The 144179-nt window shown below is 34.9% G+C and overlaps 2 protein-coding genes across 14 annotated transcripts in view; both read right to left on the reverse strand.

The window, feature by feature from the left end:
• Positions 1 to 805: 805 nt before the first annotated feature.
• On the reverse strand, positions 806 to 85427 carry hfp (Poly(U)-binding-splicing factor hfp). Of its 7 annotated transcripts, none has more exons than XM_069821677.1 (15): positions 85262 to 85427; positions 72715 to 72799; positions 53066 to 53176; positions 52117 to 52277; positions 42028 to 42086; positions 34046 to 34259; positions 31021 to 31148; positions 28587 to 28800; positions 24653 to 24764; positions 24133 to 24411; positions 22537 to 22658; positions 6187 to 6324; positions 3959 to 4044; positions 1454 to 1560; positions 806 to 1343 (listed from the first exon to the last, which is right to left on the reverse strand). In XM_069821677.1, the coding sequence occupies exons 1-15, from the start codon at positions 85307 to 85309 to the stop codon at positions 1234 to 1236; spliced, it is 1974 nt and encodes a 657-aa protein (XP_069677778.1). In that variant the 5' UTR covers positions 85310 to 85427; the 3' UTR covers positions 806 to 1233. The 7 variants fall into 7 exon arrangements, with proteins under 7 accessions (XP_069677778.1, XP_069677782.1, XP_069677779.1 ...); XM_069821681.1 differs by lacking the exon at positions 42028 to 42086 and adding an exon at positions 42264 to 42310 and having other exon boundaries at positions 28602 to 28800; XM_069821678.1 differs by lacking the exon at positions 42028 to 42086 and adding an exon at positions 42264 to 42310 and having other exon boundaries at positions 31021 to 31147; positions 34042 to 34259.
• Positions 85428 to 100168: 14741 nt separating this feature from the next.
• LOC138696564 (A-type potassium channel modulatory protein KCNIP1-like) overlaps positions 100169 to 144179 on the reverse strand; it is a 728319-nt gene continuing 684308 nt past the window's right edge. For all 7 annotated transcript variants that reach the window (XM_069821688.1, XM_069821685.1, XM_069821687.1 and 4 more), the window contains 3 exons: positions 128196 to 128269; positions 108958 to 109170; positions 100169 to 101223 (listed from right to left, as the gene is read on the reverse strand). In XM_069821688.1, the coding sequence (XP_069677789.1) occupies positions 101113 to 101223; positions 108958 to 109170; positions 128196 to 128269 (398 nt within the window). In that variant the 3' untranslated portion in view covers positions 100169 to 101112. The remainder of the gene's footprint in view (positions 101224 to 108957; positions 109171 to 128195; positions 128270 to 144179) is intronic.

Genomic DNA, 144179 nt, shown 5'->3' on the forward strand with positions numbered 1-144179 from the left:
CTAGCACTCGAAGTTGGTCTTATGTTCGGCACTTAAAGAACTTTTAACAGAAACTTTATACGCATAACTTCATTTGGTGGCAACCAGTTCACAACACCGTTACAACAGTACAACATAACTGTCAGCGGCCAGCCAGACAACAGCTACGCACATACATGGAAGGATGATGAAAAAGGGGATTCACTGCATGACATCACATCAGTATTATACTCCTCACCACATGAGTTGCCTCATCACGTGCAACGTTACTGCCAATATGATCCAGATGAAAATAAATAAATAAAAACCATAAAACTGATTAAAATATGCCATATAGACACTAAACTATTGAAATATGATGCATTTATCAAAATCACGAAAATGTGCAGTTATATGCATTATAAAATCATGTTCAAATAACTGAAAATTCCATTAATACGTGCACATAATGCAAAAGCATACATTTTTAACCCCTAAGAAAAAACCTGCAAATGCATGAACTTCCGGGCCCTAATTATAACCAATGATAGGATGACAAAGATGATGGCTAGTAGAATTTTGCTTATTTTTAATTTTAGACACCAGGGAGCACCAACAGAGATTACCTAAGAACCACCTTAATCTGAAAGTAGTAAGTGTTGTACAATGTAAAGTTACAGTGAAGTTTTATTATATGTTACAAAATTAATACCACAGGACGCAAGGTTTACTTTGTACTCCATTTATCTGACGAATCTATATTATCTTTTTTGGACAGACCTGAACTCATGATACCCTGGTTCAGATATAAGTATACAGTAGTAGCCGTTACATCATCAAAAATGAATTTATCAAGAAAGGAAAACATTTCTTTATTGGAGAAACTTTAATTAATTTCATTAAAACCATCCAAATACTTCTGGATGTTGTTTAACATTGTACTTTTATCATGTTTAGCAGAATTATGTATAAATCAACAAATACAGAACTCTTTTTCTCTCCTCAGAAATCGCATTTCATTTGCATCCCATGTGTCAGTCGCTCCTCAGAATTAACCGGAATGCTTTTCTCTTTCAAAGGTCTTTGAAGGGAACGTCACATGACACTGTCAGCAACACTCGGATTTATGCCACTTTAATCCAGGAAGAACTCCTGCACTGATCACAAGTGTAACACTTGTCCCACTTCACCCTGAAGTCTCAACATATCATATGTCAAGTCTCATAGATTAGTTACTATCTTTCTCCATAGGAGAAATAAACTGCATTTACATTTTCAACCAGAGAAATCACTATGGTCAAACAGAGCTTGATCATATAGTTCACCTTTCACTAAACGTCCTCCAAAGTACCTTCCATTTAAAGCATCCCGCGCACTTTCTGCCTCTGAAATAAAAATGCAAGAGGTAAGTATTCAGAAATGAAATTTGAAAGGTGCTATGCAAATTAATGAAATATAAACTCTGTTTTCGAAAAAATTTACATACTGAACTTACCACTCATTTGTGAGAATTCAACAAAAATTTTTACGATGACTTCGGCATCATCATCATCTTCAGACTGCTTTTCGTTATAAATTATTACCCTCTCTACTATACCATACCTGAAAGAAGAAGAGAATTTACTGTCGTCATTTATACACAAGAAAACGGCAAGATAATCAAATATTCATCATTTAGAACAGTGGTCGTCAGCATTCCCTGAAATGGGTAGAGAGTAAACTGTGCAAAGAAATATGCTCCGTCATGCAGAAGGGAGATGTAGAAAGCGTACCTATCAGCAGCCACAGGTGCACGCTGATGCTGTAAGAGACCTGCGAGTAAGAGATGCTAGCCAGAGGGTGCACTGTGCTGACGACCACTGATTTAGAAGATGGAAAGTTTTCAGAAGAAAATATCATAATGTAAAGGGGAGTTTAAAACATATGTTAATAAGACCTATTTCGCAACATTTATATCATCGTCCTAACAAGTATTAGGCCTAATGGCCTGTTACGGTCTCAAGCCATCTTTTTAAAGGTCTTCCTAGTGTTCTCTTCCCTCTTGGACAGTATGTAGAAATGTGACGAGGTAATGGGAGTTCTTTCAATGCGGTGAACACGTTGCTGCAGTTAGTTCTGTAACTATAGATGTAATCCAAAACAGAAGATATTTTAAGGCAACATTTATACATACAAGAAAAAACATGCGTCCTAGGATTGTCATTTAATTTTTTTAAATGTGAGACTAGTATTCTCCCTTCATAGAAATCGGTATCCAAGTTCAGACACTTTTGACACTGTCTTTCAGTCATTATCACTTTCTAATCTGTGATCACCTGTGATCCTTGATAGGAAGAAACAGATGAAAGTCATTTGATAGTAGATTAGGGTTATCCCAATATAACTACTGCAAGAGCTCTCAAGTTGCAGCTAGGCAATGTGTGACCAACAGTTACCACAAAGAAGCAAAATAGCTTTTGTCAGCAGCATAGGACGTTAACAATTCCTTTCTTGTAGCTTTTAAAACGTTCAAATGTTGCACCATAAAACAACTGTACTATGAGTGAAATAACATGCACTTCATGGTTGCAAGAGTTTCTTCCTTTGGGGTGTGACTGTAAACCCATATCTTCTTGCCAATGACAATGTGTTCCAGCAAAGACAAATTACAGTGGAATCTTGATGCACTGTTCCCGTTATAGTCGTTTTCCCACCTTTTTTTGGTCCCAGAAATAGTCCCATATAAATAACATTATTTTTTCCCGGTTCCATAGTTCTCGAACTATCCTTTTATAGCATCGATTGTTGAGAACTCACAGTCCAGACACCATATTTTCCTGCATGGACAGTTTTCCTTTACTTTGAAAGGACGAATGTTTTGCTCTCCATTATTATCTTTGAAGCAAGAGGATGCAGAAGATTGTGATCCGGAGACTGTGTCAAACTTTGCGGAGAAACGTAAAATGTATTACACCACCACGATATGTGACATGATTCATCATCTTAGTGCAGCATGCAAACTTTCTGTTAATGTGGAAATTAGTTACTATGTGTGTGATCTGTGCTTTGAAGACAGGGCTGTGCTACAACACAGACACTGATCTCCACAGTGGCAAGTGTTTCTGTACATTATGTTCAGTACATGTTCCACCTTTCTGTTTACTTCACTATCGTTCTTATCAGAAATTCACTACAGAATTCGGGCGTAAAATGTGCACGAAACAAAAGCTAATTGCAGATTTTTTCTGCAAGAAATAGTGTACATAATGTTCTAATAAAGGTGCATTCAGTGTAATCACTAACCATTCAGTTGTTCATTTCATACCCTATTTAAGCAAACAATAGATTTTTATCGCAAAATAAAATATTACAAGACACCTCCATTATGATTTTACATTATTATGATTATTGTTAAAATTTAAATGCATCGATTATGTGGATATTTCCCCCTTAAATCATCTAGGGAACAGTGGGATACGTTTGTAACTCTGTTGTGTCTATTATACGCCTAAATACGGTAATTTTTATGGTTTCCTGGTATTATCGTTTTTATTCCCCGTTCCCCCAAAAAATGATGGATCGAGGTTTCACTGTTTTACATGAATGACAGAATACAACAATTCTTGGTGCCTCCTCACATTTGGACCCAATTTGCACACTCCTTGTGAAACTCCAACTCCTGAATAATCTCGGCATTTTTCTACATGACAGACTCAAAAAGTTATGTGGCAAAATTTATTCTCCACACTTTTTTTTTCATCTGATGGACCTGAATGTCATGGCAGATGCTAATCTTGTATAAACTGAATTCTTGAATCACTAATTCTAATCGAGTTAGTACCTTAACTGGCAGCTATCACCAGATTTGTAGTACTAAGTGCTGCTAACTGGCACGAAGTTGCCAACTGAGAAGAGGAACTACTGCAACAAAGTTTATGAGTGCAGACTCAATTTTAGTGATGCTGTATGTCTTATAAACTTATTTTGGTATGCCCCTCATAACACATAACAGAAAACTCACTTGCTACACTCATCTTGGATCTCTTCCTGGAGTGTCTCGTCCACATCTTTGGGTTCAACCATATTTCGAAGAATTACAACTCGACTCTGAAACAAAATCACAAATTCTTTAATTCCTGTTTATAATTGGCAAGAACACTAGAATAATCATATTTAAAAGCAAGCAAAATAGTCAAAATGAAGTTATGAAATTTGTAACATTTATTTTCATACACATGCCGTGAAGAAGAAGAGATAAATTCATACTACATTTACATGAAAGCAGAAAAAAAGGTAACTTTTTACTATTAATAATGATAAAAATGGGATGTACTATGGAAAGGTTTTGTGTATATCTATACTAAGGCTGACCTGCAAAGTATACATTTTTGTATATTTGATAAGCAATATGGACATTAATTTACAAACTTCAAAATTATTTTTCATGAGAATTATGCGCTAATAAATTTTGAAATTACGGATTTCCTCCAACACTGAATCTTAAAGCATGACGAGATAAGTGAAACTGTCAGTTCAATTGAATACTGTCAAGTATAGGTCGAGATACTATTAGTAAACTAGTGTTGTAGTTGTAGTAGTGAATCTAATGCCCAGGCACCTAAATGTTCTCAATTCGCCTTCTATTAATAAACTTGATACTTACAACATTTTTTTTCCCCTTGAAAGCATAAGTTTGTTGTATGTTCCAATGGAAATTAGGGCAGTAAATGTCAATGAATTTTATGGATATGTATTTAATAACTTTTAAAATAAAAGTTTACTGGAGGATGCGTTCAAATGGATAAGGGGTTTAAATGACAACTAAATTTATAGCTCTGTATTTAACCTCAAGATCAAATCACTTATATGATAATTTATACCGTGTGTACACATACATTCTGTGTTTCATATTAAAAACCCGTATCTTTTATTCTCTAATATTAATTTACTGTAATTTACAAATCAGGTTGTCATTCTAACAAGAGTTGACAGGAATATATGTAGCCTATAGTGCTACTTCAACCGTCACTAAGATATTAGGTACACATGCTACTAATTTCGAAACCAGCATAAAAAATAATTTAACATTATTTCCATATTTATTACCATGCAGACCTTCTAGCTTGGAAATGGGTGACAGCAAAACAAATGAATTACAACCATTAACAAACCCATCTAAATCCAGAAATAAATTATGGTTAATTCTCTCTCATGATAAGTAAGATTTCAAATTTTAGCTCACTGCCAGAGTGGTGAAGAAACAAAAAAATTCAGTGCTTACCTTCATTATTCAAAATAAATATAAATTCACTGCACAAGAACAATGAAAATCTCATAAAAAAAAAAGAGGAACGAATGTTATGTATTTACAGATTCAACACCAGTGAAGAATAAAATCTAGCTTTTGTGGTATTTACTGAAAATAATGTGTAGACATTTTCACTTTATTTTTCTTATGCACATAAAAGAAATAGCATTCTCAAGTGACCAAAGTATTAGGTAATTGAACAACGGGAGCTTAAATTTTCAAGTAACAGTTAACAGCATTTTTTATTCAATACAAAGATGATGATTGTCATTGGCTGATACTCTACTTTGAACTACCTATGCTTTCGTGTGTATTTTAAGCAAAACAGACTTCCTATCAAGTACTGATTCTGCTCATCCTCTTTAGAATAGGATAAAAGTAATGAACATTATATATATAATGCATTACGTCTTAAAAGCTGCCAGTAAATGAAGATCTTGCTGGTTGATTTGCTTGAACCAATGCACTGTTCAAGTCCGCAATCGAAGTTACCTTTCAGATTTTTCCAATAAATGAGCAGATGTGGCATACACAATAATTAATGTAAACTGTTTGTTATTATTCTTGCGCAGTGATTTTACAATAATGTGGGGAGCTCATGATTAAGTTAAACCCAGGATGATTTATTTTTGTTGAAATAATATTAGCTTTATGAAATATGCGACCTATATTAAACACAAACAAAACTACGACAAATAAAAATAATAAAGAAAATCAAAGAAGCTAAAAAAAAAAAAAAAAAGAGGAGGAATTATAATAAGAGGAGAAAAGCTGTTTACTTATCACATAAAAATAGTGAGAAGTCCCAGAATGGGCATTCACAACATGGCATTCAAAAGAACCGCAGAACACCTCTGAACTTGAAAAGTTGGTTATAATTTGCTTTTTTTTTTTTCTTTTTTGTATAGCAATTGTTAGTTTTTTTTTCTCTACTCTCTCACCTCGACTTTGCGCATTAGTTTCTGCATAACAAGATGGCGTGCACTCTGACCCTTGATGGACATATTCTCCTGCTGCTGCAATGTCTGGGGCTCCGTTTCCTCCAGCAGTTTCTTCTGAAGTTCCTCCTGCTGCTTTTGCTGCATAACATACCAAGCAAGTTCCAGCTTCAAGTTCAGAACTGCGAAATCTTCTGAATGCCACTTACACAGCAAAATACGAAGCAACTCAAAAAAAAAAAAAGCAAAGCTGTCTTTAGAAATTTTAAATAATCAATAATATGGAAACTGTTGAAAGAGAGATAGAGTTTGTTATTTAATATTAAAGGTCTTAGGAATTGAACCTAAATCCTGAAGATATGTAAGTACCCATTCCATAAATCCTAGTCGTTAATTTAAGTAAGAATTTAACTGTAGGATACTCGATGTATTCAAATTATTACAATTTAACTGTCGATGTTGCAAGCGGTCTGATCTTAAGGTCTTGTGTAAGGATCGTCATTTTTTCAGGTCATTGCCATAATTAAGGCATATACGTTTCTCATTTGAACAGCTCTGTGACAATACATTAAACACATAATAAGAAAACATTTTACTCATTTGTAATATCAAGTTTATAATTAAAGGCCTGTAAATTAAATTGCCTTCCGAACTTGTATTCTTTAGCAGCTTTGTAATGATAAGGAACAATTTCTAAGCGCTACAGTGATTTATCTTGCATTCTATTTGTTTACCGTAATCATGATCTACAAGTTCTTTTGAGGAAGTTTACAGGTCAGCCTATAACTACCAATTATAGTTGTATGACAAAATTTTTACAAAGATGTTAGAGAGTAGCTACCCAGAATAACTACAGTTTTAATTCAAATTAACCTTTTACGACTAAACATGTAACCATGAGCTTAAAGCTTTGCTATTTTACACATATGCTATAAGGCATATTAAAAAACTATGGTTCATCTGTTGTGAATTACATCAAATTCATTAATGCCATTTAGAAATATTTGCATGTTCTCGATTTAATCTGTAAATAGGTATCTTCAAAATTATTTTTCCTATGATGACACATAGTTTAGTATGTACAGCAACTCATGAGACATGGAAGTTGATAACCAAAATATAAACATTTGAACAAGGTAGAGAAATTAACAGTCAATGATTTTTGGATCTGAAGTTTTAAAAAACAGCAAATATTAGGTTTTAATGCAGTCGGTTTCAGTTTGAGCTGAGCTGTTTTATGCGAGCATGCAAACAAATCTCAGCACATACAATTTGCAAGTATGCAAACAACTAAAGGAAACATTCTGCAACTTCCGCATTGTAAAATATATATATTTTTTTCAGGTAATCTCAGATTACACTCTTTCGTTGCCAGGGCTTGAAATGGATATTTCCACAGACTAGAACACACTGTTGTTTTCGTGGATATGGTGGTGCTGATGACAGAATTAATGAGCAGTGAAATGATACAAAGTATTACCATGCTATGTATGTATCCTACTTAACATTTAAATATTTATACACAGTGGGCAAAAAAAGAGGCACAAAATTTAAATGGTTATATTCCAGTAGCTAATGATTTTACTTGAAAGTTTATTTCACAGGCAAATTTCACAGTCTTTGTAGACCGGGAAAGTACTGTAATATTTAATTTTTTACATTTATGCCGAACTAAGCATTATGGTTTTATGAGTTCAGCAGGCCAAACTGTTTGTTGTGCTATCATCATTTGTTTTCTTCCATTTTGAGTTCTCATTTTGTGAATAATGGGTCGTTTAACGAATGAAGACAAGATTTTCATTAAACATTTGCACCAGTATGATAATTTATCTGCCTGTCAAATTTTAAGGCACTATGCTCAGCGAGAATGGTCTGTTTCAAGTGTACAACAAGTGATTAGTAAGATATGGACATGATATCCCTCCTGAGAGATTATTCCGTGAAAGATCGCATTTATCAGATTCTCTGATGGTTTCCGCTGGAGTTTGAAATGAGATCTTAATCCTATGGACTATTTTGTATGGAGTCAACTACAAAAAGAAGTTTTCTACAAAACAAGAATTCGTAATATTGAACATTTAAGACAACACCTTCTTGAATGTTGGGACCGAGTTGATCAAAGACAGATAACCAGTGCTATTGGACAATGGAGAAAATGCCTACAAATGGTTGTGTGGGCAAATGGCGGTCATATAGAGCATTATTTTAAATTTTGATTATGTGAAAGATTATTAATTATTATTAATTTTACCAACATTTAGTTTCTGCATTTTGAAGTAATAAATTGTCTTCAAAAACATTTTTTTGCATAATTGTGTATTGACCTCCATAAGATTTTAATTGAGCCTAAAAAAAACACAATACGACGTCCTGCTCATCTTTAAAGTCTACTCTTTTCAATAGTGTATTCATTATAAATTAATGTTACGTGTTTCCGAAAATAGAGTATTTCTAATTTTGTGCCTTTTTTTGGCCCACTGTGTATATACATCAATTAACATAATTTCGAACATTTCGAACACGTCTTTGAAAATTTTAATCCCTTGTATCATATTTATACAGATAGAAACCACGAATGATAGTCACTTCATTCAGCCGAAAAATACACCTATACTAAATCACACATCCTTAATATGAGTAATTTACTTCGACACGTATATTATTATTAGCAAAAGAGAATTTATGATTGGAACCTTTGCTTTGCAAGTCTTTGAAATGGATGCTCAGTCCGCAGTTTAAATAATAAAAATTCAACTCACTGCCTAACAGTGGGCGAAGACATCTGATTATTAGCTCGATGTGGAGTGATAAAATGTTACTGAATCCTGGTCTTTTTAATTTCATGCTATTATTTACAACCTCAACAACACTAAATGCTGAATCAAACATATCAAAGGCATGCCATAAGTGTATTATAAATTACCGACAGCACATGAATGCTCTTATAATACAATAAAGCAGTACCAACAGTGCTTAACTGAAACGAACTGGAATCTCCGGTCTGTTCCAGTCCATTTCAAGCTCTATCTTTTGCATAAATTAAGGTACAAATCTGAATAAACAATTATGCAAAAATATACATATTAAATATTCCTGACGTGCAAAAAAACACACACTACATACATTGGTTTCCATACATTAAGAAAATGAGATATTAAAAATGTCTATGAACATAGTTTATTAGTAAACATAATAAGGTGTGCTTAATAGAAGGAATATAAGGCGAAACTAAGCCAATCTAAGCTGCTCTTGCTGAATTCTCAGTTTGATTTTTCATTGCACATATAAAAAAACCACTATACACGAGACTGAGGTACAATGCTGACTATCCAACCACCTCAGACATAATGCTAAAGGTTCGTGAGTAATTTTTAATAAACTGAACAAAGATGTCTGACTACTGTAAACAGATAACAATTGTATTCCTTAACAGCAATCTGAAGTCCCTCTTTCTTTTATACAGTGCATTTGTGACTTCTCTGTAGGTTCTTTGGATAAGTATGAGAATACTTTATTAAACATAAGAGATATAATGCGCATAATTTTAATACCGTTTCATTTCTGTCCTTAAATAAATCAGGTGCCACATAAGAGACTATTCATACACTAACAAGAAAGAGATCTTATTTAAAAACATGCATAATTCAGAGACGAAATGTCATATCAAGAAGTGTGTTCAGAAACGGAAATGTTCACATAGCTTAGTATTAAAAAAAAAACTTTTGGTGGAAGTATGCATGTGGCATCTCTAAGTTTTAGAAATAAAGAAATCTGTTCCAGCTGGTGAAATAATTTTATTGCAATCTCCCGGAAAAGTGTTACTACAAACCAGAAAAATACTGTTTAAATAATATTCGAAATATACGATAATGGAAATGTTTTGTGTATGTACTATGAAAGTGAAGATAAACCACAGAATTCGGCTTCATTTAAGAGAATTATTTTGAGAAAATTAGGTTTCTAATACAAATTATGGAACATTTCTTAAACAAAGGGTGATTTCTTTATCACATCAGAACTGTTGGGGGCGTTGTGAAAAAAGTGTTTTTTTTTTTTTTTCTTCTTTCAAAATTATAGTATAAATGTCAGCTGCTACTGTTTCGTAGGATTAAGGATTTTCAGAAATGAATTTGATTCCTGAAAGTAAGAAACATCTTCCCTTAACTCTGCAGAACAAATTCTGTTTTCTCACCATGCAATGAAACCAGCTACTTTCGGAACTGGTTTGCAGAGAACTTCTTGAACTTACTCTAGGAACAGGATAGTATATATTATCTGTTTACTGATACATCATTGTACGAATAAAGAAATACTAGCAGAGAAGAGAAAGAAGTTTTGACAACTGCACTGGACATTTTTTTTACATCATCTCAGTGATGGTTTCAGGGGGAACATTTCTTTTCCATCTCTTCGTAACAGTTTCCACTGGCAGTTTTAATATGCAGAGTCTACCTTAGTGTAAGGGTGGGGTGTGACAGCATTGAAAAATCGCTGTGATAGATAATAATTTTATCACAGTGTGATTTTTGGGATCGGATGATTCATGGCGATTGCAAATGTTGTAATGTCCTGGCATTCACAGAGTCATTCATTAAAGATGACGGCAGGCAATACATGCCACATTCCAAGGGTAATGTCATCATTAGTTGTAATGTAGAAGTTTCTTGTTGCCTCAAGTCCCAGCTTGCCTGGGTTCTTCAAATCTTTAATTCGTGGTCATTGTACAAAATTAAGGAATGTAACTTACTGTTCTTTGCAAGGAGTATGTGTATCGGAACAACACCGGAATGAATCCAAACATTACAATCTAAAGGCATGTATTGAACACAAATTATTTTAAGACCCAAACCATAACTTCTAACTGGTGACCTGAGGTGTATTTAGTGTTCTCTTTCACATATTCCATAACATTCGATTATTGAGATTTTATATAAATCAGTAATGAGGGTTAAATGGTTAAATTCATCTACATGAATCGCCTTTAGCAAAATGGACTATAAATTAGCACTGCATTTAATCAAAACATTTCAATGTTTCCCATCACTAGCAGACAAATGTTTATCACTCTTCTGGAGATTGAATTGATATATTGGTGCAATGCCTATCAACAAAAGTTATTAGCATGGCGAGTATACTAAAAACAAAATACACTCTGACCTCTGTTATCACGATATGTGGGTGAAGGCATATTATCTTCTGATTTGCAGTCTGAACATTGGAGCTGTCATACATACGCACAACAGTTGCCACTGCTATAAACAATGTATGTCAGAAATGGCATTTCTCGGAGCTGTGATTCTGGAACTATATTCACAGTCAGAACTAGTGACAAAATCACACGTCACCGTACTTCTACGAATTCCATAGATATCATATTATAAATTATAGACACTTGGAATATCTCGTGACATTCAGCACAGTATGGCAACAATAAGAACAAAATAAATGGTTGGTAGCAGTGACCAGTGAGATCAACATTGTGCTAATAATATATCGTGACGAATTTTTCAGTTGTGCGGGATTAGATTTAAGTGATTGTAAAATAGCAGATACAAGTAGTTTTTCGATCGTTGTTTAGTCAACTAAGCCAGGATATAACGGAATAGGATGGCCAGTTCCTTTTCTCCTCCATTGCATACACAGCCGACTAGTAACATATTACACTAATCAGAATCCAAATGTATACAAACAAATCAAGTGAGATGTACTGCTTGATAATAATAGATGTACATATCAGCCAGATCCTCAATCAGAGGTATTTTTCGATAGAATAGCACTTATTTGTGCCGGGATCCATGGAAGACCACACAGTAGGCACACTTAACTCCTAGGTGCTACAGCCCATGGAGGGCCTTGGCCTGTCTCACAATATGTCAGACTGTTCTGTCCATCGCCTTGACTTCTAACCTCTCACTTCCAGCTTGGTCAAATCTTCCTCCACTCCCTCTAACCATCTTTACAGTAGGCACACAGTGTAACAAATTATGATGCATTTTCCAACTGAGATTTCGGAAGTGGCAGGGTTTCCAAACTAACAACGTATGTTATCTTCAAAGTAGAACGTGGCTATGATGATAGCAAGAAATGTGACACCATATGCAGCATTGAGATGCACATTTACTTCTGGTATAGCAAATGCTATCTAGCATCTTCTGCCAGCCATTTTATTTACTTTCTTTCTTCATATAAGCACTTTCGGATCAAGGATCCACTTATATATTCTAGCTTAGAACTGACATTTCATGTTGAAATATATACAGAACAATAATTTCTATACTAAAAACATAACTTGCATACTTGCAACCCCTAATTTTGCTCGAGTTGAGTACGTTCATTTCATTCAGTGTAACTCAGCGTTATCATAAATTGCTATTATAATTTCTCCTTGGAACTGTTGTTTGAAACTTAACAGTTCACTGAAATAGTTCCATAAAAAGAAACTAGAACACAGAATAAATATTACTTAAACAGAAAATATACAGAGTGATTCACTTGCTCCTTACTTTTAAGTTTTATGTAACCTTGTATTTTATAGCATGCCCACAAAATTGTGGTACACATTTCTATATTTCAACGGAAGGTTAGATGTGAAATGTCTGTATCTTTAGGATAGACAATTCCTTGATTGAAAATAGGTAACTCTACATTTTATTTGGTTACCAAGAAATGTTATCACCAACTGAAAGCAGGACCATTTTATACTGAATACATGTTAGAACTGATCTCATTTTGCAGCACGTTTACACCACTGCTGATGTAGAATCGATGAGAAAATATTTGGAATATTATGGGGTTCCACATTAAATCAAGAGTAACATTCTTAGTGTTAAGATCTGGACTCGAAAACCATTATTACTCAGTTACATGCCATTATCACCTGATCTAGTATGACAGGTACACTACTCCATTTTGCATTTAAGACATGATTGCAAGTATTGTGTTTGCGGAATTGACAGTGAATGTACAAGATTGCATTAACTTCGTATAAATAAAGTGCAGATGACTCACCTGATATACAGTAAATAATATAGATTCAAATGAAGTAAGAAAAATAGGTGACTTTTAGAAACACAACACATTCAAATACTACTTATAACAGTATCCAGTAATTCCCGCAAAACACTTCAGAGGTCTTCATGGGTTGTAGATGATCAAGTCTGCGACATACTTGTGCCACTATTTTTTTCTTTGTTGTATAGTGTACCTTTACATCTTTTTTTTCTATACTAGTAGACTTATCAACAAATCACGTATGTTCATAGATATTGTTCAGTTCTCATTTGTTCTCAATTAATGGAAATAAGTGTACTGTAGACATAATACTTTAACACAGATGTCTCCTTTTGACTTTCGACATTTTATTAAATATATCACAATACAACAAGTGCAGATATGTGAGGAATTTATACACAAATGAAACACAGATTTCTAGCATGACAGCATACAGGAAATTGGAGAGCTTAGCACAGTGACAGCTAAATCAGTTACAGTGACTAATTTAAAAAAAAAAAAAAAAAAAAAAAAACTCTTTCATAAGGTTAACATTTACTAACTCGATTTTGAACACTTATGTTAAGTCATCTTTCGTCTGTCAGCACTCTCTTGTTTGCTAAATAAAACAATTTGCTTTTCCATTACATATTTTTATCTTGATTATCATTTCTTTCTTTGTACAGACCAAGAAACAAGATTCGGGCCACCTGAATTTTCCAAGTTGCAGTTGTAATGCTGACTAAGGACTGAAGTGCAGAGTATGTTATAACTGGAACTTGGAAAATTCAGGTGGCCCAAATTTTGTTCCTGGGTCTTTACACTGCACAAAAATGAGGACGGACTTCATGAAGCACATAAATACATGGTTCTGGAAGAATAAAATATGAGCAGGAAATGAAACTCTGCCTAATGCTAGCTATACCCTCCAATTTCTGGGTTAAGTTCAGGAATGGTCTCCCATTTTAGGAGACATAACAGCAAATGAGATGCTCAGTGCAAAACTTGTATCTGAGTGCTTACTAGGGGAACGAGGGGAGGGAAGACTAGTTTATGTAACATTAAGATTCCAAAAAGAAATGTGTTAATTACACAAATACGAACATCACAGCATGTATACATACACTAAAATAATGTCTTACGAATACAAGTAGAATTTGTAATAAAAACATACAAGATATATACAAAGAGAAGAAGAATTATTAATTATGAAAAGGAACTGAATTACATAGGACGAGGCTAATTTACAAAGGTAGTGATTAATCTTCGGTTTCATATTATCCGCAATTTTGAAGATTTACGGTCTTACTAATAAAAACTCTATATACAGACGTTTAACTGTCTTATACTTATACAATGAGAGCTCGTTTATAAGTCGTGTATAAATTCCTTACTAATAATCACTACATACGTCGCGTATAACAATACAACTGTTACACAGCTAAGTCCTAGTTTCGTCATTACTTCGTTACGAAAGATAACAGAATATCTGAGGTTCTCTATTGCATCCGGTAGAGCGCTCTAGTGTGGCATGTTAAGTATCGATAGTACAACTGGCTCTAATCGATTACCATACTATATTTTGGTCAAAGAGTACAAGCTACAGTAATATTATTCTAATTATTCTGTGCTCTTTGGTTTGTTCTTCTTTGGTTACTAGGCAACCATCATCATGAAATGACAGTCGATACGAATAGCTGTTAGAGGGGCGGCCATTTTTTCTCTATATACAACGCTTAAACAAGGGGTTTCGTGTATATAACTACTGCAAAGCAATTCCTATTGTATAGTTACAGGCTGTTTATACGTCCATCGCTTATGCATGATTTATTAGTAAAGTTTTCTGTCTCAACTCTGCATAAGTCTAGTATAAAAACTATACACGGTTTATTAGTAAGACTGTTATAATATTAATGCATAAAAAGATTCAACTGTGATATAGGCTCTATCAATGACCAGACTAATCTTGGAATGTAGGCTTTCACGGCCAGCGTTATTAGGATTGATGTTGTCCGGACTAAAGGGCCGTGGAGCTGTTGCTACCATACGCTTTGTATGCTACTCCGACAGACATCATCAGTGGTGTGGCACACAGGAATGCAAAGATCTCCTTAATGTGCTGGATGGATCGTGGCTCACCATTGTCGCCGTGGTTCATCCAGACCTTAAATACCGTAATGCGACCACTTACAGTCCCAGTTGTTCCCGACACGCTAAGGAGATCTTTACACTCCAATGTGTCACACCACTGATGATGTCTGCAGGAGTAGCAGACAAAACATATGGTAGCAACAGCTCCAACAGACCATAACCCTTTAGCCCAAACAACATCGATCCTAATGATCAGTCTCTTTATGTTAGTTCATGCACAGTGAATTTTCAAAATATTTTCATTCAAACAATCTGCTGAAGAAATGATATTGACTTTTTTTTTCTCAGTATGGTCTATCAGAAATATGACAAACTTAAAACAAAACCTGCCACTGACTTGCACTCCTGAGTTTATTGCTATGTTACAAAATCAAAATGACGTACAGAGCTAATATAAAATTTTGCATAAAAATCAGTAAGGCACAAATATTGATGCAACAACCTTAGGACAAATATTTATCCCATGCTGGTTTGCTTATTTCAAGACTACTAACAAAATGCGAAAGATAATTCAAGACTTAAAATCGGGACAACAAACGAAGATTTAATCAGAACAGTGAGTGAATGGGCGCAAACTGAATGTTATGTAAGTCTGAAAATATGAAAGATGATTTCAGTATGAATAAGAAATCATATGCAATATTTTACACCAAGATTTAGATAAAAGGAAGATTTGTGCACAGTTTGTTCTTCAGTTTCACAAATTAAATGACTTGATCATAATGAATACACCGATATCACTAAAATGGTTCAATCTGAAATGAAGTGCCAAAGAGCATAGAATTAAAGCTCAAAAACTCACCAAAGTGAAGAAACTGTGTTTACATAGAGAAAAAAAAAAAAGGAAGGAAAGTGCTCATTTGCTTGTACAATAGTAAAGGTCTCGTCCATCAAAACTTTATTCTACCTAGAATGACTGTCACTGGGAAGTATTATTTTAAGAGTTTTAGAATGATTTCAGGAGCAAATTGTTCATGTAAGGCCCAAGTATTGCAAACCAGGCACCCTGTTTTTGCTCCATAACAATGTGTCAGCTCACAGGGCAGCAACCGTACAAGAGTTTCTAACATGAGAACAAATGTCTGCATTTGGCGTCCAGCAACTATTTTTACTCGTGAGTTTAAAGTTGCCGCAGGAAGGAAAATGATGTTTCAATTATGAAATTATGTAACTGTACACAAACCTGAGTCACTAATATATAACATACAGAACCTGAAAATGATATGAAGACTGCTGTTCCAGTATTTACTATTGTCAAGCAAGCATGCTTACAATCTCAAAGAGACTGAAAATTTTATCAGACTAATAACTATAGTAAATTCAACAACATGCATTATTTACATTCTACTTGTATGACCTTGACATATCCTGTGATCAATTCTAGGAATAGTTTTCTTGGGTGCCACATTATTTAATGGTGTTACAGCCCAAAAAGTGAAGCCCATTTCTGTCTGGCACAATTCTCTAGTACAATTTTCCCTTAATCATCTTAAAATGTAAATTGAGACACAGTGAACTCATTTAAATCAGGGCATTGAAAAAATTCGAAATATCGATAATTGGAATTAACAAGTTTTTTCATAGAAAATTCATATAAAAAAAGGCAATTATACACTTGCATACAGTAATGGCATAATGAATGTGCAGTGTACTGTAACAACTGCTGATATGTCTTATCCATATGCACACAAAACTTAGGCTACCAACAGAAGAAGACACTTTTCTTTGCTAAACTTGTGTATGCTCCACACTTCGACATCATTATTTTAGAAATTACGCTCACACCTCGATTGTCAACCTTAAACTGTTTTTGACTAATAGTTAATTTTATATGCTATGTTTGCGCTACTAGCCAGTGTTGAGAGTAACTGTTGGTTGCAAGACAGCAACAAAATAGCTTCTCTGTAATATGGAACAGTTACAGAATGATGCAATATTATGTTGGCATAGAGCAATATACATACATAACCTCTGCGTGGCTTTTACCAATTGTTAAAAATAAAATAATATCTAGAGAAATCAAAATCAAGATTTACAAAACCCTCATAAGACCCATTATAACATATGGTACAGAAACATGGGTTCTGAATAAAAATACATGCAAACAACTAGCAGTATTTGAGAGGAAAATCTTAAGAAGGATATTCGGAGCAATTGAAACAGTGGATGGATGGAGAGCCAGATATAATAATGAGATATACGAACTGTACAAGGAATCGGATTTGGAGGCGCACATAAGATGTCAAAGACTGAGATGGTTGGGACACGTCACAAGGATGGAAACAACAAGGAAAGTGAAGATTGTCTTCAATAACAACCCAGATGGAACCAGATTAAGAGGAAGACCGAGAACAAGATGGTGGAACTGTGTACGAGTGGATGTGAATAGATTAAGAATAAGGAATTGGAGGGAGTTGGCGATGGATAGAGAAGGATGGAAGAGAGCCATAGAGGAGGTTAAGGCCCACCTGGGCTATAATACCAAATAAGAAGAAGAAGAAGAAGAACCTCTGCGTGGCTGAATGGTCAGACCTTCAGACTGTCACACAGGCGGCCCGGGTTCGATTCCCGGTCAGGTCTGGGATTTTTTCATTGAAAAATTCCATAGTGACACTTGGGGCGGACAAGGTCGCAGTTGGAGTTTTTCCTGGGGTTCTCCTGTTTTTCCCCAAATTAGCCATTTACATAATTTTGCCACCATTTCTCATTTCATTATCATTCCGTAGCATTCCCGAATGCTGGCCGGTGATGCATGGAAGGAGTTGGCCTAGGGATGAGTGAGGTTGCCTGCTTGAAACCTGGACCAGAGAACCTTAGTGTGGTTGGCAAGTGTGGATTTGGGAAAACAGAGGGCTAGCGCAATAGATTTGAACAAGGTCACAGTGCTGGGCCATAGTGCCCCCCCCCCCTCCGTTAAATTCAATTCAACATACGTACATAAGGACACTTCATTTAATGATGAATGCAGAAATTTTATTACATGGTAACATTATATTTTTAAGTTTAATTATATTTTTCCTACTTCTAAAAGTAAACACCACTTAAAGTCAAGCAACAGTGTAACTTGCAACTCCACTACTATCATACTGTGTGACTCAGAAGTCAGTTGACGAAATGGGAAACATTACTAATTGTAAAACTGAAATAATTATTGTACAAAGTAACAATGACGTGTTCCCTCCAAGCTGTCCATAATCTGAGTGACCTTTTTCATTTGTACTGTTAGGTTGGCAGTACATATTCCCCCTTTGTACTGCTAAAATTCTCCTGAATTAGTTTCGTGGAATATGTAAAATGAATGCAGTACATAAACTGAAGTAGACCATGGTACAGTAAACAGCACTGCTACAGTTAGTGTTTTGTTTAGTTTATTGTTTGAAGCTATTCAGTTATAATTTTGAGTTGAGTACGAGTTGAAGAAAACATTGTTTTCAGTTGCGATATTAATATTCATTCAAAGTTGAAGAGATCATATTGATTCCTGAACAGCAAGTGAGGCTAGTACTACTGCTCTTTGTGGGGACAAATCACAAGACAACAAGAGAAGTTGCAGGCGAGTTTCATCGTCATCATCCTGACATTCCAAAACCATCATACCAAAATGTAGCCAAATTATTACAAAAACTTAAAAAAACTTTCAGTGTACTCGACAAGAAACGAATTGGTCGTCCCAAATCTGCTACTGATGGACAGCACTCAATAGACGTGATTGCAAAGATGACGGCCAACCCTAAAAGGTCAGTGCACTATGTGGCTTGAGAAAGTGGTATCAGTAGAGAATTTGCTCACAGAATATTGAAATCTACAAGTTTTCACCCCTACAAATTCCAGCATTTACACACAATGCAAGAAGAGGATCCACTCAAGAGGCGAACATACTGCAACTGGATCACACAGCATTTGTGTACTGATAGATCCTTCCTTCAGCATGTTCTATTCAGTGACGAATGCTTATTCTTTCTGGATGGGCATGCTCATACACAAAATTCACGATACTGGTCCAAAGAAAACCCAAGATGGATGCATGACGCTAACAAACCTGGTGCTCAAAAGTTATGGTGTGGTGTGGATACTAGGTGATATGGTTGTGGTACCATATTTCTTTGATGGAAATGTAAACCAACATACACAAATGGAGAATTGCTGGACAGCTGTAATGGAGTTCCTATATGATTTGCCACTGAACAAACGTATAAGAATGAGGTTTCAACAAGATGGGGCCACAGCATATTATGGTCCAACAGTTCGCCAAAAACTAAACAGATGTTCCATGTGCACTGGGTTGGACAAGGTGGACCTCAGTCATGGTCTCCACAGTCACCAGATCTCATACCCTTTGATTTCTTTCTATGGGGATTTGTGAAACAGTACATTTTTCAGACAGAGTCTACATCTATAGATAACTTGAAACAAAGGATCACCCATGTTATCCAGCACATCCCACCTGCAACACTTAAGTGTGACAGAAGAGTAACAGGATCAAGTGAGGCACTGTCTTGAAGTTAATGGAGTACATTTCGAACATTTGCAGTAGTAATCGTATACTGTATACAATTGTATTTTCAATTAGAGTAATGTTTCCCATTTGTCAACTGACTTCTGTGTCACATGCAGGGTTGCTAGGTTCTCTCGTAAGGAATCCAGGACAGGTGATGATACTGCATACCTTAGCGTGACTACAAATTTTAATTAATGAAATTTGTAATACAACTGATTTTATTCATTTCAAAAATATTTAAGCTAATTATTATATAGGGCCTAAACTTTTAATTTTGTTACATTTTTGCTAGATTACGGAATTTGCTTTGAATTGGAAAAATAATGTCACATTACAGCCTGATATATATAGCAAAAATGCAATAATAAATCAATTTCCAAGAGAACAAAGAATAGAAATACTGCATAATAGATACTATAGTATTGTTTTTATTTAAATACAACCCGCAAGGAGGTGCTAAACGGCACTGACGACAACACTGAACATAGGTTGGATAGGGTCTTGAAAAAATGAATAAGGAATTTTAAAAGCAATTTTATATAAATGAGCAAAAAATTACATTTTTACAATATTTTTGAAATTTCAGAACAAATACAACTCAATCCAGGACACGCCATTAAAATCCAGGGGCATCTGGCAACCCTGGCCACATGCTATAAGCTAAATAATATTTTCTGAGATGCTAACCACAGTTCATTTTCATAGACATGCTAAGATAAAGTGGAATTGAAGCATATATGCGTAAACATTGTAATATGCATAAGATACGTTATAGGGAAATCATGCAGTTAATAAAAAACATCTTAAAATAAAGATGTTTTAGAAAATAATAAAAGTGAATCAGTCTGAGGGATTGTAATGTGAAAGAAAGAGTTGTTCAGTATGATGTTTGAAACCAAAACCTAACTGCATGAGTAACATGACTACCCAAACACAGCACCGAATGATGCCACACAAAGATAAATGAACTATTATGCAACCAAATTAAGCTTCACAAACATACGTAATGGAAAAACAAAGAAATCCGATTGTTATTTCATGTAAATTTGAATATTCATTTTTCATTTCTATCCACAATTTTTATAATGGAAGGATAATATTAAAATGGATTTGAGGGAGGTGGGATATGATGACAGAGACTGGATTAATCTTGTACAGGATTGGGACCGATAGCGGCTTATGTGAGAGCGGCAATGAACCTGCGGATAATGATATGTAAGGGGAATGCACTGATAATGTAGTTCACATTCCTTCTGGTCACAGAGTAAACTCATTACAGTACTTTCAATTTTCCCCTATCTCACACATAAGAGGGAATCGTTGATCAGGTTGCACTCTGAATCAGCTCTTTTGAAACCCCTGTTTAATGCTTTCTAAACTGGTGACAAAATAAATAAAGTTATCATCTCCGCCACTGTCATAATAGATATTGCACACCTTAGTTCTGGTTTCGCGAAAATTGAAAGCCATTTGTAATTAATTAAGCATCCAGAATTTTGAATTACTCTTTAAAAGTATTTTCCAGTCCTTTGTATGATAATTCAAGAAGTTGAATGGCTTATTTGAGGCAATTTTTATGGCCAATCATGAACAGTGATATATTCCCTTTCCCAAATGTTGAAACATTTTTAAGTCTGAAGAATTCCCGATCATTCAAAAATAAGTGACTTGGTCACTAACATTTGCTACACAGATGTAATTTATTTAGATTTTAGAATTTAGGTTTCGAGATGATCTGAAGCTGCGCTTTTCTACACAATAACCAAAATTATTCTCCTAAGATTATATTCCACTATAAAAATATTTAATCTCGAAAAATGCTTAGAAAAATAAAATGACAAATTCCAGGAGAATATCTCGCGGCCCAGTACAATTATTGATGCCAGGGCCCAGTACCGGACTGCAGCCCAGCGGTTGAGAAACAATGCCATATACGACTACTCTGATGCTGTTCTGAAATTCTTTATGTCCAAATGCAGAACCTAATCCTTGCACTTAAATCTGTGGGCAATAATTTGTGAACCACTCAAATGTAGTATATGGCTCGAAATGTGAAAGTTTCGTTGCTCCCTGTACTGAAGTGCATGAGATGCTAACTACCTGAGGTAATGTCCTAAATTATTTTTTAGGGCTTATTTGCTATCTTGCCTGAATATCAGCTAAATTTTTTTCTGTCAATGCACTTCTTACTTTTTTTTCGTCTAACACGGAACTGTTATTATATCACTTTCAAATTAGTGCAAGAACATATGACATGGTTAGTACAGGAGATTCTGGATGTATGCAACAGAACTTACGAATGTTCTTCTTAACACTATTTACAATTTTTATTCTCTAAAAAAGTTTTCACCAAAAAAATTCTCTACTCAATACTGCACTGGACCATTGTGTTAGAATGACTGGACTGTCATACACTGCTTCCTCGAAAGGCTGACTCAGCTGATAGAGGAGATGATGCAAGTGCTAAAAGCTTATTTCATCAATGTTTGCTATAACCATTCTCAAATTATGAATGGATCTATTTGTACAATACATACACATTAAAAAAAAAAAAGTAAGCCAAACAATCACAATAAAAAACAAAGCCGGGCAAACATCTATACATATATATATAGATAATATGCTTCAGACCTCAACTATTTAAACAAAACTTATGAATGATCTCAAGCAATAGTCATGACAGCACAAATAAAAGGTCCCAAACCTTAACTTACCTGAGCCTGTTCTTGCGCTCTTCTAAGTGCATCCTGAGGATTGTTCACCTGTGTGGCCATTGACTGACCTACCACAGTAGGAGTTAGAACAACAGGGGGAGGAATTACAGTAACTGGTTGACCTGAAATATGGAAGAGTATTTGTTCATATATTTAGCATCAAATAATTACCACAGGTTGAGAGGAACGATACTGAAATCATAATGAACAGAAGTATACAGTGTGACTATCTATTTTACTGAATGGGAAGACATTTGACAACGTAATTTTCAAGGGCATTCCATTTTGTGTTCAATTCGATATACAAGTTTTTGTGGTGCAAAGTTTATATAATGTTTTCAGCATAATAAAATATTATAGGTATTTCTCCTCTACTACTGCCATCCATAAGTAGTAGTATTTTTTATTTTCTTCATTCAAGATATCTTCACTAGTTTTTGAAAACCACGGATTCGTAAAATATGGGTTTCCAACTGATAAAAACAAAAAAATTTAGACTTGCAAAAATTTCTCTACATAACAGTTAAGTGCTGATAGAAAACTGTTAAGTATCGTTAAAATATACAAAGATCCTTAAGATTCCCTTGATGAATGATACATGAAAATCGTGTGATGATTCTAGAAGTTGAGCAACATTGTTTTCTTAATTTCAAATAAAGACTCATAAATTTCTTACATTATTCAAGGATAATTGTACGCAGAGAAATTAAATACAAACAAAACCTAACCAACAGATTAGGAGAAATCAGTGTACACACATGGCATTACTAATTTTTTTTTTATTCTGACGTCAGAGATGCTGAACACACATATTTTCATGAAAACCTCAAAATCAATTTTTTGCAACATTATAACTCCTCCTCTAATGAGAAAGTAAAAGGGAGGACGATGATGATAAAGACATCAGAAATAGCACTTTTGAAGAATTACATTAGTTTCTGAACTTACTCATACACTAAGTCTAGCAACTTTATCTTACTACTACTAAATTTAAGAGACATGATGAGGACCGATAAGCTAATACATTGAATTAGGGATGAGCAGGGTCCGTCTATGCTTATCTACTTAACAAATATTAAATATTAAAATACTTGTCACATTTTATTAGCTTGAATGTTTTCGGCTTGAATAAGCCACCTTTTGAACATTTTCGACTTGAATAAGCCATCTTCAGAAGATGGCCTATTCAAGCTGAAAACGTTCAAGCTAATAAAATGTGACAAGTATTTTAATATTTAATATTTGTTAAGTAGATAAGCATAGACGGACCCTGCTCATCCCTAATTTAACTACTACTATTAAGCAAAATAAAATTACAGTTAAAGACTTTTCAAAAACTACGCATAAGTACAGTGGTATTCCAAGTATGATGTGGCTTGTTATTAAGGTAGCCTATTGTATTCTTCTTCTTCTCGAGGTAAGGACAATTTAAGTTCTTGTGTGGAATAATTTAACATTCGAAGTGAAATTGCGGGTATTTATTAAAATTGAATTATTTTTACAAATGAAGGAAAAAGCTGTTAGAATGATTCATGACTAATTAAGATAATAAATTATTATATTTGGAATTATCTGAAGATGACACGTAATATTTACCTCCTATTGTTGTGGTAACTGGAGAACTCATGGCTGGTGCACGGAATTGTGGAATTGCCAGACCAGGAGGAGGAATGATAGCAGTGCCTGGCATCGAAGATGGCAGAAGACCAGAATGTCCATGTGTTGTTGACATTCCCATGGGAGCTACTGTTTGCAAGCCAGGCATAGCCTGCATCGATTGCAAAGGCATTGTAGGCATCACTGTCGGAAGTGCTGGGATGCTGGGAAGTAGTGGAACTGACGGTGATGCAACAGCAGTTCCTAATTTTGATAAACCTAGAGAACAGAACAATAAGGAATACGCCATTAATTACAAAAAGTATATATTTTTCATGATTTTGTAGCAGTATTAAATTATTAATAACAAACACAGAACAATATCCATCCAAGATGAAATACATTTAGTTACTTTGGAAAATTTGTAAATAAAAATATCAGAGCAACTGAGATACATGAAATTTTATTTTCAGTACACACATCTGACAAACCTTTAGATAACTTATTTTATAAAATTTACCTAGAGCAACAGCATTGCTTGCTACTGCATCCATTGCCTGAATTTTTGCAGTAGCAGCAGCAGCTGCTACAGCTGCAGCAGTAGGCATCATGCTGGACGCACTTGCTGGCCCCTGTAAGAATAATTCACTTTTCAATAAAAAACCAAAATAGGTTTTTTAGTTCTCCAGTTAATGGGATTCACGGTTAAAACGAATTTACAATTGCAAGTGGTTGTAATACTGACATTACCAATGACGCCTATATTCATCTAACTGGTGGTATAGTTTAGGTTACATAAAGTATTTTACATAGGTAGCATACTGTAGCTCGAATAATTTCGAAGGAAAAATTGTTCTGGGGCCGGGTATCGAACCCGGGACCTTTGGTTAAACGGACAAATGCTCTACCAACTGAGCTACCCAGGAACTGTACCAGACACCGATCCAATTTTTCCCTCTATATCCACGGACCTCAAAGTGGGCTGACAACCATCGAGCAACGAACAAAGAGTGCACACAAACTCTGTGTGACTTAAATTGTGGTTTTCTGTTAACGAACAGCGACGTGTATTATGCAAATCGAGCTTTCAGGTATAACTCCCTGTAAATCTGATTTGAATGATTTCGAAGGAAAAATTGTTCCAGGGCCGGGTATCGAACCCGGGACCTTTGGTTAAACGTACCAATGCTCTACCAACTGAGCTACCCAGGAACTCTACCAGATACCAATCCAATTTTTTCCTCTATATCCACGGACTTCAAAGTGGGCTGACAACCGTTGAGCAACCAACATACTTTAGCTTACTTAGATATGATTACATTTTGTTTTCATATGTCAGCAATACTGGGAAATATAACATTAATTATCACTAATCATGGCTCAATGCAATACATGAAATAGAGTGGGATTACTGGTTCTGTCCAGCGAACATCACTTCACTCATACATTTATACACTGCTATATTGCAAGTCTCATTAACTGGAGTTTTACAAGTAATGAAACGAATAAAATACCTTAAAAACTGCATAATGCTATGAATCAACAGAATGAAACAAAAAGATCGGCATTGTTTTTGTGTTAGAGAGTAAAGTGACACAACACCATCTTAAGACAATTATATGCACATTCCTGAAGCAACAAAAGAACAGAACAGTATGCGAGAACACAAACATGAAATGAAGCTCACACTTGCAACTGCAGAAAGTATGATGTTTAAGCCTCGAACATACAGTGACTATAGTGTCCATGCTTCAAAATAACAATACAGGAACTAACCACAATACAATTATGATTCAGTGTGAGAAAGAGCTAATCTAAGGCGTAAGGAGAAATGTCAACTTTCGTTAAAATACTTCACTCATTTTCAAATATAGGAATATTCAAGTGACGAACAATTAAAAAAAAAGTTTTTTCTTTTTTCTTTTTTTACTGTCCTACATACAAAATTTTCTTGCAGAAGTATTAAATAGACTAGCTCAATCTCTCACTGATTCATTTAGAGAAATTAATAATGTGTACTACTGAGCAGATAGAAAAACACATCTTCAATTTCTTGTATCTGCTACTGGAGCAAACAAATTTTAAGAATTAATGTAACAACTTAATTGTATTCACTTTATTGAGGATGTGAAATATTAATGAAATCCATACCAAGATATAAGATTTGAAAAGTAGATTTCCATTTGGGTTGATTACCTAGTTGGGTTTTTTCCGAGGTACAGTCAACTCTGGATATAGTGAACATTCGGCTATAGTGAACCTAAATCATTGGTCCCAGCCCGCAAACATTATAAAGTACATTAATATTTCCATTTATAGTGAACCCTCACTTCGGTTATAGTGAACCTAAAACTAGAACTTCTCCAAGAAAATGTAATTTTAAAATGACCAAAATGGTAATTTAGGAAATCCTTCCTACTATAAACTTCCAAGAATATGTTCAGAACAAAATCTCAAATCATCTACTCATTATGTGCATTGAGAGACAAAGAATTTGTTCAGTTTCCTGGACAGCTTGAGACATGTTAAAGAGAATAGTGTACGCAGTGAGGGAGAAAGGAAGGATTAGTTCTGACTTCTTTAAAAGAGGTTATTTGAAGAATATGAAGAGAAAGTGTTTTCTTTTGTAAAAGGGAGTAGAGTGATGACCAAAGGGTAAATACAAGAAGGATTATAGTATAATGGTCCTCAACCCTCTCTCCCGCATCTTTGTAAAAGTGAACCTGGGGAAATTCCGGGGCTGAGTGCACAGTAGGCATACTTCTAGTGGGAAGAGATGCGAAATCGGTCAGTGCCTACTACCTACAAGGTCAGATTAGATTAAAGTTTCGAACTGTGAACATCTGAATGTCGAAGCATAAAGTGTTTAAGTTGGAAGATAAAGTGAACATTATTACTGATATTGAATGTGGTCTGTCCCAAGTGGACATTAATATTGTATGTACAGCAACGTCAATAGTATAAAAACACTCGCATCGATTTTAGTGAACCTCGGATATAGTGAACGAAATATGCTAATCTGCAAAGGTTCACTATAACCGAAGTTGACTGTATTCCCCAACCCTAAGGCGAATAGTCGGCCTCATCTCATTAAATATCAACTCACTATCACCAATTCCATCGTCATTAAATAACCAAGTTCGACGCTAAATAACCTCGTAGTTGATGCAGCATAGTTAAATAACCAAGTAAAAAAAGGTAGATTTCAAAATAACTGAAGATCATTCATTGCAGATTACTATGTATGTACCAAAGTTCAAGTTTTGTCTTCGTAATAGAGTTTCGAAAGTTAAAAATGTTCAAGTCAACAAATCACATTTTTAGACCTGATACTGGTTCAGCACAAGTGAGGAAAAAGTAGGTCAGCAGAGGCAAGAGCATGTTGATTGTACCCTTTTTAGACAAAGGGTACAATCAACATAACTTATTGTGCAGCTGGCCATCCACGCCATACAGAGATCTGACTGCATGAGTACTGTTCCACAACTGACCCAATATACCTTGAAGTGAACATATTCTGACAATGGACACATTGAAACCACTGATGTCAAGGTGAGCCTAAATATAAGCTCTGTACTGTATACTATTCTATATTAGAGTATTTCTGCCCACCTTGCTAGCATTTATGGTAAACGCTAATATCAGCTGATGTTCTATGCATTTGTCATTTTCCCATAATGGTATCTAATAAGGTGACATGTTAATCCAATTGATTTAAGGTGAAGCTTTAGGGTAGACGAAATGACACTATAGGTAGTGTTGCTAACTGAAGTGTACAGCAAATGTCAAAAACTGTAGTTCAAAATTAGCTAGATTCCTTATTATCAATGGAGAAAGTATTATTTTTGTTGCTAGAGGATGCTGAAAGTCACTAAATTGCCAACCTCAAATACTATTTGTCGACATTCTTCATTATTTAATTGACTTAAATCAAATATAGAATTCGCTACATCTTGTTTCTAAATGTTCCTTCTGTCAACATTATAATCATATCCTCCAATAAATCATCTTCAATGCCTAAAATGCTGCGATCTGAAGCAATTCTTCCATTTTTTGTTGTTGTCTTTACCATATTCAATCACTCATAACTGGGCAAAAACTCTCTCATACTTAAGACTGTTATTGTAGTTGCTGTATTCTGTCACATGGCATTAGAGTATACTGTATCAAAACACAATGTTACAAAAAACTCTCTATTCTTCAGCATAACTTTCGCTAAAAGTGTCTCCGAATTAATAATTCGTGCAGTGCTTCCAATTAAACATGTTATAAACAGCACAAAAGAATGAATATTCCCAGAAAAGGCAGCAGTGTAAGATAATGCAAGCAATATGAGTAACAAGCACACAACACACATTTAAAATTAAACTGGAACTAACCTTTCTTCACCTCAATGATATTCCAATGACTGATCTACATAAATGTTCACATAAAGTAAAAAAAAATATAAGTACCTTGGGTTGCCTCACCTGCAGTGCATTGGGAGGGGTGATTGCCCTCCCCACTCTCAGGTATTGGCCTCCAAGATCAAATAGATTCATAGAGGCAATGGCTTCTAATGCAGCCTGCTGTGTTTCATATTCTATGAAGCCATAGCCTTTGTGTCTGCTTGGAGTGCTACCAGGTGCCAGTTTGCAGTATTTGATGGGGCCAAATGCTTCAAATACGCTATGTAAGAAAATAATGTAATATTAACAACAGTCCTGATCATAAGATAAATCATTTAGTTACAATAAGCAGTGCGATATTGTTGGGTGTTTGCACTATCACATATGTAGAGGTATCCAATGTTTTGGATCCAAATATCAGCTACATCATCAAGAATGGTTGGTAAAGGGGTAACCTATCTGTTTGATCCACTACCATGAGCAATTCTTCAGGACTGCATCGACTTTGGAGAAATGTAGATAATTGACCCAACAGACAGGTTACCTTTCACTGCATTCACCGACGATGGAACCAATACACATCTTTGTCTACAGTAATACAATTATGACTTGGTACAAGCATTCTGATATCGCACATCAAGTACAACACTGTGAAAGTCTCAAACATACTTAACAAGATTGAATTATTAGTAAAAGGTGTATTTATAGTGTCTAAATCTTTGGCTCCAATGATTTCTGACTTTAACGTAATTTTCCTCCTACTTCCCATTACAAACTTCAGTAAAACTGTTCACCATATTGTTTTACTGTATGTATAACAATAGTTTACAATAAATTGCAATTACAACCACGACAATTTAAAACCTAGAAATGAAAGTAAATACGAGAGTTGTACTGAAAGTCAAGTTCACCTTTTGAATTTGCAGAAATAGTGAAGCTGAATAGGACATTGACGACATTTGTTAATGTACCACTGATAATTATGTTGAAGACTCATGCCCGTGTGCACCATTCTCGATTAAAATTTGACCATGGTTAAGTCGGCACTTGACCATCTTCAACGCCAGTTTGCGCAGTATCAATCTCGATCGAAGTTAAACAAGCGAGTTGATGATCAAATTTGATCACGGGTGTGGGACCGATTATCTTGAATTGAACATGGTCAAGTCGAGAAAACCAACATGGCGGCAAGATCTGATGTACTTGATGGAATTGAAGATGAAATGATGTTTCTTGAACATGCAAATCACTGCGGAAATAACAGAATTGGTGTTATTGTAGAAAGAGTAAGTTTGTAGAAGAATAATAAAAATGTTTTTTTTTCTTAAAATAGACTAATGTTTTATATATGTTTCTGCTTTGGAAGATCGGGACTTTACTTAAGGACAAAATATTATTTAGGCCTAAATGTCCAATTTTGTTAACATAATAATAAGGTAGTTATTCTATGCTGGTAATAATATAGTAAAACTAAATGACCATTTTGTAGAAAGTGAGATTATCACTTATTAGCTATAAATTTGCCGTTTGAAACTATTAGGATCTATATGACGTTTTGGACAATTAGGCTATTTACACTTGAATTAAGAGAAATTACACGGATACCTTCCTTTTCCTCTTACTACAAAATTCCAACCTTGTGAACACAAAATAAATGGATACATTTCAGAACAAGGATACTTTCCTTTCCCTCTTACTCCATAATTCCAACCTTGTACACACAAAATAAATTGGCACTAAAAACTTCCTTTTCGTATGCATGATGATGCATATTCGACATACACAGACTAATTGCTTTTTTTTATTATTTTAAAATAATTGTTAGCGAGGTATCCGTATACTGAAATTTTCTCAATTATTATCAATAATATGAAATAACCACTGTATAAATTACGTTACAAATTATGTGGAATTATGTAAACACGTATAACTCATGTTGAATTGTGAGGTTAAATCCAACCAGGTAGCCTGCTTTTCGCTTAGAGAACTTCCGTCAGTACTTTTATTCTCTAATATGGATGCAGAATTGCTGACGAATTCTAAAAGAATTCCCACTTCGAACTGTGAGAAGTTCGGTGCTCTTTTCTTTTTTTCTTCCACAATTATTGAAACTTGTTATTTGAAACAGTCCGACAAACAAAAACAAAGCGATAATTGTCAGAGTGCATTCATTCGCTGTTTTATATGCGGTGACCTAGCGCTCAGATGATTCTTCTCAAGCGAGCGTGCACCGCATCTGTAACTTGATCATTGTCAAGAATTGATCATGTTTACGTGAATGCTGATAAACGGGCTAGATGATCGAGAATGGTGCACATGGCCATCAGTGTTCAAAGATTGGTGTGGCAGTTTAAGCTGCTTTGGCCAGTGTCAAAAGCTTCAATGTAAGACAATGAAAAGTGACTTGATAACCTTGACCATGGAGAATCTCAATGGGAAAAAAAAAAAAAAAAAAAAAAAAAAAAAAAAAAAAAAAGCTATTACATTATATCGAAAATACCTTTTGATGTCTTCTTCGGTAAGGTCTGGATGTATTGATGCCACATATATCCGATTGTAATGCTTCGCTTCTTCAGTAATCTCATCAATTACAGATTGCGCCTGGGGCATGTTGCTGGGTCGTCCCACCTGCAGTAGGACACCGACAATTAAACTGTTAAGACAGGGGTCGGTTTGCCTCCGAGATCTCATCACGGAGACTACCGATTTTAAATAGCAAGACACTTAAATTTATACAGTATGGGCTGAGTTAACTCAAATGGTACATCATTCATTGCCACAGGCACCGCACTTCCACAGCGAAAGCAGACACTCCTCGTAAAGACCCCGACACAATCGCAGCGAAACCTGTGAGTAGAAAAAGCTGAAAAGAAATGTTTTACTAAGGCAGTAAACAATTCAACAAATGAACGTAAGACAATTAAAAATGATAAGACAATTCCACCATATATAATTTATAGAGAGAAAATGACTCCTATACAGCCAAATCACTAACCGCAAAAATGAACTCCAAGATTCATTTCATTATTGAATTAAACCTTGTGAAGGGGATTATTTATGTGCACTTTGCTTGGCTTATTAATATACTTGAGCGATCATTAAATTTTACCCCAAAACATGTCTATAATTGGATTAAATGAACATTACAAAATTTCAGTGTAATTTTTCAATTTTAGACTCACAAGTGTGAATATATATTTTTGACGAAAACTCTGCAAGGATATGCGTCAAACTGTATCAAGTTTTCCACATACAAAATTACAACATTTGGAATATGATACCAATCTGTATCAAAAATAAAACCGTATTCTCACGAATTTTGCAAACATCACATGAAGAGGAGGGAAAAAATACTAATCATATTTAGAATTAATTTTCAAACCAATGATTGCTATTTCGCAATGAATATGAGTAAGTTTTCTAGCATTCATCTGAATGTACAAAGAACAAATGAAAAATAAAACTTATACACAACAAATAAATTTGTAAAGTATAATTCCAGAGAATAAGCTGTATTGCAGTGATTTCAATAAAGTAATGTGACTTGTTTTGGGGTAACACTACAACATGATATTGTCCATATTGACAGTGTATATGCTCTTCTGTGCACACACAATCATGAATGCAGTGACAACTTCTATTGTCTGGCCAAATATTTTGCTCCTGAAGTTAACAAGACTTGGATATCTGTAGCTATGAGTGGTGGAAATTACCGTGTGGGTGCTCTTCTCTCATACTCACGGCTATCCCTCGCAGTTGGTGCTTGTCAGCCCCATGTGCCCCGGCTTCCCCAACGAATATCATCACGAGTCTCACAGCCCCTGCTTCTTTCTGCTCACGGCACGATATTCTAAGGTACGAGACTTTGCGAAAGAAGGAATGTATTTGGGGCCAACTTAATCATGTTGAACGATACAAAATCAACAGTGATGCACTAAATTAAAAGTGTTTTAGTTTCAAGTAGAGAAACTATAGTGATACAATTGCATTTCCTGTTTGCAAAATGCAACAAACTGTTGCAGAGAATATGAAAAATTCATATTTTTTATTTTTACAAATAGATTACGAGAGTAATTTGTATTTAAAACATACACATGTAAAAATAAGAGGAATAGCCAAAACTATTTTCCATGTGAAAATTCAAAATGCAAAATCTGAAAAAATGCCATAAAATTGTTTTTTTTTAAACAGTAATCAGAAAATAAAATTGTCGTGACAGTAGCATTTTTGAATTTGATACAACGAAAAATTAAGATTTAGGTGCAATAATATACAATGCAACTGAGTTCCACTATATAGTTTACTCTCAAACAGGAGGCAACATGGAATTACACAAGTCATACAAGGAATCTACAACAACAACCATTTCAAATAATTTAAAATTCACACAAAAAATTACATTGTCCTCTCCCTCCCCAAAATTTATTTTTCACAAAGAGAAAAGATAAGAGATTTTAAGAGTTGCAAGGTAAGTCTCATTATACCAACACCCACAAACAAGAATGATTTTTTTTGGGAGCAGGGAAAACAAAAGACGTTACAAAAATATGTCAAATATAAAGTAAAAAAACTTTGTTTCCAAAGTAATGTAGTCCTAGAAAAGTTACAGATACGTGAAACATGAAAAATTTATCAGTTACTAGATGGCTTAAGAAAATAACATAAAACAGATTCTGCTATAGTAATTCAGTAAAATCCCTGCCAAATGTTTCAATGTTTCATTTCAGCTGAAACAGTGAAACGTGAAAATGTCAAACTTCCAGCCATAATAAATTATCTCCATAAGTGAGACACCTTTCTAAAGTTACGGTAACATCAAATTGCATTATAATATTAATGCTCATAACATGAACGAAAAAATAAAACAGGTTTGAAAATTGAAATTAAACATCTGTATACAACAATTTTAACAGAGAACAAAAATTACTTTTTGAACACAAGTACTAAAATAAAATAACTTTTGCAATTTCATAAGCAAATAAAATGACAAAGCAAGCAATTTCTTGTCTGTGGGGTAGTTTTACCGATTTAAACAGTTAACTTGATATAAAATATTCCATGTTGTATCCCCTACTGTGAATTGTGTTGTGTGTATTGTTACAGAATGCAGCAGATCCTCCATTCTCCATTGCAGCACCATGGATATAACATGTTTACATTATAGCACTAAAAATTCTGGTCAAGCTGTTATGTTATATATGCTCAACACAGAATTAAGATCAGTTTCCTTTCTAACATTTTGTGGAATATGTGATTTACTTATATTAATTCGTCTATGTAAAGCACAATATTTCACGTATCATGTATAGTGCATCGTATACAACTACAGCATACATGTGTCTTTTTTTTTTTTAAATCTCAAATGTCTTTTCTTTAAATAAACAATATTAAAAGAAATCTGCAGTATTTTGAACACAGAAAACTTCTGTGTAAGATTAATCATACGTGTTCACATACATCCAATGGCAGAAACCTGGAGAACCGAAGTTCAGCTGTTAACAACAGCGCGAATAAGGAACTTCTACCTTGATGTTTCTTCCCCCGATCATCACTCCATTCATCTGCTCTAGTGAGAGCTGGGCTGCCTCTGGGATCTCATACTCTACGAAGGCAAATCCTTTATGTTTCTGCATTACTGGGTCCCAAGACATGTTGATGGACTTAATGGGCCCAAATGGCAGAAATGCTTGTCTTATTGTATCTTCCTTCAGCTCGAAACTTATACTCCCAACATAAACCCTGTCAAAGAGATCCACATGGAAAATGGAAAACCAATTCTTCACAATTTCAGTCTTAAAATTACATTGTTAGTACAGTATTACAGCAATAGCATGTAACCTCCCAAAATCCCAACTTTTCCATTAATCCCTCCTTCCATTTCAACGTTCATTTCAGATTAACAGGGACTGAAGTCATTATAACAACTGCTTTATACACTCCTAAAACTCTTTCCTCACTTTCTCCCGCAGAAAATTTCCTAAATGTTATGTACTGGAGATCACATCTTAATTACGTACATTTTTAAATTCATGTCCATTGACAATTATTGTCATGAAGATTTGATTCCCTCCTTCAAAATTATATTTATTTACAGGTTTATTACAGTAATAACAGTACAAAAGGGATTATTTTAGAACAGGCAATTTACGATATTTATTATGTAAGAACTTAAAAGTGTTTTGCTCATCTTCCACTAACAAATTAAAGAAGATGAGGACAAAATATTCTGAGTGACCCTTGTTAATTCTCTGTATTTGCAGTCAGATCTTATCAGCAAATAATCATAATGAATGGGAGTCAAAACCAGGTTCAACTTGGCGCTCAACCATCCAAATTCAACTCTGGTTGATCATCATCCTGCGAGGATGTATTGTATATTGCACGATTTCATCTAATCTTTATTTATTCAGCATCAACAACACTGCCTTACAATTACAAGACTGGCTTGCATTTTATGCTTCTCTTCCAGAAATCAGACTACTTCAGCCATTCAGGTCACTTCAACATTTTATTTTTCTTGGATTTTGAAGGTAATTCATTGGCATTATCAATCACACGTAAAGTTACAGAAACAAATACTGCTAAGCGTTAGGCAATATTAAGAAGCAGGATTAATTTGGCTGTTACAAAAGTTGACAACTAAATCAAAAAACTTCAGTACAAAATTTACAATCAGCAATGAATCTTGAAATTACCAAAGCAGCATAAATATTTGTATCAGTCCCCTGTACATATAATTTTGTCGATATAGTAACATTTAACATGATCTGCCAGGTAAATATTTATTTGATGGTATTAACACTTTAATTTTGACGTTAACATTGTAACAAAACCAAGTAACACATTACCTCACAACTAGTTAATGAAGTATGTGGTCACATGTATACTCTTAGTCCAATGCCACACTAAAAATTTTATTACTGTCTTAAGATTAAGCTTCTAAAGCAAAAACTAAATACGAAGAATGTACGACTCTTTATCAGAATAAATAAAATCATTGTAAGGGCAACTGCTGTTCATTACAAAAAGTTTAAACACATAAATATTCATATTTAACTTTGTAAAGTTCACAGATACACACAAATCTATCTCTGAAAGTATCCCTGCTAAGATTGTTAAGAAGTTGCTACCACTTATGAGACATTTTTGCACGAATATTAAAGATAACGAGGAGAAATACACTACCAGTACATGCAAATAAAATAAACAAGACAAAAGAAGGATTTTGTATTTCCTTTAAATTGAGTAATCTAAATTTTATATACGCCATTATACATTTTATACAGACTACGGAACAGTTTAATGAAAATATGTTCCAAATAAATTGTAATACAGATATCTGAACTCCACAAATACGGTATTCAATTTTCTGCTTCTTTCAAATTTACATACACCTAATGAAATAACACAATTTTTAATGGTTTACTTCAATTAGTTCCTAAAAAGTTTCAAAGATATGTAATACATTTTTGTCTGAAAAACACTGATCTAGGAAAAAAAATTGGGGCCAGGATATACTGTCTATGCATCTTATTCACTACTATTTCTTAATGTAGGAAGAATATAGAATTTCAAGAATATATTTAAATAGGCAATTTTACGCACTTAATTCATGTCATCCGAATATTTTATAACAAGAAAAAGTACTACATGGTTAAAATTTCTTAAATTTAACCAGGAAACAAAATTCATTCAATTATTCACGGACATGAGTGGAGATAATTAACAAGATCAGTAGCAGATGAAACATTTTATACCTATAAAAACTGTATTACTCATATGGAGGATATGTCATAAGTATGATTTTAAAACATTTTACTCAATGGAAATATTAACACGAGAATATGTAATCTTCAAAATACAGGCCATTAGAGTCTATGGTAGCGATGTCAAGCACAGGCATATTTGCCCTCTGACAAGGAGTCTTAGAGACCTTCTGATTACAGAATTGCATGCAGGCATACACTTAAAACAGAGTCTATGTCACTATTACACCTTGTTTGAAGGCTAGAAATGCCCGCACTTGACATGCCTGGCTTGGGGTTTTGAATTATCTCTTAGCAGTCCCTGCTCTTCCATGCAAAGGCTTTCACACATCCCGTTCCTGTATCAAGTTACCCAATATTTCGAAAATTTCACACGGAAGAAAATAGGCTACAGAGTGAAACATATGATTTGAGGTCAAGATCAAAACAGTAAGTCAGATATAGTAATAAACCTATTTAATGGATACTGCCTATGGTATTGGATTGTGTTTAACCTGTTGCAGTTGTACTCTAAATTAACTAAAGGCTAGCTGGACAGATATGGTGTCTGGCAGTTTTATTACACTTGCAAACATGTTTTGTGAACTCTTCCGCAACTTATCTGAGCAAATGGCAGAGAAATGACTGTGACTTAGGGCCAGTTCCATCAATCAGGATTAATTATTCTATTGTCGCAATTAACTTAATCTCAGTTCCTTGAAATGTATTGATTTAGGTTGCTACAGCAACTTACTATGTTGCCAAATTTACATAACACTAGATCAATTTGCATTATATATACTTGCTGGGTACTTTTGGACAGATCTGCATGAACTCACTTAAACTATCTGGAAAAAGACCGAGCATTATCAAAGCCAAGATTTGGAAAAAGCTCGTTGTTGCATCATAAAATCCAAAGCATTACTTCATCTTGAACTAGTTTCTTAGCAATGGTTCTAGTAATCTGGTCAGGATCGAACAATTCTGTGCGTCACAATGATGAAAACAGACCAATTTTTCATATAATAATTATTTCATAAATCTATTTTCCATAGCAATTAGCAATCTCAAGCGTCAATTCAAGGAGTATAGATCAACAATTTTATTTTATTACAGTATTTTTTTTTTTTTTGCAAAGGACCTTTATGAGCAAGAGTAATGCAAGAGTCCTTTATGAGAATTTTCCTATAGAAAACCCAGTGCATATTTCCCATATAAAACATCATCTAAGTATGATAGATTTACAATGCTAGTACGACCATTGTTTAAACACTTATATTACACTTCATTCGATCACATCTTTGCCCAAATCCTGTTTCCAAAAATACCGAAATAGGCGCACCGAAAGCCAAATGGCTAGAGCATTGGCTTTCTATGTTGGTAACCTGGATTCGAGACCTGGCAAGTTCAACTTGAAATTTGTGGTGGATAAAGACGGTGGTGCTTGGTGGTAGATTTTCGCGAGGTACTTCCATTTCCCCTACCAGCATTTCACAAAGATTAATATCAAGGCATCAGAATAACGAAGGTGTGAATAGTAGGAATTATTGATGGTGCACATAAGTTATTATAACGAACAGTGAACTGAATAACGAATTGGTTGTAGAAGTGAACTGGTATTAACAGTAAGGTATATGTGAACTAATGAATAAATAATGATTAGCAAAGACAAGACCAGAGAAGTATTAAACAGACGATGCACTGAGCAGCAAGATGGAGGTAGCTACTGGGATTAGGGTTGTTTTGTTAAAGTATACTGCAAAGAAGTGTTATTTGTAATGATTGTTAATGGTGGCACCGTACATCTGAAAATGTGAGGTCCACCATTACATGTAAGAAATGCTGTGACAATATATATATATATATATATATATATATATATATTGATAATAACGATAACAAAAAAAAAAACCGAAGTACACGTATTTCGAATTTTGTTACACCCATTTGCTCATTGAAACATTGCCAAGGTACCAATTATTAACCTATCACCATTAGACATGGTAATAATTACTTTCTTCGATCTACAAGTACAAAAAATATTACTTATGACACAAACTAATATGAGAATCAATAGAATGCAGAACTATTTCCATAAGATGAACACCCTTTCAATCAGTCTACATGTAGAAAATAAATCTAATTTCTAGATTATAATATTGTAGTAACAAAGTTATTGATGGATGACTGTCACAAGCAACTATTAAATGGACAATCACAATGACGAATTAGTTTAAACAATGAATCCATGCATGTGTGATTTCGTAAAAATCCTGCTTTAAGACAAATATGTGCGTGCATTATTGGAGGACTACATATACATGTTTTTATCACTAAGTTTTAGAAATCTGTAACAGAAATATTGAATTTACAGACAAAACTAGAATATAATTCACAGTGCACCAAAATCCTTTCAAAAATACACGAAAGTGACAGAAAATACTGGAAAGTAAAACTTATTTTCATGGAAGAAAATTTTCACTACTTATTTTCCAACTCAGATTACAAAGAGATTTCGAAACATATCTAAACAAATCTAATTAATGAAAAGTGAAATGCAAATTTTATAAATCTACTACAAAGTGTTGACATATAAAACAATACATTTGAAATATTTTCACAGAAACCTCTTATAAGTGCATGCACTAAGTTGTAAACTACTGGGAATGACGCAAATAAAAATCAAAACGAAGTAAACTTAAGAATTTATGCACTGCAATTACAGTAGAATTCCTAATATCGTCATTAATGTGTTCCACAAAACTGCAGCAGTTATCAAAATGATGGTAATTACCATATTATAGCAAAAATTCGTTAAAAATATGTATGAAACGCTAATGTCGTCAACTTTAGTCTATTGTTTGATCACTTATTCACATCAGAAGCATTTAATTTAAACTGTTTTATCTACAACAAAACCACCACTCTAGCTGTAAAAAGTTAACAAACTTAGCAAAGAATGATTAAACTCTTCAATAATCAATTGTGAAGATTTATTCCCATAGCCCAGGCCTGGCTGTGTGATTCACATTACGAAACTCTCAGCTGAGACTGTATGAATGTTAACCATCCAGGAGAAATGACGTTCAGCAGAGAAAAAAAAAAGTTATTTAAGACGAAAATTGAAGCTTCTCTATACTTCGAAATACGAAGTTCAACGAATCTTCGAGTTTCCACAAATTTTTAAAGATAAAAATTATTAACTATCTTCATGTTCAAGGATATGTGCAAATGCAGCATTAAATAAATTTCTTTCAGAAATGAAAGATAATCGTAGTAAGTACAAAAATACATTGTACCTACCTTGTGAAACTGCCAAGTTTCATATATAAGCTTTGTGATTTAAATCGCATACAGTATTGTGGCAATTAAACCTTTTAGTGCCTTGAGTATAACACCTATTCAGAATAGGAAATGTCACTTTCTAGAATTTATGGTAAGCATGAAAATAAATTATTATTATAGAAGATTAACTTTATGCATTACCCTACAATAATACATTTAACTTCTAATCTCACAAAAAGTTAAATTATAAAATTCTAATGTAAATGACCTTCACATTTAAAGCCTGAAGCTCAATGTACTATAATGCAATTAGTTGTGACTCTGAACATATTCTTAAAAAGTACTTGCCATTCCTCCAAACATCAAGACAAACAGGCCACAACGTAGAGCAAAGAAGTAAAGGTGTGATATGCAATTCGAGGATTTGTATTTTCATACATCTTTTAGAACAATATCACTATTAACAATCACTGAACTGAATGACAATGTATAATGGAACTAAAAAAAAAAATATTGGCAATTATAAAAAATACCATTCTATTGGAAAAGGGACTACAGAACTGTATTTTATACCTATTTTATACAAATCCTCTAGGCTATGTTCATAATGCAGTTCCAACTCGTTTGTAATGTGAATAAATTGGACTAATGCTTCAACAACATTTATGCAAAGCTATGTTGCCACATTTATGATCTATATTATTTATTTATAATTACCAGTTAGTGAAGTGTTTGCTTTAACGTAATATTTCCATGCATTCTAAATGAAACTATATTAGACGCAAGAATAAAACTGTGCATTTCAGAACTCCATTTACGATGCCAGATTCCAAATGGGCTAGAGGACTCCAAGTAGAAGATCACTATTAGAAACTTAGTTAAGTAAAAGAAAAAAAAGAAGAAGAAGGATGAGGATGAGAAACAACTCAATTTACTAATTCATGCATGTTTCTGCCCCTCTCACAAGAACAAATATGAAATAATGCTACGAAAATTAATTTGAAAATAGAACGTTGAATGCTAATTCAGAAACAGACTGATATTAAAAGAAAAACATATGAAACAAAATATTACGAAAAAACTAATACAATTTAAATTAAATCCCAGTTAAATTTACATTAAGAATATTTACGTGAATATACAAGGCGTTTCAACAACCTTGTTACAAACTTTTAGGGATGACAGAGGCGGTCAATTGCAATAATTTTCATAAGAAACCAAAGTCCAGAAACTTTGCTTTCATATGTGCAGTCACTGTAAGCAGCTAACATCAAACTTAAGGCCATCCTTCTGAAGTCCAGTTGCAGACTTTCAGTTTCTGAAAATGTAGGTGAATCTTCAAACATTATGAGCTAGTTGGCATCATAAATTATATTTTGACTGATAAAAGCCTTGCAGCTTTTCTTCAATGGCCATTTGCTCTTTTCATAAATGAAATGCGTATCAGCAAGTTCCCTTAATGTGACTCTTCCCGCAATGACAAGAAACTAATGAAACCAAAATTATGATCTGTAACATAACGTCATACAAGGACAACTCAACATACATTTTTAAACTGAGGTGAGATTTAAAGTGCACTGGCCATGAGTTTGATGCCAGATGGCTATTTTAATGTATGCTGTAAACCTGTACCTCTTTGCATGAACTCTGTAATGTTTATATTAGGCAAACATTAAAGAAAACAAAATAATTTATTTTACTATGGTCCTCTAATGTTACTAACATTCGTTAGACATACATCAAGGCTTGTTAACTCCTAAACAGAACATTTTCGGACATGGCACCCATATGAAAATTGTTCATATTGATCACTTTTACCATCCCTAAAAGTTTGTAAAGTAATAAAGTTACTGAAACACCCTGTATAATTTGTTTATATAATCATTAATATATATATATATATATATATACACACACACACACAGAGAAGTATGATCCCATTATATTTAATTATAGGCCTCAAAATATGTAATACACGTGTTTTCTGTTCCATAAACTCTGTATGGATAACTTGGTTCTAAATTTTGAAATTATAAGAGAGAGGGAAGAATATTTTTTACTAGGCCTTTTCAGATAGCATCTGGAATCGAAACCAAAGATAATGTTAAAGTCAAATAATTGCATTAATTTTATTACAGTGTGTTTGAACTTTCTAACTTCTGTACAGACTTGACCTCACTTTACTAAAGAAATAAAGTAAGTAATATGTATCACTATCTACACCAATTCATTTACATAACAAATAATAAACGTAGTCGCATTCAATATAAACAAAAAGGGGGGGGGGGTTCCATTGTAAAATAAATCACATTTACCTATCTTTTAAAGTAGTTTGTTAAGAGATCAGGCTTTAATGAAGTATGTAAACAAAGTTGGAGACAGCATTTATGGACATAAACCACACACAATCACACACACATGCTGAAGCTGTGACATGTGAGGAACTGTTAAGATGGAAGTTTTGTGAGTCTGCTAACCTGCACATGAGGGCGAGGGCCTGTTGTCTTTGAACCTGACTCCTTTGACTAGCCATTTGCTGCAACAAGAGACAAGTGTCACCCCTTTTGGTTTTGCTCCTCAATGTGGGAAACAGACAGACACAACAATACTTCACCTTGAGGCCCCATCTGGCCCGTCAGCTACCAGCATCCCACCTGGGAACAGGACATACAACAACATCTCCACCCCTAACCATACAAATATGAGCACTAACCTGCACATCAATGCTATGGCTTGATGGCGCTGGAACGACTTAGCTTGCTGAGGAACAACACGACAATGAAAAGAAAAACAAATATTTATTATCAACATTTTTAAAAATATTAAATGCACACTTTCATCCTGGAAGTGAACATATATTCAAAATAGGCTTGAACATCTTTAATCTGTAATGTGTCTATGGCATATTGTGATATTTAGCAAAACCTATGTATCAATATAAACTTTATAATGTCTTCTCTTCAGCATCATTTCTTACAAAAAAATATACGGATTTTCAAAAGATCACATTAATTCCAAATAATTACTGATAACTTAAAAATTGATTTCACAGCAATCAGAAATACAATTTTCTGTTAATATCGAGTTAGAAAGGAAGGGTCTTTATCTTTGAACTGCTTATGGATTCTAATTTAAGGAAGGGAGGTTATACATAATCCAACTATCATTCTGTGACTAAAAATAATTTAACATTTTGTATCCCATACTGAAGTAGTTGCAAAATGAACTAATGTTTTCCGCAAGATGACCAGTGTTTATTGTGAAATATACTGTATATACGCGAATACTCAGAGCCATGGACTAATCCGCGCACTCTAATTGAGAGAGGGAGAGGGTGGGAAAGGGAGGAAGTGAGAGAGAGGAAGGGAGGGAGGGAGAGAGAGAGATTGAGACAGTTGCTTCATAGTACAGTGAAACCCCAATAATACACGCCTGTTTGTTATGCTATTCTGCATTATACGCTTTTTCCGTCCAGTCCCTTGACATCCCTATATAAAACCATGTAAAATCCGCCACTTAATACCCTATCATTCCATCTATTACACTCTTTCACATGCTGAAAATTCTAAAATATCGTACTTTAAAGAATACTAAGCAAATTTCCCTGGACTTTTACATTTACCACTAGAGCCCACCCGCATATTCAAGGATTTGTAGGAGTCTTTGTTTGGGGAATACAATAGAATGAAATGCGACCCTTGAGGACCTGCAAGACTACTGTATTCAGAGCCTGTCCTTGCTGGCAGTTTTAAATCGCATTGTCAGTGAAGACTTGACGAAGAGAAAGCGGAAGCAGTAGACATTCCAAATACTTCTCACAACGAAGCCCTTGCAGCGGTGTCTGTGATTCTAGTAATCAGATTACTGATGTCACTTCCGATTTAAATCATGTGGAAAACGCAATTATTCATAGTATTGGATCAAGTGCAAGACGGAAAACAATTTTTTACTTTCTTAACAAAGGGGCACTTTAACTGATAAGATAGTATATTTGTTCTGACATTTTCTGAAAGGCAAGAAAATAAAATAACCTTTTATCCTGCACAATTACAGTATTTAATCCTTAAATTTCTTCAACAAATGTTTATGCTGATTCATATCTTTGTGTTAAAAATTAAAAAAAAAAAATCCACTCTTTCACTCTCGCTAATATGCAGTCCCGTTTAATACACTATTTCTATGTAGTCTTTGAAGAGGTCTTACCGAGGTTTCACTGTAGTTTAAGTTTTTTTTTAATGAAATAGGCAACTGTAAGATGAATTCCAGGATTTGCCAAGGGATTATCTGAAATTCGTCTTACAGCTGAGAAAAAAATAAGGAAAAAAACACAACCTAGTAATCAGTCCAAGCTTAATTCAAACACACACCTGAGTACAAACTTGCTAACACCTATACTGCCCTGGTGGCCATTTGCTGTAAAGTGATGGATGTAGCATACTCTGTAATTAAATTACATAGGAGTTTATTCTAATTTTATTAGGCTACAGCTTTGATCTTTCACAGAAATTCCCTCCCACCTCCTTTGATCAAGAAACTTAAATTAACATTCATTACGGTGTAAATTTTCTTATCTTTTAGCTGACGCAATTTATGTTAAATCAAACAACATCATAGGTGTAATTTCAGTATTAAAACTTCATACAATATGCGGTTACAATATTATCACATGTACCTCACTTATAATGACAACCATTATGCCCTAGTCACATTTCTAGATTAGAGAGATTCAAGAATTACTTTTATTGATTTTCTTGTACTCAACTCTTTCCTTGGGGAGTTATTTTGGGGTCATAGGTCATCAATGGTGATTTACACAGGTGAGACTGGAATGCACGAAATTACTTTGCAGCATCTAATTTAAAATTATTTTCTTTTTCAACATGTAAGGAAGTAAATGAATGTAACATAACCCCACAAAACACCAAACAAAGAGTTAGAGCACATTACAGCTATTGGTTTTATGTTGTTCAGCTGAAGATCAACAACATAAAGCAATAAACATGCGACAATTTAGGTGCATTAATAATGATTTATCAGGTATTTCAATTGAAATCTCTGAACTCGTATCATTTAAACTGGTCCTAATTTTGTTAGTTTATACATAGAAGTTAAGATTGCTATATTTCTAGAAATCTAAAAATGCCACAACCAACATTTTCATGTTTAAATTTCATACAAAATTCCGTAAAGTTTTCAATGCCTGGTATGACATTTACATAGACGTAATAAATTTAAAAATAACTGAAATGGCAGACAAAATAAATATACTTTATTTAAAGTAAGTCTTTTTTTTTAACTATCTATTTATAATATCTATGAATATATAGCAATTAATGTATTTAATGAAATGGCAAAATGTGGAAATATATTATATATGGTTATGAGCACATGAGCATGATGTCATCCTTATCTATGCCATTCCAGAATCAATAAAAAATAACTGACTGAATTTAATCTCTATATAATGAATCTATGTTAATTGACTTGGTATCAAATTTTGTCAACATTAATTCAGCTGAGACAACAACCCAACTCTAAAATAATGCACCTACAAAGTCTGGTCACATATCGTATTGGCCCAAATCTAGTATTTTTTTTTTGCATAAAAAGAGCATGGAAAACCATACTCTTATTATAATTGCAGCCTAAACTCACTTACGGCTTTTAGAGAACCCGGAGGTTCATTGCTGCCCTCTCATAAGCCAGACATCGGTCCGTATCCTGAGCAAGATTAATCTGCTATCATATCCCACCTCCTTCAAATATATTTTAATATTATCCTCCCAGCTACGTCTCCTCAAAGATCTTTTTCCCTCCGGCCTCCCAACTAACACACTATATGTATTTCTGGATTCGCTCATACATGCTACATGCCCTGTCATCTCAAATGTCTGGATTTAATGTTTCTAATTATGTCAGGTGAAGAATACAATGCGTGCAGTTCTGCATTGTGTAACTTTCTCCATTCTCCTATAACTTCATTCCCCATAACCCCCAAATATTTTCCTACGCACCTCATTCTCAAACACCCTTGACCTTTGTTTCTCAAAGTGAGAGTCCAAGTTTCACAACAATACAGAACAATCGGTAATATAACTACTGTTTTATAAATTCTAACTTCCAGTTTTTTTGGGAGCAGACTGAATGACAAAAGCTTCTCAACCGAATAATAACAGGATTTCCCATATTTATTCTGTGTTTAATTTCTTCCCAAGTATAATTTGCATTTCTTACTGCTGCTCCAAGATATTTGAATTTTTCCACGTCTTCAAAGGATAAATTGCCAATTTTAATATTTCCATTTCGTACTATGTTCTGGTCACGAGACATAATCATATACTTTGTTTTTTCGGGATTTACTTCCAAACATCCCTTGCTGTGGTCATGCCAAAGAATCAGTTCCATTCCAAAGCTTACTTTGGGGTTTCATAACAAGCTGTTTTTTTTATGGTGATGGGTTGTTAGCCCTTCACCCAATCCCCAAGCTGGAGGACCTCCTCTTATCTGCTGTCTGCGACTGCTTGTTCAATACAATTGCAGCTACCTTTCAAGTCTGAAGGCCGTTTCCACTATCCACAACCTGAGGACGCACCATGCTGTGGTGATAGGGACTCACAATACATGGCCTAAACTCTCTACAGTCATAAAAGAAGTCTCTCGCTCACTTTTTTTTTATAAATGTGTGTACTTAAAAGCATGCTGTGTTTCTAACAGTACTGAATACAACATTTTGTGGAAGGATTATCAGTCTGAAGATGAAGTGAGAGGAAGACGAGGATGAGGAGGGAGAGAAGAAACACAACGAAGAAGAAGACAGTTATGTCAAGAACAGGATGATGCTAAACAATGGAACTGAAAAGTAGAAAAAAAGCTTCAAATTGTTAAGTAAGTGGTATTATATTGAGATATTTTATTTTTGCATATATAACTTTTGAAAACTTGGGATTATATTAAATTCCAAGCTGTACTAGATTTGGGCCAGTATGGTAAATTACAAAATTTCAGTCATATACTAAAACATACATATGTGTGTAGATTAACCCAAGAATAACATGCTAATATACATAAATACACTACAGAGAGTTAAGTAATTCCCATTTATTAAATTCTTTTACTTTAACTGCTATGAATGTAATGAATTGTCGTGAGTGGCTGGTGCAGAAGAAGAATGCAAACATGGGTGGCTGATACAAGTTTATCTCGAAGCACCAGTTATAGAAAATCTTGAGAGACAAAATCTTGTAAAAATATTGGCATTCACTGCAATTGTTTACCAACAGTATTTAGTTCTGTGCATGTATGGAGATGACTTCGAGAAAGCACATGATGTCCAGGAAACTTGCAACTAATGTCACTGCATCAGACAGAGCATATGCAATATGCATGGACTCAGAATCTCGTACCTTCCCTTGCAAGTTGGCATATGGGAGGGGTTTGGTAATAATGTGGAGCAGCATTGTTTCTGAGATCCATACAGAACTCATTTCCATCGATGGAGAGGCCCTTAATGCCCATGATAGATTGGAAGTACTGTCGGGCAGTGAGGTGTCATTTGCTTCATTCATAAGCGAGAACTTCATCCTCATGCATGACTACGTCCACCTACATAATGGAGTACCTTGCAAAGGTCAGGATACAAACATTGGAATGAAGTTTACACTTTACTCTCCTGAAGGAAGTTTAGCTTCTGCTTGGAAAGAGTTTGTCGATACAATTTTGCCACCTTTGAGAATTTAAAAACCATATTGAATCTGATAAGCAGTTATATTAAATTGGGTTAAACAGGGTCCGTCTATGCTTATCTTTGAAACAAAATAACTAGAAGTTATTTGTACATATTATTTACTAAGTTTAAACGTTTTTGACTCTACAGATTCATCATCAGAAAGTTATGCCGTAGAAACGTTTAAACTTATTAAATAACATGTACAAATAACTTTTAGTTTTGTTTCAAAGATAAGCATAGACGGACCTTGTTTAACCCAATTTAATACCTTTGAGGAGGCTCAGACAGCCTTGCTCCAAGAACAGTCTCATTCCCCAGGACCTCCATGACCTGGTAGGCAGCATGCCTCAACAGATTTATGTTATTAGTGTTCAAGGTGGCAATAACATTAATGACCGTTATTTAGTGTCATGAGTTCCCTTACAACTTTACTGGCAAAACTTTGTGTGAAGGGATATCCATAGAACATTTTACTACCAAAGATGCAAAATGGATCAAAGTGGTCACATTTGACAGCTTAAAAAAAAGTTCTACCAAACTATTGTTATATGATAAGTTAAGATCTCCTTGAAATTTTAAAGCAATCCACTTTTATTGCCAGCAAGTGTATAAAGAGCTATAACTACTCAAAACCAATGCATATTTTGATAATATGTAATTTTTGACAGATTTTTGTAAGTTACGTAGTTTTGTACAGTAATATATATTTATGACATGAGTCAATTATAGCAAACAAGCTACTTTTCTGGAAGTACAAAAGTAATTAATCAATCAATCTTCTTAATGTATCCAGCTGTTTGCTGACAATATAAAGTCCACTATAGTCCACTGTAGTCTATTCAGTTGTTTTTTACGAGAAATGAGGGGTATTTTGATCGGTGTTCATTATAGATGCCTGTTGCTAGTAGCCAGAGGTGGGGTGTAGTCAATATATACTGCAGGGCTGTGTCTTCTGCAACTGGTACTAATGATTTTAATTTACTTCTTTTGTGGTTTATGGATGGACAGTATAGAAGAACGTGTTCCAGATCTTCATCATGATTATTGCACCACAGACAAGTAGGATTATCAGTAATGTGTTAAAAATGTTTGAACATGTCTGGGCAAGTTTTTGTACATTTCCAGGTCATTTGGTTTCTTTTATACAGACTGTAAAATTTTTCCTTTGTCAGAAGAGAGCCAATTGTTGATCCATACGTTTGTAAAATGAGACTTTACTGAAGCAAAAGCATTGGATAGAGATATCACTTGAAGAGGTCTTGGTTGCAAATATGTTGCTTGTTTTGCAATATTATCGACTTTCTCGTTTCCAGGTATACCACAATGACTAGGTATCCATTGAAATGTTATTTTCTTTTGGAGTTCTTTTAGTTTACTTAGTTGTTTCTGAATTGGAATAATTCTATGTGCATATAGGTTTGGTACATATTTAATTATATTAAATATAGCCCCCTTGGAGTCGGTAAGTATGCAAATAGATTTTTCAGAAATTTGAGTAACATACTGAAGAGCAGCATCAATAGCTAGCAATTCAGTGTCAAGACTGGAGGAGGATGAACATGGTATGAAATAACTTTCTTGATATTTTGGAATATAATACCCTGCTCCTGATGTCCCATTATTAGGATTTAGAGATCCATCTGTATAAATCTGAAGGTGATCCTTATATGTACTGCAGAATAGTTCCATGGAATCTAATTTAAGAATGTATGGAGGATCATTTTTGGAATGATTTCCTGGAATTTGTATGCTATGCTATACCTCAAGGCCTAAACCTAGTAATGGATGATATAGAACAATTCATCCCATCTGATCGCAAGTTTATCATAGTTGGTGACTTTAACAGTAAACATCATATATGGAATAATGGACCTTCAAATCAATATGGAAAAGTAATTAATGAAGGTCAACAATTTAAACCAAATATGGGGTTTCCCTAATTTCTGTTTAGCTATAGCTGACGATAAAGCATACAGATGTCTTCTACAAGCTATAAAATACAGGTAATCATTCAATAATTTATTGATAGCAAAATTTTAACATTTCAATATTTTACATATGAAGATGTATGATTTAATGTTGAACATTACCTACAAACAGAAAGCAAGAAAAAAATACATATCAAGGTATTTTAAATACTCTCAAATTCATATTGAGCATAATTCTCTCAAATACTTCTTATATTATAGGCAACTACTTTAAATTGTATACCATAAGAGAGCCAAATATTATACAAGCAAATTAATCATTTACATAAACTGCTCTTTTTAGAAATATGTGAAATGCTTTACATAACATTCTTACAAGTTATAAATGTCAAGATTACACTATATGCGAGTACGACATTTTACACAGTTTTAAAGAAATTAGTAAAAACAGTTTCAATATTAAAGTACAAATCTACAAATCCATACCTCTTAAATTTTCTTGGATCATAATACAATTTTAAATCAAAGTCAATGGACTTCTAAAAGATGTACAAGGTTCAAGTGAAAAGTACTGTAATCTGTCCATCTGCACCTAGATATCTAGTGACAAAGTGATTTCGTCTACAACAGTACTAAAACATATATCGTCGGTTTACAAGCAAAACACATTAAGTAAAAAATATTATTCTTAGTTGTTTTCTTTATGTGTATTTAATTTTCCAATTCTAAGTTTAGATAGATACATTATGTGCATTATAAATGCCTTTTTCTCACAAGTAATATTTTTGACTTAATGTGTTTTGCTTATAAACCAACGATATTACAGGGTATTCAGAAAGCCATTGTGCACATCCACTGTGAACTTTTAGATGTATGCAGTTCAAGCATGCAAACAGAGCTCTGGTAAGCACCAATGAGTTAAGGAAAGGAAATGGAAGAAAAAGGAATGGAAGGAAAGGGAAAATAAAAAGGAGAGAAACATTGTTACTAAAATCCAGTGAGGAGCAGAACTTATGATAGACGAACCTGTATAACAATTTGTGAAGAAAGTTTATGCACTAATAAGACAAATGTTATTGAGTTCATCTCATAGCCTTCTATCAAACTGCACATACAAATCTTCACAGCAAATAAATATAGCTACCCATAGGGGTGTGAAAGGCAGCCGGGTAGCTCAGTGGGTAGAGTAACTGACTATGGTCTGGTTGGTTCTGGGTTCAATCCAGGGTGATGATGGAATTTTTCACATTGCCAAAAACTTCCAGATTGACCCTAAGGTTTACAAGCCTCCTATGAAATTGATAACAGGTCTTTCCTGGGTATGAAAGGCAGCTAGAGCATGGTGTCAATCATACTACTTCATTCTAGTACCTAGATCAAGAAAGCCTGTACTTTACATCCATGCCTCCAAGCACCTTCGTAGTATTTAAAGGGGATTGTTCACCATTGTGGACTGTTAGCATGTTTGACTGTGAAAAAAGGAGGCCTGGGTTCAAATCTTGGTTGGGATTTTTTCAGAGATTATCCCCTCAACCAATTGGAGCAGAATTGATGGGTAACTTTCGGCTCACACTTCAACTTAATTAATTTCAACTCCATCTAGACTAGACAGCATTTCGGAAGGTGGTCAGCTGCTACATGCGCTGTAGCATTATAACAAGTACTTCCAGAGTTCGTTTGTTCACGTGTGAGTGTTTCAATACATTGAATAAGTAAAATTAACATTTACTGTGTATGTGTAAGAAAATAAATGGAAGAAGAGACTGTAAAAAGACAAGTATTGCACAGGCAGGCGCGGAAAATAGTGTATAATTATTTTAAAAACGTTGACGAGCAGGACACTGCCAGCCATCTTGATGCTGACTGCAACATTGCCAACGCGCAAGAAACGACTGTAGAAGCATGTGGTGTGGGATTGAGAAACGTGCAAAGAATATTGTTAGTGAAGGACAGAGGATTTGTTTGGTATCATGCTTACAGTAATCAACGGCTAAGGTCATTATTGTCTTTTGATAATTTAAATTCTCTCCTGCACTATTTGTATTGCACGTGCTTGTGAAGTACGATCTGGCAATGATGAATGCTGCCTTGCCCTCTCTATCTCTCTCTCGATGCAAACGCTAGCAGACTACTGCCTTCCGAATTGGCATTGACTCTAACAATTTACAATAGTTTCAAGTCGAAATAGGAAGCAGCAGGACGTAATACCATGACTTACAGATGGAATCGATCTGAGGATGCTGCAGAACTCTCAAGGGAGACAAAGGGACATTCACGGGCTTTGTTGCGAACTCCATTGGAACTAAGTGTTGTGCAGAGGAATTGATAGATGGCACCAAACAATAAATCACTATACTTACAGTAATGCAGTACTACGGACTTAAAACAATCATTCTTATCAAAAGATCTAAGCACAATAAACCTCAGGTTACGGCTCTCCTCAGGGAGGTGGGGAGAATTATCTTTACCTTTTGTAAGTGTGTGTAAATCTTATTTGAATGTTGCATTAAACAACAGCGTACACTTGGAGAGAGAATAGTTAAGTTTCGATCACATGGGAATGTCTATGTTGTTACGTGATATGAGATGACCTTGAGTAAATCCATGTGCTTTCGTCAACTGAGTAGTATTTACTCATAGCCAGGTATTATTCAATTTTTAAGACCCATATTCAAGTTTTAATTTTGTATTCGTTTATTTGCAGCGAGATCTAACAATGTATGCAATTTGAGGGGAGGTTTTGACATGAACATGTTAACGGTTCCCTTAAGAATATAGAAATCACTTCAAGACATTATAAATTCCAATAAGCTGCAAATATTAAAAAATATGAGCTCAGAAAAAGAAAACATATCGAAAGACTGTGTGCAGGCCTAATAATCTTCCATTTTATTTAAGAATTCAAGACTCACCAATTGTTGATGTGCCAGTGTTTGTTTCATGAGCACCATTTTGATGCTCTGTTCCATGGCATACTTCTTGGCACGGGTCACTGCCTCTTGTTGCTCTGGATTGAGCTTTGGAAGTCCAGCACCTAGCAAGCCAGGGATTGTTGTATTCCGGGCCCCAGGACCTATATTCACAACAAAATGGCAAAACTCTTACATAAACTTGTATCAAAATACATTTTATGAGTTTATGCAGAAAATATACTGGACCAAAATGAGTAAGAACATATTTAATAGCTCTGCAGTCTAAGGAATATAATAATAAATTATGGTTTATTTAACGACGCACGCAACTGCAGAGGTTATATCAGCATCATTGGTGTGCCGGATATATTCTTGCAATGATGAATCCAAAGAAATACATTGTGAAGGGATGTATAAATAGCTTCAAATTCTCCATCAAAATTTATGGTATTTTCCCCCATATTCTAATAGGAGGAAAAGAGTTCTGAAGATGGCCAATAACAGGCTGAAACATGTTAATGACGTAATGTAAAATTTAACACGAGAAAGACAGATAATATTTTTCCGAAGTGATATAGGGTTAAAAGTTGTGTAATCAAGATTTATAAAAAGAATTGCATTCACTTCAGAAAAAAAAAGTAAATATACTTTTCAAGAACACTGACTTACTTCTCTATGTAACTACAGTAATTGTTCTTTTGATTCACAGAATTCTTCATACAATTCATCAGAGTTAACAAAATTCTGCAAATAAAAGAGATTACAGCAATTTCAAATGTAGAAAATCCTCAAATTATAGAAGGTGTATTTTAAGGGGGTGGGGGAAATATGCAATCTGGCAACTCCACTTGTAACTGCAGTAGTTCTTATGAATAATCCACAGAAACAACTGCAATTATTTGATGTTTATGATATATTTTACCTTTTATCATATAAACTTAAAACATACCTGCTACAAGAGGTCCTGACTGAGCTAAATTGTAAATTGGGCCCGGTAAGAACTCTGCCGAGGATGGATGAGGTGTTTGTTGAGCCGGGGATGTTGGTTGTTGGGCTTCCCCTACAACAAAGGTAGAAACCAGAATCAAGAAAATGTTACCTAGCACGAGGCAAACACGAACTAACTAGCCATCAAGCAATCTCATTTCAAGATATCTTAAAACTTTCTTAGATTTAAACAAATCTGGAAATTACACGTACTTTGTTAAAGTGAGAAAAATCATGGAGATTAGTCACAACTCCAGAGATTTACGGCTACCTGTTGAAATAATCTTTTAAATTGGTACATTATTAGTGTGGGTTATAGCAAAGGAACTTTGAAGACCAACATGCAGAACCATAATAAAAAAATTCCAATAAACTTTTAACATGAAAACTAATCCATATATGTAAAATACACTGCATAAATTTGAAGTTAAAAAATTCGTATTCGAATTACGATGTGCGTGAGGAGTGTTTAATATTTTAAATAAATAAAATGTTTCTGCACTTAGTATTTCTAACACTGCAACTTCAATTTCGTCTTTTAGTACATAAATCAGTATTTTGTCAGTCTTTATGACTGTTGTACGACCTTCGCACTATTATTCCCTTTATTCTCACTTTCTTAATATATTAAAACTTACGTGATAAAGGGAAGATTTTAATGAACTTCACAGAATATAAACAAGTGACGGCAACAAGGAAAGAAATTTACCATTTTTCCCTTGCACTTGTAAATAAGAGCCAGTGCTGGTGTATGTGACGTAACATGGCTAGTGTCCAATGGGGACAGGCAGTCCTGTTGATATGTAACAAATAACCAATATTTGGGAATGTGTGAAAAATGGTATTTCAAGTTTACAAGTATCTGTTTGCAAGAAAAGAAATATATTTATACACTGTGATTATTTTTCTGCAAAATATATATCCCCGAAGCACAAGCTGCAAAGTATCATGAACACAGTGTATAAAGGTATACATAACTACATTATTTTTCTTGCATACCAGAATAAAAATGACTCAACGAACAGCAATGCAATGAGTAAATAATCCATTAGTTTATACATAACTTTTGAGACTTACAACACAATATATTTATAATGTGGTGAATAATTTTCAGTAAAGGACTTCAACACATGTCCTAAATTGATATCTAAAACGAGAATAGTGGTGACTTTTATATCCATAATGAAACTTTTTCTCACTGCACTGATAAATGTAATTTTCAAAGACCGAAATTTCTGTTAAGTATGCTGCTACCAAGTTCATCAACCTTAAACATTTATAGTCAAAAAGAATCAAAAATAAAATTAACAAAACAAAAGGAGTACACTAATCTCCAATCCGAGGCATGCAATAGTAAGATTGCTAACCTCTACAATAAAAAAAATCCCTATTGTAAACTTATACCATATATAAGAATTGCTTGCTGGTTAATAATAAAAATAAAGAGCATTTGCTAGCCTATGTACTCTCTGAATAATCAGAGTTGGCCTCAAGTTATAATCTCAGTTTTGCTTAAAGAGTGGCAATGGATCAAGCAAGATACAACAAAATGATTGTAGTACATCTGTGAACAATTATTAAAGATGCAATAATAGTATGTTATTAATTAATATAAAATGCAATTAAATTTAAGTGAAATATTTACAGCTAGAAGTAACAGGACACAATATTAAGGCGAACTCTGGAGGCATACAATCCTACTGAGAGTACACAAGCCAAATAAACAACTATAACACTGACAAATATAAGGAAGGGATGGAATGTAGGAAAGGTAGTAAGTTCAAATATTTGCACCAAACTAATTTTGATTTGGACTCAATTTCTTACCTTTTATATATTTCTACACAATAAAAGTTGCATTCCACAATTAATACTTCATGAAGACATTCTTTTTTTAAGTAATTCTGAAATCGTATATGCAGACATCTGTAAAATTATCTGCTAATGCAACAAGTTTTTACCAACAGAAAATTGAGAATCGAAAATCTAATAAACCAAGACAAAAGTAATTTGGTGCTCCACGCATTTTGTGTATGGTGACACGAGGCTAAAGTTGACCTTTACCGCAAGGGGTAGCAGGCGGTCAGGGTCATGTTGGCCCCTGATTGGTTCGCCCGCTTCGCTGAAAACACCAGGGCTAGGCTAGGCGCAACGCTACCCATGGAACAACACAGAAAAAAGAGGAAAAAAATGAAGAAAACCAAATGGATATTTTGGCAAATCACGGGATGTTAAAAAACACCATATGCTGAAAATAATTTCTTCTAACCATGAACAGCATGTTGCTACTGTTGCTATTCCAATCTGTTTCCATAGACTTGAAAAACAAAACAAACACAAGCAGAAACAATGTCACGAATATGCTGCATGCTGTCCAGTTTCTGAAAATTATTGAAAATCGACAACTGTCAAATATCCCTTTGGCATACCTTAAGAAATTTTCCTTCAATCAATCAAGATGATGTTTCTTTACAGCCAGAAAAGTTCAATCGGAGAAACTATTGTTCTCTTAAGGCATACCCTACTAAATATATCACACTCAAGTAATACCATATTTACTCTTACATTGCAACGAAGTTCAACTCTGACATAACTCCCTGCAAATTCTCTTTTGGATATATGGATAAAAACAACATGATGAGTTCCATATATTTATCTATTACGATGAAAATAAAAACTAAAATTACCTAATAAAACAATATTGTGATGTACTTACAAAGACTATATTATATGAATAACCTTTTATTCATGTGATTAACACAAACTTCATAATGATCTTATCAAAATTTTCCAATGGAACAATGCAATATTAGATTTTTTTCTTTCGAATGGAAATAGAATGAAACATTTTATACTCATGGTCGACATGCTTATAGTGAAACATGAAGAGTTAGGTTGACTGAAATATTTTCCAGCAAAATTTACGTTATCTCTATTAACGGATTTGTTTTAAAACATCACAAATCAAAAAGGTATATTAAAAAAAAAAGTCTATATATAGAAAAACAGATTTCGTGAGAAATATTAAATAATGCATTGGTTTGCAGTTTTGGCTTGATAAACATATGGAATTGCTATATCCATATTTTAAATCAGATGATTTGCTGGGAGTTACTTGGATAGTGTAACGATATAAAACAGGAGTGTATTTTTAACAGCATGATTAATCTCTCTTGTTGAGATATTATAAAATTTTGCAATATGGTAAGAAAATTATCTTTAATCAATAAAAGAGAGGACATTTATATTTTTATACATGCCACATGCAACAACGTAATTTATCTAATGATAGTAGCTGATATTTGTCATGTCTGCAAGTGATTTAGCAGAAGTTGTTGGCTATATTAACATCAAGGACACGAAGGTACAGTCCAACTATCTCTAATTTTCCTTTGTGTTGTGTTACTACGTGATCACAGAGGATAAAATGGATCGAAGTATTCCATCCCACAAAGTATTCTTATATGCTAATACAGTTGGTATATTGAAATTCAACTATCAGGTGATAAACATTACAACTATAATTCATATTGGAAGAGTTAGGTAAGTTTGGTTTGCCCAATGAAATGAATACAAAAATTTAGTCACAGAAGCCTTGAAAATATTAATCCCTTTTGTCACGTCTTACATATGTGAAAAGGACTTTTCGTCTGTGGTTAGGGTTGTCAACTTTTTTGAAGAAGATACGGGACACTAATGAATCCATAAAAATTTACATAGAAAATAGGCAAATTATTATGTTCAGTTACTAAAAAACAACTTTATTCTACACTTTGATAACTAGGCATAAATTAAGAGTCGTTTGAGACAGATTTTGTCTCGCATAATAGATGAAGTCTACTGCTGTTTGCAGCTCTGATTTGATTAAATGTGTCGTGCTCATCTCATGTTTCGAACATCTGTCCAATTATTGTTCATAAGATGAAACCTTCTTTGTATGAGCGTTACTACTTAGTATGCTTAGAACAAGACTAGCAAGTTTTTCCAAATTTATAATATCGATACTGTTTGATTTTAAATAGGTGAACACTAAAACCCATTTCTGACAAGAATTACCTTCTAAAAAGACCGTACATTTTAAAGTATCTCTTTAACAACAAAATTCATCATATAAATCATAATTCACGGCAAACTCAAATGTTTAGAATAAAGACTTTTACATTATGCAAAAATTATGGAGAAAAATTCTCGAAGAGAAGAAAAATATGGAGCCGGACAGCATAAAAATTAGGAACAAATAAGGGAGATCCCAGGAAATACAGGAGGGTTGGCAACCCTATCTGTGGTAGAATTGAAAATTAAATACAGGAATCATCTGTTATCGTTTTGAAACAATTTGTCTTTGTGCAATTCCAATACTTTAATAATAATAATAATAATAATAATAATAATAATAATAATAATAATAATACCCATCCATCACATTAAAAGAAGAAAGAGGACTTAAAACCACTCAGTTTTTAATAAAAGTGTTTTAGCAACTGCGCGCTTTATTTCTTTTCTACATGTTACTGTTTTTTTTATTTCGTGACCCTCAGTTTGAGAATATTTTGGCGTAGAGAACCATACTAATCAGCACTATTGTAGCAAATAATGAGAGTATATGGTTCTGTACAGTTACAAAATCATTAAAGATAATAAAATCATACAAGATCCTGGTGATCCTGTATGGAGGTATTGTTTTTGTGATTGAGTTTTAGAATGCACGACAGAGAAATTATAACTGTGTCACCTGTAACTCTCACTTCGAACTTTGCACAGACTGATTGTGTTAGTACATATGAACACACTTTGTGAAATAAAATACTTAAACTAATTCATTTTATCTTTCATGATTACACATTAACACAATGCACAAGAAAAAATATACAAGGAACCTCTATAAATCTGATAGCCATTGCACTAACATGTCTGTGTGGCTCAAGCACTTGTAAACAAGCCAAATGTCAGCAGCAGAAAACTGCTGATACTGTATTTGAATTAATTTGTTTTATAACAAACCGCAGGTCTATGTTTTATCAGGATATTTACCCAGAAGAAAGGGGAAATGAAAGGATTTCCTGTTATAAATGTATGCACATGGTGCACTTACTATTTCGAAACTGATATGGTATAATATCTCAACTGTGCAGCAAGTATGAACAGCTTTGGCTCTTACTGGTAAAGTGAACAGTCTCTTTCAGTGACTGTTTGTGAGAAATCACTTGTACAACGACATAAGAAACTTTTATGCACGATACTTTAATGAAGAATACAGAGCAGAGAAGTACAGAATATTTCATAGAGAATGTCCGAGTTTATGAGACAAGTAAAGCAACGATTTTACGAGCTAGTAGCAAGAGGTTCTCTTGCATGTCAAAACAAGTCTGGTGTGTGTGTGTGTATGCAGAATAAAATTGTGTTCTTGTTTCATGAATATGCAATGAATTTTGAATACAGTGAAACCTCTCATTTATGGACATCGAAGAGATGTAACAATCTGTCCACAACTGGGAGGTGTCCTTTATTGGGAGGGAGGCTCCCCAGTCTAACAGTATATTTATAATATGCATTATGCATCCCTTCACGCTTTAAATGAAATGTATTACTATAGTTTAATTCTAAACACAGTCTACTGTACTACAATAAATTCTTTGCAACTTTGAGCTACAGCAGGTAAGACCGAAAAAGGAAAATACAGTATTGTGCCACGCAATTTTATTATAGGTCTACAGCTATGCAGTACTGTAATTTACAGTTTTCAACTTAACCTTTACGTTCAGGCGCCATGTCTCTCGAAACAGAACTGATTGAAGCGAAGAGAATAATTCTACTAATCCTGTCATGTGTAGAATACAATTTCATGATCGCAAAAACCTTGGACCCATCAGACAGGTTAAATTTTATGGCTTTGTTTATCCACCCGCTTCCAGCTAACAAGGGGTAGCCGGCTGGGTTAGTGGTAGCCTATGAGACCCTTATTGTCTTCTTTTATGTCAAGGAATTTCTGTACAGTCTCAAAACTAAATTTTCCATTTTTGTAACACATTAAGTCTTGAAATCCAAGTTCTGTCCGAAGTCAGGAGGTAAAACAAGCTTTAGGACTGTGAAACAGCTGTCCGTGTCCGTGTTTGAGAGCTTCCACAAACGAGAGTTGAATTTATCATTATTTCTATATTATTTCAGTTGGGACATAAAAATCTGTCCTTATATGAGGAGTATCCACATCTTGGAGGTGTCCATAAGGAGAGGTTTCACTGTATATTGTAGACATATTGACTTCATTTTTCGGATAACCACCAATAAAGAAACAGTCATTTCCGTAAGAAGCAAGGTATCCAACAATTGTGTGACTAATGATTTTGGCTGCTCTGATGCTCAGATTTAAACACTTGCAGTTTTTATGCATCAATAAATTTTAACGACTGTATATGATCCAATCTTTATAATATGTTAGATGAAAAAAAATCTATAGTATTGTTGCAATGAGATGTGGAGCATGTATCCAATTAGGGGGCAGTCGCCTTCAGACATTATTTCAAGTAAGGCTACAATTTTCATGTACCGGTACAAAAGACCAACCAGAAATTTTATCAACACACCATCTTACAGCAACAAGGCTCTGCACAGAGGGAACCTGGATTCCATATAGCAAGGACACTATGTATATACAAATGTAATATACAGGGTGTAACTGAATGACCTTTTCAAAATTTTGGGGGAAGTAGAGGGTGATACGGTGAAGATTTTTCACCAAGGAACCCATGACAGAAAATGAGAATTAAGAGTATCTACAGCACTGTGAGATGTTGCTTTTCCTGTTCTTGTAATGGTGAACTTTCTATGCATTCAGTAGGCTAAATAAAACATGGTAATTCGAAGAACTTTACTGGCTTTCACATTTACAATAATATTCAGAGTGATGACTGCCAACTTCATTACATAGCATGCAAAGATGAACCAGGTTTTTGTGTTACTCTCTGGAAGATTCCAATCTCCCCTCTTATCGTATCGAACGCTGTGAAGATGTGCTCAGTAAGATCATTTTCTGTTTCTACCGGTGTTGTGTACAGTTTTCACATAGCCCCATTGTAAAAAGTCAAGAGGGGTGAGATCAAGGGACTGAGCATCCCCTTACAATTTTGGTCAAAAAATGAGTTATGTATTGTAGTTGCTACCTAACATATAGATGCATCAGTCTCAGTAGAAAAACAACCGAATTGACAATAATAATACCATGAAGAAGGGGAATCAATATTGTGTTGAGCGTAAAAACACCCAAAGTGCTGAATTCCGATTGTTTTTACAATCAACATGTAGCTAATCACTTCCCCCATGGTCATTCCCTCTTTTATTGAAGATCCTTTTTTATGACGGATTCTTCTTCTTTTTTTCTTAATTGATAGAATTTTTCTATCCATTTTTCATGAGTAGATTCTTTGACATAAGAAGTCAATTTCTTTAAGGAAATTTTACATCTCCTAAAATAGGAATATGGCATAATATATTTTTGTATGGCTGCCAAACCTTTTGGAGGCAAGACCCACTTCTGGGCAAGAATTTTGTATGCAACCCCCATTACCAAACTGTTAGGGTACTTAACCCCTTTCGAAAAATATCTCTGTAAAATTGAAAACAAGGATTATTTTACTGAAAATCAGTGGATACCACCCAAAGAACAGCCAAAATAGAAGAATATAGTGCAACTTGCTTTTCTGTGGAGACTGCAACAAGAGATGTACCAAGAGCCAACAAGGTCCAAATGAACATATTTCACCATTTTTGCTACATGTCAACACCAGAAGTTGTTGTGGCTAAGGAATTCATTCATGGTCTTCAAAATCACAGCTTTTCCTTGAAAATAGACCCCCAAGAGAAAACCAGAGCTACTGACAAAAGACGCCCACACAGATGGAAGAGTACCAATATGTTCAAAGGAACTGGAAGATATTAGAAAGTGTGTTCAATATGTCCCTGATGGTGAATCATGATCTTCTTTCTGGAGTGAAATACTGGCGTAGCCAACAGGTGTTGTGTAATGTGTTATAATATGTTACAGAAATGCTTACCAATCTATTTTCTATGATTTAATTGAAGTTTATTTATAATTTAAAGAATCTCATATATTTTTTTAATCAAGTACCAATTTTTGTAGAAGAAGAAGAAGAACAACAACAACAACGACGACGACGACGACAACATAAGTCCACACAACAAAAATATATATTTTTTTTATTTTACATTTGCAATTCCATTTTTAATTTCAACTTTTGGGATATTATGTGAAACAATGCATTCTATAATCAATTAATTTTTTAACTATATAAATTCATTTAGCCAATATAATGTTTCTTCAAGTTTTCTGAGAATTTATATTCTGTGACTTAGGGCGTTTTTGCAATCAGCAATTCAATTACTGTCTGAAGATATCTGTAATATGAGCGGGTCAGGTGATCAAGTGCGATGGAGCACCATCATGCTGGTACCAGATACTAGCCTACTGAATGTTTAGAAAGTTCGCCATCACAAGAACAGGAAAAGCAACATATCACAGTGCTGTAGATACTCCAATTCTTATTCCCGGTCAAAGGTTCCTGGGTGGAAAAATCTTCACCATATCACCCTCTACCTCCCTCCAAATTTTTAAAGTTATTCAGTTACTCCGTGTATATAATATACATTAAAAACAATTTCTCTCATTACTGGAATATGAACACTTAATTGGATTTAAAAATCGTTCAAGAAAACTCTTTCTGTTCTTTCTTAATGACATTCTTTGACAGTATGTTTCATTTATGTAACGAGAGAATATTTTATTGCTAGCCTTCATAACACACACAACTGAGATTCCAGACTGTATCGAAGGCCACAGCATTTATAAACAAAAAATGAAACATTTCAAAGAAATGTAAAATTTGCTCTGTATTTCTAGTTCAGATAAAGATATCACTTCGAATAGTAACAAATGGAAAGTAACAGTAAATATGGTTTTCATAGTGATACTTAGAAATGTATTGCTACAGACATTAACACCAAATTTTTAATGACTAAGATAATGTCCTTATGAGACAATTTCATCCCTATGTTCCACATATCATACAGTAACATTTATATCCCTGAGGACTGTAACACATGAATAAAAACTACATCCATTGACACGACATTTAAACAATCACAAAGCAACATGGCAAACATTTAATGAAGTTCATAACTTGTTTCCTCTGCTGATTTTTATTCATTACCAATTGCACATACTACAGTAATTCCCATGATGACATATCTGCCAACCTTCAACCAGCAGCAATGAAAGATGCCTTTTTTGTTGCATCTTTTGCCATTTACTGCAAATCTTTTCACATGACAAGCGCACCCCTTGCCAATGGCATTTAGGATGCAATACAAGTCTTAACATAAAATATAACTACAAATATACCGCAATACATATGATTAAGCTGAACTTACAAAACAATTTTCAAGATAGGAAGCTCCATCATGTGAGTCACATATCACATTTAGACCTATTTTTTATTATTACCTATTTAGCACTATCAATATTGCAAGATACAGAGCAGAAATATTAAAAACTCTTTTCGAACTAATACACACCGAATGCTAACAATTATTCTTTAAGCAGGATTCTGGCATTCTCCTACTGCACACACTGCTTATTAGTCACTAGATCTTATTTCCGAGATTTTTTAGGATAATTATCAGCAGGGGTGTGTTTTAGGCCTGATAGGGCCAGGATACTATTTTTCGAGGCTAGGTGGTGCCAGGACATTTTTATAATTTTCATATATAGCCAATAAAAATTGTTGGACATTTATTATTAAGATTATTAGGTACTACAGGACCATCTTCAAATAATATATTATTACGATCATCAACTGCATTATTATTGTCAAATTTTGCATTTATAAAAAGTCATATTTTATTCATATTTAATCAATTTCATAGTGAGATCTACTGTGCAGACCTAACCTCTATATTTAGATTCGAATCCATGTATTTTCGCCTTTCGTAAGTATTCCTGCAGAAATGATGGTGACGACGAAAACAATTCCTACCGATACCACCGAAATCCCAGAGCTAGGATGTGGGTTCCTATAGCCCTGACCTCACTCATTGTGATTTTTTTTGTGAGGCAACTTAAAAGACAAAGTGTAGAAGAATAATCCTCACACAGCAGTGGAACTAAAAGAAAATATAAGCCGAGAAATTGCTTTAATCATACCTGATAACTTATGCGTGTTCTTAGAAATTTTTTACATAGGTGCCGAGAATGTTACTGCTGCAAGGACATCAATTTTCAAGAATTCTCGTTAACACAGGTTAGTGATCATTATCAGTTTTAAATATCAACTAAACCTCTCATTAACGAAAATGTTACATTGCATGCTATTATTAACAGCGATATTGGCTCCCCTTTTCCTGTTGCAACAAAGTATAGTGCAGGTACAGAACAGGAATCCAAGGCCCTGAATGATACTAATTGCTCTGTACAATGCAAAGGATATGACGAGGAAACTACAAAAGACTTTTTTAAGCCAGAATAGACAAAACGTTTACACCATGTTGTATAATGGTATAAAAAAGGAATGTGCATCTGGTAGTTGAACTGAATGGAAATATAATTTCATTTTAATCATAATTCACATGAAAACTACATTAATGAATTGATGATGAAATAAAATGAAATGGTGTAATAAAAGTATGTATGGTATCTAGTGGAGTTTCAGAACTATTCCTAACTTTATGCGAGACCTACAATTTTTACTCTCTCTAATCATTTGTCATTAACACGCGAGAAAATAATTCATTCCTGGACAAAGAACAATGGAGTAGCAGCTGGAGGTTGGCAAGTATGTTGCAGCACTAATCAGAAAACACATATAAAAACTTAAAAATCATGATGCTGAAAGAGAGTGTCACGTTAGGATCCTGAAGAATTCTGGTAAATTAATGTCAAACAATTAGTAAGCACATGATGGGAGCTACTGTTAAGGCAAATTGAATTTCTCACGAAAGACAAATTTTGAAATACAACTAATATTTATGTTGTATATATGTAAATTACAAACAAAAAATCAGCAAGAGGTATATATATAACAAAATAAAAATGAAGCAACTGCTGCACTATATGATGACAAGTCTCATAAGAACTCGAAGTCACACGTGTGTCAGTGGTTTGTGATAGTCTCCCTCTTCTATACACCCTAACCCCAAAATCTGTGACAATCTGCAAAGACAACAAGAAAAAGAGCAAGGTGTTCTTCAATCATGCTTTAAACACCAACTTTATATTTACCAAATTCTATTATATTTCAATTCCTTACAAATTGTGGTGTGAAATTAACTTGTAAATTCTAGACATCTTGCCTTTGTAATAAATTTATTTATACCAAACACCATCAATTCTGTATTTAAAATCAATTCAAGATTTGGAATTGTTCATGAATGTAGAACGTCTTTCATATTCATAGTGTCATTTTGACGGTTTGCTGCAATATTTGTTTAAAGCCACTGAAGTACATTCACGAGAATACAATGTGCGACTATATCAAAACTATGCAGTTATAAATTGTTATAATGAACAAATAGGACTGATTAAAGTTTAAAATCAATACTAATATTTGATTTTCCATTTAAAATTAATTTGTAAATTTTGCATAATACATATCCCAAATGTAAACAGACAAACTTTACCAGAATATCTGGGAGGTCAATCTAAGTAAAATAGTTCATATGCACCTTTGTTATTGAGATATGGTTTAGTTTTCTGTACTAAGTTGAAGTTATTTACAATTAATATCAATCTATTAATTTTACATTGATATTACTTCACAAATATTGTTCAAAATCTCCACATTGTACCTCTAAACATACTTCTAGGTGACCAAGCAGATCATGTCACTGGTCCACCTCTTCATATCTTGAGCAATTTCCATATTTGACCTGACATCAATGAATGCAGTTTACTCAGGGTTTAAATCCAAACTATTTCAGCGCTACCTAACACAGTAATATCATAGTTCCACCGTTTGCTGATGAAATTCAAAACAGTGCAATGGCGAAATCATACGGCCAATAACAAAAAAAAAAAAATACTTTTCGTTAATCCATTTTAATATGTAGGTTCATAATTTATAACGACAACAAAGCTGAACTGACCCAGTGTACATCAACGCTTTTGTTTAGACTGACCCCTCAAATACTCTGGTCGAGTTTGCCAGTTTTCATATAACATGCATACATTCTAAAATCAGTCACATTCAACAACTGAATTACATGAGCAATGAAATAGTATGGATATGTAATAACGTAATTACATGTCCATCAAATTCGAAGTGTTATGACCGTTAGTAAAGAACATTGGTTTCTTATTCTTCTTACTGGAGTTTATTAAAATACTAATTCTGAGTTGAAAAGTAATGGTCACTATCTGGAATGCAAAGGAATAATGGAAATCCTTAAATGATGGCATTTCAAAAATTAATGGATAACTCAGTTCCCCACATCAATATTAGAGAATACCGAATCTCGTTAAAAACTAAGTTGGTCCAGTAAGACCCCAGGGTTGGTTTTATTGAGGACAGAGGTATTTCTCACAGAAAATGCACTCACACATTCATTCTCCGTTAAAGTAAATGTTTTTCTTTTATCAATTTTAAACTTATTATCTCTGTTTCTGTGTAGGGTGGGATGATGGAAAAGGACTCAGTAGGATTAAACAGTAGAATATTCTCCCCTTTTTTTGTATAACAAGAACTGATTATGTTAATAACGCAAATATATGTCAAACAATTTTCATATTTCGATTAAAACGTCTTGTATTAATTGAGAAACATGTACAACCTGATTGAAGTTTAGTTACTGGAAATTCTAATTTTCAAATGTTAACCATAAATATTATATGTAACATCCCATTTTATAACCGTGTTCATAAAGATATTAAAGCCTTTTTTTTTTTTTTTGCAAAATATGGGTTATACACTGGCCCTAATTTTAACAACTTATGGGTAGTATCTAACCAAATGCAATCACTGGAAAACTCAATGCTATTCACAAATTACCAATGCATGAGATATTGAAATTCAACTTTCTTACATTGCCTGAATCAGTACTTAAATTGCCGAGATTAAAAATTAGTGTATATATGGAAAAACCTAAATTTATGGCAAAAATAGATACCAAGCTAAACAAACAAATCAATGGCAGGAAAAAGGAATATCTTCATAAAATAGTAAGTACTTTTTCTGAAGTTACAAATTCAGTATTTTGTAGCCAATTATTTTATTTTATTCCACTATTCAGACTGAGTATCAGTGTCCTATGGATAATTACTGATTGCTTAAAACAAGTCCTATATTTGGTGACAGGCTATAATATAAGGGTTTAACATGCTGTTTGTTGCCTGGTGCTACTTTCACAGAGCACCAATACCGTACTTACTCGATAGTAACGTGTGGAATGGGAGAAGGCACATTACACTGCATAATAATTCTCATGCACAGTGACTGAAGAACACAAGATACACCAATTTGTTTAAACCCACAAAAATGAATAAAAATTCATTTAGAATAATGTGGAAATAATATATTCTATTCCATGAAACACCATGCACGTAGTGCCTGAAGAACACAAAATACACAAATTTATTTAAAACTGAAGAAAATTAATACATTTTATTTCGAGCAATGAGTGTAAAATTTACTTTGCCATAAAGGAAAAAACTCATGCATTTATGTATTGCACAGCATGAAAACAATTTGCTGAGAAGGCAAAAATTAAACTATAAGACTGCAACTGATATGTTTAATGTAACATTTGAACTGTGCTTCAGAGTCTTCGAAGAACCTTTTCTACTATCAATGTAGCTATGAAAGTTTGGTCTCCAATTTATGTTTCTGTAAGGGTATGAGTAAGAAACACAATGCACTTGATTTCAAATTAAAAGTGGAATTTTGAAATCAAAGTGAAAAGTTATTTCCAGTGCATTTTAGGAAGCGAATGAACTTTAATAACTCGTCGTCCTCATTTAGAAGTACTACATATGTGACGAATTTTTACCCTGCATCAGCCATTGAAAGAAAAATATAAGTCATGAACTAACATTTTAAGCAACTTCCAGTATTCATTTATAAAAGAAATTACTGCTAAATTTTAATCGAATGAACTTGTTCTATTTTCTGATCTCCAGGTTGATACAAAACATTCTGTATCAGCGCATTCACTCAACAATAACTGCAGTTATGTAGATGATGAAAGTCATAACCTTATAGTTCTGTATTTCACGTATTGTACTCACTAGATAACCAGAACCTGCAAACATCTGATCTTATGAGATGCTGCACTGTAATTGCCTGAAACACCAAGCCACAACATCTTATCCAAAACCATGTCAGGATTCTTATTTGTAAGATAATTTTATACCTTGAATTTATAATTATTATAGACCAAAACTAAAAGTTTTCTTGTAATTTCTCTTCCTAATAATAATAATAATAATAATAATAATGAGAAAATGTGCAAAAATATTTAGAAAAATACATTGTAACTTAAGACTGCTTTACAGAAGAAACGACAATTCATTCAGAAGAAGATTGGATTTACCTTAGTCTTTAAGTGAAACAGGAAAAGAAATCCTACTTTGAGCAGCAAATAAAATAAGTCTCCAACAAATAAGATTTCTTTCCCTTTTTATTTTCACCAGAAGACAGAGAAAGGTAGATCTAACCTGCAAAATGTTGTATGCTCTATATTTCATCTGTAATAGAAAAAGTCCGATTAAATCCCTCTCGTTTATTACAGTTCAACCTTATTAAAAATCCAAGAAAATCCATCCTCGTTGTAATCAGGCCTTCCATTATGTCAAGGTTGCAATTTTTAATATGTTTTATACTTTGAAACTATAAATATGCTACACAAAAATCTGAAGATCTTCTTGAAACTACCCTTCCCAAACAGTAAGGATAAGAAACATATTACAATTTAAAATCAATTTTAAAGGGAGTAACAAATAATGTCTAATTCAACAGAATATTGGATCTACCTTCGTTTTTAAGTAAAGAAGAAAGGAGGAAATCCTACTTCATGGGACAGTTAAAAATAGTAGCCCCCAATGAATACAATTATTTTCTTCCTTTTATTTTCATCTGAAGACGAAGATGTAGAGATATAATTTTCAGATTTTATATTTTACCTCTAATGGAAGAAGTCCAATTAAATCACTCTTGCTAATATAATTTAAAATTATTAAAGTTACCGGCACTAAAAAAATGAGTACTTATTTGAAAATGTGACTTATATAATAAAATGTTCTGAAGCTTTAAACTGATATGTTCTCCCACACCACACTACAATGAATTCATTATGGCAGGGCAGAGCTGAGTTTTGTTTTAAACCGTTGTAATTTAGCTATAAAATATAAAGGAACATACATCATTTGGAGTTGCGAATAGTTCTTAAAAACATAGTTCACAGTTTGAAGTACCGTACAGTAAAATCCCTTGTAAAATCCGGCACCCAAATAACTGGCAATACCAAAACAACGGCACTTTTGGCTAGGCCTAAAAAAAAGTCATTCATTTGAAACGGAAGAGTCGAAGATGTGAGTGGTTTTCATGGATTGCACATGCCACATCAGGTTTACTCTTTACATTGTTCACGCATGAAAACATAGACAGAAAACCCCGTTATGTCCCTGGAGTAAATCAGGTGGCATCAGTATAAGCTGACACTTGGGTCTTGCAAACAATGCACAGGGACGATATCTTTAAATTTACCACTTGAACTCGCCCATTTTGAAGGGGTGTTGGACGAGTCTAAATAGGAAAGTGTGAAATTCTCGGTTCCTACAGCACGTAAAAGTTTAATTTGGGCGATAGACAGTATATATTACAAGAAGACATTAGAGAGATGTTAAAGAGGTTCAAATCATCGAGCGCTTTATCTTCATAGTTGCGACATTGGCTACAATATAACAAGGAGACATTAGAGAGATGTTACAGAGGTTCAAATCGAGTGCTTTATCTTCATAGTTGCAACATTGGCTACACTGCTTTTCACGTCACATGGCTGCTATTTAAAACTGTTATAAGGTTACGAAAACATTTAGTATTTTTACGCTATTATGTAGGCATATTACAATAATTATGAACTGATGAATGTACATTACCGTATTTAGTACTAAAAAATAAACATTATACATATTTCAAAACTTTCCGGCACTGGCTTTGTCCCACAGTTGCCGGATACGAGGAATTCTATTGTAAATTAAATATGCAGTGTCTGACCATCTTTTTAAGAAAGAGAAAGGCTTCATATTTTGAAAGCAAACAGCTGCAAAACAAAAACATTAATTTATCTGCATTTCTCCTATCAAACATATCTAATAGTGTCTTCATTTCTTTATCCATTTTATCTCCCCTATAGTACCGACTTACAGACCACTGCGGTGTAAGGGAGGAAGGACATTATCTCTGAATAAACACTAGACATCTACACATTGCGGGCCTCCCTGAATGTGGAACTTGCACACTGCAGGGTCACCACAGAGACATCACAAGACAACGGACAACCATCCAGTACAATAGACTGAAGATAAATTTCTTCCATTGCTTACACTGAGAATCAAACTATGGACCACTTGGATGGGCAGTACAGATGCAACCTCAGAGTCACTGCGGCAGATCGGACTAAAATGTTTTATATTACTTTATGCGGAAAAATAATTTCTTCAAAGAGTTCTTTGAACAATAATCAAATGACAGCTGCTTCCATAAAAATTGTTATGTGAAAAGTAGAAACTCGCTTCTTTGTTGCTCAATGATTTTATCTCCAAACTAACAGAAGGTAGGAATTCAGACTTGCTAATAATGCACTATTGTAAACATGGAAGAGCCAATTAGATAAGAACTATAATTAAAATTAATTCCATATTATCTAAACACCACTGCAATGTTCATCACTGTATACGGAGAAAATAAGGAATGGATATAAAGTGTATGATTACTTTCTAACTGATTTGCGAAACTTAAATTAAAGCCAATTTAAAATGTAAGGCATTGTATCAGCAAAATGCTTCTTTAGGTACTTGCTTTAAAATCATGGAAATAAATTCTACTAATTTATGCTGTATGAACAGAATAATGGTAACAAAAAACCATTATGTTTCTAAAATTTTGAGATATGCACCATACTCAGTACAGCTTTAATTATACAGAGTGTTTCAGAACCTCTCTGACAATGTCTGGGGGCTGATAGATCTTGCAATCAGGATCATTTTTCGTGAAATAACTCATGTTCTCCGATGCTTCACTTAGGAGCTATGTGACATCGAAAAAAAAGACAGGTTCTAGTGACATTTACAATTATGAAATGAAATATCAATTTATTTCTTCAAATACCCTCGCAGATACACACTATTATGGACGATATTTCAATATTGCACTTAGTCGAAATATGAGGCTGGATCAGAAAGTAACACACAATAAAAAAAAAAATTTAATAGATTAAAAAAATAAAAATTACACAAATAAACTCATCTTTTAGCTACTTTTCTACATAGGCGCAAAGTTTCTCAACAGATTTCTCCCATCATGGTACCAATGTCAGTATACCCTTTTCATATGAGATCATTCGATTGGAGTATAGCCATTTGCGGACAGTTGATTGCACTTCTGCATCAGTCGCAAAGCAATGGCTGACCAGGAATTTATTCATGGGACCAAACAGATGAAAGTCCGACAGTGCAAAGTCTGGGCTGTATGGGGGTCCTGGAGCACTTCCCAACCAAATGTGTTCATTTTCTCACGAACAGAAGCCCTAACATGGGACGAGCATTGTCATGAAGTTTGCCATCGTCAGCATTAATGTTACGGCGTTTGTCACAAAGGGCACGATTCAACTTTACCAACGTTTGAATGTAGGCTGCAGCATTCACAGTGGTCTCGTGTTTAGCAAAGTCCACCAACAAAACACCATGCATATCCCAAAACACTGTCACAAACAATTTCTTTCAGAAAGTCCTGCCCTTCTGCAGCATAATGCCTTAAGTGGTCCCAGCATGTCATCATTCGCTGGCCCTTGTGGTCATCTGTCAGATTCTTAGGCACCCAGCAGGCACTAACTTTATGAAATTTTAATATGTCATGCAATCATACACGGCCCAGTACGAAATGTTGAACTGCTTAGGTAAGTTTTGCAGTTGGATCCACTGGTTGTTCAAAATTGCCGCCTCAATGCCTGTGACACTCCGTTGGGTTTCAGCTGTTGCCAGCCGCCCAGAATGTGGTGAATTACAAAAGTTCTCACGACCGTCTGCTAAGAATGTGCACCACCTGGAGATATTGCTATGATCCATATAGACTTCCCTGTATACGCCACACGTGTCCCTGTGAATTTCACTCGAGTTATGTCCTTTCGCCCACTAAAATCGCACAACACTTAGCTGCTCTTCACAAGTTAACGACAGTAATATGCGCACCATTTTCGTTGCGTAGTTCATGTTTCTCTCGCTAGAGCTGCACACGCAAAACATATTGTGTCTTTAGTGAAAACTTCAAACTATATCTCAGTGAAAGTCAATATCCCAGCCACAATACCAACACAGAAAAAATTATTGTGCGTTACTTTCCGATTCAATGTCACGTAGCTCCTAAACAAGGCATTGGAAAACATGGGTTGTTTCACGAAAAAGATCCTCATTGCGAGATTTATCAACCCCCAGAGTTTGTCGGAGACATCCTGAAACATCCTGCACAATAAATGTTCTGGTAATATATTTCTACACTATCATAGTGAATAATTCATTTTTCTTTATATTTTGATGCTTGTAATTCCAGATCCCAGTGGTCAACCTCACTTGAGAACGGATATCTACAATAAATCTTAGTAGTAACTATTTGTCACAGCAAAAATAACTGCACTGACAGACAATACAGTTATTATAGAATGCTACGCTATATGCATTAACTTGAGTTAATAATAAAAGAAAGAACGAAGATGGAAGAAACTTTCATGAAAGGCTTACTTACATTATTTTATAAGGAACTGAATTTAAATTTCTTTAATTTTGAAAAGTAAATCCACATAATTGCGCCAATGGAGACAGTGCAATAAGAAAACTGCCACGAAAATAAAACTGAATACAATTGTACTTTTAGTCATGGAAGGAAGGAAGAGGAGAAAAGCAATTCGAGTAAGTACGGTAACTCGCCACGACAGATACCTGACCCCATCCCCACCCTCCCACGTGTACAACACAAAAGATGAAGTCACATTTCTCCACTGGTAGTTTACATAGTGGATCACTTGCTTTTGGCTTCACAGTAATCCTGTAACAACTCAGAAACAGAGAGAGACAACGGAGATTAGTATACCATTCTCTTTTAATTCCCCCCACTTTTTTATGTATTCGTATTAAAATAAATCAAGTTAACTATACTTATAACTAAGTAACATTTACAACTAATGTACTTAACGTTATAACCTAACCAACAATCATTACAGTGCTCATAACATATGCATGAAGCAACATTTAACAATGTTGTCCAGCTTCATAAATATAAACAAACCTACACTCGTATATAAGATGGTGCTATACACAACTTCCGTGCATCCTAAACTTACCTTCCACCTTTGCCTTCTTCAATTGGGGTTCACATTCTCCAGGTGGGGGAGGAGGTGGCGGTGGCAATGGAGGTGGTGGTGCAGACTGTAAAAAAGAAGGAAAGTATTAAATATGTGCGTTGGTTTCCAAGACCTCCAGATATGATCAAATATCTTTTGGGAATTCTGCTGCTATAGAGTTGAATTCTATTTCTGAAGTAAAAAACTTTTGAGACGAAATTCTATAAGCCTGGTGATAGAGAAATTATCTGTGGATGAAGAGTATACAGGGTATCTGAGAATTAATGATGGAATGGTGGGGTTTCAGAGGTTACTGTGAAGTATATTATGTGTAATGAATTGAACGTGCTTTTAAGTTCAGTAACGCGTAAAGATTACGTTCATGTGGTTTCATTTTCTATTACTGTTGTCATAATGAAATTATTGTTGCTTACATGATCTTTTCCCTTCTGCATCCTTTGTCTTTCCCACAAGCTGACGTTTTTCATATTTTTGCGGCATGGAAGTGGATCCACATCTATTGTTAAACAGATACATTTATACCCATCTTCGTTAATCTTAGCTTGATTGGCCATGTAATTGCGCATTTCTGTTCGGGCTGTTCCATATGAAATCGGACAAAATTTCAGAAAATTTGACCTCGCATTTAAAAAAATGAAAGGTGTTTCTGTCATTGAAAGGCCTTCACTGGACAAGCCTAATGGTGGGTTAAAATATCTCCAACTATTATTACTTTTCATTTTATAGAGCATCAAATTTATCATATAGCAGCTCGTTAAATTCCGTCATGCGAGTAGTTCGCGCATTCTAAAACAACTCGAAATGAAAGATGTATTTCCCTGAATACTAAAATAATTACATAATCACTACACTATCGGTAACCTGTTACTGTCTACTGATGGTTACGATTGGTATAATTCTTGCTTTTAAGACAATACGTAATCACTATCTTATCTTAATATAGCAGTTTTTTTTTTAAATTTGCTGCAACACAATAAAGGAAAACTCTAAAAACATCGGAATTGAATAACCACTGTCACCTTGTAATAATAATACACTCAGAAGATTGGCTGGTGGGTTACGTATTCGTCTCATTCCTTGTGTTGTGGCAACACACCAGCTGTTTCAAGACCACGTAAGGCCAGTTGATAAGAATATTCTGGCTCCTCTCACATCTCCACATGACGTTGCAGGGAGCGAGATTTGAAATATTTTAAGGCTTTTCATATAAAATAGCTTTAAAAAAAATTGTATGGTTTTTGTCTCAACAATAATTAATATTATAGTATTTTATGAACAATTTGTATAGTATTTTATATCCATACTTTTTTTGGTGGTAACATGTTATAAATCACAAAAAACAATATATCCATAATTTCCACAAATAAAATATATGTTATACCCCATTAATACACTTAAATGTGCACTTCAAAATTAGTTATAGCTTAAGTTTTTACTTCGAAGCCAGACGTAGTAGTACGCGTTGAAAGAATAAAATACAAAATACGCTAAATTTTAAGAAATTTTATCTTAAAAACTACTGAGCTAAAGAAAGTCAAAACTTGTACATTTACTAGTTCCCAGATACTAAACCTCTGTATGAATTTTCAGACAATTCTGTCATGCCATGGTATTTCGTTGTCCGATTTCATATGGAATAGCCTGTTCGTAAACAATAGTTTGCCGTGGTTTTGAAGTCGCATATTACGCCAAACCGGTAAGACTTCGCGGTCGAGACTTGCTGTGGCTGAAGCTGTATTGCATCCGTTGGTTTGGGTTTGCTTTGAGATGTATCTAGTGCTTGTTTAGAATTACTTTACGAATGACAGTATGTTATTGTGGACGGGGTACAATTTAAGCAGAAAATTTTAACTTCCATCATCGCAAACACCAAGATAACAAGGAAGACGATGTTGTCAATTATTGCCTTCCCCACAGGCTCTCCGCATTTGCTCTCAAATGGATCAAATTATTATGTTTCACACTTAGATGCGTTTTTCAAAGTTATTTGTTTTCTTCTGAGGTCCCTGAAAAATTCCTACACTTTCCATGTAGATTTATTTCGAATATATGTTTTTTGCTTATTCGTTTTTTTTTTTTACACTTATACATGTAGGGGCATCTTTCGTCCGGATATATCCAGTCTTAATAGTTTCGGGGTTCTGGAAACGTGAATGAACAAGAGCAAGAGTTATTTCCCACGATCTATGGTTGTGTTTACGTATAATTTGGTTTAGATTAGACAATTTCTTCCGTTTTCAACGACACTTTTTTCCCCGCCTAGTGACGTATTCAGAGGAGAATTTAGAGCATAGACAAATAAATAGAGCGCATTCACAGTTCTTTCACGACTAAAGCAAAATCACTGCACTCACGAATTAAAGGAGATAGCATATTGAAAAAAAAAAAAACTCATTTTAAACACTAAATTAACTTATGCTTTAGTACCTTTAACGTGCTGTAATATAACATTCTACATATTTCACTTAAAACATACGCGAAAATTACGACTATTTTATCAACAACGCGAAATATACTATCAATTCACGTAAGCCCCAAGTTCTTAAATATACGCAAATTACAACTTCCAACTCAGTGCACAATGAATTAATAGGGTATGTGATGCGTAGAATGATTCGAAGGAGCGAGACAATGGAGGACCTCTTCTCCCTGTTACCTTAGATCATATATATATATATATATATATATATATATATATATATATATATATATATATAGTCCGACCATCGGATCTGTGCCCCCGTAAGATATCCGAACTGAACCTTAATTCCTTTTCAGCCTCGGCAGTTCATTTTTCTCCCTGTATTCCTATTTCTCTCTTTTCTATCCCTCTCTCTTTCTCTCCCCCACTACTCACAATTTTGAGCCTTCTTGCGGGACAGTTTATTTGCACTTGCAGTCCAGTGTTGTCAACTCAACATGAATACTGTAGCACGGAGTGGTGAAAGAAATATTATTAAGCAAGTAATAGCATTTTGCATAAGTCAATCAGCGTCATTAGACGTACTTAAATTAAATTATAAATAAGTAATAATTAACCTTACATATTATAAGCAATATTCAAGAGACGTGACACTGTTTGACGGAAGTTTGGCAACATTCCTATTCGGCAAGTTTCGTGGCCTGCTGTTTGACGTAGTGGGAGAGAAACGGGTGGAATGGGGTGAGTAGAGGCGTTAACTTTTCCAAGAACGACGACAGCGCAGAAGGGTCATAGATTCGATGGTCCGACAATACCCAAATTGTTCGGTCTTATAGGCTTTGACGGTAACAACTTTTGTCAGGTTTACTATGGTGCCATCTAGTTGTTACACAAGGAATCACGTAATAACTCCAATCTGAATTGCATTAGCGACGTACTGCCATCTCGTGTTCGTTTACGACGGACGGGTGGCGATCCTGGGGGTTGTTCTCTTCAAAGTGCTGCCGATTTTAACATAAGAGATTATCAATCTGTTATATATGTAATCTGGGTTGTTACGAAAGTGGTAGATAGCGTTTGTGACTCTCTCAAGGTGGGAAAAACGACCGTTAAAAGTGTGGCGTCTTTCCACTTGATTATTAACAGAATGTAAGTAAAGTAGAGTCCGTTTTATTTGATACACTTTCATTGTAAATGCTATTCCCATAGCCTGTGGTTTTATATATATATATATATATATATATATATATATATATATATATATATATATATATAATTTACATACGCGTTCGCATTAGTTTTTTTTTGTGACCTACGCTGTGTACATTAATGAAGAATATGATCTAAGTTATGTGTAAAATGATTTATAGGCATGCCTATGCGTTCGAATTAGTTTTTATTCTACAGCACAAAATCGGCCGGCGAGTGCGCGACAGTTTTCATTCCGTGTGTAAGTATCGGCAACACTCACTAGATCACGAGAAAAGTGAGAGCCGCAGAACGACCCGCAGTACTGTTGGTAAACCTTTGTGGTTTTTCTTGAAATTGCCGATGTCCCCTGCTGGATAATAAAAAAATCTGGTCAGCCTACTCTGATGGTGATTTCCGAAAATATGTGTACACATTACATAGGTCACTCTTGGTCCCGTTTGGTCAAAAGTTGAATTATCTTAGCACAGCACTTCTTAAAGTAAGATCCCGGAATTCCGCGAACACCATTTGTATTTTATAGGCTATTTAGTAGATACTATAAAATGTATAACAATTACGAAAATTTGAATCAATAATAACATGAAACAATATGAACCAATAACATGAAACATCACGAATAATAATAATAATAATAATAATAATAATAATAATAATAATAATAATCAATATTATTGTCATAATAACAGTTATATTACCGGTTGTTTTGTATGGTTATGAAACTTGGACTCTCACTCTGAGAGAGGCACAGAGGTTAAGGGTGTTGCGAACAAGGTGCTTAGGAAAAAAATTGGGGCTAAGAAGGGTTGTTACAGGAGAATGGAGAAAGTTACACAACACAGAACTGCACGCATTGTATTCTTCACCTGACATAATTAGGAACATTAAATCCAAACGTTTGAGATGGGCGCGGCATGTAGCACGTACGGGCGAATCTAGAAATGCATATAATGTGTTAGTTGGGAGGCAAGAGGGAAATAGACCTTTGGGGAGGCCGAGATGTAGATGGGAGGATAATATTAAAATGGATTTGAGGGAGGTGGGATATGATTGCAGAGACTGGACTAATCTTGCTCAGGATAGGGACCGTTGGCAGGCTTATGTGAGAGCGGCAATGAATCTCCGTGTTTCTTAAAAGCCGTAAGTAACTGTCATAATATTTTTATTTACTATTTTTCATGGAGTATTTAAATCGATATGAATACGATTACTGTAATGAAACTTTAATGAAAATGGGATTCAAAACGATGACTCTCAACAAGGTCACATAAAATGTGGGATGATCGAATCGTATCCAATGTGCATGAAAACACGTACCGCATTCAAAACGGTCTCAATATTGCAAGCGCGTGAACGATCGTCATTTGTTTGACGTGTCAGCTATTTTAATTATAATTACAACATGTTGAAAAGCCGTGTTGTAACAAAATACGTACAGAACCAATACGCGGTAAGTGTGAAATACCACATTCAGTATTCCCAACGTAACACACATAACAATTTCCCTCTTCTTACCGCTTAAGCGCGACATTCATTTTACTGCTTTAGGCTTTTAACATATTATTTTTAGAGACGTTTAACATACTAATAATTATAAATTGGAAACTTACCACTGCAATTTCACCTAAATTGCAACGTTAATTATTGTTTTTAAATATTTGCAAAAATTAAGTAAAGTCTACTACTCCACGAAACTTATTGAATTCCTGATACAGGTAACATTAAGGAAGCCGTGAAAAAATCAACAAGATTCCAGATACGGATGTTATTACAGCAATATGTTATATAAATAATATTGTTAAAATATTAAAATGAAAAATAAATCATTACATAACCTTACCGTTTGTTTTAAGTTCGCATTTATAGACTGGGGGGAAAAAAAGACAGACGTATATCACGGCCTGCTGGAGTATAGTAAACACAGAAAACATTTTATAGCAACAATGTTGAAGAAAGAAATTTTGGTTTTCCGAAGTTGCCGTCATTAAACAGAAACCAACATGGAGATTTCATTGCAACTAATTATAAATTCGTCTTTCAGGTATGTAATAAACGATCTTCGCACAAAATAATGTACAGTTACCCTGAAAAAGAATGAGACGATTCTTGGTCGTCGGAAGTTAAAGTTCTACAGCGCGGTTCACTCGATATCGACGTAGGAATACATAACATGACAGATAGTACAAGAATTGTTACAAGGACCACAACAAGGACAAGGACCAGAATAAGGATCACGAAGAAGACTGCCATTTAAGGCCAGGATTTCACAACATAGCTCGAGTCCCAAAATATCATTGCTTCACTGTGCCGAATGGCAAATGCCTGCTAAGGGATCTACATTCTGGACTGCTGCTATCACTGTCTTGTCTCGGTAGCTCATATAGTAGCGTGCCGGTTCCATTGTATAACCGAAACGTCTCGTGTTCGATCCCAGGTAAAACTTTTTTTTTATTGAGGTGTAATTAATTTGTTCAGAGTTCCTCGACTGTCTAATTTGTCGAAAAATATGGAATAATTTATGCCCAATTTCTGGGTCTTACAAGTGGGCTGAACCTCGTAAAAAAAAAATAAATCTTACTTGGAAGTTAAAAGTATTCTTCCTCAAACAAAAATCATAAGAAACAAAAAGAGACCTGTTAACTTAAAATCTTGTCCACATGCCATCAGCTTCTATTACAGCTCTAAGTCGATCCGGCATGGATGTCACGAGATTGTGGAATAAGTTCTGATCCCCGGCGAGATCTTCCCAGGTGTCAACAACTTGATCCCACAATTCGTCTCGATTTCGAGGGCGTCGGTGGGCATAGGTGGCTATCCTTCTCTTTTTCAATTCCGCCCATAAATTTTCGATGACATTCAAATCAGGTGACTTCGGAGGCCAATTAATGATTTCGATCTCGGGTCTCCTTTGAAACCATCTTTGAATGATTGCAGCATAGTGCACGGGATGGTTATCCTGCTGGAACAGCAATGTTCTTTCGGGAAAACGTTCTCGGGCGGAGGGAAGGAATATATTTTCCAGAATGTGCTCGTAAGTTTCCGCATTAAACCGGCCATCGATGCGTTCTATAACGCCAGGTCCATCGTAAGACATCCACCCCCAACACGATATGCTAAAGCGCCCCGATCTTTCACGTCGGTGCACATAGCGCTGATCATGTCGGAGACCATCCTCACGATAGACACGGACAGGACCTTCGTAATCACTCGAGATGGTTGTTTCGTCGGAGAAAATTACATTTCTCCAATCGAAATCCACTCGATTGGTAGTGAAGGCAAGACGGTCGACAGCTTGTGCTTCCCCCAATATTTCCATTTGCGCAGCCCTCCGGCTCCTAATACCGCGGTTCCTCAACCTGCTGATCACAGTCTGTGAAGAGCCGGGAAAGTTAGATGCTGCTCTTATTTCGTTAGCAGTCAGAAAGGGGTCCTGTCGAACTGTCTCGAATAAAAGAGCATCCTCTTCCAATGAAGAAATCCGCGGACGCCCAGGAATAGGGCGATTTTCGACCTCCCCAAAATTTTGGTAACGATGAACCCATCTCGCGGCTGTACTTCCAGGAACACCGACCAAACGGCCAGCAGATCTAGCCCCATATCCAGCCTCAACTAGAGCTATAACTCGCTGTCTCATGTCACGTCGGTTCGCCATTACGATGAGAAATGAGAGATGACGATAATACTTTAGTGTAGACAATGACTATTTAACATGATATAGAATTATTGAAATAAGAGGCATCTTGCATAGTAAGAGTTAATAAATCAACCCTAAATTAAATATCTAAATAACAGGATATAACAGGAAGTCCAATTGTTGCGAAACTAATCAAATTAAATCTAATTACATTAAATAAACAAACCCCAAGTTATGACACCACATTGCTACAGCTAAATTGTATGTTATTAACATAAGCATTGAATAGATCCATGGTTGTGCGTTGGACGACAAAACCAAACATCGAAAGTTCGAATCTTGCCGAGGAATGTAACTTCTTGCTTTTTATAATGTAAATCAGACTTATAACTACAATCATTCATATTTCTTACATTATTTATTAATATTTATAGCCAACATTGAATTTGTAAAGAAAAGACTTTAGAAATCTCATATGGAATTTGTGATCTGTAGTGACATAAACATAGATTATCTCTCGGAACTTTTCCGTAAAAGTAAATTAAATTCACTCCTTGAAACTGGAAACCTTATTCGTAGGGTCATTTTCCCATAGCATACAAGCTGAAGTAACACAGCCTTTGATAAACGTTTTGTACACAGAATTAGACTGAATTCCTATTCGACAGAACCTATAATCAATGGCTTGTCTGACCATGATAAACAAATCCTATGTGTTTCCAATGCCACTGAACAATTTCAAAATATTAATTTAAAAACTAAGAAAGGATCGTAATTGCTGTATCTAGTGATTATTTACATTTATGTCTACAAAATGAATCTTGGAAAAACATATATGATACTGGTACTACTGATATTAAGAGTAAATATATTGAATTTTTCACTTAATTTCATAATCACTTCAGTGGATGTTCTCCACTCAATGTTGTGAAAAAATTCAAAAGTTAAAACATGTAGATAACGCAGGGACTTCAAAATCTCATGTATTAAAAAGAAGAATCTATATGTAATGAGTTGCAATGTAATGATCTTCATGTTCTTAAATACTGCAAGAAGTACAGTGTAATTTATCAAAAATTATGAAAGAGGGAAATATAATATATTTGAGTAGAAAAGTACAAAATTCAGATAATGCAATTAAACCTATTCGTAATATTATTAAATTTAAACTTGTAGATATGCTAAGAAAGAAAATATTTTTTCATTAAAACCAATGATTATAAAGTAGAGGATCCCAAATCTATTGCAAATTCTTTTAACGTATTATAGTATATAGTACAGAAATATTATTGACAACTTAAACATTCAAGATTTTGCAAAAGATACTGCAATTGGTTACTTAACAGATGTATTTAATAATTATTATTAATATATGTAATTAGTCAATAACTGCAACAGTGCTTATACATTCAATCATAACATGAATAAAATTGAATGCAAACACGTAGATAAAATAGTTAAAATTAACTGCAGGGGTGAGAATGAAATAATCCAAAGCCATACTTTTAACAAAAATTGTTTTTTGCGAGTGCATTTCTTACACAGATGGGAAAGCTATTAATAAATTATTGCAATAATTACTCAACAAATGACATAGCCTAAGGACTCTAAACCTTTGTAAAAGTTTGTCTATTATATATTTTTTTAATTTCATTTTAATTGTTAGTTTTTAATATATATGCATTTACATTGTATACATGTGTGTGTATAAACGTTTATAATATTATAACTTGTAATTTTGTATTGTTTGCGATCATTAACACTTAATCTCAGGACTTTGTAAAACTATATTTCAACGTGACTTAGCTATTTCAACGTTATTTAGACAAAAAAAATTATTGTGTAGACTAAGAATCGAACTCGCACTCTTCTACACAACACGCAGAAATCTTACCGTCTGAGCTATGGAAACGACATGAAAGCTTTCCTTTCTGTGCGGAGTGTCGATCTAGTCATGAAGGTCCATTGTCGATTTAACTACACGATTTATGTATATATTTATCTTTTATTTACGTAATATTATCATATTTTTTGCAGTTTTTTAATTGAATTTCGGAACGATGCTAGTAACAAACCAAATAGCCTGAATTTAAGTAACTCAATATTCGTTATCTTGTGTATCGGTGCTCTGGTCTCCGATCATGCGCAGTGTCTTACATCTGAGACTTAGGAATATTCAATCGTTTCATCCTTTTCCAGGGAAACTGTACGATACACGAGCGGTATGTTTGTTTTCATGTTCTCGGAAATTAAAAAAGCTCAACTACGTTTCGCTTTTTCAATCTTTTCCTCGACCATGAAAACGTCAACATACCGCTCTTATAACGTATATTACTACTGTAATTTCCTGAAAGCCATTATTACGATTCTTGATTATATAACAGACATAGGCTAATATTGTTTTCATGCGCTTCATTAAGAAAATCAACATAATTTGTAACTACGGTTCGGAGAAAGTAGGCATCCTTGGTCTGTGCGTTTTCTTTACAAACATTAACTAGGGCTACACTATCTATTCACCAATGTTTTAGCTGGAGGGGTGGGGGAAGCGCTCTTCCCAGCAGTTAATGTTTGTAAACAAAACGCAAGGACCAAGAATGTCTATCCTGATAAGAGTACTTTATCCGAACCGTATTTATAACTAAGGCCTAAAGGGGTGACCAACTTGCCAACATATCGATCTACTTTCGAAACTAGCTTCCGTATTCACACTGTATCGAAAATTGAATGAAAACAGGGATGAGGGACATAGTATTCAGGACGGTAAACGTATTCACATCGATTTGAACACTCCATGAAAACAGTAATTATTAAACATCTAAAACGCAAAATATTTATCACTTTTATCATTGGATTTTTTACGTATGCGTGCACCGAAACAGACTAAATGCAGGAGCATAAATGATGCTACAACTTTTCGTCATAAAACCAGATATAAAAAGAATCTGCATGCCTAAAAAACAAACACATTCATCCCAATGAACAGAGTTATTGGGATACTATCCTTCACACGTTTCTGAATTATTAAATACTAATAAAATATAATCGCCTAAACATTTATCATAAAAATATCGCTTTGTTACTATTTTAAAAGTCACTATAAAGTAAGTAATAGCTAACGAAATAATGAAATGGTGGATGTATTGAACGTACGGTTCATGGAGGTCGCGGCATTTTAGCACACAGATCACCACAAGCCATTCGCGCTTAAACGTTGCCTAATTGTAATGTTGCGTTAAAGTTAAATATTACATGCGCCCAGATGAAATATTTTAACCACAAGAAGACCTCTCACCTTCCCTCTGTGTCATGCAGACCAGGAAGCGAGACAAACGCTGTACACTGGAATTTTTTATGTTAAGGTTTGTTAGATTAGGTTGATTAGCTTAGGGTATTTCTATATTATTGTGTTACCACGTTACGGTACAAATGTATTTAAATATTTGGTTTGTAGTCAAGTCATACATATCGTTAAGAAAGTGCCGACAATTTCACACTGAAAATAAAAGTCGAAAGTTGCTGTGAAAGTAAAGACCGGCGTAGAGGTGCGGGAATATGTACCTGATAGGTTAGACTTTTGGCATACCTTGTATAAGACGTAATCTGTAACAGGTTAGGTTAATAGGTTACACTTTTGGTATAACTTCCATATACGAATCAATGACAGATTGTTACTTTAGGCTTTTGGTATGCCTTGCATATACTCAAAATTGTATAAGAATGTGCTCTTTCTTGCTGTCCGTCTTCCTTTGGTAAAGCTATTGTAAAGATTTACCAAAAACGTTAGGCCTAAGCTCGGTTAGGTTAGGTTAGCTTAGCTCAGAAGACATACGAGGATATTCGAGAGGAATTTTCAACCGTTGGAAAAGGCTGGTAAATTGTTTAGCGACGTTATCAGCACTAGTCTGTGATATGCTGTAATGGCGGATATACATACAAAGTCGTATTACGAAAACGTGTTTATAAAATGATTATTTTTAGTGTTTAATACATTAATATAAATTATACGATTTCACAGAACATCGTATCGTACATTTTATATTCGTAATTTTACCCATGTGAGTGTTCTGTTACAATGTGTCGAATGCACATAGCAGTTTAGTTAATTTAGAATTCTGGCGGGTGAATACGAGGTCTCGAATGTGTATACTAGGGAGTGAGCAGCAGGGGCGAAATTGGGGATTAATTTCACCTACCGCGACATCGTTCTTTCAGATTACACCATGTTTTGCAAGTCAATTCCTAAATTACGCCTATTTACAGACAGGATGAAGTTGGTTGAACACTTTCGCCCATACCCAGGGCGTCGCATGCCTACTCACCTACTACACAGAGAAACAAATCTAACCTTTGCTTCCAAGAAAGATTAATTAATGTATCAATTCCTAGTAAATTATACGAAGTACAGTAAAATCCACACCAACTATTACCAAAAACGGATTTAAACCTACTGAAAATCTACACAATGCAAACTAGCATAATTACAAAAGTTTGCGCACAAATTTGGCCACATGCTCACACTCGTCGTGGTAATTTGGAGGTTTGTGCTTCTTGGATACTCTGCTTCTTTACTGTAATGTAAGGGCTCCTGTATCCGACTATCTGTCTATATTGATAAATGCTACTGTGATACATTACTGTTATTTACAATGGATCAAATCTCACGAATTGCAATTTAGTCACTGCACGTGTAACGTATGCTATATATAACATCTTTAACATACTAAACCTAATCAACTTTATACTGCATGCGCTTTTCAATACTGCGTCGCTTCCTTTAAGTTTCACAAAGTAATAAGCGCAGAAAACCGGGCATGCCGAAAACAGCATGAAGTACTTAATTATTATTCCTTTACACAACATTATGAAAATGTATAAAAAGAAAACGCCATCAATCGGAGTCATGTTTTATTTCGAGAAGATTAACCCTATTTAACACAGATAACGCGCCTGCACAAACGAATGGATTTGCTTAAAAAAATAAAACATTAACATGCAGTTGAAATAAGGAATTCACCAAATCACAATACGTTCTTGTCAAACTTATCACATGCACTGCTTCCCTTACTACCTTTATTTTTACTTTTAAAAGTAATTATAAGACAATATGTACAATTCTGCAAGGTACGATCACCATGTTTAATGCCGAATACTGAATAGTCCCCCATCTTGAAAATCATTACAATGCTGTAACCCTCCATCAGCCTTACAACACACGAAAATACTAAAAACTAACACATTAAACTGTCAATTATACATACCATATTCACTGTACCATTCATTGCACTAAAATTTGTTGTTGTAGCCATTACACAATGTATTTAAAACACTACAGGCTTCAAGAAAATGAATATTTCCATCGATCCATTTCTACGTCTTACAACTTTGATATGGCAGAAACGGCATTTGCGCTTTCAATCGACTTCCTTCCTGTAGCGTCGGGTAACTTCACTGCCATCTAAAAATGCGTGTTGTTCAAGTGTACGTTCGACGCATCACTGCCAGAGAGTATCGGCAAGATGCTTTCACAAAGTTTAAAAAAGAAAACAAATAATATATTCGACCTATGAAATCTTAGTATTACAGATGAATAATGTATTAAAATCATCGTTAATTACGTATAATTTCGAATTTAAAGGTATTATCATAGTCTAATACATACAGTCTAATACACTTTTTTTGTCAACACTCGACGATGATGCGACAGTAGCGCCTAAGCGGCTAGCAAGGTGAAGCAATTGATCACAGGATCGCTAACATACACAAAAATTGGTACTGTCAGCACATTCTTATGAAAAGGGCGTGGGTTGTTAATAACTTTTTAATAATGTCTCTGAATAAAATAAATGTGTGTAGTGCTGTAAACTGCAGTAACAACAAACTAAAATCTCTCCGAGTCTGTAGTTATTCAGATTGCCTGAAGACCAAGAGAGATCATAATCATAACCAACACGGTAATATTATGTTCTATTTTTTTTTTTTTTTTTTTTTTCACTAGGTATTTTTTTTTATTGCAACACAAAATTATATACAACTATAGCAATAACAAAACATTTCAAACAGACAATACTTAATAAAATAATGGTCCCATATGAATGTTGAATAATCTGAGTGAGATTTTCCTAGTACAACAAAAGCAAATATTTCTGTACACATGATAGAATTATTATACTCCTACATACAAAAAGAACATTGTGACATTTTAAGGGTATATGCATTACTTTAACGTTCAGTTCAAAAGTATTTCAATTCCTCTGCTTAATGTTATTAGTTATCACATAATTAAGTACAAAAAATAAGTCTCAAAAAGTTAAAGAATCTTAAGTACTTGTTAAAAATAAGAAATAATTATAATAATCATAACAATAATAACAATAATATACCCCCAAAATATATTCAGTGATCATATTATCAGTCAAACAACAACAATTATTGCACTGATAAAGAAAATGAAACCTTTCCTACATACTACAATTTTATGAATTGATATTTTTATTACATTATTTCCATATAAATGTGTGGACATTGCTTTAACATTTTAATCCAATATTGTTTCCATACAAAGTGCTAATCGCTTCACAATAGCTGCCTGTGTTGTCTTGGGTTTATAATAAAAACTTGGCTTGAGTATAAAGTTTAAATCTATGTATGTCACAGGGATATGCGCGATGTCACTAATATCCTGAATTGTAGTTTCCCAATATTGTTTAGTCCTCGGGCACTCAAGAAAGCGATGTTGAAGATTGTCCTCTTCTTGACAATAGGGGCAGAGTGATGTCCGGGCTAATTTGATATGGTATAATTTACTGTTAGTTGGAAAAATATCATTGACCACTCGAAACCATAGGTCTTGCTGTTTAAAGGTCAAAACACTGTTTCGTATATTCTTCCAGATCCGTTTCCAATTATACACAGGAAAACGGCACACAATTTTAGGAGCTGGCAAACTTCTATTCATATACTTATAAATATGTTTGGCCGTGACAGAATTTAGGATATTTTGTGGTATATAACTGATTTCCTGTTTGAAAGTGCGTATTTGTGGTGCATGACTTGGCAGACCTCGTAAATCCGGTGGATTCTCTAACTTGGTTATGGAGACCCATTTAGAGAAGAATGTGAAGGAGAAGTCATCTCCCTGTCCTTGGACGTGAAGAAGATTCCGGTAGACGAACAGACTGAGTGCTTTAGTGTAAGGGTCAAAAACTCCTAAGCCTCCTTGAGATTTTGCCAGGGTTAACTGATCTCTTGGTACTCGCAAGATCTGTCGGTTCCACAAAAACCACCCTGTAGCAGAACGCAATTTCTTACCAATTAGACTTGGAATGGGTAAAATTTGCGCCATATACCAAGCTTTCGACAAAGCATATGTATTGATATATTGCGCTCTCTTCACCAAGTCAGCGAATCGAAATTTTTGTGCAGACAAGACGTGACGAACAGCATTAGTGACCGAATTCCAGTTATATCGTATTGTTTGACTGAGATCGTTGAAGAAAGTGACGCCTAGGATTTTAATGGACGAGTGAATGCTGAGCCAACTAGGAAGTGGAATCTTGTCTTCTTTTCCGATGTACATAGCCTTCGTTTTCTTTTCATTTAATTGAGCTCCCGTTTCTCGACTATACTGTTGTATACATTGATACATTCTTGACAGTATGGTAGCATCAACTGCAACTATAGTGACATCATCGGCATAAGCTCGAATAATAGTGTCTGTATTCATAGGGTAAATACAAGAAATATTCTGTAACAGAGGATCCAAAGTGAGAGCAAAGAGATGCATAGACAGAGGGCAACCTTGCCGCACTGATCTTTCCACAGGGAAGGCTTGTGTAAGATGTCCGTTTACTAACAGTTTTGAATTACTAACAGCCATTATATTGTGTAGGCAAGCTATAAAAGCTGGGTCTATGTTTAACTCCATCATTCGTTGTAGTAGATAATTATGACGTACTCTATCAAATGCATGGTCAAAATCAAGGGAAATAAGCATATGACTTTGTTTATTTTGTTTTGCGACACTGATGCTATCACGAATTGCACATGTAGCATTGAGAATATTTCGGCCAGCCACTAAACATTGCTGATGAGGTCCTATTACATGTGGAAAAATTGTACTCAAACGTGTCTTCATACACCTCATAAATATCTTGTAATCGCTGTTCAGGAGAGTAATGGGACGGTAGTCTAGAGCTGTCTTCGGGCAAGCAATCTTGGGTATGAGTACCATTATTCCCAAACAAATATCACTGGGAATAACAGGAGATGTCATAAGGGCGTTCATTATTTCTACCATTTCCCTCTCGATTATACTCCAAAACGCAATGTAGAACTCGACTGGAATTCCATCCGCTCCTGGTGACTTATTCAATGGACTAGCTTTAATAGCTGCCAATATATTTTGTGTTGTTAAAGGCGTTGTGAGTGTAGCTGATGGCGGGTTATTCTGACTGGCTTGTATATTGATACTTGGCGCAGCAACTGGTTCGGTATATAGATTCTTGTAATACTCGTACAAAACAGAACGTATTGATGGTTGTGCTGTGTGTATTACTCCATCAGCAGTAGTAATCATGTTAATATATTTCTATTGGTTATCAGCTACTTACTCGTATGTCAGGAAGAATAGTTTAAATGCATGTGGAAAAAGATGTACAATCGCTGTAATATTATTTTTAAATTAATACAGATTATTTGTCTTTAGACCTACTTGTTCACCTTACGTCTTGTATTTTTTTCTTACGGGAGTAGAAAATACTGATAAATTTTATAAGATTAGATTTAATGAACAAATGTTTCTATTATTTTTATTTGCAGACCTACAATAATATCACACTGTGTTCACTTCATTTTGAAGAGTGTAGATCCATGTTAATGGATGCTGAAAGCGAGAAACTTCTGTGAAATGATACACCTATGTTATTTTGCATCCCCCATGTAGGCTACCAACCCTAGATCTAAACGAATACTCACAAATTCAACATAAGGGCAATGAAAATATTCCCAAATTTTCATTTAACTGATTCACTACTTCGGTGAACTTCGTACGGGTAATGCCATTAATTTCCATAGCAAAGTTCAGATGATATTTTTTACGTTTATTTATTATTTGCCATGCTGCTCTGATTGTGTTATCTGAAAACATAATGAGAGATTCGTTGGGAGATTGATGTTGATTTTACAACTCCAATAAAAGTATGTACGTACAATTTATTTGTTAATTGAAATTTTTTCATCAAACCTGTGTATTCATTTGTTCGCAAGTACGTATAAGTAGGGTAAGTTAAACATAGGCATATGTGTGGAAACTGTACATGTATTGCAAATTGGGGTAAACACCATAAAAAACCATAACACCCCTACTATTGCTTAGCATGCCGGTACTTAAGGAAAGAAAAAAGTGAACTTCAAAATATATTCAGTGCAACTCCTTTTTTATTATCAAGTTTACGTTAGCGATCGAGTTTACACGAATTTATAGTATGGAAAATAGTTAATTTCTGAGGAGTTAGTGTGAAGTACGCCACTCGATAAGAGCTGCCCTAAAAATAGTCCACCTCCAGGCAAAAACTAAAATGACGTTATTGTTTTCGAGTCTACTAATATTGATTTTTCTCACAGGAAATACGTGATGCATAAATGATGCATAAATATATTTATAAATAAATTGAATTTGCCACCCAGGTTCGAAAAATTATATAGGCTATCTCAAACTATGATTCACTTGGAAGTAAGAAGCAGAAGGATTTAAGTTTATTCTGAATTTCTTGAACTTACAACTTTTTTCAGATTACTGGATGTAAAAGTCTTGTAGGTTTCTAAAATAAAATTAATAAGAATCATAAACCGTTACTGTATGGCATAAAAATATCATATAAGGTACACATACACAATATCTCTGCTTTGTTATCATATCAAATACTCTTTAACAAAAATACTGGAAAGTCCACGACAGAGAGGCGAATCAGAGTCAGTGGATAGCGCGGTAAACTGCACCTAATAAAAGTTTTCTACTTCAATACGTGGTGTAAGTCGTAAGAATTATTCTCATGGTTGTTGCACAAAACGTCAGGGAAATGTGGAATTGTTTGTTCTGTATTCTTCTGTAAAAACTACGCGTGGCAGAAAGGTGCTAAATCTTTCTTCAGATTTCCAAAAGATATAGATAGGTGAGTAGTCATGTAAACACGAGTACCTTTTCTGCTACAAGATGATGATTATTATTATTATTATTATTGTTATTATTATTATTAATATTATTATTATTATTGTTATTATTATTAATATTATTATTATTAATTATTATTATTATTATTATTATTATTATTATTATTATTATTATTATTATTATCATTATTGCAGTAGAGGAGACAGTAGACAGACTTGTCCTGTGACCTTATCATTTGTCGTGGCTAAAATATCACCAATGGGTATGGAGGAGGAAGATAATTTAGTGTGAAATGAACTTCCGTGTCAGTTGATTCGTATAATATTAACCATTATGGAACAAATTCTCTTTCTGATAGCTCTTTCTTTTCCCACTCGCAGGATTCACATGGCAGCATACAAATGAAGAAACCGAAACCGTATTGCAAGATTGGGTGTGTAGCAGAGTTAATCACGAAATTTGTAGAAGGAATTTCTCTTCTATAGAAAGCCTCAACGATGACGTAACAACGCATATCGCAAATGAAACATAAATACATAAACATAGACTGTAAACATAAAAAATAGTGGTTTCCCCTAATAATGTTTCTCCAGCTCAGCCAATTGTGTTCTGATGTTCTCAAAGAATTTGATCATTTTATTTGTAAAACTGGAATTGGTGTAAAAAAAAAGAACTAGTTAAAATGGTAGTGCTCCCTGTTAACATGACCGTTTGCAGTGACTGTGCCAATGTCTTCATTGATAAATGGATATTTCAATGTGCTAATAAATTGTTACATCAGAAATAAAATTAATAACCATATAACTAAAAAACAAAACAAGCGATGTATGAAAGCAGCTAAAGTCATGCACAACTAAACCTTATCAAATTTGAAAATACGAGAATTATACCAATTCATTTTTATTCTAATAACTTTGTAACTTGTTATTAATTAAAAATGTTGTGAACAAAGTGACTCTAAAGTATACTATTACTTTGAATTTTCTTATTGAGATCAAATGCACACTTCGCTTTTCCTCATGTAACCCATCACGCCGCGCCGCACGGAGTGTGCGAAAATTCCAAGCCGCTAGATGGCAGCACTATTACTTTTCGCCTCCGCCAGCAATGCTGGAAAGGAAAGCTTTCCAGTATTTTACATATAACTTGCCTGCCGCTGGAGCGCTACTATCGCGCCAGTTGTCAAATGTTGGCATATTTTATACGTATAAGTTGCGCGACTGTATGTATTAGACTGAATGTAAGAGAAAGATACTATAATTTTAGCAAACCAATTCACAGCCTTCATGATCGTACATAAAGGAAAATATGGTTCATATTGACTGAATGCAACGACAGAGTTAGTATGGTATAATATTTACTCTATGAATGCAACAGAAATACAATAAAATTATTACAACGGCTACAATCTCGTAGTCGTAGCACTCGTGCGAAACTATTTATTAGTATTAGGTCCAAAGCAGGCCCTATGTAATTGAAATTGACATTCTATTACTTATTGAAACTTTTACATAATTATTTTAGGAAATAATTTTAAATGAGCATGAAACGTATTGTGCATCTCACTGCAACCAGAGACTCCGAGTTGCCGCCTAAATTAAATCGATAAATACAGTAATGAACTTGAACCTATTTTCACTTCAGCCATATTAGTTTCTTTAGGTTAAGTATAAATACAATAATAAGCTCAATCCTGGTGGTCGTTTCTATGTCATTGCTCAATAAATTATCATAGCGCCAACTGGCTTCGAAGTTAGTAACATTTCTAACTTAAACACTGAATACAAGAACGCCTTTTTCCCAAACAAGAGTTATACACGTTAAAGCGTATATATAAGAAAGTTATACTGTATATCACTAACCAAGTTTGCGTCAGTTAAGAGAAAAAGGAAATAGAAGAAGCAAAACTACAAAATAATAAAAAAAAAAACTTAAAAAAGATTATAAGAAAACTCTGGGATCTGTATCGGCGTGACGACTAGCTAAATAGCACACGAAAACACTGTGTAATGTCGGCTTACCGTTTCAAAGAATAGAAGAAATGAAGATTTAATATAAAGAAGTCGAATGAATTACCGCAACTAACGCATGCTGGTAACTTAGGAACTCGAGTAATAATCAAGACTGTTGTGATTCGAAGAACAGCAGTTTAAAAGCGAGATCGGAACTGTAAAACTTATAAAGCTGGTGTATTATGCCTGATGCATTTTGCGCAGTGGCGAAGCTTGAAAACAATTCGAACATGCACTTACCTTATTTATTTGAAGTTGAATTCCACACGGCGATTCTTCTCATAGAACTTGTTAATGACTAGTTTATTGAAGTTAAGAATTTCAGCTACCATTGTGTTTTCTATTGAGAACATTCCGAGAGTATTTAACAGGGGCGTAGCGTCCATGGGTGTGGTGGAAGCATTGCGTTCCCTTTTATTTTCAGAGGAACGTTTTTTTATTTGTATACAGATAAGGTAATTATTATTATTCATTTGTAGCTTACCTATATTTTATTATTTCGTGTTTATACGTTTTGGCTCGGGATGATTTTGAACACATGAGTGATGTGAGATGCTAGCTTCAAAATATACCTGCTGTCACAATGGGTTGCTGGGGAAAAGGGAGACAGAGAGATACAGAAACATCGTGCTTTCCCTTTCTAAGGATATTTGGCCAGCAGTTTGCTTATAGGTTGTTTTTGACGTTTCTTTCTTTGTTTCTTTTTTATATCTAGAATCTCGATTTGTTTATTTTTTTTTCTGGACCTTTCAACCTGCTTGAGAACACACATTATTCGTAACGGGATGGCACTGGAGTATTCAGGAAACAATTCAACTATATGGGTCTATAACAATTTTCAGTTTTCATGATACAAGAAATATCCTTGGCTAACACGGTGCTCTGAGACAAATAAGTTGTATTGTTTGCAACGGTGGGATCAGAGATGAGCAACAAAGCAAGTCAGAGAGACAGAGGTTCTTGTGGGGTGTGTCAAAAAATTGGCTAGAAAAATCGATAAACATCTGCTCTATAAAAATATACAAGATAAGCAGATTTTTTCAGCCTACCCAGTATTTACACTTCAGCTTCGCTATTCGTAAACACAGCAGTGTCACATGGCTTGTGTCCCCCATATCCCTCAGATGATCTTGAGGATTGTGGGAAGTTATTAAAATGTATTAAAAGTTACAATACAAGTCATGTGAAGCTAAAATGTAGAGACGTAGTACAGTGGAACTCCACAAATAGACGCTCACTCTCGTATACTTCACGATACAATGCAAGTCAACGCATCCTGTCCCGCGCTGCACAGGGCTAACCAGTTGAACCAGTGCAGTAGTATGCAGATACTCATACACATACACGTTGGCAGCAAGGCAGGGAACAAAAAATGTGTACTTATGTTGAAGCAGAAGTTACAACTATTGGAACGATTTAAAAAAGGTGAATCAATCAATGCCATCCCTCAAGAATTTGACATTTCGATCAGAACAGCGCATAGGATAAAACAAAATTCATCTAATTACGAGGCATTCTGTAGTGATTATAAGAAGCTTTGTTATTATCAGTTGATTGTAGGATGAACAAGCTTATTTTGTGTATTTCCTAAATTTAATCAATAGGGATGATTTATGTTCTCTCTTGAGGTGTATTTAAAAATAATTTAATACACAAACACAACTATTACAAGAAATGCTCAATACATTTTTGTAGCTTTATTCTCTTCGGCTCTAATCAACAATAACAAAAATGCAGGTTGCTAGGCGACGACAGAAAAGAAAAGATGCGAAAACAAATGAATGTGATGTATAAACAATTGAATGCTTTTTCATATTTAAGTCTAAAAATATAGGGGTGCCATTTCAAATTTCAAAGTGGGAGTGGCTGGGGGTGGGAGGTGAAATCTAAAATGCAATTAAGCCTTATTTAAGACTTCCCCCTTGATATCTAAATTTACGTGTTTTTTTGGTTTAAATAGAATTCAATTTAATTAACTAGTTATTTAGAGTGGGAAGTTTTGAAATGATATGTATGTAGATGTATTTAGAGAGTTTTTCCTCCAGAAGTTTGTTTTATGTTTCAGATGTATCACGTATATATTATACTTAATCGCGGATTTGCTTTGTTATATATTTTGCATAAACTACAATATATTATTTAAAATTATATACGTTAATTATTTATGATTCGGTCCTCACGCCATAAAAAAACATTGTACAGCCCTTATGTTTACCAATGTCCGCAGTACTCCGTAGAAAGACAGCGTTCGTACCTCGTCTCGCACACGGACCATTGCTGTGTCTATTTGTGGAGTTCCACTGTATGTCAACTCTATATTCGCAAGGCCTATGTGAGTCTGTTCTGTTATTTAGGGCCTATGAGTTCCGTAACTGGACGAATTTAATATAAAAAAGAGATAACGAAAGATACAGCAATGATAATAGGAAAATGGGACATATAGGAATTAGAATTTAAGCTTGAGAAGTGTTCAAAATATTGAAAGAAACAAATGAACATCACAGTTTTAACGGAACGAAGAAAAATGTTCATGCACAGAGAAAACCGGCAATTTTATTCATTTACACTTCTGAGTTCCAAAAGAAGAAAGGGTGAAACGAAGTCTGTGATGATTAAAGATTACATAACTTAATGTTGTAACAAACTACAATTTTATTAGTTAACGACTTCTAAGGGCGGATTTAAAACTATATAAGAAGCTATACACAATAATTTGTGTCTATGCATCAAATATATTTTATAAATAGAAATAAAAGAGCAATTTTATCAAAGCCTAAACGAATTAATTAATAGGATAAGGAAGGCTCATGAACTAATTTCATTCTGGGAGCTCAATAGGCGTGCAGGATGTAAAACTAACGGTACCATAATTGGAGGTTTTGGCGAGTGGAGATTAGTTGAGTTATACAAGCAAAATAAGCTAAAATATATAATAATTCCTTTAAGCATAAATAAATACATTTTTACACACAAGAAAAAACTACATTATTACAAAAATCAATAATAATTAGTCAAAATGTGTGAAAGGAGATGACATAAGAACATAGACAGGAATAAATAGTAAATTGCTCATACTAAAATTTTAAAAATATTTAAGCGTCAACATAAAAAGGCTAAAAAAAAACTCGGATCCCGATATACAATTCAAAGGCTTCACAAAAAAAAAAAAAAAATACATCAAGTAAATTAAAAAAGAGAAAATGCGGTGCAATCGGAAGTGATGAAAAAAGGAAACTATCAACACCTGATCTTCAGCGCTTGGTTTTAGAAGAGCAGCTTAGACTTACAAGACTGCAAATTTAAAGATAAACTATGCTGTTGGAAAGGCGAATGAGCAAGGTGGAACAAACGAAGAAGACATGCCTACTAGAGAGCTGCAAATAGGACAAGCGGTTTAGAATCGATCGGTCAGAGGACATCCGTCAAGTTCGTGCATCCGACCGAAAGTTCGACTGGTTACTCCGTATATCTTGCAGGCTAGACAGAACACCAGGCGCACTTCATCATACATGAAACTAACCTTTTCTGAGTACACATTCGGAGTAACAATTGGACATTTACTTTGTCTTATTAAAAAAATGTGTTTGTTTGATATAGGCCTACAATTAATTGGACGCTTTAATACACTTATCTTCATAACCAATACATAAATGAAGAAATGGACACCAGTAATAACAAAGGAAATAAGTGTAATGTATAATATGAAATCTGGTGTGTAAAGAAATGCAAGAATAGGATAAATTACAATTATTGCTTACCAAATAGAAGAGAAAATAAGTACATACATTCTAATGAAACATTTACACTTTAAACTCAAAATGCATAATTCTAAAACAGTACTTGTTAATATATAATGTCTTTTAATTACTCTAAGCAACTGCATTATTATTTCATTAATAAATAATTTTTAAGAAGATAGAGTGTTGTTGATGGATGGTTCGATGTATGGATCGATGGATGATTGAGTGAATGTAGTGAAAGAGGAAGAATTACCAATTAAATGATAGGCCTACATGTTGATAATCGCGTTCTTGCAAGGGCTCTTGGAACTCCTGCATGGCTCAATGTGGTCTGCCTTTGCCGTCCACCCACAAAGAGTGAGAAACAACTCGAATATTCGTTAAACCGAACCTGAGACATTCCGCGAGACGGAAGAGCTTTGCATACTGACTACAGTGCCAGGCGTTCAATAGCAATATGTAATTTATATTTTTCGTAACCGGTTGTGCACGACTCTAGTGCCTACCATGAGGGAATCAATTTCTGACTGCTTACAATTATTGTAATGAAATACAATTAAATATTTTAATCTGCCTTTACCTATTTTCTTAATCCCTTTTCATTTCTGTATGCTTCATTTTTTGTGACACCTATTTATTGCTTACAGATTAATATGTACAGTACATGTAACACATTTCCATCAAATATGAAATTTATTTTCCTCTCCACATTCATGATTCCATTGACATTAATAAAATATACGATTTTAAACAATTTATAAGAAGCACTTAATTGTAAAATAGTAAAAAAAGTTACAATAAAAATAAAAATTAAAAATTATATCCATCTGCACAGAAACTGAAACTACATTATAGTAGAAGTCTCTATTTCTTATCATGTTAATTAATTTCTGCACGAATCTGCATGAAAGTAGTAGTTATTTCTAACAGTGGAAACAAATGACAAGTCTGCTTCCCACCTACCTTGAAATTATGATACTGTTCTCGTTGCAAGTACGCCCTTGTTTTTATCCAACAATTTTTAAGTCAGTACTTGGGCATTTATATGATTTACTTCTTACTAAGGCCTTACTTCACTGTGTAAGTACTCTATATACTCTCTCTATGAGTAAACTCGTTTATTATTCACCGCAATCCTAGCAAGTACTTGAAAAATGTGCTTACTTATTTTTATTCACCTCACCCAATAACTTTCCTGATCATACTTGACGAATCTCGATTGCTACTAGACATTGCTTATGTCTTCACGTAAGGTAATTGTAGGCATAACTAACTTTTCAATCATACAAAGCAAATGCATTTTATATATTATTTTAATATACCGAAGTACATATGATATTTCCATGCAGATATTCTGCGTCATCATACGATGAAAGAGTAATGGAACGGAGAAAAATTCTCTCCGGCGCCGGGATTTGAACCCGGCGTAGTGCTTAGGGCGGCCACTAGAGGGAACCCAAGAAGTTGGAACTTAAACTGAGAAGATTCTGTCCGACGTCGGGGTGGGTATCCGGTGTGGCTTAGTGGATAAAGCATCAGCACGTAGAGCTGAAAACCCGGGTTCAAATCCCGGCGCCGGAGAGAATTTTTCTCCGTTCCATTACTCTTTCATCAAATGTATTTTGTCAGACTAGTAAGAAGGGTGCAGGAGCTGCCACTAGGACTGATCTCTTCTCCTCTCGCGTCTATCAGCTACGAAGATAACTTGTAGGGACAATAACAATTTAAATAATTTAGAATGGATTTGAAACGGAGAGTAAATTCAACATAATTTTTTATATATATTCATTAGCACTTTTTAAACGTTCCTCGCCATTTAGCACGAAAATAACACTGAACAACAAGAATTTTGCTCCGACTTAAAACAACGTGTCCCTTATGGTTTTGTGTGCGCTGAATCCGAAAATGCATCTCTTTTCTTCGTATCACATAAGGTTTTTAAGATATACTATGATGATGATGATGATACTTTTCGATAAGCGCTCCCCCAGGAAACATCTGGCGCGGATTGGGGGTTGTAAACCAAAACAAAAGCTAATGCATTTTATGGGTTTATGACTTATTTGCGTTTCTGATGGTTGATGGAATGTTCTTTTGTACTTCTAATAAATAAATAGATTTTGGTCCCATCTATTCAGTAAATTTCATAACAGTTCAAAGCGAGATCTACGCAATGAGCAAACAAGGATGTGGTTTTCAATATTTAAGAGAAAAGTTTACAATTTTGAGAGAAGACAAATTAAAAGAGTGCATTTTCATCGGTCCACAAATTCACAAAGTTATGGTTGACTCTTTGTTTGAGGAAAAATGGCATGGCGCGATTTCAAAGTTGTTTGCTCAAATTTCCTTGGAAATTCTAGGGCAGACAACCACATAGAACTTGTTGTGGAAATCATGTCAAGTGCATATGAGAAAATGGGGTGTAATATGTCTCTCAAAATACACTTTTTACATTCTCATTTGGATTTATTTCCTCCTAACCTTGCAGCAGTAAGCGACGAGCATGAGAAAAGATTTCATCAAGAAATATCTGAAATGGAAAGGCGATATAAAGGAAGATAATCGTCCAACATGCTTGGAGACTATTGTTAGTTCCTTGTAAAAGACAGTCCCGCGTCTAGTTATACACAGAAGTCATCCAGAAAATTCTTATAATTCTAAGTTCAAATTCCGAGACTTTTCTCAATATACGCATGAAATATTTTTATTGTTGTTGCGTTTTAAACTATGTAACATAATTTTTGTATCCAGTACATATTTTTCAAGTATTGTGAGGCATTTTGAATCCCTAGTGTGTTGTAATTTTACCAGTAGCACTGAAAAATTAAAAGAAAGAGGTTTTTTTTTCATAAAAAAATCAATTAATTTTCCCCGGAAAATGGTACGTGATGGGGCAATTTGGATTTTAAATTCAGATTTAGGGCACACATATTAGTAATATTCACCAATTTTTGTTTCGAAGTAAGACAAAAAGTAAAAATTTGTTCAGTGTAATCAATATGAGAGTAGAAAAAATGTTTTGTATTTGTAAATGTTATGCGTTTGTTATGCGAGTTCAATGGCTTTCTAAATGAGATTAGGCCTACATGTCTTATTATTGAAGAAATATCTTGTACTTATTTATGGTTATTGTGCAGATTGCATTTATTTCCTCCGACATTAATGATGCGTTCGCTTAGGAATTTGCATTGTAGGCTTAGTTTTTTCATAAGAAAATAAAGCTTCTTCCTTTAGACGCCATGAAGATGCATGGGGACATGAAGGTAGAGCTATATACTTTAATGACTTCAGACTAGAATGAAGTGGCGTAGTCAGCACCATAATCTGATCACCTTTTACAACCGGGAAAGACACAGTACTCAATTTGATACGAGATTGAGTGAACACTGTGGTCATTCCAAGAAAATTTCCGTCACCATTTGAAATTAAACCCATAACCTTCCATCTATAGTCATTTGCTCTACCAACTGAGCTACCTGGTCCCCTTTTGATAAAATACAGACTATGCTAATTAGAGATGGTGTGTTTCCTGAAATTTAGTTGTGTATTGAGAATGTGTTGTCGGTATGGCTTTGTGTGTCTGTGTATTTCGTATTGTTCTAGTGTATTTAATTTCTGGTTCTTCGCTTGAATATATAGGATTTCCGTGTCTGTTTCTATGTTGTTGTAGCTATGATTGGTGTTCGTGATGTATTCTGCCAGAGCCTTCTTCAGGCTCTGGTTCTGCGTATGTGGTGTTGTGTGATTTGATTATGACTGATGTGTTTTTTGTATCGTGTTTGAAAAGATCTCCCAGTCTATCCGATTCTAGAATTTCAGCACACATCCTATTCGACTCTATATTACCACACACAAACGCATCCCCAGCAAAACAACTGAAGAAAATGAAAGAAGCAAGAACCTCACTAGTTCTGAGGATGACTAACAAGAAGTAGAAACTAGTGAACTAGGTAATTAACCACTTAGTTTTTCTTAACACTAGCAAACTGTTAGCACAACAAAATTCTTAAGCGATACAAATAGTTAAAAGTGTGTAATCAGGATATATAATCAAGACGAGGAAATTTATTTTAGGAAGACAGGAAAGACAATCTTCAAACTCAATCATCACTGTAACTTGAAATGGTATGGGGTTCATTGCTGCCTCCTGTAACTTAAAGACTTTATTAAGGGAATAACTCTTTTCTGATGATGTTGAGCGGGACATGTTGTCTTTTATTGCATAAATAAAGAAACTCGAAAAGCTAAATAATGTATAACTGTATTTACTTTTTACATATTTCAGTATTAAGATTACTTAAATTTTCTACACACGTTATGAAAAAAATAAATTAGCCAGTACATCACCGTTGAGAATATAGGCTTGTTTATAGGCTGATATGAACCCAGTTTTTTATCAATTCAATTTATCTTACTAACTCAAAAACTAGCAAAATCCACAATATTAGAACAATGTATTAGTTGTACTGCATCTTTCAATTACTTTAGGTATATTATATTTAGGACATGTTACACAAAACTATATTCCAGCTTTCTCTTAACTGCATCTGAAAATAATGTTACATAAATGACAAAAAGTGATTAATTCTTTTTTATCTTTAATTTTAGACAAAATATGCATCAATAATAACTTGTGCTTAACCCACGGGCCTCGTTAGAAAAAAAACTAAACACTTACAATATACATGGATAATAGTCGAGAGTCTAGCAATTAAAGGGGTGAGAGAGAAACAGAGAATTTACAATAATATTCTGAAGGAAACAGCAGAAAATGTGAAGCGAGTAAATGGCCCGTCATACACAAACACACAAACAATTTAACATTTATATAATATATATTTCTTTTGTAGGTCCAAAAATAGTTCGATATTTATCTTTTGCACCGATATAGGTGCTCCTACAGTTTCATCGCTGCATTTTACAAGTCTATTCACAGAACCACCTCATCAAAAATGATTTGTTCTTACGCAATAATGACGTCCTTGACAATCCATAATGTACACCTTAAAATAATGTCTCGGCGGAGATTCTCGCATGATTTGTTTGACGTTTGAGCAACGTGTTCTTGAGCCGATCCTATGGTCACATGTCATGAAGTTTCGAAGTCTTCTCAGTATGTTCCGACAGTGGACGGCTCAGTAGCTTTCTCACGACCAAGATGGCGGCGGTCTGCCGCGTACAGGTGTGCGTCAGAAGGCCGAGTCGAAGACGGCCATGGATCGAGAGATGTCCTCATCCCTACTGCAGCAATCGAGGAACTCATCCAGTGTGACCACACCATCTTTGTTTTGGTCCATCTTCTGCAAAGCATACAACATAGTTGTAGCGATATACTTACATGTATCAATTTGGGCAAATTATAACGACATTTTTATAAGCAGTGTTACGTAGGCTGACCAGACGTTCCCCGATTTCCGGGGACTCCCCGGTTTTGAGTTGCTGTCCCCAGGGAGCAAATGTCCCCGTTTTTGTCCCCAGAAGTTTTGATTTTTTTTTTCAATAACATTTTACACGTAAATATCTAAGTATCGTGATGAAACTGCTACGTTCATGCACATTTCTAAACGGTTCTCAGTATCAGACAGAAGAACCAGCGAGCACAGCATGAGATATTCTAGGGATATCTTATGCGAAGTTTTACCGCTAGATGGCAGGAATGTTCCATGCAGCGCAACATGTTGTAGGGCTATGTTATGTCATATGCTACAGTTGATTACGTTTTCCCGCTTGTTGGTTTTCTGTGCGTGTCAAAATTATATTTACAGTTATTTTGTATAACCTAGTATAATTTAATATAATTCAATATTTTCTTACCTTATAATTTAATTTAATTTACAATAAACAATAACGTAAACCTGTATAATATTGAGCGATTCCCCGAGATGGGTGAGGAAATCTGCAGTATGCAGAATATATAGATACGAGTAAATTGAATGGTCATGAACCTAAACGAGAATTTTGAGAACGAGCTGCACGAATAAAAAATAGAAACTTTGTCGAAGGTGAATATTGCCCTCTTTAATCATTAGTATTTAAGAACCGTACGCTAAAAACAGGATATGTAGCCACCAATGTGTTTTTTTATAGGGAAGAGACTATCGAGATTGAATTCCTTGTATTTTTATGTAGTTGCAGAAAGATCAAATGCAATTTTAATAGGATGATATAATATGATGGCAGTAGTATCACGATTAGTAGTGCGTTTTGTAGGTTAAGGACATGCAGTTTTGAATACTGTGTGGGATGATTTTGAAAATTTGAAGTTAAAACATGGTTTTAATAATTAGTCTACAGTACATTAAAAACATTATTCACGAAATGGATTTCACTACGGATCGTCCTGGACAATAAACATCCCAGTTTATCGAGAGTTTACTGCAGGCGTAAACTTCGGAGACTCCTACAATTACTGTATATAATCTAAGCTAATATAGCTCGCTGTCGAGGTTGCATATGTTTTTATTAATTTTTCTTTTTCTTCTTCCAAAATGAAACTATAGTTAACAATTCCTTACTTGAAGTAGTTACTTTTATTTAATAGCTAGCACTTTCGAGGCCCAATTTAAATACTTATATTTTTTAAGGTTTAAAACATATATTCAGAATATTTCGGGACCTGATTGAAGACAAAAAGCTTTCCCTTAGCCTAGCATCTTTGTCTTCATTCTCGTTGTGCGGAAGCGTTAGAACTGCTGCAGCGTCCATTTTTAAGTAGTTCAAAAAATGAAGAGTTTGGGACAAACCAACAGATGAAAAGTGGTATGATGTTTTTCAACATTAAAAAAAATCCATTTCATTTGAAAATCTTCTCAAAATAGTGTCTTAATCATGTGTCTTCCAGTCAGTAATTCATCAGTCGAAAGACTTTTCTCCACAATGAACTCAATCTGGACTGATGAAAAGTCAAGAGTGAAAGTTGAAACAGTTAAAGCTTTGTTACAAGTGAAAACAAACTTTCATTTCTCATGTGCAGAACTTAGTGTGAAGCTGTACGGGAGTGAACAGATTCTTAAAAAGAGATATTCTTCATACAAGTACTTGTAAAATGTATGTGTTAGAGTTCAGTATGTACAATATTATGTGAAAGACTTCCATGCACGCGTCAGTAATGAAATTGAATTCTTAGTAGCTGTGGTTATGTATAGGAGTTACTTGTGTTTATGCATTTAATTAAAAAAAGTTAAGATATTCTACAAATTTAGTGTGGAAAGTTTTGTCATTGTATCAACTATTACATGTATTTTCTGCAACATTTCAACGGAGAGTGACTAGATAAGCGTTTGTGGTTTTTCTTGAAATTGCCTATGTCCCCTGCTGGACTATAAAAAATCTGGTCAGCCTAGTGTTACGTAACTTAAATTCATATGACACTTCTGCAAGAATGGACCTAGTTAAAATTTCACAAAGACGCTGGATCAATATGATTGACGACTTTCTTGATGTTCGACATGATTTATTTTTTTTTTCCACAATGTCAAATATCAGAAATATCCAACGTTTCAGAACTACGTACGGGTTTCATCAGGGAAAGCGGTCATGGATATGGAGGTTAGAGATCGGGTGGAGTTGGAATACATCCTCAAAAGAGAAACGTGGGAGTGAGAGCACAGTCTAGTAGGCCTATATACAGTCAGCGAAGCTTGAGTTGTGAGGGTGCTAGGAACAATAGACTCTGCCGGTACTATTTCGCATTGTCTGTAATTAGGCGATATTAGCGATCCTAGTGGTTAGCAACTATCTATGGATGCATATTTACTACGTATTGAGCTTCGTGACTGTATAGACTAGACTGTGGTGAGAGAGCTGACTTCCCCTCTTCGATATTGCTTTGCAACACGTACAGGTCACCTCAAATATTTCATGACGCTCGATGCAAGAGAGCCTGAGTAACTCTGTGACCTATTAGTTCTGCTGTAGTAATTTTTAGAACTTTGCATTGAAGATTAGATTTACATACCTTCCATACTTTCATAAAAGCAAAAGATAAAGAGCAAAACCCTGATTAAGATTTGGGATTTTCCGGAAGAATTAAACGGTGTTATAACCATAGATAGGAAGTTCGTACCCAAACAGTAAATTTCAGCCGAGTATAGCGAGGAGTATAGATGTCACCCGCGCCTCGCCCTGCTCCCGCTCGCTAAATACGATACGTAGTTCACCGCATAGCATGATTATGTGGAGCTGTGTACAGCTGTCAAAAGAAAAAGTGGCCGGTCTCCTGAAACAAAGTTCCCTTCGGGTATCTTCGCTATAATTCGGAGACAGGCGATGTTACATGTTGTTGGACCACGTTGCCTGATATCTACAGTTATAATTGAATTATTCTCTCTGTGATTCGATAGCGTAATGGTAGCGTTCAGGCCTCTTATTCATGAGGTCCTGCGTTCGACTACAACCTCGTGCTTTTTATGTTCTTTTTTGTTATGTTTTTGAGAGAGACAAACTATACATAATGGCTCCTTTCTCTTTTACGATTATTTTAGTAATTAACATCAGGTTCATTAATATATTATGCCATGACTTCATCATTATGATATTGTGGCTGCAAATGGAAAGAAAATAGATTTTATTCTCAATAAAAATATCTTTCGTGGCATAAACAAAACAAATTTACTGGCGTCGGCCTTAAAACATTCAAACAATTAAGCGTTCAAAAAACAAAACAAAAAGCCACAATTCAATATTTAGTCTATCTTCCTCTTATCTCGATCATCTTGCAGTCGAGTGGGCATGGAATCGACTAGTCTTTGCAAATAGCGACTGTTCTTAGACACGATATTCCAGGCATTCTGAACATACCCCACATACATAAGTGTTCTGTCCATGGGCAGATCTTTCATTGCAAACCCAGCAATCTCCAATCTTTCCTATTTTCTGCCTTCCTCTTAGTCTCCGCATATGATCCACATATCCTAATGTCGTCTATTATTCTTTTCAACCAGAGACCCAACAAATTCCTTTTTCTCTTTCTAATCAGTTTCAGCATCATTCTTTCTTCACTCACTTTTTCAAACACAATTTTATTTCTTATTCTGTCTGTCCACTTCACACGCACCGTTCTTCACCACATCCACATTTCAAATGCTTCAATTCGTTTCTCTTCATTTCGTCGTAATGTCCATGTTCCTTCCCCATACAATGCCACACTCCACACAAAGCACTTCACTAGTCTCTTCCTTAGTTCTTTTTCCCGAGGTCCGCAGAATATCCTTCTTCTTCTATTAAAAGCTTCCTTTATTCATGTTTGCAGTTTTTCTTGGGAAGGATAGGCCTAAATGCGGTAACATCCCGTTGCTTTCCGCACACCACTATCTCTTTCGCATCTTATTAAATTCCAGGGGACCCAAGCGTGGAGATGAGGAGAGTGGATTTGACTAATTGGCCCTCCGGACTTCACCGAAAGTCACGGCAAGGGTTAAATATTAATTCTATCAGGATGTTTGACCCGATCAGAGACCGGGAAATCTCAATTAGCCTTTGCCCCCCGCATCCTGGACTAGCTTCTACGAATCATCAGAAAATCTTAGAGTGTGATTGGGCCAATTTTTCCGAAAATGTTTCCACACTTTTGCCCTCGTAGCTCAGCGGACGAACGTCGAAATTTAGATGTCAACGTCTCAGGTTCAATTCCTCGTTACTCCTTTTCATTTTATTGTGGTTCAAGATAGTATAATGTAATAATACAAAAAGAACAACTAATACCAGTATTATGCAACTGGATTTTTCCAAACCTAATATTAAATTTATGTTATTTATATCGCTAAAGAACGATTACAATATAAATAACTTGAATATTATTTATACAGTATCACTAAAGAACGATAACAGAATATAAATGATAAATATCGGTTTGTTTAATTAATATAAAATATTATATAATACTTATTTAATTATCTAAATAAAATAACCTATTTTACAAAGAAAGTTGGTTATTTGTGTTATAATAATTATTTACATAAAATACAGATTATTTATATTGCGAAAGAACAATAACAATATAAATAACTTGAATATTATTTTATAATGCTAATGAAGGAAAACAGAATATAAATGATAACTTTAATATTATCTATATCGCTAAAGAACGATAACAATATAAAAAAACGTGAATATTATTCATATCGGAATTTCACAGATTTATTACAGATGTATTTAAGAAATTGTAGAAGAATAGTAATTAGTAACAGTGTCCTATTTATTCTTCTTGGAGCCAAATTTGTAACTTTTAAAAGTGTGGTTACTATGTTGAAGTGTATGTGTTGTAACGAATGCTTGATTTGTTATGTATGTGAGTCAGTTATGTGATGCTTGATGTCGTCGCAATTTTGTAATTATAGTTTGATTGTGTTTGTGTGACTATTGTGTATTAATTTATGATGTATGGTACGGAAAGCTGCGTATTTGTGTTATAGAAGTGTTACGTATTGTGTGTTGTTAATGTTTTTGTATGTTTCAAATTGATACCTGATATTTATTTTGCAATCGTAATGCCTAATTTACGGTTTGTTTATGTTTTGTTTACATCGCGTAAGCTAATTTAATTTTCTTTTCTATTTCTCTTTATGCTTATCTTTTTTGTGTATGAAACTATAGCCCTAACATACATATGTAAAATAGGGCTAACCACCATTGGAGATAGAATAATAATAATTGTTATTCATATCGTTATAAAACGATAACAGAATACAAATGATGACTTGAATTTTATTCATACCGGTATTTCTAAAGAACGATAACAAAATATAAATAACGTGATATCCATAAAGAACGATAACTGAATATAAATGATAATTTGAATAGCATTTACATCGCTAAAGAACGATTAAAAAATAAAATGAAAACTTGAAGAAGGCCCGAACCCACAACCTTTGAATCATTAAAAAAGCACTCTACCGCTGGTCTACGAGGCGCAGATATGGAACACTTTCATAGTTCGGGAACTGCTTGTACAAGCACATGCATCGTGTAACATCGCCGCGACCCGAAGTGGACTTTGAAAATATTCGCTGTTCACGAGTGCGGCCACTTTTTTTTTTGACAGCTGTACATTCGTGAATAGTTTGAAGAATATTGTTACAGTAGAACCTCTATTATCCGTGGTAATGAAGGGGGTGGGCTAAACGGTTAATCGAAAAATCGGATAATCCGTACCATAAAAGATTTTCGTAAATTTAGTAAATAATAGCCTATTTACACTTTCGTAATTTCCTTCGCGGTGTTGCGCTTAACATGTTAGATAGTGGATCAGAAGTTCACTAATTTAAGCCTGGTTATCAACGACGGGTTTTTAAGGGGCAAGGAAATTCCTTGTGGTGGCTGTCTGTGGAAAGATATGAGTAGTGGAGGTCTCGTGTTGTAGATTTACGTACTTTATACACTCCAATCTCGTATTTTGATGCGATTTCAGCCACGGTTTCTCTTTCCACAAACCACTAAATTATTTACACTTTTTTCGATTCTTAGCACAATGAGATTTCTTTTGACACCTGTAGAAAACATTTCATACAGAAGTTATACAGTACGACAATTCGAACAGTAGACCATACTGTGTAAGGGGAAAGGCTTGTAATAACACTCTATAGAAAAAAAAATAACGTGCTAATACAAGGTACAGTAATTAATTTATTTCTGCTGCAAAAAAAAAAAAAAGCGAGAGAAAGAAGGTTAATCCACCAATCGGTTAATAGGATGACGGATAATTGGGGTTCTACTGTAATTTACATTAATATTTTAAGATCTCAACAAACTGAGCTATTCGTTATTATTGTATTATTTACGTACTAATGTTAATATTTATGTCTATAACAGGGCAAAGCCCCAATTACAGTAATGGAAATTAAAAACGAAAAAAAAAAACAGACAAATAGATACTACTTAAATAAAAGATACAGATGTAGATATAAATGAAAAATACAAAATAAAAATAAATGAAAAATAAGTATAGATATCATAACCAAAAGATGTAAAATGTAGCTATAAATGGCAAATTACAGAGTAACAAACAGATAGCAATATTATTTAAAATCAACTACCTTCAGTATATTAATAAGAAAATGTTTATATTTCTTGTGAGAAATGCTGAAATCTAGATACCATGTTTTACATATTTCATTGAAATTTGAACACATTTTTAACATTGGTGAATTTTTATGTGCTGAAGTGTTTGGTTTTTTTATAATATAACAATTGACGATTTCTTAAATGTGATGTTCTAGCATTACGCTGGATTTGTGATAATATTTCGCTATTATCCAGTAGACCGTTCTAGTGTAACACCTATACTTTAAATTCAAAATGTGTAACTCTAAAACAGAGTTGTTAATAAATAATGCCTTTAGTTGCTCTAAGCAGCTGCATTATTATTTCATTAATAATTTTTTAAGAAGATAGAGTGTTATTAACAAAAAGAAAAGTACTCTCAAGCTTTAATGCTTGTTCTTGATGTATGTTGTTGCTCTTGACGATACCCAACTGTAATACCCGAATAAATGAATCAATCAATTAATCAATGGGTGAATGAATTGATGAATCGATGGATGAATGAATCAATGAGTGGATGGATCGATGGATGATTGACTGAACGTAGTGAGAGAACGATCAATTTAAATGGTAGGTTTACACGCTGATAATCGCGCCCCGCCTTTGCGTTCACCCACAAAGAATGAGGAACAACTCGAATACCGTCGCGAGGGGTGACTTTGTGCCATGAGGGTGACTTTGTGCCATTCGCGCATTTCATAAAAAAACGTAAGGAAGTAGACTTCAAAATCTTGTCAGGGTCTTAAAGACTACTTCCTTACGTTTTTTATGAAATGCGCTAATGGCACAAAGTCACCCTCCTGGCACAAAGTCACCCCTCGCGACGGTATTCATTAAAACGAACACTGAGACATTCCGCGAGAAGGAAGAGCTTTACATACCGACTACAGCGCCAGACGTTGAATAGCAATATATAATTTATATTTTTCGTAACCTGTTGTGCACGACTCTATGACCACTACCACCAAACACGAAGAGTTTCAACCTGAACTCACCTGAAAGATGCGGTCCACCTTCTCGCGCACCGTGCTCTCGTCGACGCACGGCTCCGTGAACTTGCCCATCAGGTCATATATGGCCGTGACGATGTCTGTCATCTCCTCCCGCGTGATGCAGCCGTCCCCGTTGATGTCGTACAGCGAGAAGGTCCAGCGTAGTTTCTCGTCTAGAGAGCCTCTCGACAGGATAGATAATCCTTGCACAAAATCCTGTTGCAAAAGGAAAAATTTGTACCAAGAAAGAAATGCTCCATATTTGCTTTAATGCCATCATGCCATCTATCGAAATTGAATTCACAATCCAAGAACCTCATTAAGTCATTAGGCAATGTAACGCAGCTGGAGCTTCTGTTCCATTTTACAGAACTGTACCATAGTCCAGTGTTCCGCAACCTTTTTCTACTCACGGCACACTCTAGACAGGCCTAGACTCAACACGGCACACCAAAATGTTAATCCTCTCAAAAATATATGATGTGACTCTTCTCTCCTAATAGGCCTATAATTACATAATGCAATTAAAATTTACTATTATTATTATTATTATTATTATTATTATTATTATTATTATTATTATTATTAAATCAATAACTAGTAAATAACTGATAATAGTAATCAAATGATTACAAAAGAAATTAAAATGGAGATATAGCGTAATAATTATTTTATGCTCGACCATGCCGAAATGTAGTAATTATACACCTGATAGCAGTCCTTTAATGCATGTAATTAAAGTACACCTACTCATTAAAGTACAGGTGTTCAGCCAATGACAAGTCAGTTTTGTACCGTTATAAAACCGTAAGTATCGATTAATCTCGGATATGCAATCGAAAGAGATGTAAGAGTAATGGAAAGGAGAAAAACTCTCTCCGGCGCCGGGATTTGAACCCGGGTTTTCAGCTCTACGTGCTGATGCTTTATCCACTAAGCCACACCGGATACCACCCTGACGCTGGACAGAATCGTCTCAGATTAAGCTCCAACTCTTGGGTTCCCTCTGGTGGCCGCCCTCTGCACTACGTCATAGATGTCTATGAACGTAGGACCGAAGTCCACACATGTATGTTGACGCAGAATATCTGCATGGAAATATCATATGTACTTCGGTACATTAAAATAATATAAAAATAATATAATCGAAAGAGAATTAGGGAAAAGTCACGGAGGCTGGAAATCCAATATTGTCGCAGAAGGTTATGTTCTGTTACTATAATAATTAGCGTTAATTGTAAATAATATTCAAATAAATTCAATTTGTCATCTCGTTTTTCAATGTCGAATTCAATAATCAAGTTTAGCTATATCAAGTTTAACGGGATTACATCAAGGTCAATGACATTGTTCCTCGGAAAAAATAAATATTTTCGCGTCTGCGCACATCTCACAATTCACGACCTAGAACAAGGTCACTTCCGATCTTGTCAGATACAAATAAAATGTATACATCTGAATAATTTCAAGTTAGAAGTATGGTCGAGCATAAAAAGTCGTATGAAACTTGCCTATAATGGTAATTAAGACGCTCGTATGAATATTATGAAACTCGCTTGCGCTCGTTTCATAATCATCCATACTTGCGTCTTAATTACTATCATTATAGGCTCGTTGCATAATGTACTATTATCATTAAAGGGAAGATATAGGCCTACAAATTGAGGCACGTATATAAGAATTATGGTAACACTTGCTGATAAATAATAATAATAATAATAATAATAATAATAATAATAATAATAATAACACCTGTTATGCCTGTGTATTCAGCGTAATGATCTGTAATGTCGCTTCTATATACTACTATTAATTGAACCGTTGAGCAAAGCAACATATTACATTTTCTCCGACAGAACAGCGAATAAATTCCTCTTCCCATTCTGTACGAAACCTTCTGTTCCTGCTCGTAGAGACAGAGGGTTTGTAGAGCGACATGGTACCGGCACTGCTTACCATCAGTACGTGAGCGAGACAGAGAGCAATGTACAGGAAACTCTCCTTACTAGTATTAATGTCTTTGATTACACTATGTAATCACGATACCCAGTTTGGTCACCGCTGGTCTACAGTGGGTCTCATTAACATGGCTGGCTTATGACTCAAACTATCACTCCTAAAAATTCTATACTTATTTCTGAAACATACTGTATTGAGACAGGAAAAAGAATTTCTTAACCACAATGATAATAGAACTTTTATTAAACTTTCTGTTGACTGCCTTAGCACTGAACACACCCTACTGTAGATATCGTACGTTCTTCCCATCAAGCGTCGTGGTCCGTTTTCCGGTATGGCCAATGAAATAAGATCCATCTTCCGTCCACGGGTTTGGTGTTTGTCCCTTCCATGTGCTGTCCTGTGTTGTCTCAGTGGTGAGATCAGAGATGCTCGCAAAGTGTGCTTGTCATGTGTTGGTCCACGGATAAGTATAGTAGGCCCTGCCTTCCCTATACCGCATTAGACTGTGCAAGTCCGTATGAAAGGAGGAGTTAAAACATGGAAAAGAAGAGAGAGAGAGAGAGAGAGAGAGAGAGAGAGAGAGAGAGAGAGAGAGAGAGAAATAAAGAAAAGAAATTGAACTTCTTTTGTAATTAAAAATAATATTTTCATCAAACTTCCCCTATTCTCTCAGTCAGAGTCAATTTATTGACTGAGCTGCGCTTGGTTTCTAGTGAAGTCGAATTAAAATAGGAAAATTCGCTTCCGCAATGATAATTAAAGAACAAACATGCTAGCTAATGTAAATATTTGATCAAAACTGTCGTTTCAATCTCGATAATATAACAATGGAAATTTACATTGAAGTTTATATGTTTTATATGACTTTTCAATTAAGCTTTGCCGCTAACAAAATGGTCTGTAATTCTTGTTTACACAAATATCTATGCAGTTCGAGAGAATCGTACTAGGCGTCCAGAGTCGAACAGAAGAAAATCAATATTATTAACATTACATTATTATACAGAGTCCGGCAGAATAATCTCTCTGATTGCAAACATAAACAAAAAGAACAACATAGGTCCTATTCAAATTTTTTATTTCACAATTTTGAAGAAGAATGCTTGCCATTTTGATATCACTTTGTTTTAAAGATAATAACGTCCAAATGATTGCCCTCACGAGTTATACACTCCTGAAACAGTGACTGTGCATCCTTCTTCCTCAAAACTACGGCCTTATTATTCCAAAGTGTGGAACAGCACACCAAACAGTAACACGCTCGCTCTGGAGAGGTCACTGATGCATTCTCGAGGATTTTCTGGGGCCCAATATCGAAGGTTTTATTTGTTGACGCAGTCCGACAAATGAAAATGGGCTTAATCACTAATAATATAAGCATGGAGTAAACTTTGTATTCATATCATTAACAAAACAAAAACAATTTAAATATCATGTGTATTAATTTTTTATTTTATTTGGTTATTTTACGACGCTGTATCAACATCTAGGTTATTTAGCGTTTGAATGAAATGAAGGTGATAATGCCGGTGAAATGAGTCCGGGGTCCTGCACTGAAAGTTACCTAGCATTTGCTCATATTGGGTTGAGGGAAAACCCCGGAAAAACCTCAACCAGGTAACTTGTCCCGACTGGGATTCGAAGTTTCGCGGCCAGACGCGCTGACCGTTACTCCACAAGTGTGGACGATCATGTGTATATTTTCAGCAATGAATTACGTAACAATATTATAACTTCACGGACCTTTCGGATGAAACACTGCAATTTCATCGTAAATACTTCTATGCGGTATATAGGCATATTCAATAAAGAAATAACGAAAAAATAATCATTACTGAACGTGTGAAGTGGACAGAGAGAATAAGAAATGAAGCTGTGTTGGAAAGAGTGGGTGAAGAAAAATAATGCTGAAACTGATCAGGAAGAGGAAAAGGAATTGGTTGGGTCACTGGCTAAGAAGAAACTGTGTACTAAAGGATGCACTGGAAGGAACAGTGAACGGGAGAAGAGTTCATGGCAGAAAAAAGATATCAGGTGATAGACGATATTAAGATGTGGAAAATAGGAAAGATTGGAGAAAGTTGGGTTTGCAGTGAAAGATCTGCCCTTGGGCAGAACACTATGGCTGAAATGAAATACAATACATAAACTGCATTAAATTTTTTTTACCCTCAACCACATTCACAATTCTTATAAAAAAGAACCACTTCGTTAAAAATCTAAATATTAGAATAACACCCGACGGGGAACAAGAACATTTCATGGAATTACAGGGATCCTGCGAATCCTTTGTCGTCGTCCCCCCACCCCGGACGTTATAAATGGGCATAACTCTCAGTGAATACAATAATTTTTTGTGCGAATACCTACCCAGAGAAAGACTTCCAAAAAAAGTCCACTCATTGCTACTCATAACAATTTTTAAATAATAAACATTAGATCTCGAAACGTTGATATCGATTGTATAAACTTGCGGACGAGCCACTGTAGCCTGACTCCAAGCGATTGAAATTACGTTGTCATCCATTTTCCGCACAATCTCTTTGACACATTTCCCAGCGGACGGGGTTACCAGTAGCAACAGTAACGGGTGGAAGGGGGGGGGGGACTCGCGCAGTCGTGCTCTCGTGGTCGGGTACAGACAATTAAGCACTACACGGCCAACTTGGAAATGGCCGGAACTGTGCCAGTTAATAAACTGCAGTCATTTGAAACTCACTACAGGCTACAGCATGTGTAGATAGGACGAGCAGGTTATGATGCTCGTGTTTGGTTGGCTCAGTTTCATTACATGCATCAAGATGCCATCCAAGTTTAAGGTATCTCATGAAATAGACTAGGGTTCGATGGTCAGTGATTTCTAGGGAATATTTAATGGACAAATAAGTAGCTCTTTGGGTTAGAATTCTCTCTAGAACATTTTTTTCTGGGCTTTATGACGTATTACGTGTATGTCCGGACACTTCTGAAATGTTTGTACTGTCCGTTACTCAGGAGAAGACGAGCGGAAAGAATGTGACCTTCTTGACTATCGCTGTTGATTATTATAAACATCGCTCAGATAAGCATCCCAGTAGCCAGGTTATTACTCGTACAGGAAACATAAGTAACAATGCGTATGGAAATTAAAGCTAAATTGAACAGAAGGAGACCTAATGTTTCCGCTTACTGCAGTACAAATATTACACTTGCTGTCGTACGTTATCTGTTCACATCCCTTCCTCCTCAGTCCGCTCTCGTCTTCTCCTGAGTCACCGACAGTAACAGGGTTGGCATCTAGCCTCTAGCCTAGGCCTGCACAAACAGCGCTCAACGAGCGCGCGCGCTCTTTCGGAGCGGGAGAGCGGTGTTTACCGCTCGCCGAAACGGAGAGGAAGATACGTCAGAATGACATAGACTTGCTCTGGGTAGAGAGGGAAACGACCACTCAGTTTTCTAGTGAAGTGCAGTGTGTAGGCCTATTCTCAGTAACTGTTTCACGTTGCTTACCTACTGCTACAATACAGTATGGAGGAATCTAAAAGACGGAACATAATGATTTACAGCTCGAACTTATTGATCTGCAATGTGACCTAAGAGCTAAAGATCGTTTGAATAATACTACTAGCCTGGTTGAGTTTTACGAGACTAAACATTAGCAATAATATCTACGACTACACAGGCTGGCTGTGAAAATGATTGCTATGTTTGGCTCAACATTTATATTAATTTGTGAGCAACTGTTTTCTATAATCAACTTTAATAAAGGCAGACATCGAACATCTGTAACTGATGTTTCATTATGAAACTGTTTCTTTCAGCTGCCGACAGCATAAAACCTCGTTTTGATGTACTGATAAATCAAAATATAAGAAAATTATATTGTACATTTAAGTAGCTATAGAATTTCTATTACTTCTGTAAAATAAATATTTCTTTATTAATTAATAATAGTTCAAGATAGTTTTGCAAACACTGAACGGGAATTCATTTCATAAGCACTCGTAATAGTACTTCCTTTTACGTTTATTTTGTACGAGATCACCCCTTCTTCCAGTCCACCCTTATACAGAGCGCAGCTAATATCTCCATTTCGCTCATGAGCTGTGAGCCGGCTCGGAGAGCGCAAACCTTATGCAGGCCTGCTCTAGCCGGTATTTCACCGACACGGCCGGAAATTTTGGCGGATCTCAACATAAGACCGGTGGCTGGTATCAACTCCTTACCGGTCCTCCTTGTGCCCGGTAATTTTATTAAATGAATTTGAGAACTTGTGATAACAGCTTTTATCATATATGTTAAAAGGGATTTTTCTCTATTTCGTGAGAACATGTTAACCTTTAATTCAGAGCAGCTGAAGATAATATGGGAATTTCCAAATATTCTTCAGCCTAAATATTTGATAGTTGTACAGTACAGTATACAATACCATCCTTCATACATGATTATGATATAAGATGTATGCACAGAGACCCGACGTATAGTATAATATACCTGCATTTGTGTCTTAACTGTAACCTGCAGAATTTTTTTCAGCATTTTTCCTCATGTCAGTGTCTTTTTTTTAAATGTAGAATTGTATTGAATTTTAAAAATAAAACAAAAAATGTATCAGGACTCAGGAGGCTATCACCATTTTCATAAAAACCTTTAACAGTGATGAACAAAACTAACTGCCGCTCTCGCTCGCTGTATTTGTCTTTCGAGTCTCGGCTCGTCATTCTCGCTGCGTTTCGAGTCTCGCTCGTCATTCTCGAAATAACATTTGGTCGGCGTGGAAAGATTTCGTAACTTTGAATAACATACATCATTGAAATAAATAGCATAAATGTTTAAATAAGACAAAAAGACAAAACAGAACAGTATCTTAGTTATCAAAATGTTCTGGTTCTATTGTATGATACTACCTAGAAAATAGGAAAAAAAAAAAAAAAAAAAAAAAAAAAAAAAAAAAAAAAAAAAAAAAAAAAAATTCTCAAATAAATTTGCATTTCTAAGAAACATAAAACATGACATCAATAATACCTTTTTACTTGAGACTGCACACTTTATCTTAAACATACGGAAAAAAAAATCCTAGCATTTTAATAAGGGCCTAGTAATTAAATAAAGACTGGGGAATGGATTATTATACATTGAATGGTGAGATGTTTCAAATAGGCTACTTGATTGTTTATACATATATAACAGTTGCCAAAGTAGAAAAAAGTTCAGTCAGGTATAAAAAATTACTGACTTCGGGACTTTGGGAGATGATCAATACCGAGTCTCGAAACACTCACAACCAGTACGTCAAAGACGCGACGTAATACAACATTGTCGTGCGGGTTTTCGGCTTTGCGGGCGCTGTTAGTCTCGTTTGTCGATCGTTGTTCATCTCCAATTGAGATTCATTCCATCGATCCATGTTTCTGACGTAGTATTGTTAAACAGATGACGTCAAACATTGTTTCTGCAAATGGCGGTTAAAAATTGTTGGCAATATCGAAAGGAAAATTTTTCTCATCAAATTGAAAAAGCCCGTTTATTTGAGACACTTTATCTAACTTATACAGAGTGTTAAAAACGTGCTATATTTTGAGAGGTGGTTGCATACAACAAAACAAGAAAAAAAGTTCAATAAAAATGAGTTCTAAAATTAATATATATATTTCAAAATATGAGTAGGTACTTGTTCATCAACATGATGGTAGTTCAACAAGATTAAATTATAGACATGAATATAATTGGTAACATGATAGCGAACTGAATTGTTACGATAAACATAAAACTTACATTTAGAAAACATGTGCCGTTTTCACGATACCGATTATTTTTTACGTATCGTAGATCTACCGAAAATCACACTTGAAAGTAAATGTCTGTCGTTGAAAGCTACATGTTGCCCTTGACAAATCACGTCAAAATAGAGGAAGCTTAGGTTTATTTCCAACAATCTTGTAGACACTGGTGATGGTATCCAGTTCCGTTTTGGATTCAAGAAGTCCGAGGATTAATAAGCTTGCAGAATTCGCGTCGCTTTACCTTGATAATGCATCTCGCCGCAAGGGACGAAGATCTTCCAGTCGAAATTTACATTCATATTGTGTATTACAGAAACTGATCATCGCAACTAAGTTTTCTTCATTATCTTGTTAAAAGTTACACTGGCGGAGTAACAGCTACGGAGAACTCATTTCAGGCTCCCCTGGGTAGTAAGACAGAAGTTAAGATGAATTAGCGACTAAGTTTTGTATCTTTTAATACTTCATCCTTGTGGAAACAAGCAATGTTACAAATACGTAGTGTAACAAAACTGTAACAATGAAGATAACACAATTAACAAGAAAGACTTCGGCACTCCAGAACGTAAAGGTTTTTCAGAAGTTTCAAAATATATCGTCTTTTCACTTCTTTCTCTGTTCTCATAATTATCTCTCGTCTCCCTTTTCCCTTCCTCACCTTCGTCCTGTTTCTCTCTGCATCTTCTTCCTCACTGTCTTCTATCTTCACGTCTTCCTTATCTTTGCAGACGATAACTTTTCTTTATACCACAGTGTAGTATATACAGTCACGAAGCTCAATACGTAGTAAATATGCATCCATAGATAGTTGCTAACCACTAGGATCGCTAATATCGCCTTATTATTTACAATGCAAAATCGTACCGGCAAGTCTATTGTTCCTAGCAATCTCACAACTCAAGCTTCGTGACTGTATATACTAGACTGTGTTTATACTCTCTGCCTACTTTCCTTCCTCTTATTCCGTTCATATTCTCCTTATGTACGTTATCTTCATTCTTACAATCTTCATCCTTTCCTTGATCTTCCCTTTCCTAATTTTTTACTTCACAGTTTCCTCATATTTCTAACTTTCTACTTCTCCCTTCACTTTTACTCTTTATGCTTCTCCCCTTACCTTCTTTATTGCCTTCTCTTCTTATAATATACTGTCCTTCCAATTCTCCCTCTTTATCTATTCATTTTCTTCTGCATTTTCCTCCCCTATTTCTCAACTTTCATACTTATTTCTCTTCTCCTAACTACCGTGTTTCTTCCTATCCTCTTCCTTTCATTTCTATTCATCGTTCTGCATTTCTTATCTCCGAATCATTGTTCTTCTGTATGTGATTTTTCAATTAATAAAGGCAATGCTATCAATTATAAAAAGTACCTAATACATTGCAAATAATAGGTAACATGAAGACCTAAAAACTAAAAGTAATTACCTCATACAAAATAAAAAAACACAATTTTTATGAGTGGATTTCTTTACATACTGTATTGTTATTTTAATAGGCCTACATGTATTAAATGTTATGTTTTATTTAACGACGCTCGCAACTGCCGAGGTTATATTGCCGTTGCCGGTGTGCCGGAATTCTGTCCCGCAGGAGTTCTTTTACATGCCAGTAAATCTATTGACATGAGTCTGTCGCATTTAACCACACTTAAATGCCATCGACCTCGCCCGGGATCGAACCCGCAACCTCGGGCATAGAAGGCCAGCGCTATACCAACTGAGCCAACCAGGCCGACTACATGTATTATTATCAATGCTTGCGGAGTGAAGGTACATAATTTTTATGCACATATGTAATATCAATAAGATGGCATTCCTTGCTTTTTTTAATAAGATATATCCGACAAAAATACGCATTATGGACCAATATTTGAAGCTGGAGAATGGAGAATTAGATCAAATAAGGAAATTGACCAAATACTGAAAGGAGAAGATTTAGTAAGACATGGGTCATGTGGAGAGAATGCAAGAGAGAAGAATGCCAAAACTCCTGCTTCATGGACACATTATAGGAGTAAGAAAGAAAGGAAGACCTAGGAAGAGGTGGTTACAGGACGTTGAGATGGATATGGGAAGAATGGGTATAAGAGGATGGAAAAGGAAGACACAAGATAGAGACGAGTGGAGGAAATTGTGAAGGAGGCCAAAGCTCACAAAGGGCTGTAGAGCCAGAAAAGAAGAAGAAGAATATCCGGCAAAATGTAAAAGGGTTTTTTATACAGTAGGTGAATTATACAGGCTGTAAGGAGTATAAGTGCCGTCCTTTTCACAGTCGTCGGGGACGGTCTACAAGATCAAAAAATGTTCATACAACATAGGGTCAAAACTTTGTAGTTTTTCCAGAAAAAAATATTTCTTTCCTTATATTATTTGTGTTATACTGCTTATATCGTGAGTAAAATTACGAAAACAATTACATCAGTAGGTACATCTAGCAAAGAGTTAATATTACTTTAAATAAATATTTATGTGTTCTATTATGTTTTCGTGAAATTAAATAATAATTCCTGCTTAAATTTGTTAATATTCTGGCGTGAGAGACTTGGCAACGTTCAGCAGGATTCATGCAGCTGGCGTACTCTGCACAGATCAGCTGAGTTCAAACTTCCTGTCCGTAGGTCTCCTGTCGAGCGGATGGCAGTTTAATTCGATAAACAACTTACAATGCCATTCACAGTTCAGGAATATCATGATATATTAAAAATTTATGGAGAAAGTCGTCGTAATTTAAGTGCGGGAAGAAGGATGCACCGTCAACTTTTTCCGCAAAGAAGGTTATCTATTCGGCGAACTTTTGTTGCAGTTTCTCAACGATTATTAGAAACTAGGATTCTCTTACCCCGTTTCGAAAATCGTGGACCTCAATGACGGTGGACACGTGGAAAATCTGATACAAATCGGTATATAAAATTTTCAAATGTAATTTTACGAGTTCGTATTGATACGAAAACAAACTGAACTTAGACAATCACTTACGAATGGTTTATCTGTAGGAAATGATTTTTCGTCAAGTGTCATGTTCTAAAATGTGACAAACTGCAAACTTTAAGTTTATTTAAAAATTATACGGCTTTACGGAAAAGGGAGAGATTAAAATTTTGCATTACAAAAAAAAAAAAAAAACGTTCATGTGATTTTGTGCAGAAAACCATTATTGTTTATTTTTAAACGTACAATAAAAAATGGAGCTGTATTGTTAAATAAAATGAAAATTTGCCATAATGTTCTATTAATGAGATTGAAAGTTTGTATTTGCTGCGCGGTTTATGTAAACAACAGTTGGCCTGGTACGCCCCTGCATTGGATTAGAGCATCTGTTTTGTACCGGTATGTCTGTCCCCGCTTTAGCTGTACTTCACTGTGTACCTGTACCTGTAAACCCTCTCCTCCCCAATCAACAACGTTGCCAAACGCCTAATATTGTAAACTTTTAATAATTAGCCACATTTTACAATTAAAAAAAATTGTGAGGACATTTTTTGTTCTTTATGACATGACATGAATAATCATCAGTTCAAATAATGACACGTATACACCTTATACTCTGTATACATTTATAACCCGTTGTGAAAAATAGTACACTAGGAAAACAAAACAACAACAAAAATTGCTGTGCAAATGACAACATAGACAAGTCACAAATATAAAATAATTTTAAATAAGCACTTCAACTCAATTTGAAAATTATTATTAAAGAAGAGAAATTCGCTCCGGTGCCGGGGATCGAACCTGGGTCCTTGGTTCTACGTACAAGTACAACCACTGAGCTACGCCGAAATTCAATCCACAACACTGGATCGAATCCCTCTCCTATTTTTCCCTTTGTGGCCTGACTCCAAGTTCGACATATATGTTGACATACATTAAGTCAATTGTCATTATCAGGGAAAGGATTTATATGTAAATACATATTTACTTATAAAGCTAATATAATTTATATTTTGCATTATCTTTATGTTTCACAATGTGTAGGGTTGAAAAATCCTACTTTTATTTTCCATATTTTTCCATATTTTAGAGTTTAGTACATATTTTCGTTAATTTCCATATATTTTCCATATTTCATATAAAACAGTCCATATTATATTAGGTTTAACAATAAAACAAAACAAAATTCCATTAACTTTTAAAAATACATTTCAACAATAGAGATTTAAACACATGTTCAGTAATCCCTTTAACATCAGAGTTATTTGAAAATTAGCAGTCCTATCAACAATGGGAAAGTAAGTTACAAAACTGTATTAATTTAATTTAAAATTTTTAACAGACTTCAGTTGTGCAGCTCAACAGTTAAATGCCAGTCAGAGTACACATAGGTTCAGTTTTGTAAATCATACTATAAAGACGGTAAATATGCCAAAAGTACGTCATTCAGTCAATTTAAAATCAAAACTAACAAGTTACATTTCAGAATTTAAAGAAGATGGTTTATCAACTGACAATAAAATATTATTTTGTAATTTGTGTCAGTGTGCAGTATCATCTACACAAAAGTTCCTGGTGCAACAACACATTACAACTAGTAAACATCAGGCCAACAAACAACTAAATTCCAAGCAGAGACAATTGTTTTTAACACAACCAACAACATCGAATGTAAGATCTGAGTTTAACATCGACCTGTGCCGTTCTCTCATCTCTGCTGATATTCCTCTCTACAAACTAAAGAATAAGGTCTTCAGGGAATTCCTTGAAAAATATACTCAACATACAATCCCGGATGAGTCAACACTTAGGAAGACGTATGCTCCATCCATCTACGATGAGACAATACAGAAGATAAGAGATGAAATTAAAGATAGTTCAATTTGGGTTTCCATTGATGAGACTCCCGACAAAGAAGGTAGACTTGTTGGTAATGTAGTTATCGGTTTGTTAAGTGAACAATATTCTGAACGAATTCTTTTACATTGTGATGTTCTAGAAAAGTGCAATAACAAAACTATAGTTAAACTGTTCAACGAAGCTATGGGTATCCTGTGGCCAAAGGGTATTATGTACGATAATGTGTTATTCTTTATTAGCGATGCTGCCCCTTATATGGTCAAAGCTGGACAAGCATTATCTGTTGTATATCCTAAATTGACTCATTTTACTTGTGTGGCGCATGCATTTCATCGTGTGGCAGAAGTGGTCAGAGACAATTTCCCTAAAGTAGATTTGTTGATTTCATCAGTGAAAAAAGTATTTCTCAAAGCTCCCAGTAGAGTTAACGTGTTGAAAGAAATGTACCCTGAAATTCCATTGCCACCAAAGCCAATTTTAACTAGATGGGGTACATGGCTAGAAGCAGTTGAATATTATGCCGAACATATAGACTCTATTAACAATGTTCTCCTTGCATTGGACTCTGAAGATGCAGTCTCAATTGATACTGCGAAAACAGTTACCTGTGACATAAGTGTGAAGAATGACTTAGCTCACATTCAGCATACATTTTCATGCATCATAAAAACGCTCAAAAGTCTCCAAAATAGGCACCTTTCACTATCTGAAAGTTTTGAAATTATAAATAGTACTGTGGAACAACTGAATCGTGGTAGAGGTAAAGTTGCAGATGCAGTAAGAGCTAAGGTGGACACTGTACTTTCAAAAAACCCTGGATATGAAGAACTACAAAAGGTTGTTGCTGTGATGAGTGGTGAATCAACAGTGAAGATTAACTTGGACTTATCCCCAGCAGACATTGTGAAATTGAATTATGTACCAGTTACTTCTTGTGACGTCGAACGCTCTTTTAGTCAGTATAAATCTATCCTCAGAGACAATAGAAGAAGATTCACTTTTCAGCACTTGAAAGAAATGTTTGTAACCTATTGTTATGGTAACAGACAATAAAAATTGTGTTTTGTTGAAACTACATTGGAAGATAAGGTACGTCCATTATATTTTTTGTTTAGTTTGATTAAAATGTACCAATATTTAACGTACATAGTCATTTTTTTATAATTTTAAGTCCATATTTAATTCCATATTTTGGTAAAAATCCATATTTAATTCCATATTTTGGTAAAAATAACTACATATATATTTACATATTTCATATATTTTTAGTCCATATAAATCCGTTCCCTGGTCATTATACAAGGAGCGCACTTAACTGAGTGACTTGGTGGCCGGGATTCCACAGTAATATGCACTGTTGGGCGAATAATCTGCGTAAAGATTAATTTTTGATCCTATAGAATATATCTGTTATGGTAACAACAACATATGTCGAACTTGGAGTCAGGCCACAAAGGGAAAAACACTAGAAGAGAGGGATTCGATCCGATGCTGTGGATTGAACTTCGGCGTAGCTCAGTGGTTAGAGCACTTGGGTCGTAGAACCAAGAACCTGGTTTCGATCTCCGGTGCCGGAGCGAATTTTTCCTCCTCTAATAATCATTGGTACCACAACAGATACATTCTGTACGACCAAAAATTAATCTTTACGCCAATTTTAAAAGATAACAACATACCTCTTGATTCTTCAATTGATAGTTCTAGGTAAATGCTGCCTGATGGTGACTTACAGATTAACACATTAAAATGGAAGATATTGTAATAGGTCTTGATATAGATAAGTATTTACATTTATAATCCCAATGAAAGATAACATTGCGAATGCCTGCAAAAACAAATTGATGTGCAAATGACAATACAGACACCCTTCTCCCCCCAAAAAACTAACTTTCAATAAGCACTGTAATCCAATATGTGAAGATAACAACATAAGCCTATCTCTTAATTCTTGAAAGGATGATTTTAGGTAAATGTTGCCTGATGATGACTTACAGATTGAAACATTAAAATGGAAGATGATATCATAGGCCTCCATAAAAATTCATACTATTAACTCATCAATTTACATCACTTTCACAGTGTTCATAAAAACACCCAAGTAAAAACAAAGCACAAGCATAACACTATTTCTACTACAGGGACATAATTTTATTTTTACTAACATTTCTAATATTAACCTGGCTATACCTCTGGATTAAAGGTTGATAATCGGGAACACCGTTTGCTACTCCTTTCCACGACTAGAGTTCGATGATAGTCTACTGGCGTAAAATACAAACAAATCACTTTATTAGGTAGGCCTATAGGAGGGAAGAAAAGTAGTTCATCCATTTACTTAAAGTAGGAAATATCGCGATTTTGAGTTTGATAATTTTCTTTAGGCTTTTCTTTAATCAAAATACAGTACTGTATTAACAATAAGTGTTTTACTCACGAACTGACGTACATTATACATTATGCAGCGTACATTATAGTGTCTACAGCATATTATCGTACAATATAGAAAATGAAGTTAAATTGAAAAAAGTCATAATATGGATATTTAAACACAATTTTGAAAATGGTGGCCGTTCATTTCGATACAGACTTCAGTTCTTTTTTGCATATTATCGCACTATAGACTATTGTACCTAATTCCAATTACCAGTTTCGTCCTTCGTACTAGTGACTCATATTGAAATAATTCTGTACCTAATCTATAAAAGAGTAGACTACCTTACGTACTGTAAATTCAATCTTCTCTTCTGCCCGATCCGAAAAGATAAAATTACTCAGACATACTATGTACTGTCCGTCCAAGTGGTTTTGACGCAGGGTCGTAGAAAGGGGGGAAATCACGTGACAATTAATTAACGAGGGTCTTTTATTTAAATTATTTTAAACAGTTGTATATTATTACGTAGACGTCCAATTCGTAACAGAAATTAATGTTTTCAGAAAAGAGCTAAGACAGCTCAGCCACTAGTCTTTACAAACGGGCGAGCAGAAGCGGGTGGGGGAAAGGGGTGCGATGTAGGCAAACGGACAACAGTACATGTGCGAAAATATGATTCAATATTGAAAGATCTTTCGTTACTAGAAAACGCGGACATATTTCTGAAACGTACTATACTCACTAACTCAGTACTGTTTGTGTTTACTATGTTCGTAAGGCGACTTTGACTGTATACGCTTGATTCTGTGTGGAGAACGATTGGAAGTTTACTAGTAGAAGGGGTGGGAGTGAAGTACAATAAAAAACTCAGGTACAATAAAAATTGAAGTAAAAATAAAATGATGTCCCTGTAGTAACATGGTGGCGTAAACATGCGCAGACCGGTATCAATTTTGGATAGAACACTAGTGCTCCGTGCGAGTCTAGTATACTACAAAACGTCTTTGGATACACGTGGACATAAGTAAGGTACGAAAATAAAATAATAAGTCATAAGCTTGTGTTTCGGATGATATTTACCCGATTCTGCTAGGAAGGGAGTTAGGAATACCAGTTATGAGGGGATTGGAATTTCTAGAACGGCCTCCTGCAGTGAATTTGGATGTGTAGTCCACTGTAATAAAGGAGTTCGCAACGATGCAAGCTCCATTCTTTGAAGAGCGCGTCGGTCAGTAAAAGCAATTGAATTCCAGGATAGGCAATGTCCGCTGCTGGGTTCTATTGCTTGTAACTGGGCCATACGGTCTGATTCTATGCGACTGGATGAAGCCGGAGGCCCATTCACAATCCGCGAGGCATGTGTGTTTAGATTGCAAATAGACAGTCGTTTACATTAACGATACAATCACGAAAGCAAACTTGAAACAAACTGTACAAAGTTAAGTTGTAAATACACTCTTTTATCAATGTTCGAACCTCTTTCCTTTTTGTAAGCGGATCGTGAATTTATTTGACTGGTTTCCTGAATACAAGCTATTTATTTTACAGCCCTTTTAAACTAGAGTGGTTACTGACGATGGATGTAATGACTACTTGGCAATAACAGACGAAAATAATAAGGAAAACGAAGCACTGGAATAAAACCTACCACAAAGTCGCTTTTTATAACAGAGATATCACATAACCTGCACCTGATCGCGTCTTGAATCGAAGAAAAAACTATTAGTTACCTGACTGACATGGGGAGGTAGAGAAAATAAGCACGAATTTTGAAGTGGAATTTTTTGAGGGCAGGATTGTATACGTTTCTACGTTATCGCGTAAGTAAAGTTGTTGATATTTGCGTTTTTCACCAGGTTACACAAATTACTGCATGAATTAGTGGGAATGAGGCTGCCGTCGGGCAGTGCGTCTTCTGTGTAGTGTTGCGATGTTACGCAGTCCAAATCAGTGCTTGGAATTACAGTGTAAATAATTGTGCTTCGGACGAAGCATAGCTACTGATACAATTAGGTCTATTCCAGTGGAATTTATGGAATTTACTTTAACGATGAACAATAATTCACCCAGTGAATCCACAACATGATCTGAGTCGCTACTGATGCTGTTTTCTCAAGACACTTGGAACGATTGCAGAGTTGAGTTTTAATATCTTATTTCAGCTGTCACAAGTCATAATGTTCAATTTTTAAATTCTGAATCGTATTGAGTATAAATGTATTAAATGTAATTAAACTCGTACAGACCGATTATTAAGCCCTGACAGCTCGGCGACGCGAAAGAGGGGAAGTAATAGGAGGAGTGGGGAGAGTTCCGGAGTGGGGAGAGTTCCGGATTAGAGATAGGGCGAGCGGTCGGTAAAGGCAAGCGAGAGAATGACTCAAACACCCCTTGGCGTAACTAAATGGACTCGCCTGTCCCACGCGCACATCTCCGGCGACTGTCAGGACTAAATACTATAATCGTACTGTAAGTCTGAATAGATTAAAATCGGAGAGAATAGACTGTCGACTGTTTGTCCAAAAAATACTTCTTAGAACTTTGCCCTAATAGGGTTCCTTGATTTCTCATTTGCAACTTAGGCCTATATTTCATCAGCAGAACTATAGGAACGAAATATATCGCAAACTAGTATCAATTAGTTTTGCAGACTTACTTACTTACAAAGGACTTTTAAGGAACTCGCAGGTTCATTGTCGTCCTCACATAAGCCCGCCATCGGTCCCTATCCTGTGCAAGATTAATCCAGTCTCTATCATCATATCCCACCTCTCTCAAATCCATTTTAATATTATCCTCCCATCTACGTTTAGGCCTCCCCAAAGATCTTTTTCCCTCCGGTTTCACAACTAACACTCTATATTCATACCCATACGTGCTACATGCCCTGCCCATCTCAAACGTCTGGATTTAATGTTCATAATTATGTTAGGTGAAGAATACAATGCGTGCAGTTCTGCGTTGTGTTTCACAACCATACAGAACAACCGGTAATATAACTGTTTTATAAATTCTAACATTCAGATTTTTTGACAGCAGACTAGATGACAGAATCTTCTCAACCGAATAATAGCAGGCATTTCCCGTATTTATTCTGCGTTTAATTTCCTCCCGAGTGTCATTTATATTTGCTACTGTTGCTCCAAGATATTTGAATTTTTCCACCTCTTCGAAAGATAAATCTCCAATTTTTATATTCTCATTTCGTACAAAATTGTGGTCACGAGACATAATCATATACTTTGTCTTTTCGGGATTTACTTCCAAACCTATCGCTTTACTTGCTTTAAGTAAAATTTCTGTGTTTTCCCTAATCGTTTGTGGATTTTCTCCTAACATATTCACGTTATCCGCACAGACAAGAAGCTGATGTAACCCGTTCAATAAAACAGATAAATAAATACATAAAACAAACAAATAAAGTAATAAATAGACAACAAATACATAGATAATAAAAACAGAATAAATTAATGTTTAATAAAAATAAAGAAATTAAAACGTAAACTAAAAGTACGCATTTGCAAATGAAAAATTATTTAAAAATAAAATAAATTTATAGAAATAAGTTAATAACTAAGCTAGCAGATTAAAATTTAATAAAGGGTAAACATAAATGGATACGAAAATAATTTAAAAAAATGTAACTGAAGTATGTTATAATGATATTTTTTTACACAACATTTCATCTATAGCGTGAAATATTCCATGATCCAATAAATTTCTCATAGTAGCATTAGTAGTAGTATTGAATGGCTAGGGACGGATTAGGGACGACTCTTCAACACGTAGGCTCGACAGTGGTCTATTTTGGGATGAATGAGAATGAGGTGTACCAGCCCACCGGCCGCATGAGACCCCTCACCCGCTCACCAAATGGGCCTCCTACAGCCCCTGCCTTAAGTTCATACCGTCAAGGTGACGATTCCATTCCGACAGCCCTTCTAAGTTGTCGAAGCGCCCTTGGAAGTGTTCTTAAGGAATGAATCCTGGCAGAGATATGCGAAATGCTCAGAACCCAGAGACGGTTTCGGAGAGGACGCCCATCCGGCAAGAGGACGAAGACATGCATCATGACCTGAATATGTTTATGGAATGAGATGATGAAGATGAATGAAATTAAATCTAAATTCTTTTTCTACGGGGAAGAGGAAGGGAAATGGACATAGCAATTAAATTTCCAACCCAGCATTTCTCTAAATTACTGTGGAAAATCACGGAAAAACCATAGTAAAGTTGGGCTATCCTGGGATTTGAACCGCGGACCTCCCGAATGCGAGTCCGTACCTTTAATACGAAACGATGTACATTGTAGCTGAAAGGAAACGGATGATAAACTTTGAAATATTTAAATTACCTCGAAGCTGAGTAACCCACTGTGATCTTGGTCCAGTGTGTTGAACACGTAGTGCGCGTACTGACTGGTGTTGGCTGAAACACAGAACAGAGGAAACACGGTTGAAATGTACTGGTGGTAATTGTAGCACAAAGTAAAGGAACATGGCTGAAATGACACAAACATGTTTGTGGAACAACTACTCAATTGAATCCTGTTAAAGTATGACTGAATTAAAGTTTGGTAATATGTTTTTAAGACCGTAATATCATTGAAAATGAAAAATTCAAAACAAAGTACCATGAAGCTTCTTTTAACGGACACCTCTCAATAGCGAACACTTCTCAATAACGGACAATTCGAAATTCCTCTGCAGTATTACATGCGTTCTTATGGGAAAATACATACTCGATGGCGGACATTCTTTGTTACGGACATGGACAATTTTTTAAACATATTTTTACTTTAAACTCTAAAGGTTCTCAACGGACACGAGACGCACTAAAACATCGTCAGTCACCTGGCAAGCCTTTCGTCGTTTCTTATACTTTAGGACAACATGTCTTTCGTATGAATCACCTCAACACACTACGCTCTTTCACGTTTGACCATGTTTCCGTGCGCACAGCCATCTTGCAGCTGATATTGCGATGGTCTGACGCAACATACGCGCCATCTAATGGTTGCGTGATAAAGTTGTGGTTTGCTGCTGCGGCCCTGGTGGAAAATTCGAAAAAGAGGTGGAATATGTCACCCATGAGAGCTCCAGTCACCTTACTTTTTTTTTTTTTTAAATCACCCTCATAATTAGTAAAAAATTACAAAGAAATAATACTTATACCAAAATACGGTAGTTTGATTTTATGTAATTCTTTCAACAGTGAGAACATCGAAATATCGGACGTCTTTTAATTCTCAGGAGGTTTTTACTATTGAGAGTAATAACGTAAGGTCTATTGTGTCGGGACTAATGTTGTAACTGATACGAAATAAATTGCATGATTCAGGAGAAATAGTAATAGTTTAGAGTTGGTAGTATGGACTGTAACCATATGTCCATATAAACATGTGTCCAATTTGCAAGGGGTGCAAAGGGGTACAAGTGATATTTCTAAAAAAAAAATAGTTAAGTGTATCCAGGGTAAGCTGAAACATAAGCAATTTCAGTGGCAAAGGGATATATCTTTTAACCAGATCACAAATTAAAATTGAAATTAAAACTTCACGGAATTTATGAAAGTTTAAACATTTTCAATCACATGTTGTCAAAACTAACTAAAATGCTCTTATACCTCTTTTTATTTATGACTCCCTCAATTGTTTTGATTTGGTACAGAATGACTGATACAAAGAGACCGACACTGTAAATCATAGTCCCATCTCTTGACGTTGGATGGAAATTTCGAAGCACTTACGTTCACGAACCACTAATGATTTAAATAATCTAATAGGCTATATATCTAAATTGAGTAACTCGATAATTATATATAGGTAGTTTTATTGCAATGAATTTAAATAGGTTTTTTCTTCTAATCGTAAGCATTTACTTGTTACGTTGTTAAGTTTGGAATTTATTGTTCTAGTTTTATTTTTAATATTATATATTTATTTGAATGGTTTCAGGCTTTAATGTTGAATATAGAAGTGGTGGTTTTGCATTAATTTTTTTGGCTGAATATGCTAGTATTTTATTTATGACAATATTATTTTGTATTTTAAACTGTCTGAAATCAAGAAATCAAGTTGGTCTCCTATGTATCCTGAGTAAAGCCAGCAGAGTTAGATAAGTAATTATCTATGAATAAAACTAGCACAATAATTAAAACAAGTTATAATAGTTAAAATCGGTATAATGATTGAAATTGGCTAAACAAGTGAAGTGTTAAGATAAGTGGAACAAAGTGCAGTAATCCAGTCTATTTCACTATGAGATATAATAAAGGTGTCAGAAATCCTGATGAATATGTGTGGTTATTATCGAAGTCGAATGCAGTGGCAAACTGTTGCACAAAACATTCCACGGAAGTCATATTACGACATGATAAATGCAATAGGACTTTTAAACTACGCCATACAGTCCAGATCTGTCGGCTTACGACTTAAATGCGTTCGAACATTTTACAAAGGTCACGAAAAGTATGCATATTCATTACAGACGAGGAGATTATGACTATTATGCACATATGATTAAACAAACACCGAAGAACCTATAGACTCGAAGGGCACTAGAAAATTAGAGAAGCATTGGGAAACATTCCTAAATACATGTATGGAGATTATGAACCTGCGGATTGCAACATAATTCTAGATTATAAAGTCATAATAAAGAACATGAATTAATTCGTTTCGAACATGCTTCATATTTAGGAATTGTTCTGCAGCTAACGGATAAAAGGAAGCAGCACAATACTTGCACATAATACGAAGATACAAGAAAGACCTTAAGGGATTAGGTACAGTTTACAGCATTAAAATTTTGGAAATATTCAAAATTTTTTTCCTCCATTACTGTATGTTATGTTTTTTTTATTTAACGACGCTCGCAACTGCCGAAGTTAGATCAGGGTCGCCGGTGTGCCGGAATTTTGTCCCGCAGGAGCTCCTTTACATGCCACTAAAATCTACACACTTAAATGCCATCGACCTGGCCCGGGATCGAACCCGCAACCTCGGGCATAGAAGGCCAGCGCTATATCAACTGCACCAACCAGGCCGACTCCATTACTGTATCTTGTACAATAATGAAAATTAGTAAGTGTAAAACACTGTCCTTCTGCTATATAAAAAATATTTTTACGATTTAAATTTTTTTTTTCAAAATTCAAAATGGTGGCACTTCACTGTGCAGTGATGAAGCGTTTCCCTCATAACTCAAAAATTATCCAACATTCTGCAACAAATTTTGTGTATGTATTTATGTATGTCGTATCTACAATATGACGCAAAATCACTTTTCTACCTTCGATCGATTGTCTAATAAAAAATAAATTCATTTAAAAATGGTCAAATATCAGTATTTTCTTCTAACACAAAAAAAAAATATTATTTATTAAGGAATGTAGTTGAAAGAGCATATTATTGTAAACATGAGTTTCAGCAATAAAATAAAAGAGAGAGAACATGGAAAAGTTAACAAGTTTATGAGGTATGAGGGAAACGCTTCATCACTGCACAGTGAGCTGCCACCATTTTGAATTTTGGAAAAAAAAAGGAAAAATATAAATAATTTTTTTTAAATCGTAAAAATATTTTTTTCATATAGTAGAAGGACAGTGTTTTACACATACAAATTTTCATTATTGTACAAGATACAGTAATGGAGGAAAAAAAAAAATGTCGAATATTTTCGAAAATTTTACTACTGTAAGCTGTACCTAACCCCTTAAAATGATCAATATCCATTGTTCAATGGTGGAGACGGGAATGATGGCTTATCCACTGCATTACAGACACGCCTGCTGCTCTGATCTATTGCAATCACTACATAATGAAAGGCGTTTCGTGAAAAGAGAATTGCAATTTATGGTCATAATATTGTGATTAGAAACAGTGGCGAAGTTATTACGATATTATAATTGCAGATTACGTGTGAGTTATGGTGTTGTGGGGATAATATTTCTGGTACTGGCTCGGTAGAAATACTACGAGGCAGTGGCTTGAGGTGAAATTTTGTGAGGGAACCAATAATACAAATTTTTATATGTAATTACAAAACTAATAGCAAATCACCTAAATATATTTAAAGACCAAAGCAATTCTTCTCTCTTTAGCAGCAAAATCATCGATGACCTGGGCATAGAAGTCCTCATTACTGCGAATGGTTTCCAGTAATTTCTCCTGTATATAGAGTAATGATTAGAGACCGGATTTTAAAGGGAAAATTTTTCATCGAAAAAGGACAAAAAAGGAGAAAGTTATAGCCAGAAGGACTTATTACTCCCCAAAACACACTTCAGCACATTCATGGATATAGCTACAGTACACGGCACACACAATCTTACATTTATCTGTTCACAACTTAAGGAAAGTGTTTTATTTGATACAGTCAAAAAAGGACTTCAAAAAGGACTCTATTACTCCTTCAAAAGGGTGCTATTTTAATTGAAAACACACTTCAGCATATTCATGGATACACATAGCACACACAAGCTTATACTTCTCGTTGCACAACATAAGGAAAGTGTTGTATTGGAACAACTGGATAATACGCACGGTACACCAACGTCGGCAGTCGACGTTGCTCGCTGGCCACTAGTCACCGGGCCGTACCGAGTCGTGTCAAACAAAAGACAATCGAAATGGTGGTAGTAAAATTCGCGACTATATTCTTAAATAAATCGCTCCATTATCAAGTGCAAGATTTGTGCAGTACAACGGCGGTGTTTTGAATACACCAAAAGAAAATGGAGATGCAGTAATATCATGAAATAGGTTATCACACCGAAATAAATGGGGAAAAAGGTATGTTTTAGGGAATAGTCCTATCATTAAAATAAAGGAAAGTAAATCTCCGGTTAATGTTCGCCAAAGCGTTAAGTATGTAATTATGACCGCGTTGCCGTTTTATTTGTGGTCTAGAGAAAATACCTCGCCTTTTACAAAGAAAACTTTTAGCAGTCATGTCATTATTCACCGCTTTCATCATATTGTTATTTATGAATATTACGAAACAAAAACTATCATAAGGGTTACGACTGACATGATCATCTTGGCTGTCTGCGTATGCGCGGACTTAGTTATTAAATACCTAAACTAACCAAACCTAACCTTCGTATATGCAAGATGTGTAACCGGTGCAAGAAGGGATCTTCTTGATTTAATCTGGAATGTACACACAAAAATAAATTCAAGTAAGGATCACGCTGCCACTGCATGAGAGGTCAGCGCATGCGCCACAGCAAAACTGTTCCTGTAGCGAGCCTCTCATCTAAGAAACGTAATCTACTGGCAATATTTACGCAAATACATCTTGTTGTTAACAGTGCTGTATCTTTCTGTAATTTCAGAACGAAGGAGGTAGAAAGAAAAAAAATTCTCCTAACGCCGTCACAGATCAACGTCATGTCCTTATGTTGGTGACATTGTGTATTTAGTTAAATTTGGTTCTAATCGTAACGGCACGGTTCAAAGCTACTGTAGAAAATTCTCCAGTTTAGCGTTTGTATTTGATCACATTCAACATTTCAATATGTTTCAATATGATTCTGGCTCTTTGAATGCAGAATGTCTTTATAAATAGAAAATTACCACTCAACATCAACTGAAACTAAGGTGATTTTTTTTTATCCTGAACTCTAAATAAGCACACTTTTTTAGTTTTTCAATGTCTGGAATCAGAAGAAGAAAGATATTTATTTTCGCTTGCTCAGGAAGTTATAGGCCTATCGGAAAAAATATAAAAAATTATGTAAATGTTTGCGATATTCAGTCAAAAAAGGACCAAAATAAGATATGTTTTTAAAAAGGGGAAGAAAGGGAATATAGAATAAAAAGGGGGAAAAAAGGGAAGTCAAAACCACATAATTTGGTCGGTAGAAGATAGTTTTGAACATCATAATTAATTACTTTATGTTTTGTCTTGAAATAAAAAAAGGGATTCCCTTTAAAAACCGGTCTAGTAATGATAATCGGGACAGTCTATTTTCTCCTTAAGAATTTCTGATGTAGATTTTTATTCTTCTCAGTGCAGAAAAAGAATGTTCAACCGAAGCACTACTTGCAGGAATTGTAACAACCAGCTCACATAATTTTGTAAGTTGAAATAGCGCACTGTTAATCTTCATTACTTTTAAGTAGCATAAAAGTTCGCTCGTATTTTTATTCTTCAAGTTTTCATTGTAATAACACACACTCAACTCACTTTTTACGCGAAGAAAATCGAAGTGTTGACCATAAACTGATTTCAATAATGAAAAAGCAAATTCAGGGAACTCTTTGTCATGATTCAGTTTCATTAATTCAAGAAATTTTAACTTCTCTAGGTTCTGAAACCTCACATCAGTTTGATTGATATTATCCAGAGTTTCAAAATATACTTTCCTGAAGCATTTTTATACGTGACCTACACCATCCAGCTACGATCGTTTGCTTTGTGTTTCAGTTGTTTGTTCATCAGAAAAAGTTCAGGAAAATATTTTCTCTTCTGCTAGCTATATTTTCTTTAGCTTTGGCCACTTTATGGTTACAATATGAGATTCGTTTGATTTTCTTTGTAAAACTTCCAAAATGACAATAGTTACGGAAAACAAATGTTTAAATATAGCAGTAGAAAACTGAAGTTAAAATCTTTTAGAACAGAAAGAAACCGTCGAGCAGCTATGAAGGTTTCGTTATCCCAACCATCTGGATTTTCAATTATATTTTCAAACACACTGTGATTAATTCAGATTTATATTCATACACGGTCTCTACAAGACCACTATTGTGGTTCCACCTTGTTGGTGCAACTTTTAGAAATCTATTTTTCGCTGCTTGGCGTAAATAATGAGTCTCTTTGATGATCTTGAGAAAAAAGAAGAGAAACTGTTAAGAGATTTTAAATATACATCACACTCCTTAATGCATGACAAAGACTGTGAAAGCACAAGGTTAAGATTATGATCCATACAATGACTGAATATATAATCCAGAAACTTGTCTCTGACTTTAGCTTGTAGCCCATTAATTTCACTCGACATGACCACCTTATGACTATTATTCTCGTAGGACTATTATAAAAGGCACCTCATTGGAAAGGTTGTGTTCCGATATTCTTTATTATAAAAATAACCCTGTTACCATATTAGATTACATTCCAAATATTGGAAACGTGAAATTTAATTTCTAAGCATAAGCAACGACAGTGTAAAATTTATTTTACTTTATTTGAAATTGATATCTAAATGTTATTGTAAATGCTGGTATTATAGGCCTAAATTATGTTTTTTCACTAAATTTTGTAAAGAGGACTTTGTTTAATCGCTCATAGGAACCTAAACAATTACTTTAATGCAAGAGTGAAATATAGACTATCTTGTAGTTACAATACCGGTATCTAAATTCTTCAATGAATTGAAATACAAATGATAGTTATGCAATTTCCATAAAAGTTGATAGACACATATTACCAGTTGAATAAACATATTATTCTTGTTTTCAAATGTTCAACGATATTTTTATTCTAATTATTAATAATATCACCTCTTCAAATAAGAGAGTTAGGATACTAAAATAGGCCTATAACCATAGTAAGGAATTTATTGAAGTATCAACAAATAATTCAATATGTTTTTAAGAAACTTCAAATAATGCATTGTTACTTACTTACAAATGGCTTTTAAGGAACCCGCAGGTTCATTGACATCCTCACATAAGCCCGCCATCGGTCCCTATCCTGTGCAAGATTAATCCACTTTCTATAATCATATCGCTCCCTAAAATCCATTCTAATATTATCCTCTTGGTCTTGGTCTCCCCAAAGGTCTTTTTCTGTCCGGTCTCCCAACTAACACTCTACATGCATTTCTGGATTCGCCCATACGTGCTACATGCCCTGCCCGTCGCAAACGTCTGGATTTGATGTTCCTAATTATGTCAGATGAAGAATATAATCCGTGCAGTTCTGCATTGCGTAACTTTCTCCATCCTCCTGTAACTTCATTCCTCTTGGCCCCAAATATTTTTTCTAAGATCCTTATTCTCTAACACCTTTAATCTCTGTTCCTCTCTCAAAATGAGAGTCCAAGTTTAACAACCATACACAACAACCGGTAACATAACTACTTCATAAATTCTAACTTTAAGATTTTTTGACAGCAGACTAGATGACAAAAGCTTCTCAACCGAATAATAACAGACATTTCCCATATTTATTCTGCGTTTAATTTCCTCCCAAGTGTGATTTATATTTGTTACTGTGGCTCCAAGATATTTGAATTTTTCAATCTCTTCGAAGAATAAATCTCAAATGTTTATGTTTCCATTTCGTACAATAAGTTATTCTGGTCACGAGACATAATCATATACTTTGTCTTTTCGGGATTTACTTCCAAACCTATCGCTTTACATGCTTCAAGTAAAATTCCCGTGTTTTCCCTAATCGTTTGTGAATTTTCTCCTAACATATTCACGCCATCCGCATAGACAAGAAACTGATGTAACCCGTTCAATTCTAAACCCTGTCTGTTATCTTGAACTTTCCTAATGGCATATTCTAGAGCGAAGTTAAAATGTGAAGGTAATAGTGCATCTCCTTGCTTTAGCCCGCAGTGAATTGGAAAAACATCAGATAGAAATTGGCCTATACGGACTCTGCTGTTTCACTGAGAATCATTTTAATTATTATCGAACTAGTTTCTTGGGAATACCAAATTCAATAAGAATATTATATAAATCTTCTCTCTTAACCGAGTCATATGCATTTTTGAAATCTATGAATAATTGATGTACTGTGCCCTTATACTCCCATTTTTTCTCCAATATTTGTCGAATACAAAAAATCTGATCAATAGTCGATCTATTACGCCTAAAACCGCACTGATGATCCCCAATAATTTCATCTATTTACGAAGTTAATCTTCTCAAAAGAATATTATACAAAATTTTGTACGACGTCAACAAAAGTGATATTCCTCGAAAGTTACCACAGTTAGTCTTGTCTCCCTTTTTAAAAATTAGTACAATTATGGACTCCTTCCATTGTTCTGGTACAATTTCCTTTTCCCAAATAGCAAGTACAAGTTTATAAATTTCGCTAGATAATGAGCTTCCACCCTCTTGTATTAATTGTGCTGGAATTTGATCGATACCTGGAGACTTGTAATTTTTCAGATTTTCTATCGCAATTTCGATGTCTGAAAGTGTGGGTTCGGGTATGCATTGTTACTAGCCTATAAAAGCACTTTCGCACTCTTGTTAGTTATGTGAATAAGTATTCAATAGTAATTTATCTGACAAGAGACTTAAGTAAGATTTTATTTATGAGTTGAAGCTTTATGTATTGACACCATAGAACAGCAGACGTAACATGGACGACACATAGTTCACTTTGGGGTAAAGTGAAAACTCGATACAGTTTTTCCTACTGCCTGAAAAAAAAAACTATTTTGGAAATGACTGGTTTTGTTCGCATCTATTGTTTTTATTGAACGGATTGTTATTAAATAATTTAAGTGCTTTCCATCCTTGTACTTGCTAAAGCTAGCTTAACGTTCTTACAGAGTTGCGAAACTTTGATAGACACAATGTTCAATATCGAGTAGAGAGATGTGGAGTTAGTCTTATTTAAACGAAACTTTCATGTAATACAATTTTCCAACTCGAGTTTATTTAACACGTCTGAAAGTTCGCTCAGACATCACACGTATTATGGAAGTTAGTAACTACATAACTTTCAAAACCAAGACCGATCAACAGGAGATTTAGACAAAAGACAAACCGAATGCGAGGCAGGAATGACAATACTACAGAGTGTAGTAGGTCTATATTTTCTTGAGTTTATTTTTCTAAGAGAAGACAAAGTAAAGTTATGTTTCTTTCAGTAGTTGTTCCTGGAAACCAATTCCAAGCGTTCAAAGTATCTTAACAGACTAAAATGAGTTGCTATTAAAACATCGTCATTCTTTTCTTTCTCATTAACTGCAAGGATATGTATGTATCACATATAAGGGAGGAATCTCACAGAGCACAATCCGCAGCAGGGCAGAGTCGCCGAAGGTGCTAGAAGCCTAAGGAGAGCAAATGGTGAGAGGCAGGTGTCGTTTTCCTCGCTAGAAAAATAATCCGAGCGCTTTGACTAGACGAGTAACGATCGAGTAATCTCGCTCAGGAGTAAGCTTAGCGAAGGTAACGTGCGAAAGCCAAGGCACCGATCAGTGAAGGCTTTAATTAAAAGAAAGACGACCAAATTTTCAGCGTAGTGCCTCAAAGTGAGCAACCAATACTTACAGTGGGCACTACGACAGTTATCAGTGAGTTTGCAAGGTTGTGTCTGTATCAACGGTTGGTGCCATATTCCTATCACCGAGATTGAACGGTGACATTTTCCTCCACTTTCTCCCAAAAAAAAAAAAAAAAAAAAAAAAAAAAAAAAAAAAAAAAACGCTCCTTCCTTGCTTGAGGATGTGTCTTTGACGGTGAGATGAGCATGTGCTACCATGGTCGTCCAGAGCACTGACGCATTATGTTTATGATTTTCTGAATGCCACCTTCCCCAGACGATGGATTGGTCATGCGGATCGATTGCTTGGCCATCAAGAACACCAGATTTTACCTGCTTGGACTTCTTTTGTGGAGTCAATTTGGTTTCCGCCACGGCAGTCAACTTCGAAGAGAATCTCCAAAACTGAATCATAGCAGCAGAATAAATAAATCCATGATAACTCTTGAGATGTTAGAAAGAATAAGACAATCCATGGTTCGTCCTTGTGAGTATTATTTGGAAGTAAATTAAGGACGCTTTGACCAAATGTCATTCTGTAAGAAACAATAAAGGTATAGTACTTTCTTTGTATGTTTTTACTAATATGATTTGATCATCGCAGTTCAGAATAACGACGAATCACCGACCCCATGTTGTCTGACGGGAAACGTTTACCTTGGCTTCCACAAGTTCCCGTCTTAGTTTGCACAGGGCATCATTTTATTTTTACTAACATTTATAATATTAATCTAGCTATACCTTTGGATTAACGGTTGAGAACCGGAAAAACCGTTTGCTACCCACTTCCACGACTGGAATTTGATGATACTGGCGTAAAATACAAACAAATTACTCTACTAGGTATAGGAGGGAAGAAAAGTAGTTCATCCATTTACGTAGACTAGGAAATATCGCGATTTTGAATTTGATAATTTTCATTAATCAAAATACAGTACAGTATTAACAATAAGTGTTTTACTCACGAAATGAACTATCCATTCGGACGTATTCATTATGCAGTGTATATTATACTGTCTACAGCACATTAGCGTACAATATAGTGAATTTAAATTGAAAAATCATCATAATATGGATATTTAAACACATTTTTGAAAATGGTGGCCGTTCATTTCGATACAGGCTTCAGTTATTTTGTGCATATTATCGCACTATAGACTATTGTACCTAATTCCAATTACCAGTTTCGTCCTTCGTAATAGTAACTCATGTTGAAATATTTCTGTACCTACTCTATAAAAGAGTACCTTACGTACTGTAAATTCAATCTTCACTTCTGCCCGATCCGAAAAGATAAAAATACTCAAACATGCTATCTACTGTCCAAGTGGTTTTGTCGCAGGGTCGTAGAAAAGGGGGGAAATCACGTGACAGTTAATTACTAATTACTTTTATTTAAGTTATTTTAAACAGTTGTATAATATTACGTAGACGTCCAATTCGTAACAGAAATTAATGTTTTCAGAAAAGAGCAAAGACAGTCCAGCCACTAGCCTTTACAGAGGGGAGAGCAGAAGTGGGTGAAGGAAACCGGGATGCGATGTAGGCAAACGAACGACAGTACCTGTGCGAAAATATGATTCAATATTGAAAGCTCTTTCATCACTGGAAAACGCGGACATATTTTTCGAACGTACTATACTAACTTGGTCTGGGTTCTGTATGGAGGACGTGTGGAAGTTTACTAGTAGAAGGAGTGGGAGTGAAGTATATTCAAAAACTCAAGTACAATAAAAATTGAAGTAAAAATAAAATTATGTCCCTGTATATTGGATTTTAAAACATTCTGTACATGTCATTTGTGGACCATGGAATGAATTTGTATTTGTTTATTCATCTGCTTCAGTAATGCTTGTTTTTTCTTATTGAGAGCTTTTAGATGTATGCGATTTTAGTGCTTAAATATTTTTATTTTACGTATTTGTGGTTTAAAGACATTTATGACTTGTTTTGGTGCTAATTTTAATGTAATTCTTCTTGAGATATAGAAATATGTTTTTCTGTAAACATTTTCACTTTAGTTTATTAAATTATTCGTATTTCTGTACTTCGTTTATTTGTAGTATTTATATGAAACATTTGGGGGAATTTTAGTACTGTCTACAATTAGCTTCTGAAGCATAAATAGCGTATTTATGTGTGTGTGACGCAGATTTCGAAGTACAACAGCGAACAGATCGAAGGTAGGAAAGCCAACACGTGTACCTTACGAAGGACCTGCATTAACAAGAAATCCCTCCTTCCGTTGAGAACGAATTTCCTGAGGGGTACTAGGGAATTGAAAAGGAGTGGGGCGAAGTTCCTCGTCGTGCACGGTTGACCGGAATATTGATGACATCTCCCGAGGCCGAAGAAGACAGAGATGCTGATATCGACGTTCCATCCTGTCCCATCGGAGAACACCGGAGCTCATGTCTGTAACGGAAATCTTCTTGTCTTTATGTTGCACCTTAACGATTTAATAACTGTCCATTGCAGTAGCATGCTAGAACATACTGTTTCTATCAATGTGCTTGACTCTGCCCTCCCACATGGTACTTGTTGCAAATCCAGATGACTGGGATTCTACTCCGGACAGTGCAGTTGAGATTATTCCCTTAAGTACGAATGGGAAGTGTGATTTTTCTTGTGTTTGTCCTGCATTGTTTTAAAGTCGTCCAGCTATTGTAACTATCTTATGTTGGTTAAGATTATGAATAGAAAATATAACAGGTTGCTGCGTAAGTTCATAGCATTGTTGTTGTCCTTGGTATAATGGCCTTTATAAGCAGAGACCGGAAGTTTAGGCTTTATGAATCATTAAAATAGGCAGGCAAAAAGGCATCATAAATAGCTAAAATAGGCAGGCAAAAAGGCATTATAAATAGCTAAAATAAGCAGGCAACATGGCATTATAAATAGCTAAAATACGCAATAAAAGACAATTACAAAAATCTTGCACTAGACCCACAACCTTGCACTTTTCACAAATGGATTTCAGCAACAAGAAAAGCTTTACATAAATCGAATGCAAATTGAGATTTTCAACTGGATGTTGCAATTACTGTTGGAAGCAAAGAAATCTTCTTCCCAGTAGCCTTGGAAAGTGCATTTCTGTGTTTGGTTGTACTGATATGTTACGATATGAAATATTTAGCTAGCTACAACAACATCGCAATGAAAACTGAAAGAAAAATAACCGATAAAAATAACGTTAAGCCTTGTTCCCACGGCGCGTCGCGGCGTGTGGCTTGGCAAACCTCGAGCTGCTCGAGGTCGCTTGTGGTCTGTTGAATTCCGAACACGCACCGTTCCCACGGCGCGTCAAGGCGCGTGGCTTGGCAAATCTCGAGTGGACCACTTCTCCATTGCCAGACGTTCTTCAGTTTCATTTGTTTCGTTGTTCTTTAATTTTAATTCTTTTTTGGTTAATGGAAATAATTTTCAATAAAAATGAATAAAGTTTATGAATCGGACATTGACGAGGAAGTAGACATTAATTTATGTAAATGTTGTTACAGTATATACGAATAACTACTTCAAAAATAAAAATGTAAATAATTGAAAAGTGAAATAGTATATCGATGGGTGATCGGCAGAACATCTTAAGCGTCACTTTCTATTACAAAAAAGAGTAATTAGAATAAAGTGTTCCTTCTTCTTTTTTAGCTTTTTCAAAAAAAAAAAAAAAAAAAAAAAAAAAAAAAAAAAAAAAAAAAAAAAAACTCAATGCTTGCTTAAATTACTTTGAATTCGTTTCCAAGCATCATAAACCTGGTTCCTATCTTTATGGTGTTGATTTTGTGGATTCCATATTCGCTACACAATCCACAACAGGCCGTCGGAATGGGTGCACGAGCCGCACTCAGGCTTGTCGTCCGTCGATCCACAAGCCTTTGATGTCCGAGCATTTACCGACATTGCACGGGAAAGGTCGAGCCACCTCGAGCCACCTTGCGCAATAACGCGTCTTTACGTTCCCACGCCTCGAGGATTGACAAACTTCAGACCAGGTTCGACAAGCCACGCGCCGTGGGAACAGGGCTTCAGACCCGCACTCATTGTTGCCTTGTGAAATAAACACAAGCGATAATTAAAACGCTGTTATACATTTTTGCACGGCAGCACTCATTGTTGCAAAGAGAATATGAACTGACTGAAAGACAATAATATATAGATTCGGTGAAGTTACTGTCATTGTAGTGGTTATAGAAATAAATTAAAATATACCTGTAGGCAATTTTTAATAATAAATTAATAAATAATAGATAAATAATCAAATAAAGACAAACAAAAGCATTTATTTTGTAAATTAGGCATTTATATTTAAAAAAAGGCAGAAAAGGGCAACATAAAACTGTGACGTTTCAATCACAAAGGTATAATTCGCACAGATTTACTTTCAAAATGAAGATAGATTTAACACATTTAAAAAGGCATTCTGCCAAAGTTCCGGTCTCTGTGTATAAGAAAATTGTATGCTATTTGTCATAGTACTGTGTTAATGAAAAAGTCTTGCATTTTTTAATTTCTAAGAAAATGTCTGTTAATTGGGGGCTGAAGAAAATGGAGTGTCAAATAGAATAAACAAACATTTCCGACATATCCTTTAGTTTGAGTCTAAACGAGGAGTAATGGCATAGGAGGTCTCTAGAACCATTTGTGTACGTTTACGGAGAAAATTCCAGAGAAGGAAAGTCCTGAGCTTGCGGTGTGAGGGAAGCGTTTTGTACAGAGAACATTGTAGGCCTACATCTTTGACTTATATATTTCACTCCCTATAGTGGATATCGGCCGTAGCCCGCGGTCACTGATACTGTCAACAGTACCGCCTCCCATGGATACTGTGTGAAGATGAAAGGCGGCGAAACGATCTAGATTTTTTCACGTTACTGCTGTAAAAGGCAGAATGATCTAGAATTAAAAATTATCTCTCGTTGATAAAAAAAAAACTAATATCTAGAATTCTTAATACGGTCCGGGCAGGAAATTGCAGTAGTCAGTTCTGATGGTTGCGTGCACGTCTGGATAATGGTTAGTCGCCAATTATCTCGGCCTCCTGACCTGTCAAAAGCATTATCAATGAAAGAGCTTCATCTTTTGTAACGGGAAGAACAAAAGACTTCAAATGAATAGACTGCGAGAAGTCTGCATTTTATATTCCGAGGTTCGGAGATACGCAGACAGTTGAAATGTCGTTAACATAAATAACAAGATAGAAAATTGAAGGCTAATATATTATTTCATTTTGTTGAGGTTTTGACCGATAACCAGAGTACAATAGGTTTTGGATTGAATGGGGCCGTCTGATGCTTATCTACTAATATAGTATTAATATGTTACAATTTATTCATCATGAACGTTTTCAGCATATTTATGCCATCTTCAGATATTAATATTTGTCTTTGTGCATGCTTAATATATGCCACAATGGTGAGACATGAGTAAAAGCGACGTAATTGTTGTGTGCTTTTTAATTGAACTTATGGATTACAGTGTTCATACAGCTGTTGATTATACACTGTCACTTCGTAATGAATTAGAACACACACACTGAATGAATGGAACAACTAAAACAGAGGTGTAGTTCTGGCAAATATCAATTAGGAGTGAATTCAGAAGTGTTTGGTGGTAAAGGGAAAGATGGTGAAATTTGACATTTTTTCCTAATTGATACATAATTTTCACCGAGCGGGCTAGCGGCGTGGGCTGGCCTTGCATTCGGGAGGTCCGGGGTTCGATCCCAGGGCCGGCAATCCTAACTGAGGTTTTTCATGGTTTCCTCAGTTATTTCCAGGCAAATGCCGGGATTGTACCTCTTGAAAGTCCGGCCATGGACGGCGATCCTTCCCTTATCCTTTCATATGTGTGAGTGAATGCTGTGTAATGTCTTAAATGTTCGTGTTGTATCGGAGGTGGCCCTGGCATTGAGCTGATCCCTCATTCGGGGAGGCCCTCCATGTCCTTGTGTGGTCAAAAAAGTATGTATGTGATTCATAGATTAATTCCTCTCCCGACAGATCGCGGCCCTGTAAGGCCCGGATGGAGTGGATCGTGTAAAAAGAATCTAAAAGGGAGAGGTTAAACTAAGGGAAAGAAGAAGAAGATAC

The sequence above is a fragment of the Periplaneta americana genome, chromosome 3 (genome assembly GCF_040183065.1).
Source record: "Periplaneta americana isolate PAMFEO1 chromosome 3, P.americana_PAMFEO1_priV1, whole genome shotgun sequence".
In the NCBI taxonomy this organism is placed as follows: Eukaryota; Metazoa; Arthropoda; class Insecta; order Blattodea; family Blattidae; genus Periplaneta; species Periplaneta americana.

Bases quoted from the DNA above. Each gene is read 5' to 3' on its own strand.
- hfp (XM_069821676.1), bottom strand. From the start codon at position 85,309: ATGGCTACAACAACAAATTTTAGTGCAATGAATGGTACAGTGAATATG. The intron at 52,278-53,065 runs GTATGTTTTAAG...TTGTGAATATAG, and splicing joins GTCAGGACCTCTTGTAGCAG to GTCCTGGGGCCCGGAATACA. The intron at 4,045-6,186 runs GTGAGAGAGTAG...ATTTTGTTTCAG, and splicing joins AACTAATGCGCAAAGTCGAG to AGTCGAGTTGTAATTCTTCG.